At 30.5% G+C, this 144179-nt stretch overlaps 18 protein-coding genes and 1 pseudogene across 23 annotated transcripts; 8 read left to right on the forward strand and 11 right to left on the reverse strand.

The window, feature by feature from the left end:
* The first annotated feature begins 7689 nt into the window (after nt 1–7689).
* Nucleotides 7690–9025, forward strand: LOC114178976 (uncharacterized). Its single transcript, XM_028065143.2, has one exon. It carries the CDS (start codon nt 7757–7759, stop codon nt 8735–8737), a length of 981 nt encoding a protein of 326 aa, XP_027920944.1. The 5' UTR covers nt 7690–7756; the 3' UTR covers nt 8738–9025.
* Nucleotides 9026–22172: 13147 nt separating this feature from the next.
* On the forward strand, nt 22173–25496 carry LOC114177450 (uncharacterized). Of its 3 annotated transcripts, none has more exons than XM_028062787.2 (3): nt 22173–22320; nt 24207–24365; nt 24957–25496. In XM_028062787.2, the coding sequence occupies exons 1-3, from the start codon at nt 22309–22311 to the stop codon at nt 25212–25214; spliced, it is 429 nt and encodes a 142-aa protein (XP_027918588.1). In that variant the 5' UTR covers nt 22173–22308; the 3' UTR covers nt 25215–25496. The 3 variants fall into 3 exon arrangements, with proteins under 3 accessions (XP_027918588.1, XP_085527084.1, XP_027918589.1); XM_085670958.1 differs by lacking the exon at nt 22173–22320 and adding an exon at nt 22371–22482 and having other exon boundaries at nt 24193–24365; XM_028062788.2 differs by lacking the exon at nt 22173–22320 and adding an exon at nt 23235–23986.
* Nucleotides 25497–28821: 3325 nt separating this feature from the next.
* Nucleotides 28822–31606, forward strand: LOC114177997 (protein DEHYDRATION-INDUCED 19-like). 2 transcript variants are annotated; one of them, XM_028063652.2, is made up of 5 exons: nt 28822–29227; nt 29351–29490; nt 30648–30725; nt 30837–31126; nt 31230–31606. In XM_028063652.2, exons 1-5 carry the CDS (start codon nt 29143–29145, stop codon nt 31336–31338), a joined length of 702 nt encoding a protein of 233 aa, XP_027919453.1. In that variant the 5' UTR covers nt 28822–29142; the 3' UTR covers nt 31339–31606. The 2 variants fall into 2 exon arrangements, with proteins under 2 accessions (XP_027919453.1, XP_085527255.1); XM_085671129.1 differs by lacking the exon at nt 30648–30725 and having other exon boundaries at nt 28854–29227; nt 30843–31126.
* Nucleotides 31607–32224: 618 nt separating this feature from the next.
* Nucleotides 32225–33090, reverse strand: LOC114177998 (18.5 kDa class I heat shock protein-like). Its single transcript, XM_028063653.2, has one exon. The coding sequence runs from the start codon at nt 32911–32913 to the stop codon at nt 32434–32436; it is 480 nt and encodes a 159-aa protein (XP_027919454.1). The 5' UTR covers nt 32914–33090; the 3' UTR covers nt 32225–32433.
* Nucleotides 33091–36898: 3808 nt separating this feature from the next.
* LOC114176899 (18.5 kDa class I heat shock protein-like) lies at nt 36899–37643 on the reverse strand. The gene has a single exon (XM_028062093.2). The coding sequence runs from the start codon at nt 37486–37488 to the stop codon at nt 37030–37032; it is 459 nt and encodes a 152-aa protein (XP_027917894.1). The 5' UTR covers nt 37489–37643; the 3' UTR covers nt 36899–37029.
* A 2642-nt stretch (nt 37644–40285) lies between these two features.
* LOC114176896 (17.3 kDa class I heat shock protein-like) lies at nt 40286–40992 on the reverse strand. Its single transcript, XM_028062089.2, has one exon. The coding sequence runs from the start codon at nt 40988–40990 to the stop codon at nt 40427–40429; it is 564 nt and encodes a 187-aa protein (XP_027917890.2). The 5' UTR covers nt 40991–40992; the 3' UTR covers nt 40286–40426.
* Nucleotides 40993–45241: 4249 nt separating this feature from the next.
* On the reverse strand, nt 45242–45989 carry LOC114176901 (18.5 kDa class I heat shock protein-like). Its single transcript, XM_028062096.2, has one exon. The coding sequence runs from the start codon at nt 45818–45820 to the stop codon at nt 45362–45364; it is 459 nt and encodes a 152-aa protein (XP_027917897.1). The 5' UTR covers nt 45821–45989; the 3' UTR covers nt 45242–45361.
* A 2488-nt stretch (nt 45990–48477) lies between these two features.
* Nucleotides 48478–49207, forward strand: LOC114176897 (18.5 kDa class I heat shock protein-like). Its single transcript, XM_028062090.2, has one exon. The coding sequence runs from the start codon at nt 48636–48638 to the stop codon at nt 49092–49094; it is 459 nt and encodes a 152-aa protein (XP_027917891.2). The 5' UTR covers nt 48478–48635; the 3' UTR covers nt 49095–49207.
* Nucleotides 49208–50268: 1061 nt separating this feature from the next.
* LOC114176900 (18.5 kDa class I heat shock protein-like) lies at nt 50269–50996 on the reverse strand. The gene has a single exon (XM_028062094.2). It carries the CDS (start codon nt 50838–50840, stop codon nt 50382–50384), a length of 459 nt encoding a protein of 152 aa, XP_027917895.1. The 5' UTR covers nt 50841–50996; the 3' UTR covers nt 50269–50381.
* Nucleotides 50997–56021: 5025 nt separating this feature from the next.
* LOC114176898 (18.5 kDa class I heat shock protein-like) lies at nt 56022–56801 on the reverse strand. The gene has a single exon (XM_028062092.2). The coding sequence runs from the start codon at nt 56612–56614 to the stop codon at nt 56156–56158; it is 459 nt and encodes a 152-aa protein (XP_027917893.1). The 5' UTR covers nt 56615–56801; the 3' UTR covers nt 56022–56155.
* A 1915-nt stretch (nt 56802–58716) lies between these two features.
* LOC114177381 (18.5 kDa class I heat shock protein-like) lies at nt 58717–59476 on the forward strand. Its single transcript, XM_028062699.2, has one exon. The coding sequence runs from the start codon at nt 58913–58915 to the stop codon at nt 59369–59371; it is 459 nt and encodes a 152-aa protein (XP_027918500.1). The 5' UTR covers nt 58717–58912; the 3' UTR covers nt 59372–59476.
* Nucleotides 59477–63146: 3670 nt separating this feature from the next.
* On the forward strand, nt 63147–63942 carry LOC114176828 (17.3 kDa class I heat shock protein). Its single transcript, XM_028062008.2, has one exon. The coding sequence runs from the start codon at nt 63324–63326 to the stop codon at nt 63804–63806; it is 483 nt and encodes a 160-aa protein (XP_027917809.2). The 5' UTR covers nt 63147–63323; the 3' UTR covers nt 63807–63942.
* A 4624-nt stretch (nt 63943–68566) lies between these two features.
* Nucleotides 68567–69363, reverse strand: LOC114176757 (18.5 kDa class I heat shock protein). Its single transcript, XM_028061900.2, has one exon. It carries the CDS (start codon nt 69150–69152, stop codon nt 68670–68672), a length of 483 nt encoding a protein of 160 aa, XP_027917701.1. The 5' UTR covers nt 69153–69363; the 3' UTR covers nt 68567–68669.
* A 4313-nt stretch (nt 69364–73676) lies between these two features.
* On the forward strand, nt 73677–74514 carry LOC146887456 (uncharacterized; annotated as a pseudogene).
* A 505-nt stretch (nt 74515–75019) lies between these two features.
* Nucleotides 75020–76783, reverse strand: LOC114179678 (18.2 kDa class I heat shock protein-like). Of its 2 annotated transcripts, XM_028066090.2 has the most exons (3): nt 76185–76298; nt 75483–75764; nt 75020–75409 (listed from the first exon to the last, which is right to left on the reverse strand). In XM_028066090.2, exons 2-3 carry the CDS (start codon nt 75666–75668, stop codon nt 75122–75124), a joined length of 474 nt encoding a protein of 157 aa, XP_027921891.2. In that variant the 5' UTR covers nt 75669–75764; nt 76185–76298; the 3' UTR covers nt 75020–75121. The 2 variants fall into 2 exon arrangements, with proteins under 2 accessions (XP_027921891.2, XP_085527203.1); XM_085671077.1 differs by lacking the exon at nt 75020–75409 and having other exon boundaries at nt 75629–75764; nt 76185–76783.
* A 1520-nt stretch (nt 76784–78303) lies between these two features.
* On the reverse strand, nt 78304–82329 carry LOC114176459 (uncharacterized). 2 transcript variants are annotated; one of them, XM_028061505.2, is made up of 5 exons: nt 82176–82329; nt 80854–80994; nt 80196–80280; nt 79954–80034; nt 78304–78882 (listed from the first exon to the last, which is right to left on the reverse strand). In XM_028061505.2, exons 2-5 carry the CDS (start codon nt 80977–80979, stop codon nt 78515–78517), a joined length of 660 nt encoding a protein of 219 aa, XP_027917306.1. In that variant the 5' UTR covers nt 80980–80994; nt 82176–82329; the 3' UTR covers nt 78304–78514. The 2 variants fall into 2 exon arrangements, with proteins under 2 accessions (XP_027917306.1, XP_027917304.1); XM_028061503.2 differs by having other exon boundaries at nt 80854–81006; nt 82176–82328.
* Nucleotides 82330–84294: 1965 nt separating this feature from the next.
* LOC114178802 (polyubiquitin) lies at nt 84295–86920 on the reverse strand. Its single transcript, XM_028064901.2, has 2 exons — nt 86746–86920; nt 84295–86126 (listed from the first exon to the last, which is right to left on the reverse strand). Exon 2 carries the CDS (start codon nt 86124–86126, stop codon nt 84525–84527), a length of 1602 nt encoding a protein of 533 aa, XP_027920702.1. The 5' UTR covers nt 86746–86920; the 3' UTR covers nt 84295–84524.
* A 4630-nt stretch (nt 86921–91550) lies between these two features.
* Nucleotides 91551–95442, reverse strand: NSL1 (MAC/Perforin domain-containing protein). The gene is made up of 7 exons (XM_028064567.2): nt 94984–95442; nt 93997–94235; nt 93682–93886; nt 93510–93584; nt 93228–93411; nt 92576–92748; nt 91551–92442 (listed from the first exon to the last, which is right to left on the reverse strand). Exons 1-7 carry the CDS (start codon nt 95248–95250, stop codon nt 91756–91758), a joined length of 1830 nt encoding a protein of 609 aa, XP_027920368.2. The 5' UTR covers nt 95251–95442; the 3' UTR covers nt 91551–91755.
* Nucleotides 95443–125115: 29673 nt separating this feature from the next.
* LOC114179908 (protein yippee-like At5g53940) lies at nt 125116–129420 on the forward strand. The gene is made up of 5 exons (XM_028066409.2): nt 125116–125359; nt 127813–127856; nt 128157–128265; nt 128920–128975; nt 129050–129420. Exons 1-5 carry the CDS (start codon nt 125264–125266, stop codon nt 129189–129191), a joined length of 447 nt encoding a protein of 148 aa, XP_027922210.1. The 5' UTR covers nt 125116–125263; the 3' UTR covers nt 129192–129420.
* The last annotated feature ends 14759 nt before the right edge of the window (nt 129421–144179 follow it).

Raw genomic sequence — 144179 nt, forward strand, 5'->3', positions numbered from 1 at the left:
AAAAAATTCACATATTTATTCGTTGGATACCCATTTAAAAAATACTCCTAGATTTTTTAAAATTTATGGGTACATGTGGATACCCACAAATATTTAAAAGAAATATTTTATAAATTTTTAAAATTAAATTTAAATAAATTACAAAAATATAAATTAAATTTTATTTTTAATTATATTTAATCTAATAAAATATAAATTAAATTTTAATTTTAATTAAATTTAACTTAATAAAATATAAATTTAATTTTAATTTTAATTTTAATTTTAATCTTGTGCGGGTAATTGATATCTGTGAGTACAAATAGTATGATACTCACATCTAATCCGTTTATAAACGGGTATTGAAATATCTACCCATTATCCGCATGTATCAACTATCCATTATAAGATTTTATCTATAGATATCTACAAGCATGGATAATTTTTTCCTCTTTTGTGATATTAGTTTTTCATTTACAGATAATGTTATGAGAAAGGGGAAATTGTCATCAACATTTATTACATACATTTTGTGTTCATTATTATATGAAATACCAAATAATTAGAAAGTTGCATAAACTTATAATGAAGAACGAAAAATTGCATATATAATTTGTATTTTGGTGTCAATAAGTTATATTTTGAAATAGAGTTGTTTCTATAAGTTTTGTAGACTTGTATAAAAATGTTAAAAAAAGTCAAGCATTATTTAGCAAACAAGTTCCAATTATTCATCAGGATAAATATTATTTGAAGGTTAACAATTTTATCTTTATTACGAATTATTATTTTATTTAATCACATTTATTTTAATTTATTCTTATATTTTTGTTCTATGTCATTTTTTAAAATATTGGTGTTCGTAAGTTTCAGAGATTTTTCACTATACTCGATCGATCTGACGAGTTTTTATATATTAGTAGAAAAGCGTACATTATTTGTCTTGCCTTGTGTAGTGTGATTATTTGCTCTCTAAAGATAGTGTCGTTTGTGTCTCAACCTAAAGTTTTTCTAATTTCCTCATTTATAATTTTATGCTATATTCTTATTTTTTGTTACAATAAATGGTTTGACTTATTATTATTTGATTATATTTTTAACATTAGAGAGAAAAACAAGGTTTTTAGTTTATTAATCATAATTCTTTTTATTATGCAAGTCAGAGATAATATTAAAAAATACATTTGTTATGGATATGATTAAGTTACTCTCAAATAAACTTGAAAATTTTATGGATAAATGTTTTTTTATTGTAGGTAACAACAAATGAAATTGTTCCTCACATAATGTTTTATATGTGATTTCTAAAACTACTAGTTTTTCCATTATATTAATGACTTAATTACTCGTTTGGTTCCCACTTTGTTTAGAAAGTTTCAAGTTGATCCCAACTTAGTTTTTTGTTTCAATTGCATCACAAATCTTGAAAAATTGACTCAATTAGGTCTTTTAAAAAAATTACAAACCATGTGAACTATATTATGCATTAATTCGTGATTTTTTAAAAAAATTCTTTAATTTCTCTTTCTAATTTTTTTTGAAAAATCTTTTGTTGTCCATGTGTCAAGTCACGTCAGTGCCATATGGTAAGACATTGTCACATGAGTCAAGTGTCATTGCCTGTGCTTAATTTAATTATTGTATATGTTTCTATGATTCAATTTAATCCAAATATTTTACTAAATATATTGTCCCTTTAAAACTAATTGAGACTAAATTTATCATTTGTACAAATGTTATATTGATATTTTTATTAAAATTTTTTATTTGTATAAATGTATTAATTAATTTTAATGTTATTAGTTTTAAATACTTACTATTTTTGTAAGAACATTTATACTTCATTAGTTTTAATCTTATAAAAAAACATGGATTAATAATATACAATAATAATGTAACATGTTAAAAAATCATTTTTAATAAAAAATATTAATATAATACTTATATAAATAATAGATTTGGTTTCAATGTAGCGAGATACATTCGGTCAATTTTGAAATAAAGATGGGACTAAATTGAATAAAAAAGACGTAGACCTAATTGAATACAAGACAATGACACATGACTATCGTCAGCTCGTGTGAGGTGCTAGGTTAAGTCCCGTAACAAGTGCAACACTCATATTTAGTTACCAAGATTGAGTTTGGAACCTTGAGCAAACTGCCGGTGATAAGCCGAAGGAAGATGAGAATGACATCAAGTCATCATGCCCCTTATGCTCTACACGACACACATGCTATAATGGAAGGGACAAAAGATCGTGATCTCGCGAGGGTGAGCTAACTCCAAAAACCCGACATATGACACTACCTTGCCAATATCACATGTCATACCATGAGACCTGACATGTGAACAATAGAAAGATTTAAAAAAAAATAAAGTTTAAGAAAATAAAAACACGAATTGACATATGTCATGTAGTTAATGTAATTGGGTAAATTTTCAAAGAGAATAGTAACTTAAAATTTTTCAACCAAAATGGAAAGCTAACGAGTAACTAAATCTATATTAATTGATAATTTAAAGAAAATTATTTTACTTGACACCATAGTTATGAATATTATGATTTAAACTTGCCTCCTTCATGATCTTAATGTGCTTAATGTTTAAAACATAAACTTGAGGAAAACAAATAATTAAATATATATTAATTGATGTTTTTCTTTTGATGCGTTGACTGTGTGTCTTTGTATTGAAGAAAATATATTTTTTTACAACTTGTTCAAAATGTTCAGTAAAATTCTAAACCTGGAGCTAATACTATTGCTATATGTAATTGCATATGATTTCATATCTGAAAGATACCATATGAATAATCCTGAGTTAAATTATGTTTCTCATCCTCCGTGATAGATTTTCATCATTAGTCTATATGTTAAATTTTTATAAATCAAATGTTTACAACCATTTTCAACACATTGTAACTAATTTAACTTTTTTTTGTCTTTAGACTAGTCAAGTAGTTGAATCTCTTTTCCTTTGTTTTTAGTTTTCCCTTTTAATTTGGAAGAATTGAACTTTGCACTTTTACTTTATAAAATCAATGACAGCCTGAGGTTCACCCTATCCCTATGGGGTCAAAATCAAAATAGATCTTCGGTGTTCATCAACCACACTTCCACGTACGCACGAATGAGACATGGAAGTTTCTTCACCACCACTTTCTCTTTCTGCATCTCTCTAAGATGGCTATCACAATTTCCATTATTATCTTTTATCTAATTACGAGGTATTAATAGCATAGAAGTTTACATATGAAATAGAAATAAGAAAGTTAAATGTTACATAAATAAACTCATTATTTTAAAAATTAAGTAAGAATGATATCAATTTGGTCATGTCTTATTAATTTTATATCTTTATAATAAAAAATTCCCCGCATGATTGATTCTGTATCAAAAATCTTCTATAACTGTAAGAAAAATCTTGTATACGTACCTATGTTGGAATCTTGAACATAAAAAAAATGTTTGAAGATTGGGATTGGGATTTTATTTTGTTGGATTGTAACTTGAAACTTCCAACCAGAACGTTGAAGATTGGGGAGGCAACCTACTAGAAATTTTGCTTTGCCATTTTTAGGTACTGCAACCAAATCAATCGAAAACTGATTCCCAACTCACACGCCTTTTGTATGAGTTGAATGAAGAAATGATGAGCTAATATTCACATGGGTGACCTAACCATGGATTTTATATGCAGTTTGAGCAATGACAGTGAAAAGGGTAGGTGCAGTCCAGAATATAGAGAAAGCAGCATAGAGGGCACATGGTGTGTGTGTGTGTAAGTGTACCCAATCACATTCATTATTTTGAGTTTTCACGTCCCACACCCACTCCACAAATCACGCACCCTTCAACTTTTTACTTTTTCATCTGCCCCACCCTTTACTCTGCCATGCTTAAGTTCCAACTATCAGTGTTCAAATCTGCATTGGGATTTTCTTTCCCTGGGTTATAGCCTGTGATTATCATTACTTTCCTCCCAAAACCCTAATCTATCAAACTTTGTTTTCGGACATGTTCCTATTTGCACAATCAGTGTCACAATTCTTTTTTTGTACATCTTCATATATCGACAAACAGAGAACCACCACCGGATAAACTTAAATCATATGGGATATTATTCAATAAGATTTATCTTCTAACTACGACTGGAAATACGTAATAAAATTCTAATTATGAAAATAAGTATAAATAATTTTTACAATTTTATTGTAAATAAAGTAACATTATATTTTAATAGCATAACACTACTACAATAAAAAATTTCATTATAAATATTCAAAAAACAGTCTATGATTTTTATAATTTTGTTATTTATTTTATAGATACATTTTTTTATTATAAATAATTATTTTAGTTTAAAAACACGATTAAATTAAAAACTAAATGAAGAAAACGGTTAAAAAAAATATTTTTGTTTAAAAATATTACTCATTAAAAAAATGTATATACCAAAAGAATAATTGATTTCTTTTATGTAATAGTATAGATAAATATAAATATAACCTATCTCTTGAACTAATTTTTCAGTAATCCTGCTTGTAAAATGTATTATTATTTTCATTTATTGGGAAAAATAATATATTTGGTTTTGATATTAATATTTTGTTTGGATGGATGGATAGAATATATAGTGAAAATGAAAGAAAATAATAATAATAGAGTGAAAATTAGTGTTTGGATTAAAGAAAAAAATGTTAAAAAATAGAAAAAGTTGTAAATAGTTGTGATTTATTTGAAAAAAGAAAAAAGAATTGTATTTTATTTTTTAAAATAATGAATAAAATGTCTTTCATGATATTTTATGGTATATAAAATTTGTTCTTATAAGAGAGGTTGATTTTTTGCTTTGAATGAGTGTATTATCGATTATATTTAATTGATGATCCGTTATACTCTAATAGAAAATGTCCAAAAAGTCCAATAGAAAAAGGAAGAAGCAATGATGTGAAAGAATATATGCAGGTGAAAAAGGACAATTTTGAGAATTTGTGTTACCACGTTTACTTTTTCACGATTTATTCATCTCTCATGTTCAGACACAGATTCAGTAGTTGCACATGTATTCTCCTTTCTCAACAAATTAAGGGTAACAACTTATATTTTTCAGTCCACACACTCCAACAAACAAACCAAACACATCTTAAATGTCTACACCCAGCGAGATTAGAGATAAAAAAGGAAAGAAAGAAAAGATGAAAGTAAATGATGTGAAATGAGAAGAGAGAGATAAAAATAGAAAAATGAAAATAAACTGTTTGTATTTTTTTTTTAGTATGCAAAAATCAATAATATTAGATAATGGGGGAGTGGGAATGTAGATTTCTTTTTCTATAATTTTTCATCATTACCTTTATCATTGGCAAATTTATGTATCGTTTTGATATCTGTAGGTATTTTTATACTAGTTCCGTATTGTCCTAAATATTAATTAATTTTTTATAATAAAATAAATATGATATTCGTAAGAATTTAATGGAAAAGATTAGATAATTTTTTTTACTTTAATATCAAATATAAAAATTTTGTATAAATCTTAAAATAAAGTATTAAATAATAATAACATAAATATCGAGTAATTGTTGATAAGAGTAAAGATTTATAATTAGGGTTGAATATGTTTTTAGTCTGTAAAATTGAAATTCATCCTTAGATAAAATTTTGATATATTTTGGTTTCTAAACATTCATGGTCTTTTTGATCCAATTATGATAAAAAAATTTAATGTGTTAAAAGTGTTTTTCAACTGATATTGAGACGACAAACTATGTAAACAAACTCAAATGTTAGCATAAAACACATTTGACATGTATTCATTCATTTTTTAAGTTTAGAACTAAAATGTATCCAAGTTTCGGACATAGATGAAATTCAATTTCGCGTCGAAGTTTAAGGATTAAAAAAATATTTAACTCTTAAAATTTTATGATAATTTTAAAAGTATTTATTATTTTTATAAAAATTGAGAGGAAGACATTTTAGTGAATTGAGAAAAAATAGTAATTATTAGAACACTTAAATTGGTGAGGGAGAATGAAAAAATGAAAAAGAAAACAATCTTGAAATGAAATGAAATCCAAAAGCAAAGAAACAAAATTAAATTAAGTTAATTAATGAATTAAAGATTTATGTAATTAAACAGATAAAAATGTGTACAAAATCTTCAAATGAAGTGAAAGTATAGATAAAAATAATACATAAAATAAATTTTGTAAATTACCTAATAAATAAATAAATAATGTTTGAATAATTTAAAAGAGAAATGTGTATGGAAGAAAGACATGCATAAATACATATTTTTGTCTTTGTACCTTGTTTAAGATAATTAATATTATTTATATTTATATGCATATTATCCCAATATAAATATTGTTTTTATTAAAGTAAGAAGTTCATATAATACCTATAAATAGAGTTAAAAAAATATAGTTTGATACTCACTATGAATATGAATTGAATAGTTTGATACTCCCTTAATCTTCTGGGGTTCCAGGGAATCTTTGTGTGCTACTAGGTTCTGTTGTACTATTCATATTAATACTATCAGTTTGTGTTTGTGTAGACGTATTGGTTTGTGTCATCATTACAAACTATTTTCATTGTTTGGAGAAGGTGCTGCGTTGGTACTTGCAGCTTTTGAATCTTTTTTAGTTGTAACTTTGATAAATTTCTGTGAATTTTTAGGAGTTGCTTTTATATGTGTATGTGTCCCTAAAGATAGTTTTGATACTTGCTTTATAAGACCATCTATGTCTTTGGACAAGTTCGTCTTTTTAGTAGAATCAATCATATGATTCAATTTTCTAGAAACTTCTTCTAGAAGAGCTATTATAGTGTTATTTTGTTCTATAAGGACTGTGTGTACAGGGTCTACTTCTGAAGTAGGTTTTTTATAACCTACAGGAGGAGAGTTTGTAATTTTTTCAACAGCAGTTAGAGCTGATTTGTAATCGGAGCCTAGAAATGGCTGTATGTTATCCATTAAAAACAGAAAAATAAGAAAACAGTGTAGGCAAAACAGAAAAGCAGTAGTAAGAGATAAGAGGCAGGAATCTACGGAATACACTGTAGAGTAATACTTATAAAAGAATATAAGTAATCATAAGGTTCAAAAACTTTTTTTTTTTTTTTACACTTTTTAAACACATATAATCAAGAAAATATGTATGTAAAGAGTGTCGCAATATGCAAAGTATTCCTCAACCCTCAGAGACAGATCAAATGGGATTTATGGCTCTGTTGGCTCTTCTGACCATTTTCATTTTATAAAACAATTTATAATGGTTACTTTTTAAATAAAAGCTAACAATCTTACCATATATGCTGACTGATTTACATATTATTCATTCCACTTAGTATTTGCATTTGTGCATTCAATGATACAACTCTAATCAACATTGGATTGCTTAGAAGTAACGAAATATGATACAAAATGTTGAGCACAACCCTAGCAAGAAAGCCAGGATTTTTGGCCGAAAATATTAATAATGATGTTGCCTTACAATAACAAAAAATAAACAAAAACCCTCACTCTAGTGTCCGGCTGAGACTAATATAATATGAGCCCATTTCAATAAGCTAAAGTTCCCCGATGTGGGACCACAACCATCACAAAAAGCTTTCTACAATGTGCACTTAGATAAGTGGAAAAGTAAAGAGGGTAGAAGGATAGGTTGAAGACCCTCTCTCTATATAATCAAACTTCCACAACCAAAACTACTCATCATCACTATACACTGTCCACACCATCTTGCTCTCTTTCACACTCTCCAATGGCTCCCATCTCAAAACTCATTCCTTTCCTCTTCTTAACAACCCTTTTCTTCTCCCTCCAACTTAATGCCAGAGAAAGCCAGTTCTTCAGCAAAGTCACCCCTCTCACCAACAACCTCAAACAGACAGAGCTTGAAAACAATGAAGGCTCACTTAACAAGCCAGAACAACAACAACAGCAACAACCAGTGTTCATGCCAGAAACAGAAAACAGCTATGGCCTCTATGGTCATGAGACTGGTCTGCACCCTCCCAACACCACTCCCACCACCTTCAAGCCATACAAAACCACCACAACTGAGGAGGAAAACGCCAACAACTTCCACAGCTTCAAGAAAGATGCCTATAACACCAACCAAAATGAACTGAGTGAAACCACACCCACCGCCACTTCTTTCAACACCTACTTCTACAGCGGCAAGGATGCTTTTCAAAAGCAGAATCAACTCAGTGACACAAAGTTTGCAGAAGGAGGATACACCTCCATGGAAAATCAGAACAACAACAACAACAACTACTTCTACAACAGCAAGGATGCAGAGGGAAATCAAAACAGCAACGACAATGCTGCCAATGACAGATATTACAACAGCAACAACAACCACAATGCTGCTAATGAGAGATACTACAACAACAACGACAATGCTGCCAATGAGAGATATTACTACAACAATAACAACAACGATGCTGCCAACAACAGGTACTACAAAACTAAAGCCGTCAACAACGGGGAGAGGCAGGGTTTAAGTGATACGAGGTTCATGGAAGGTGGAAAATACTTTTATGATGTGAACTCTGAGAAGTACAACAACCCAACACAGTATGGTGGTTCATCCAGGGGAGTGAACTCCGAGCAATGGTACAACAACAGGGGTTACTTTGGCAACAACAATGTGAACTCCTATGAGAATAAGAACTCCATGGAAGGTTATCAGAACCAGGAGCAGTTTGAAGATGACCAGGAGGAGTTTGAGCCTTGAGCTTCAGTCATCAGTGTGACAGTGAAGAGTTGATTTTTCTTTTGATTTGGAGTATTCACGGTGGGTGTGGATGATGATCGATGTTTTACTGTGCTTTACATTATAAATTACAAAAAGTGTTAAAGGGTAGTAGAATAAGTTATTAGGGGTTTTTACTTGGTGGTAATCTTATTAAATCTTGCTTTTGGAATTGCACAGTCTATGTAATGATTCGGGAATATGGCATGTAGTATCAAAGCATATGTAACTTTTGCTATGAACATGTTGTGGTTTCTCGCTTTTAAACAATCTTCTGTGTTGTTTTTCTCTTTAAACCGGTGCAATGCAACACAAGGATTAAGGAGAAGGAGAAAGAGAATATAGACCAATAAAAGGAAACATAATTTACTAATTTTAAACCTTCTTTGGTGGTCCAACTGGCCTTACCTACCAACATAGATGATCACAGATACCATTTTCAAACAGTGACAGGGGCACCACACTGTTGAAATTGAGTGATAAACATCATTTTGTTATACCTTTCCTTTTTCACCACAATGGACAAAACGAAGTCAATGATTAGCAATGAATAACATTAATTCAGACTTCTAAATCACTCTCCTTTAGATGCTGATATGCTGCTAATCTGATAAGACCGTGTCTGCTAAATAACATACATACACTAACTCATCAAGAAAATATTTTACATGACAGTTTGTAGAGTATCAATCAATCTTCTTCAAGGTTCTTTTCCATTTAAATTAAAAAAACTTCAGCTTAATTGGAGTAATATCTCTTTTGGTATTTAGCCATAACCTATACAAGCTACCTAGAATCAGCACTTGTCAGTTCCATGCCAATGATGCAAAACAAGATTAGAGCTTCCTCATTGGAAACTATGCACCAATCACTGTTTCTTGGTGGATTAGTTATGCACTGTAGTTGTAGCCAATGGCATCTATGTCATTGGTAGAAAAGTAGAAAACTCCCATTTTGCAACAATTTTTCTAATAGTAGAAAACTCTTCAAACTTACATAAGGTGAACTACAACCTCAACCTCTTGATAACTACAGTTATTGATTCACTTCAACGGTGACTTCTGAGAGACAGAAAACAGTAGAGAGGAATAGATCACCCTTTGCCACAGTCTTTGGACATAAATAAACTGAAGTCAATTTGTAGTTTAAGGTGTATAAAGGTGGAGTTGTTGTGAATTTGGGTTTGTGGAGATGCAATATTAACTTTTGTTGGTTGGGTGTGGAGAGGCATAATAATAATAAATGGAGTAAATTTTCAACCGAATCGATTACGCTTTGTTTCCTCCGTGATTGGGGGTGTGGGAAAAAAAGAAAGTGGTTGCTTGTGCTAGTTTGTACTTTATTTATTCCAAAGGTTGTTATGGTTTGAATATTTAAAACTTGGCCAGAGAAAGACTACTTCACTTGCCGCTTGGATTTCCTTAAATAATTGACGAGGGAAGAAACTTTCCACAAACACTTGGAGCACACTAGGAAGCAAAGTAAATGCAAAGTCTGAGCTATTTTGCCTATACATACAGTGTAGAATGCTACAAGAATTTGTCTTTCTTTGACAATAATAGTATTCATAAATTTGCAAACATTTGCTTGGCATAGTTTTGTTTTATTTTTTCCTTTTCATTCCTATTACCTACTACACTAAAAGTGAATTTGTATTTGCATAGCATGTACCAATTTTCTTAATTGGGATAGTGCATGTTATGAGAGATAAAGGGAAAGAGGGCAGTTGAAAGTGTTAGGTTTAGATTAATTGATGGATAACCTAAAACACCTAACTCCTTTGAGGCACACCAGGGGACACCCAATGCATGGTAATAACCATACACGGCATCAATTAAATAACCTTCACAAATAGGTGTTAATTTTTTAAAAACCTTTCAGTATAGTTGTTTCACATTTCTCATAAAATATCAAAATATTATGATTAAAATATTCAAGGTCAAAGAAATGTTACATAGTTTTTATTATGTATTATGAGACTTATATCAATACTTATTATCGAAATTATATATATTATAATGCATAATAGTGTTTTGATAATTTTTTGGGTAAATAAACATTTTAGTTTTCAAAAATATAAATCGTTGTTACTTAAAGTTATGAAAAAAATTAAAATTTAAAAAATAAAATAAAATTAGTTTACGTCCTTTTATCGTACTTTAGTTATGTCATTAGAAGATTTATTTTAGAGTTCATGTTTATATTTATTTGACATGCTTAATATGATAAACTTAAATATTGATTACCATTTTAGTATTCGAACCTTTTTTTTTCAAATTTTGAATTAAATATATTAAATAAACTTATCATATTATTTTTTTAAAACATTTTTATTTTGATGAATTACATTTTCAGTTACTCCTTGTTAGTCATGATATGAAGTATTAATAAAAAATATTCAAAAAGAAAGATATTTTTAATTAAGATTGTTGAAACCAAATGATATTTAATTGTTTGTTTAATAAGTTAAAACTGGTGCTAATTAACTTTTCTTGCCACCAACTTAGGTCCCTGATACGCTAGGCTTTGACATGTTTTATTAAGGCACAAGCTAGGGTATACTTAGGGTATGCCTGGGAGATTAAAAAAATGCAGAGGAGAAAAGAAATAAGTGAAAATAAAAATAAAGAAAAAAATTCAAAAAAAATTATTTGGTTCAGAAAAAAAGGTAAAAATTTAGTAAAAACAATTTAGTAAGATTTTATTTTATGCTCATAACATTATTTGATCGAAGAGAAATATTAAAAAAAATAGGATAAAACAATTTTTTAAACATGTTATTATTTAAATTAAAAACAAGTCAATACTATCTTATTATTTTTCTTAATTAATAGTCATATTATTTATCATTTAATTTTTTATTATTAATGATATTATAATCATTATGATGTAAAAGAAATCTGAAAAAAAAAACAATTTAAGTTGTCATATTTTGAAGGATTAAATATGTTTTTAATCTTTCATCTTTTGGTGAGAATTGAAAGTAATCTCTTTTAAAAATCGGGAATCAATTTAGTTCTTCAATTCTCTAAATGCATGAATTTAATCTTTTTAATCAAATTTTATTAAGTTTATTTGACGTTTCAATCACATTTTATTATATTATTTTTGTTTGTTTACACCGTTTTACACATTTTTGCATTAATGTTAACTGAGAAAAGCGTTTAAAATATTAAATAAATTTAAAAAATATTGATTTAAAGGACTAAATTCACACATTTCTAAATATGAGAGATTAAATTTATTCAAAATTTTCAAGAAAAACTAATTTCAATTTTCATTAAAAATTGAAAGATGAAAAATAAGGAGCAGGAAGAGAATTGAGAAGAATATGGACTCTTGTTCTGCTATGCTTATGATGAAGGCCCAACTTAGTCTGCAGTCCATCAATTGCTTCCTGTATTTCGATATTTTCTTCCTGCCTTCTCAATATTTTTTGAATATCACTTATATGCTTATGAGTAATTTAAATTTTTATTGTACATAAAATTTATATTTCGAATTATATAAACTGAAATATAAAACTTATGTTCTTGTATAATTCAAAATACAAATTTTACATTTTCAATTATAAAATCTTGTATGCAAAATTTATGTTAGATTCCAAATTACACTCTCGCCTCCTCCTCCGATGGCCTCCGCTGTCCAGAAAGATTTCAGAAATTTTATCAGTGATTTTGTTAAGTTTTTTGTTCTTCTAGGCAACCTAGAGATCCATCATAAGCTTGTAATTCTTATGTATTTTGTCTCTTTAGATTTTTCTCAAAAATCATGTTCTTGTTTCAATGATCTATAAGCAACTTGAAAGTCTTATTTTTATTAGATATAAGATTTGTTTATAAATTTTAAATGTATTTCCAGGGAAATGTATTTCCAAATTTTTTTCTAAATATATTTTAAATTTATAATTTAGTATATATTTTTAGATTAAAAAGTACATTCCAAATTAGAATGTATTATTTTTGAAATGCATTCTTAATTATATAACCTAGAAATTTTTTGAATTATACAATTCAAAATTCGAAAATAAAATACATGTTTTAGATTATATAATCCAAAATATATTTCTGAATTTAAAATAGAATTAAAATTTTTATTAATTTTGTTAATTAAAAATAAAATGATGATTTCATCCTACAGAAAACAATATGGAGGTGCAGAAAGCAATGGCCCTGCGATTTTTATCGCTATTCATTAAGCCTAAAATAATATTCTAATTTTTACACTAACGTGACACTGGATGAACACTAACAAATTTTTAAAACGTTTATGTCAAAATATATATGGTATGTATATGTGTGTTTATTTTTTTATGACAATAAAAATAATAAAGTTATTATTATAATTATAAATATAAATATAAATATAAATGTTTTATTATAATTTTATTGTAGATATTTTTATTTATTTTGTAAATATTTTGTTTACTATAAACAGATATTTTAATTAAAAAAAGGTTAAGTTTGAAAACTAGAAACTGTTTAATGATTATTTAAAAAATAAATTTAGTAAGAATTTTTCTACACCAAAAGTAAAACTTCATTTACTAAAGTTATAGATATATGTATTATAATTATGTAAAGATAAAATAATAAAATTATATGTGTTAAATAACTTCCAAATATTGATAAATTTTTAAATGAAGTAATTGATAAATAATGCAATATCAATGAGAAAATGATATTAGTTACTTTCTTTAACCTAAAATATCTCTCTTTTTAAGAAAAATAAATCATGATTAAAAAGTTCATTTAGTAATAAAAGAGATTAATTTGCTCATGATATTTTTATTCCTTACTTATAAGAAATAAATTACAATCATTTTTACAATTCCGAATTTCAACTTATTTTTAGTATACATGATAAAAAATTAATTAAAATAAAGTACGCCTAAAATTCTCGTTAAAAACTTACATTAAAAGAAATAAACATGTTTTTCCTAAATTTATCAAAGTAATTTTTTAAAATAAAGATCCTCAAACTCTAAAATAAATAATATATCACATATCATTGTTAATTTTAACATACAATCTAAAAGAAAGCTTGAAATCACCTATTAAATATTTAAGAAACATCAAAACCATACAATCATTAACACATCAACCATATATATGTAATCTGTAAAAAATGGTGTTTTGAATTGAAAGTTAAGTTACCAACCACATTCAAATTTGACCATCCATTTGTGATTACTTCTACTCAACCATCTTATTTATGAACAAATTAGTATAAGTATGAGATATTAATGAGAACCCTAAAAGAGTGGTCATGATCAACATAATTAAGATTTGAGGCATTTTATACCAACTATTCTTAACACATAAATCAAATGATGTTGGATCCATTGGAAATGAGGAAGAGAATCACATGTCCACGTGGTGCAAAAGTGCACTAAAAGAAATGTAAAATAAAGTGTATTTGATGAGTCTTTTCAACTAATTTATTTTATTTCCTTTGGTTACAAAAATGTTTAACTAAAATAGGATTGTACTTAGTAAATAAACTTATTTTACTAAATTATTTAAGTTTTTCGGATACTATTAGAAATGAGCTTATAATACTTTAATTTTTCAAGAAAATATCTAAACATTAATTAATTTTAGAGAAAAAATATTTAATTATTATAATAACTAATTTAAATATTAATTTATAAGCTAAAAATTATTCATATTTAAATAGTCACTATTATAAATAAAAATATATAATTGGATTGTGAGTTGATCAGGAACTAGTCTCCAACATTAGTTATAAAAAGATTTAGTATTTAAATTGGTCACTAATTAACAATATATATGCTCACTTGATCACAAAAATGTAAATTAATGAGTTTTAACATAGGAAGATGACGTCGGTGTTTACATTTTTGTAAGCATACATGTAGTTCATAAAAAACAATATAAATGATTTAATGTTTTACCTCCATATATTTATTTAGATTTATATATTTTTTATAATAGGTATAGTTTGTCCATGTTTCGTGAAGTGTAATGTTTATCATGAATTTAGTGTGGTTCCTTATGCTTTGTATTCTTTTACTTTATTTTTTTAATAAATTTTCATTGATGACAAGAGTTCAGATTCTCTATTGGTTTTTTTGATGTTACTCTCTGCTAAGCATTAAAAATACATTGTGTTGGCATTTTAAATATCTTTTTAATATATTTTAAAACATCAAAATTAGTGGTAATCAGTGTATTATGGAGATACAATATAGAAATAACACCAAAAAAACTCAATAGAGAATCCAAAATCGTGATGACAAATGATTGATGGACTTTGAAGTATCAACATGAGATATCAAAGTTCATAGTGATGTTTAACATGATGTTATTTGGAAGTAAGAAAATCAATATAAAAACCTTGAAATTGATCTTATTGAGTATCCTTTTCACAAAATTTAAAACTTCTTGAGGAATTAGTTTTGAATGTTTGTAAGGGATAATTTTTGAAAGTAATTCATGTATTTTAAGAGAAACCCACGAAACCTTTTACAAAAGCATATTAAATATGACTTAATTAATTATATTAAGTAATAATTGATTGTTTTATTTTACGTTTCTTTTTTTAAAACACAATTGAAACAATATAATCAATTATGTTTTCACTTAATTGATTCTTTGCACAAGTAGTAGTGTTAAACGTTTAAGAATGATAATTGATTATTGTAAATGACAATTCATTAATGCAAGTCATGCAATAGTCAATTTTAAACAATTAAAGTCCTAATTAATTATTTATAAAAGTGAACAATGAAAGAAGTGATTTAAAAAAAACATGAACCATCAACACTTAGTTATGTAAGAAGATAATTAATTATCAATTAAAGTGATGTTTTAGAATAATTTATGGTGACCAAACTATAATCAATTATTATTAATGATAATCAATTATCCAACTTACCATTATTGCAATGGATAATTAATTATTTTGTCCATGAAATATTTTTAAACAGTCTCGAAAACCTTTGAACATTTTATAAAAATTGTGGTTAATTAGTGTACATATCAAACCTTTCTTATATGTATGAAGTGCACTCATTCGATCATAAAAGCTTATAACATACCTACAAGGTCAAAGTCTTCGTCATCAAAATCTTTAAACATATTCATTTGATGAACTTATCAACAAAAACTACAATTTAAATAATTTTATATTTTCATTCAAAAAAACCCTGATATACCATATATAGTATCCAAAACTTATTCATAAACCTACAAAACAATTCACTAATACAATATCAATAATTAACAAAACATATTTAATCCAAAATTCCCCGTTTCTGTGAAATTGTATAATTATTGTTCATATATACAATAATTTTGGGTTACAAAAGAATTCAAATTACATATAAAATCAAAACAATATCATAAACAAGAAGAATTTATCCTCAATTCAGTTATTCTCTATTAATTTTAAGAATTTTCACAAACCAAATTATCTAGATAAAAGTTCTCACTTAATTTTAAGGAGAATAGTTTTCCTCAGTGAAATTCCCGTTCTTCAAATCTAAAAAACTAATATTATGTTTGAATGAGTTAATTTAGAAAAATAATTAATTTATTTGAAGAATTTAAAATCTTTTGCATTAAAATAACTTATTTGGATAAACTAATCAGAAATAAATTGAAATTTAAGAAACTTTAAAAGGCATCTCAAAATAATAAAATAGAAAAACTTCAAATATCCACAAAAATATAAGAAATTTAAAACTTTACTCATTTTCATTCATTTCACTTCACTCAAGTCGAGCTGAGTCAGTTTAAACTAAAGACTCAATCAAGTTTGCTTAAACTAAAGGCTCAATTGAATTAATTTGAAAGAAAGTTAAGCTTAATCGACTCAAGTCAAAAGGACGAATTGAGTCACTAAAATAGTTGTTAATGATGCATTTTTTTGTAGTGTGTATAAGAAAATCACTAATAGTAACTAATTTTAAAGACAAAAAATAATTAATCATTATAGTGAATAATCTAGATACCAATTTATAAATTAAAAATTATTGGTATCTACATAGTCTCTAAGATAAATAAAAAATTATAATTGATTTATAAATTAGAATCAAAATACCAACAATTAGTGTCTAAATTATTCTCTAAAAATTAAAGACTAATTTAGACACTAAGTTCTTGATATTTAAAACATTGGAAGTTAATGTTAGAAACCAATTTAAATTCTAATTCATAAATCAATTATAATTTTTTATTTATAAGAAAAATTATTTTAGATACCTTATTTTATAAATTGATATCAAAATTATTTAATATATTAATTAATTATTTTTTGTCTTCGAAATTATTGTTATTCAATAATTCTTTTAATAAAAATAAAGAGCTTTAATAATATTAGTGGAATACCTTTCTGATAATAGTAATAAACAGTTCATTACATACAGACGAAGGAAGGAAGATCTTAATATGGTCATAGACAAACTGACAATAAGTTTGTGTCTTTATGTGTCATTCCCTTTCATCACAGTATATAGTCATAGGTGTCGGATATAATAATAATAAATAATAAATAATAATAATAATCAATTGGGCAATTCATTTTCACATATTTATATAATTCGTCCCACAAATAGGAGACACCGAATGCAGATAAAACTTCTGTAGCCATGTGCATGGATTCCACAATCAACAATCTCTAGATAAATGTTATAACTCATTATCCTCTACTCAAAGTTCGTTTTATGGGTTTGAATTTTAAAAATATATTTTAGTTATCTTCATATAATAGTTTTTATTATATATATTTTTTTAATTAGTGGGTTATATTTTTACACAATTTTTTTTTTGGTTTTATTTTATAGTTGTTTAGTTTTACTATATGTACATAATTAAATATGTTGTGTGAATTCTATAATTCATCTGCAATGTCCATAACTGTTTTTATATAATTCAAGTTAGTAGTAAGCAAAATATCTTTGGATACATCAATTGTATTTTAAATTGTGATTTCGGTTTCTTAATGATTTATATTTTTTAATGATTATTCAATTTCTGAATAGGAATAAAAGAAGGCAAAATTGAAAGAGATATGTAGTTTATAAATCAACAATTTAAATTATAATATAATTTTCTTTCAAATATTGATAGTTTCATTTAAGATGATTAGAAATTAATTTAGAAAGGTTATTTGAAAAGGACTGAGAGAGAAACATGACTACTTAGGAGAACAACATAAATGTTTACAAGGGATAAAGAAAAAAATAAAAAATTATTAATATTTAATTAGACAATAAAACCTTTTCTATTTATATTTTATATTTTAATTTATAATATTTGAATTATTTTGATTAGGATTATTAAAACTTTTAATAAATATTCAAACTAAAATTACCAAAAAACCATTAATTTTAAAAAATATACATAGACAAACTCGCACCCAGAATTTTACTAAAGATGAAAGAATGGTGTTATCTATTGTTCGATATAAATAGAGAATGATAAAGATCCAAGCATAAAAAAAATATAAGTTATTCCATTCAGTTGTATAGAACTAATATATTTATGGTATAATTAGTCGCATAGTACCCAGTTTGGTGCTGAAATTTCTAATTGGTACCCAGTTTTAAAAAAGTCTCAATTACGTACCCAAATTAGTTTAAGTGCACCAATTTAGTCCAAACCGTTAAATGTTTCGAAACGGCGTTTAGAAAGTGGTGAGGTAGCAGTGCAGAAGGGATACGTGTCAAATAATGACATGACTGGTTGAATTTATAATTGTACAGTGTTCCACGTGGTATTTACATTTAAAGGAGATTTGCCCCCATTTTCATTGTCTTCTTCCTCCGATATCTTCTGTCCTAATCCAGTTTCTTCTTCATCAATATACCCTTTTGCATTAGTACTTTTGTTGTATCTATTGCTGCTATAGAATTGCAGATTAGGATGCTAGGCCTAGGTCTCATACTCGCACCCATGGTGGCATGATGCCATTTAAGTTTGTTTGCTTCCTCTTATGAGCTAAGATATGGTGTGAATTTCTGAGTTTGTTTTGGTTAAGTAGAGCAACAGAGATTACACGTGCAGTGAAATCGCCATGGACCCGTCTATCATGAAGCTGCTAGAAGATGATGAGGTTTACTCTATTCTTCTTTCCTTATCTTCTTTGAAGGAGAAAAATTGTGGTCTTAGTCTTACCGATTTGGGGCTTTGCTTATCAGACCACTATGTTTAAATGTTCACAGGATGAAACAATGAATTTAGGGGTGGATGTGGAAGCCTTCCAGGCTGCGCCTAAACACATAAATCAACAAAATTTCACAAAAAACAACCCTAACATCAGAACCCTAATCACAAAATCAGAAAAAAACACAATACCAACCTTTCGTTAACAATGGCCGACAAGTAGCTCTCAAATCTCCACTTCAGTGTTCGAAATGCGCCTTCAATTTCTCCAGCACTTCGCGAAGAATCGTCCACCACTTCGTCTCCCCTGCCTCACCTTTCCCAATTTCACGTCTTCATCACATGCTTCTACGACTTCTTTTTAACTTCTCACCCTTTTTTTTATTTTTTCATTACAAGACATATTTAATATTCTTCCCCATATTTCCACGTCATTAAATTTTAATCACCACGTGTTCCAAATTAAATTTAGAGACCAACCAGTATCAGTCAACGTTAACCTTTCTAACGGCGTCAACTGAAATGGACTAAATTGGTGCACTTAAACTAATTTGGGTATGTAATTGAGACTTTTTTAAAACCGGGTACCAATTAGAAACTTCAGCACCAAACTGGGTACTATGCGACTAATTATACCTATATTTATTTGCCCAAACTTCAATTGTTGTAGTTAGTACATATAAAAATATCTGCAAGAGGTTTTTATTTTATCTTTTAACATAGACGCTAGTATTCCAATTTATAATTTATCCTAATTTGTGTTTATAATTAGCATGCGAGAAATTCACTTTTAATCATTTTAGTTAATTTATAAAAAAAAAAATCATTGATGATTTTAAATTTGTGATGAGTTGACTTTTTTTTCTTATTTAAAATGAAAATTTCTTTATTAGCGTTAAATGATTGATAAACAATTTTATCCTTAGATTTTCAGAATGACATAGTTTTAAAAATTAAATTTGTTATTGAACTGATCAAAATAACGGATTGGTAAATTACACAGTTAAACAATAGATTAATAGTTGACCTTAATTAATTGGTTTATATTAAATATATAAAAAGTAAGAAAAATATATCATATAAACTAAATTTGACACATATTTATCAACCACATACATTCGTTTGGTGGTTAAGTGACAAGCTAATAAGGTTGATTAATATTAATCACCATTTTAAAAAAATGTTTATTATGGAGAGTAATGGTTAGCCTTGCTGGTATAGACAATGCTGCTTATAATTTTTGAAAAAGAAAAAAGTTATATAGGAAAAGACTTTTCATATCAACATAAAGAAAGGGGAATAAAAATTAAAAAGGTTATATGTAGGTTGAATTATAAGATTCACAAAAATTAGATGAAACACTTACTTTAGTCACTTTTAATGTTGAAAGTGACTTTAATTAAAAAAAAAATGCTCAAACTTGTGTATCATAATATCACAAACAAAATTAAGCTAAATAATTTACGTTAGATCAGATGGTACTTAACTTATTTATAAACTAATTAAATTTAAAATTGTAACTCATTTAGCACGATCATTTTATAAACATTCATTTTACATAGCTAAACATTGGTATTTTAAAGTAGAAAATTTCATTTTAAAAATATTAAAAATTCAACTTATAATTGGAAATTGTTAAAAATTCAAATGTGAATTTAAGTATCACATTTATTACAATCAGAAAGTTGAATACTATATAAAAAAGAAGACTTATAAGTTCATTCTATGAAGATTTTTTTGTTAAAGATAATGTTGATCTCTTATGTGAATGAATTCAGGTCTAATTGGTTTTGTATATTTTCAACAAATATTTTCTTAAAAAGATTCACAAATAATATCAGAGTTCAAAGTTCATCTTAGTGATCGATTTAGACAAATCTATACATAAAAGTCTTTCTAATGGAAAGTCATGCATGCATATATCATTACAATAATCTACCAATTGAACAAGTAAAATGGGTTACCTTATTACCTAAATTAGTTTATAAGGATGATTTTTCTGTTCTCAAACAAAGCTCATGATGAAATGTCAATTTGAGAAAGTCTCAACATCTTCCAATAATTAATTTGTGGACTTGTCGTGTATAAGATAATATAGAAAAACAACATATTATCTGTTAATACAAATTTTGTATACATATATTTAAAAGTGGGTGCAAACATCGTCTTACAATCCAATTTTGTAAATTGAATTAGATTTAAAGTCTACTTCATAATATAGTATGAAAATCATGCCTTAAAGTCCATTATGCTTGAGATGAATGTATATATGTCAACATGAGGACGATGTCTTAAAATTTTCACATTGATTAGAGATAAAACAATTTTGTATTATATAAATAATATAAAATTGAATTAGATTTAAAATTTATTATTTAACAATATTGACTTAAAATATTGTTATTTTAGTGTTTCAAATTCAACTTTATCTACAGAACATATCTTAAAAATAAAAAATAAAAATTAAATTATTCTTATATTCCACTTATAATATAAGACTATTTAGAAACACATGACCATTATTGAATATATTTTTTTTAAACCTTACTAATAATATGATTGTTAATAGTTAAAACTTTAAAACGTGGTGGTAAATATAACAATACAATTCATTTTAAAAGGTGAGTATTACTTTAATATTTGCAATTGATTCTAGAATTTGACATTATAAAAGAAACAAATTAAAGTTTCTGACCGTGACAACTACCAATCAATATGATATAATTCTTGATATTACGGAAAAGAACAATTTGGTTATTGACTTTTTCAACTATCAATTAATTTAGTTCCCTAGATAATCAATTTGGTCTCTATCCAAACATTAGATATAATTCGTCACTTTCATCATAAAATATAATTTTGTCTTTATGAAAATATTACATTAATGTATCTGGGGCCAAAGTAGTTACCAGTCCCAATTTCAATTCATGTACTAAATGGTTATAATCATCAGATTGAAGATCAAAATGTTTAACTATTTTCTTTAAATTACTATTTCTTATTTATTTTTGGTATTATTTACTCAAAATGGTGAACAAGGTAAAAGAACGTACATATGTTTACTCCAGAAGTTTTACTCTAAATCTTGCATACTAAACTACGTTAATAGAAAAAAATTGTAAATTATTAACAATTTGTTTCCATCCATTGATCAAAGTACATAACATTTATGATTAGTTTCTGGAACATGATCAATTTATAAGTAACAAATTTGGTGCGCAAAATTCATCTTTAACTCAAGCAATGTTCCACAGGCGATGTGGGCCCTGGAGTCTTAAATGTCTAACGTTTAAGGAAGGATACTATTACACTAGTTAGGAGACACGTATATTCTCATTTGGTTTCTCTCCAATACAAAATTTAGTTTTTTCTCCGTGATCATCATTTTGTCATCAATTTCTCGGTAGAGGCAACTGACACAACATGGTTTCAGAGGTAATAATAATTCAGTGCCCTTTTGTTATTCTTCTGCACAAATTGCAACCTCATGACATCATATTATGTCTTCTTCCTCCATCTTCTTCTACCATTCACCATTTCTCTTACCACTCCCTTTGTTTTTTCAGTTGATTGTTTTTATGCACCCCAAAAGAACAATTCTTTTTTTTTTTTCTGGGTGTGTTATGAACTTTGAAGTGTTTGAATTGTAATTGATTCTGGATCTCTGGGTTTTTCTTTATCTCTGTGAGGATGGTTTTTTTTTTTTCTCAGTATGCAGTCTCTTGATTCGTTGAATTAGAGAGTAATCAGTTCGTAAGGCACATGTTTGTTTCTGTTTTCTTATAATAGTTAATAATCTTGCAAGTGATGGAACTGGGAACTGGGAACTGAATTTCTGGTGTTATGTGAAGTTGGAGTTATTTTCATGAAATTATTGGGTGAAGAAACGTTGAGCATAATGCAGTTGTGTGTATGAGTAGAATGAAAAGAGAAGAATGTGTATGGAGTGTGATGAATGTGTGTACTGTAAAATTTGTACTTTTCAGATGGACTGACATGAAGAAATGACCCCATTAGTTAGGAGCGTAATGTAAGTAGTAGTTGTGAGAACAGTGAGTATACGAACTAACATTTCATTAAAACCCATCAATGTTTGTTGTCCGAACTTCGTTGTAAGAATGTGATTTGATCTGAAAGATAGTCTTGGTGATGCCAACATGTCATTTACTAGAAGCAGAAAATGGGGTAACAAATGTTGATGGTCCTGTCCGGAAGATTACTATTTCATAATTTTGGCAACTTGAAGAGTTAAAGCCAGGGAAAAAGGTAGGTCCAATTTTAAATTTTTAGCTTAAAATGATAAACTAGATGGTGTAGGAACACAGTTTCTCTTAAATGAATGTCTTTCTCACTGGAACAATTATCAGTAAACATAAACCTTCATGTATCATTTTGACCAACTATTCTTTTCATTTCATATAGTATGTAACAAGATAAGGAAATCTAGCAAAGCCACATGATGTGGGCCAAATCCGAAATCGAAAAGGAGCAAAATATTTTTTAAAAAGGGTACGGTGAGTGTGGCAAACAGATCTGAGAAATTTCTGGAGAAATGAGCCCATTCAATTCACATTGTTTTTAAATGAACACCAATTAAATGAAAATTATTCAGAAAGGTTTAATTAGCCATGCCTCTGTGGTAGAAGAGTTTGTGCCGTTAGAAAACCAAAAAATAGCCTTTAGTTGGCCAAATAATTAGCCCTCTGTAATACAACTAGAAGATTCATAAATGGTCGGTGACAGAGTTTGCTGTCTGACATGAGACCAAAAGGTGGTCTCAACAAATTGTGTTGGTTTTAGAATCTAATGACACTATATTTTACCAACCTCATCTATGTAGATGATTCTTCTGACAGATTTGTAGGCCTTTTAGTCATTTGAAAATAGATTTTATGATCTTCTTTTCTACCGGATCTGTGGATCAATTTATTTTCTTTCCTTACATCTTTGAAAGGGAAGAACAACATTGTCATATAAACAAGATTGAAGCAGAATAGAATTAGTACCACAAGGAGGATAATAGTATAGAACAGTTATGCAATGTTCAGAATTTCTGAAAGATTCTCATAACACTTACACTTGCTGAACTTGGTCACCAATGGTAATTTCAGTATTGCTCTATCTCTCTGTTGTTGTACCATAATATTTTGCTATACATATCTCAACATCTCCGATTCAGTACCAGTGTTTGTGAACTCTTGTGACTGTTCTGCTGATGCTACTTTTGCTATAAATTGTACTAAATTTTTCATCAGGTACTTCTTTTGAACTTGATTTGTGTTTCTTATGTTGCTACTTTTTTTCTTGGCAAAAATTCTCAGAACGATGAAATGCCTATTGGATGGCCATTTGGTCTTGGCTTTTTGAATACAAGACTTAGAGATGCAGAATCACTTCCAGCTGCTCCAGTAGAGCCACACTCAATGCACATTCCATCTACCAGTTTTTCCTCATTCTCATCCTCCAACCTTGATACTGAGGTAATTTCAATTCACTGATCCTATTTTTCTTTCTTTCTCTCTGTTGATTTGATATAAGGGTTTTTCCCATTTCATTAGTAGGAAAAAACAACAGAAGTTCATAGCTAAAGTTCAACTATCTAAGGGAACTGTACTTCTGATCAGAGTGTATGTACACAAATGAACACATTAACCACTTATTTCAAAGCAACAATTAATAGAGTGTATGTTGTTATGGAAAAGAATTCTGTGTAAACCATGTGTGCCATGAACTTACCAGAATACTGGTTTACACTTCTAGCATTGAGTCAATGCATGTAACTTTCAAAGTGAGAACTACCAGTTTCCCAAAGTAATGTGCTTCATATAGATATCCTCAGAGGCATAGGAGGACCTACATATAGTTGAGGGTAGGCAAAAATGTACCCTCTCATCTAGGGAAAACTACAAGAGAAATCATTTTTTACCTTTTTGCAACCCCTAAACCCATACTCAATCATGTGTTTTTAGTTAATAATGAAAAGGGTTGATTAAAGAAAAGATATGAAAATTGTCCCCACCAAGGTCCTGAATTCAGCAGTTTTAACTATGTTCTTGTGTTGGAAAAACCAGTCCACAGCATCTTTCTTTCAAGACAACAGTGTATCTCTTGGGCATCTCATTGGGCTGAGAGCAGGAGAAAAGGGACGCTTGTACTTTCCAAACTCATTGAGAATAGAAGAAAAGGAGGAGAAAACATTAACAAAGGGTTCCACTTCTGATGATACCTCTGAAGTAAAAGAAGAAGAAATGTCTCGTGGCATTTGTATACCTATACTACTTGAAGCCCTTTTCAAGATCAGCAAAAGTAAGAAAAGTTCAAGTAACTAGCACGTGATGATCAACACATTCACTTTCCTTCTCTCTAGTAAAAATTAACAACAATGATTTTTCTTTGGCTTAAATCATCCATTTAAACTTTCACAAATTTCTCTGTTGTGGTAACTTTGTTTTATTCCAAAGTAGAATAGAAAATGGAGTCTTGTTTTGTGTATTTTATTATTCTGTTGTTTTAGCAGCATTCTATCTTTGCATACCCAAGAAACTGTTTTGTAGTTCTTGTGATCTTGCAAACTTTAATTTTGAGTTAGTTGTAAAAGTTTGTGTTCCGAACGTGGGTATCGTGTGCATAATTACATAGATGTTGATTAATCGGCGAGTGAAGCAAATCACAAAAGTAATACATTAGCAGCAAAATTATGACTCCATTAGAGATTCTCGTGAAGTCTTAGTTCACAAGTCCCAATTTTTTCACACCCCTCTCACCATCCATCAAGACTCTCGTATAGTTGCAATTTTTGTGGGAGTTTGGATTTTATACCGATTTTTCTCTGCTATTTGTGTTTTTAAAACACACGACTATTAATTTTAAAATTTTAAAACATATTAAAATTATCTTTAAAATATCAAAATATTGTATTTTTAGTGCTCAACAGAATATAATAAAAAAAAAGCTCAACAAAGAAACTGGATTTCATTTAGTCAAGGAAATAATTGAAATAATTGAAATGAATATATTTTATCATTATAAATTACTTATATTTATTATCTAAACTCAACAAAGTATAATTATGATATCTTATTCTAGGTATTACTTATTCAACATATTCAACCATTATTATGTTTACTTAAAATTTGTAATTTTTTTTTTGTCAAAGTGTGAAATCAGAATCAGCCAACCCAAATTTCTTTGGGACTACAATTATTTGTCCAACCCAACTTTATATATTTATTAGGTATGATTGATTCTAATTAAAAATAAGTAAAGCCTAAAGGTAAAATTAAACATTCAATATAAAAATTCTCAGAAATACAGTTAAATTTATAAAAAAAAAAAAAAAGAAATCAAGTTTGCCACTGAAGCCTCGTCGATTGGGCCGGGTTGAATAGGCTAAATTTTTTAGACCCAAATTTAGAAATCCAATAAAACTTTAATTTGCATTGTTTGGTTCTTCCCATTATAAATATGACGACGGTATTATAATTTCTATTTTATTTATTTTTATCATTTACTTTTTGATGTGTCTTAATATAGAACATTGATTAATGTACTATTGTCATTTTTTTAAAAAAAAAAAATCAATAACTCATTAAATTACATCAAGGAGTAAAAGATGAGAGTCATGATATAGAAATAAAAGTATAATTTTTCTTATAAATATATTAAATTTGAGTGATTTAATTATTATTTTTTTAAATCTAACTATTTTACCAAAAATGTCCCACGATTATTATAAATAGGGGAGACAAATTTAATGGATAAGATACATTTTATTTAATTTTTGTAGGGAATAGGATAGAAAAATTCATTTATATACTTATTCATTTAAATTTTAGTTAAAGATGCATTGACAAAGTTGAGCTGATATATTGGTTCTGATTAAGCCAAAGATGATCCAACCATAGCCAATGATATCTTAACTACGATTAATTCAACAATTATTCATTAAGACTGAACCAAGAATATCTATTGAGTAAGTTATCAACGCTTTGAATAAAATTAAATTTACAATATTTCAATAGAGGTAAAGTCAATGGTAAATCTACTAAAACCAATTCAATGATACCATAATTGAGATTGTAAAAAAAAAAAAAAAACTTAATTAAGACAGAATTAATGATATTTCAAATATCATTGATCTGATTTTCAAATTTTAAAAGATATTAAAAAAACATAATTGAATTAATTTTGATTCATTAAATGCATATGGTGAATTAAATATTTAGAAAGTAACAAATAAGTTATTAATAATTCATAAAAGTGAATGGATGAATTTACTTCAATTACTTTTTATCAATGAATTTACTTGTTGATGATGTATAAATAGATTGGTTTGACACGATAATTATCTATAACTTTTGTTAATGAAATTATCCACCAATCACTTTAAGTTCTGGCTACAAATAGTTATACTTAACTTTTAAGTTGTTATTTACCAAATAATGATAAGTTGGTACAAATAAGGGAAATGAGAGAGAAGAAAGGGAAGCTAAAATGTTTTAGATTAGATTAGACGCAAAAAGCATAACATTTCTATGTTGTTAAATGGGAATGTGTCTATCTTCTTTAATTCATTAGCTACATTTTTTGTACATCTTAAAGGCTTTATTCTTTAAACCCTGTTCATTCCTTTCATGGTAAAAGGTCTCATTCTAATTCATGTAAATATTCTTTGTGTGGTTCGAATAGGACCAAAACCAATGTTCTTTATGTAAGAATTTTTTTTAGTTTTCTTTTTAATTTTTAATTGTTATAATATTTTTTCCAAAAAAAAAGAAAAATGAATGTTTCTATTTTTTTTTTATCGTAGACAAGTCAATTTATATAACTGGTTCCGATTGAATCATATTGACTTGCTAAAAATTATACAATTTTAAGTCTTACATATAACAACCAATGAGCTCAGAAATATTCAAATTATTATTTTTAAAGAGAAATAACGAATGTTATTGTAAAACTCACCTCAAATTTTATGTATATTTTCTTTTGTAAAACTTAACACATCTAAACACTCTATACATAGAATTCGATTTTAAGAGATTAGTTAAGTCAAAATAATTTCACGCTAAACTTGATTTACGTATTTTGTCATATATGATAAAATTGTTAAATTTCATGATAATCATTTAAAATATATTTATTCTTTTTTCATGTAGAATATCCTTCATATTATTTGAGAATGCAAACTCCTTTTATTAATTTGAATAATATTACAAACTCGATTTTTTTTAAAAGAATTGAAAAAGTCTTTATATTTGGCATTTCACAATTTGCTTACTATATATAAGTAATATATTTGAACTTGACACCATTTAATATATTAAAGATTGAAAAACAATCGAATGATAAAAGTATTCTTTTAGTCAATGTTTTCTTTGAAACAAGCACAATAAAATTGGATAATATTGTGGATTCTAATTTGTTTGTGTAAGAAAACCGTTTTGTGTAATAATAATGTAATGTTTTCAAATACTTGTAAAATAAAGTAATCTGAAATATTATTATGTAAATAAAGTAAATTTAATCAAATCTACCACCAAACTAGAATACCTTTCAATGTAGATATTGATTAAGACCTACAAACAAACTGAGGATAATCTTGCAATGTGTTTCATTATATTATATATCTGAAATAACATTTCACTCACTTTTCTTATTGGTGTGTACTTAATTAAGTTTAAAACATTGATTTGAAAGAATTAAACTCTTGAGGCTTTTTATCCTGGTAGAAAACTAAAATTTGTGTTAGAATTACATTAACAGTGAAGTGAAATTTAATTAGATATTTTGAAAATAAGTGCATAATTAAATTGAGAAAGACAGAGGGCAAAAATAGGGTGAAAAAAAGAAGAGAAAAGAAATAGTGATAACCACATGAAAATGAATGAATAATAAGAAAGGAAATAAACCAAAGGTGTGTATATCTTAAGACAAACTCTGACATCTCTTCTCCTTTGTTTAATCTCAAGTTTGATGCTAACCACAAAACAAAACGCGCCTTACTCCATTACAGTCGGCAATTCTGAAACTCTTGGAAAAAGTCAAATCATTTTCGGAGAACAATATTAAACTCTTATTTTTATTTTTATTGTTTTCTCTACACCTAGGACCTGAGATCACGTTGCATCTCAAAATATTTTCATTCATTAGAGAGGAAAAGAAAAGTGTTCGTTGAATCTGTTGAAGGTGGTGATTTGATTTGATTTGATTTGAATTTTTTACATAACCCATTTATCAATTCATCTCTTCGATCTTTCAATGGATTCTGACTTCTGGACCTCGCGTCTTGCCGCCGCTAAACGCCAATACACGCTTCAGCATCACCATCAAAATTCTCACTTAGGTTCGTGTTCATTTCGTTACGTGACAATTCCCTTTTTAGTTTTTCCGGAAAAGGTTTTCTGGGTTCAATCAAAATATGTTTTTTTTTTTTTTTTTTAAATTTTGAATATCTGTGGTGTGTCAGATCGGTTGGGAATCGATGATTTTGATGTGGAAGAAGAGGTGCGACCCGATTTCCCTTGCCCCTATTGCTATGAAGACTTTGACATCGCGTCTTTGTGTTCTCATCTTGAAGACGAACATTCTTGCGAATCGAGAGTCACGGTACGAGGCTTTTTTGTTTCTCTGATGCTCTTTTATGATGTTTGTTTCGTTAGAAAAAACGGAAACCTAGATCTTTGTTTCTTTGCCTTCGTGAACTTGGTATCCTTGATAGCAAAGTTGTGGGAAGATTAATATTTACTTGGAAGCATGTTAGCATGGTTTGTGTAGAGGAAACCTGTAGAGATTTCAATTTTATATTGATTTCAATTTCAGAAGAATTCTAAGACCATGTAAGCACATATTTTGAAGTTATTGAGGTCCAGGATGTTGGAGAGGTAATCTACTGTAGGTCTTGACATGGTCTTACCTTTTGATTGACCTTAACATTAGTCATGATGACAAAAGTAGTTTGCTGTTATCCTTGTCCCCTTTTGTTTCTTGCCCTTTGTTGGTACATTTTGCCACAAGGTTTGTGATTTATTTATGACAACATCTAGAAGTAATGAGGGAAATTTGCCCCAGACTATGAATGTATAAATGATATAAAAAATAGGATTCAAGGATGAATTCAAGAGGTCTTAGCCCCAAGGAGACTTGTCTTTTTTAGTTGCACTTGTGTGTTGTATGCCTGTGCTTAAGTCATAACTACAACATATCCAAGATCGTTCAAGAGTTATGTTCTTAGCAACCACTTTTTCAGATGGAAAATAGTTATATATCATATAATAAAAAAGTAACATGTCGATTGATGATCTCCTGAACCTCGAGTCCTGAATTTTACCAGTAATTAACAATCTGCCTTAGTACGCACTATTAGAATTTAGTTCATTTATTGTGTATGTGTGTCTAAGGGAGAGTATATTAAGAAATGAGATTAAGCCTAATTCATCATTATAAAACTGGTAAAGTGAGGTTTATCCATGTTTTATATTGTAAATTGGTCCTATGTCTGCATTGTATACATGTGTATTGCATACATGTGTGTATGTGTGTGTGCTGAGTCTGAAGAATAGGTTTGAAAGAACTATATAAATGAAAAAAATAATTGAAGTTTCTGGAATACGTACCAATAGACCATGTACAAGAAAATCGAAAGGCTGAAAATCAATAAGTAGTAAGTCCTTTTGCTGTGTTGTTGTTGCTTTTATCCCTACCCCAATGATTGACTTAACTGTATCGGGTTATGGTAGCTCAGTGTTGGTTTTTCTGGGATGCAGATTTGTCCTGTATGCTCCGTTAAAGTTGCAAGGGACATGTTAAGTCACATAACGCTGCAACACGGGCACTTATTCAAGATATCCTTTGTACCGATGTTTTGTTTGAATACTGTAAACCTGAACAGATAATGGATTGTTTGTTGAGTGAAAATTGAAAAAAATTAGTGGATTCCCTTAACTAAGAATTACGTACAGAGAAGACGCAGGTTAAGAAGAGTTGCTATTCCTAACAGTCAGACACTATCTCTCTTGGGTCGTGATCTTCGTGAGGCTCATCTACAGGTGCTTCTCGGTGGTGCTGGCGGAGGATACCGGTCAAACAGTGCAGCAGTGTCTAATGTTGCTACTGATCCCTTTCTATCCTCATTTATTTTGAATTTCCCAGCCTGTGAAGCAGAAGAGATTTCAAAATCTGTGGTAACAACTGCTGAGGATTCTTCTGCCAAAAATGTGACACCTGAACATATTTGGAAATCAAGGTGCTTTTTTTATGAATTTTGGCTGCCTTATCTGTATACAATGAAAAGATATTCTGATGTTTAATCCCTCTAAATGAGAAGTTTGATCTGTGTGTTTGTACAGTTTTGATCCTTCCTTGAGCAGCGAAGAGCGGGAGAAAAGGATGAGACAAGCTGCAGGGAGATCTGGTTTTGTGCAGGACTTGTTTCTTTCAACTTTGTTAGACGACTAATGAAAGGTGTAAGATGGTTGGAGAAGAATAATGAAGATGAGATCCATGGATAAGGATCTTGAATGAAGGATACCTTTAGTGGGATCAGTGGTTGTTTGACAATCCATGTTAGCCTGATTGGTATTTTGTCAAAGTGGCACCTTTCACACAGTGCCGAATCTGATCATATTTTCCATTTTATCCCACCCTTGTAAGTTGTAAGCATCTTCACTGGAGATGTGTTACTCTAAAAAATGTTTTATAGCTTATGGAAAGACCTATTTTGTTATATTGCTATTTATAATTAATTCCCTTGACTCAGAACACAAGGATCCTTATGCTAACTAGAATTTCTGCAGCATTCTTTTTTCAAAAGTGAGAGAAAAATCTTAACTAGAATTTCTCTATCATATTCTGTCTAACTCATCTGCAACCTTATCTTGTTAGAACATCTGATGAGAAAAATCTTGACTTGATGAGACCCATTATCCCCGTCATGCCAAGAAAAAACTTTTCTGATATATTAGTTTTTGAAGCATTGTATATAGGAAAAGAAAAAAGAAACTTAAAAGTTGTTTAGTAGTTATTATTCTGATATCGATTTGTCTCCATAAACTAAATTATCGAGGTCTTTAATGGTTGATCAAAAGTGAAAACTGGCTTGGGTAAAAAAGTTGAACGGGTGTTGTCAAATATTTATTTCGTTGACTTACTAGAAATTTATCCTGGAACACTCGGATGTCGGCATTAGTTTAAGTTGCAAATTAAACTCTGATTCGCATTATTTTATTTTTATAAGAACTTCTAGATGATAATGAAGGTTTGTGAAAGACCCATGTTTTAATTTACATTTTTTAAACCATTAGCAATACCAATGCAAGTACAGATATGAGGAAATTGTAAGACATTCTTAGGAGCAAGACTCTTAAAATGATATTCTATTTCTCAACAACCACAACCATTCGGTACATTTTACAGTATCTTTATTATATCACTCACTCACAAGATCCTCAGCAAAACAAAAAGACTTGCATTTTACAGTATTTTTATTGTATCACTCCCACACAAGATCCTCATCAAAACAAAAAGACGCGGTCATAAACAAAGTAACATAGCTCAGCCAGAAATTTCAATGGACTTGACTTCAGGCTTCTTAACCTCTTCCTTAGGAACAGTGACAGTAAGAACCCCATCTTCCATAGAAGCCTTCACCTGATCAATTTTTGCATTCTCAGGCAATCTGAACCTCCTCACGAACTTCCCACTGCTACGCTCCACACGATGCCACGTGTCATTCTTATCTTCCTTCTCAACATTCCTCTCTCCGCTAATCTGAAGAACATTATCATCTTCGATCTCCACCTTCACTTCCTCCTTCTTCAGTCCTGGAATGTCAGCCTTCAACACGTGTGCCTCTGGAGTCTCCTTCCAGTCCACACGGGTGCTCACAAAGGCAGAATTTTGGCGAGAAAATTCGGGGATGGAAGCAGCAAGAGAATTGTGGAAAGGAAAGTCCTTGAAGGGATCCCACACGTCCATGGAAAAGGGATCAAAGACGTTGCTCCTTCGGCCAATGATACTTGGAATCAGAGACATCTTCAAATCCTATAACTTGCAGAGAATCGAAAGTTGGGAGATTTAGTGAAATGGCAAACAGGTAATTATCTTCTTGTTCGATGATGTGTAAAGGGACTGATGCAGCATTTATAGGAAGTGAAAGGATAATTTAGGATGTTCCAGAAAATTCTGCTTTCTCTTTCGTTTCTTTTCACATGTTCCAGTTTCTTCCACAAACTTCATTTTTTACCCGGATGATTGAGAAGGTTCTAGTCTTTTTATACATCATTCTGTTTTGTTTTGTTTTTTATATATTTTTAGTGAAAACAAATGGTATTAGATAATTCACTTATGTAAAAAATAAATAATAATTTTAAAAATTAAATATTAAAATAATTATTTTAATTTAAAAAAATAATTATAAATTAAACTAGTGATTATTTAAAAGATAAAAATAAAAATAAAAATATTTTAATTTATTTTAAGATAAAATTAAAAAAAATGTAAACATGTAAGAAGAATTCATAGTTTTGACCCACATAATTTATTTTGTTCATTTGATTTGTTTTGAGTTGGAAATCTTATGATATGTTTATTTTATTATATTAATTGTTTATAAGATGGAAAATGATAAAGAGTGGTGGGAATAAAATTATTTTGAAAGATTCATTTTTGCCTTAAATATGTATTTTTAGTGAAATTAGAAAGAAAGTCAGCATTAGTCATTATCTTCTGTGTTAAAGCTGCCAAAAGTAAAACTTTCACATTTTTCTCGTTTTTTTCTCTCTCTCTCTCTCTTTTTACTTCCACCTTTCCACAGTTATTTAGAAATGTAAAACTGATATTTAGTAGTTATTATAACTGGTGTGCTTTTTATAAAACTTTAAAATTCATATTTTCTCCAATGTTCATTCAATAGTTCTCCAAAAAAGTACTAGAGTTTTGTTGAACAAAATACATTTCTCTTAATAAATTTTCTTTAACATGTACTTAAAAAATGTGGTAAAATTTATTTTTGAATAAAATTTATCTTAAAAAAATTTATTATACCATTTATTAATATATAGTTTTATATTAAAAATGTATATGTCTCAAGGTGATATATTAGAAGAGTGAATATCCTTACTTTATAAATTAATTTTATAAGACTTGAAATTTCCTTCTTTAATATATTTGAAAAACTAATTATGACCAAATTTCAATGAAGATTTTTAATTTTTCTCAGCAATTGTTTTTTAAAAAAGTCCACATTTTATTATTTGTTTTTGTTTAAATAATTTTGATATTTGTATTTCTAATTTGATTAAATAAATATATGAGCGTGCCTTTGAATATTACCTTCAATGTTTAAAATCAATTATTTAGAGAAAATTGAGTTTTAAAATGGATTTGTGTTGGAATTATATTAAGTGCTGTTTGCCTAGGTGGCTTTATAGAAATGTAAATGGTTATTGAATAACCCAAGGGATATACAAATTTTACTAGCTTCAAGTAACTTAGATGTGAATATTTTAATTATGAGAAGTTGTCACAACTTCCCTGAATGGATTTTTAAATTTTCCTGGGACAAAACTGGATATATGATTAATAAACTTATTAGTGATATGTGTGTTTGACTATGAAATATTATTTTCTAACAAAGTTGATATAAAATTTTTAAATATTGTGAATTAGATTCTTATATTAACTTTAAATAGTACTCATTTTCCGTTTTATATGTATTGTGATTGCCATAATAATGTTAATTTGTGAGCAAATCAAAATACACACCCTCAATATTCTTGTAGCCAATACAATTTTTCTAATATTTTGAAGTCGTTAAAAAATTATAAGGTACCATTTGGATCCTTAACTTTTAAATCGTTTCAATTGAATTTTATTTTTGAAAATTTATTTCCTTTTGATCATTTCCGGTAAAATATGATTGATGACGATAAATTTGTGTCATATGGTAGTTCATAGTTTTTTTTAATATTTTTTTACTTATTTTTCTTAAAAAGATATTAATGTGTGTTAAATTAGGATTTTGTCACAGTTAGTTTGTGATTTTTTTTATTTTTTTAAAATATTTTGTAATTTAAATGTCAAATTATAGTTCTGTCATGTGTCAATTGTTTATGTGAAAAATATCGATTTGGTATTTGTTATTTTAATCTTAATTTCTTTTTATACTGGAGTAATTTCATCCATTCTTATTTGAGACTAAGTTTATCTTTTATATAAATATTATAATAGATATTTTTAACTAATTTAACTTTAAATTTTATATTAAATTTTATTTAAAATTATTTTAATAATTTCTAAATAATTTTATAAATTCAAATGTAAAATGTTCAAACAATTTTATAACAATTACAAATATTTAAATTTAAAAAAAATTAAATTCATCATAGTGACTATTATGAATTATAACAATTTTCTTTAGTAGTAAAAAACCTTGATAGTTAAATTTTAAAAATTAATTTAGAAATCAATTATAATTTTTTATTGACTATTTTAATAACCAATAACTTTTTATTTTGTAAATTTTTATCTAAATTAGTCACTATAGTTACTAACAATTTTTGGTCACTAAAATTAATTGTTAATGAGACATTTTCATGTAGTGAAAGATAATGTAAAGTTATACAATAGAACAACTAAACAAAAAAGAGCGTTTGAATCAAAAGAAAGCTAAGTGGTGAATTAGAAGAGTATAACTTATCACTCCTCAAGTTGATCGTATATATTACACATACCTAACTTAGAATGAAGGCTTTGATAGGATTGATGATGCAGATGGGAAGCAATTTGAAGAAGTCATTACCAACTTTATCATACACAATTAACATCAATCACAATATACTTGGTTCTTTCGTGGAATATTAGATGCAATTTGTATAGTTGATTGGTTATCGAGCAAGAGTTTGGAGAGGAATGCGAAAGTCCTGTAGAAGAAAGGTCAGTCATTGAAGCTCGCATGTTGTAACGGTAAGAGCACAATATTTTGCCTTAGAGGAGTTTTGAAAAATTATGACACCTTTTAAAGATAAAACTGTGACGGAGTTCCATACTCTAATAATACTTCAAAAACATGATATTTGGTCTTAATAATGACTGCCAGATAAATTTATGTCGGATCAGAATAAAAATAAAAAAGAAGTGCACACAAAAAAAAAATAAAAGCCCATTCCTCACGAATTAGATTTTTTTTTTTGTCAACGGGTTTAGGGTTTTATATTTTGGATTTTTTTTATAGTTTTATTAAATCCTTACCTTTCCAATCTTAGTAGAAATAAATATGAGTTTGTACCTCAACGAGAATGCATGAAGAAATTAATGGTGTTTTGTTTTTGTGTTACGTGTTAACAAATAAATCTTTATGTAAATAAACTTATTGACTTTCTTGTATTTTTTATGTAACAAAACATTACAATCTATAGACTCTCTATTTTAGCTTTTCATTTTCAAGTCTTAAACTATACAATAAACTCATGACCTTGCACTTTAAAACACAGAAAACTCCTAAAGAAATTAACTACTCATAAGACAACTCATACTCTCGGAATACAAGAAGCATAATCCAACGGTCCACCATAACACCCCTCGAACTTTCCAATAAAAAGCAATGGCCAAATCTTCCTGACCGTAACCACGGCACCAGCTCTGCTTCACTTGGTTATAGTCTTTTTATCCCTTTAATCCTAGAAGCCAACAGATAAGAAGCCATAAAATCCCTTCATCAAACCTCATTTCATTTCTGTCTCAGCAAATGAAAGTGAATTAGGCTTCTTTTACCATTATTCTTCTCCTTCCCTTCCTTTCACTATACAATTTCTTTCATTCCATCACATGTTAGTGCAAGAGGTATAGCTGTTATTATAATATATACTTAATCACTTTTTACTTATTATTTGCTGCTAAACAAACTCAATTACCTATATAATTAAACCATAATGTCTCATGAGTTGAGAATCAGCGTTCAGTACTCAAACTCTGCACATACAAATATAGAGTTATTCTAAAATATTCTTACAACCAAAGCTATCCAAATGAAATTTTATTTCTCAACAACCATTACATGTATTTTACAACACCTTTGTAGCATCCATCACACACAAATCCTTACAACAAACACATAACACTCCACTTTCAGCAAAGTAACCAATTATAAGCTTAACCAGAAATTTCAATGGCCTTCACTTCTGCCTTCTTAACCTCTTCCTTAGGAACAGTGACAGTGAGAACACCATTCTCCATAGAAGCCTTCACTTTCTCCACTTTTGCGTTCTCCGGCAATCTGAACCTCCTCAAGAACTTCCCACTGCTACGCTCCACGCGATGCCACCTGTCGTTCTTATCTTCTTTCTCGACATTCCTCTCTCCGCTTATCTGAAGAACATTATCATCTTCGATCTCCACCTTCACCTCCTCCTTCTTCAGTCCTGGAATGTCAGCCCTGAACACGTGTGCCTCTGGGGTCTCCTTCCAATCAACACGAGTGCTCACAAATGCAGAATTTTCTCGACCAGATTCAGGAAAAGGAAAATCCTTGAAGGGATCCCACACATCCAGAGAGAATGGATCGAAGACGTTGCTTCTTCGCCCACCGAACAACCTTGGAATTATCGACATGCTTATGAGTATGATACTTGGCAGAGATTTATAACTTCACACAGGCTGTAGCTTGATCGAACTCAGGTAACTCACTCTTGTTTGATGCATTGATATTTATAGGAAGTGAAAGGATAACGTAGTATGTTCCAGAATATTCTGTTATCCGCTTTGCTTCGTTCTTTCCGGTTCCATATCATCCTCCAAACGTCGGTATTTATTGCGCATGATCCAGAAGGTTCAAGTCTTTTTTATAATATTATGTTCTTTATTATTGACATTAATTTTTATCCAGCATTTTAATATTATAATGCTTCATTATTATGGTTAAGTTTGATGCAAAATTTAAGAATTTAAGTTTTTTTATTAATTTTTATTTATTATAATAAAATGTACTGTATTTTTCAATTAAGTTTTTATTATTTATTTTTTCCTTATGATTGTTACTGTATTTAAGTTTCATATTTAAGTTTTAAATATTTGTAAATTATTATGAAATTTTATGATTAATACAAATCATAATTAATTTTTTTATTTTTATTAAAAATGTTGAATAAAAAGATATTGTCATCGTCACCAAAATTAATTGTAGGACAATAATTTTTTTATTGTTGGAGAAGATGATATGAAAATTATTAAGAAATAATTTTTATCTTTTTACATTAAAAGTAATCATTTCATATTATTTATAAAATTTTACGTATTTTAAATATATTGAGATAATGAAGCAAAAGGATGTAATTATGCCACATTATTTAGTTAATAAAAATTTTAAATTATTAAGATTTAATTTAAAATTTTAAAAAAATTTAATTACTCAATAAAATATTTTTTAAATAGAGACTTAATTAAAAATATCTAAATAGACCTAAACTCAATTAAATATATTATAATTAATAAAAGTCTACTAAAATAATAAGCAAATGTTTACATTAAATAAATTTAAAAATACAATTACATTACAAAAATATTTGTATTTTTTAAAATATGTGTACCTAACACCGTAAAAGTGAAACAAATCGGACTATAGAGAAAATTTCAATCACTTGAGTATTTTGTAACTATTTTTAGGTATGGTGGTAGACTTCATTTATACAAAACTTTTGTTGATTTCAGTTTTTTATTTTTATTTTTTGGCAAAGAATCCAATAGTAGCCCTTTTGGCCCCAAAATATGTTATGAAAAAGAACTAATAGTCAAAAGTAGAAAAAAAAAAAAGATTTCAGTGCAAAATTTAGATTATTTAAGTATTTTTTTTTAAAATATTTTAGGCATCGAAAGATTTTCTTAATATGAAATTTAGTGATTATTTTATGGTATTTATTGTCAACATATAACTAGGGATGATAATATGGGCATGCCTGGCCCGTTTAGGCCTGACCTGTATTTGGTCCGCACAATACGGACTATCCCGTATTTTTAACGCGGGCTGAAATGTCTAACCCATTTTGCATAAATGCGGGGCCTATGAGTTCGCGGGCCAACCCGCTTTTATTTATTTTTAATTCTTATAATGAAATTTTTAATGTTCAAAAATTGTGAAACTTTAAGAAATTCATAAAATTATTAAAACACATACTTTAAGAAGTTGGATGATAAATTGGTAATTCAACATTTTCATCATATTTATATTTGTACTTTGACATACAAGATGTATTCTTCAAATTTTAGTACATTAAATAATATATAATACTTGTATTTTCTAATCATATAAAAATTTAGAACGTAAATATAAAAATATAGAAAAAAGTAACTAATATACATAAGTGCAAGTTTTTTTTTTTATGCAAACTTGCGGATTAATCTACGTAAACTGCGAGCTTCAACAAATCTAAGGATTCACTATCATGACCCGGATTAATTTACGGAAACTGCAAGCTTCAACAAATCTAAGGGTTCACTATCATGACCCATCCTACATTATTTTTGCGAGCTTACAAATTAATCCATATTGCTATCCGTACATATAACAATACCAAAATCAAGTCTAAAATATTTATGAAAATATATGCAATTAAAGCGAAAGATATATATTGATAGTCTTGATTATCATTTATTTACGTGGTTCAAATATGTTATTCACTAAAAAAGGTTTCCAATAATAATTAATTTTGATGATAAAAAATAATTATGATGAACAATTTATATATCAATTTATAAATAAAATTTATTAATAATTAAAATAATTTCAAAAAAAATATAATTAATTTTTAAATTGGTAATTAAAAATAGTTCATGTCATTAATTGATGTCTAAAATCACTGACTAATGTTAGTGATGTCATTAATTGATGTCTAAAATCACTGACTAATGTTAGTGAGGTCTTAACTAGAGTCTTGACTACCAACAAAATTTTTATCACTACAATTACATGGTTAGTATTTAATAGTGTAATGTATAAGTCTAAAACTTACTGATGTCAAATTGTTTTCTATATTTGTAAATCTTATATTTGAACAAAAATGAGAGAAAATAATGCCTATTATTGATAACACATCTCATTACATTTTTTCTAGCTTACGCAAGAAGCTAACAAGAAGCCATTAAACTACTTCATGAATTCTTATGTGCGTGGTGAAGATAAATGATGTTCGCTGGGAAGAGTAAGATGAAAAACTGAATTTCAATAAAAGGGTTAAGTGCAAGAGTAGCGAATTAAATGTTAAAAAGAGTATATGAAAGTCCGAATTGGGTAAGAAGGTCTGAAATTCAATTACTCTTCTCCTTTCCTTCGCCTGCTTCTGCAAATTCTTGCTTTCAGATATTATGAAACTTCTACAATTTCAAAAGTTACTCCAAAATATTCTTACAACCAAAATTGTTAATAAGAAATTTTATTCCTGAACAACCATTACATGTATTTTACACCATCTTTATAACATCAATCACACACAAAATCCTTACAAAACATAACACACAAATAATAACACTCGATTTTCAACGAAGGAACTGATTAAGCTTAACCAGAAATTTCAATGGCCTTCACTTCAGACTTCTTAACCTCTTCCTTTGGAACAGTGACAGTGAGAACACCATTTTCCATAGAAGCCTTCACTTTGTCCACTTTTGCATTCTCAGGCAATCTGAACCTCCTCAAGAACTTTCCACTGCTACGCTCCACACGATGCCACCTGTCGTTCTTATCTCCCTTCTCAACATTCCTCTCTCCGCTTATCTGAAGAACATTATCATCTTCAATCTCCACCTTCACTTCCTCCTTCTTCAGTCCTGGAATGTCAGCCGTGAACACATGTGCCTCTGGTGTCTCCTTCCAATCCACACGTGTGCTCACAAGTGCAGAATTTTCTCGACCAGATTCAGGGAAAGGAAAATCCTTGAAAGGATCCCACACATCCAGAGAGAATGGATCAAAGACGTTGCTTCTTCGCCCACCGAACAACCTTGGAATTAGCGACATGCTTTTATAACACTTTAAACAGAGTTTTAAAACTTCAGAGACTGTAGCTTGATCGGACTCAGGTAACTCTCTTCGTGTTTGATGATGTGTATTGAACTGATGCATTAATATTTATAGGAAGTGAAAGGATAATGTAGTATGCTCCAGAATATTATGTTCTCCGCTTTGCTTCGTTCTTTCCGGTTCCATATCATTCTCCACACTTCTGGACTTATTGCGCATAATCCAGAAGGTTCAAATCTTTTATTATATTATTAGTTTTTTTTATTGATATTATTTTTATTCAAGCATTTCTATTATTATAGTGGTTCATTATTATGGTTAAGTTTATCATAAATAAAAAATATTTAATTGAGTTTTATGAATTTTAATTTTTATTAATAACCGTACACAAGCCTGTATATTTTTTAAATATATATAATAGTATTTTAGTATGCGATAATAATATAACATTATTAAATAAATTTATATTTATTAAAAATAAAATGAGAAATTAAAAGTATAGCGAAATAAATAGAAAAGTTAATTGTTGATGAATAAAAAAAAATAAACAGTTTTATAGAAAATAGGTAAAGTTAACCATTAATTTTAAAAATTTTAATAAATAATTATATTGTAAAAGGTAGAATTGATATTATAAAATGTAGACGAAAGAATCTATTTATATATTATTATAGATTAAATATATTATATTTTGTAATTAAATTTGTATTATATTTTGTAATTAAATTTTAATTCTATTTTTAATTAAATTAAGTGAGTGATATTTTGACATATTATTTACTTGTATCTACTTGTTAATTAATATAAAATGATAAGTACTTTCTATTATTTTATTAAAAATGTGTTGATGATAACAAATTATTGGTATTATAAACATTAATTCTAGTGATAATAATTTTTTTATTACTATAGGTGATGATAAAAATTATTTAAAAATATATAGTTTTATTATATTGTTTGTTTTTTAATTAAAACTAACAGTTATCGTTTTGTATTAAAAATAACATTATTTTATATTATTTACAAAAATTTAAAAAAATTTCAATACATATAGAAACAAACAAGTAGAATATAATAATCACGTATTTAATTGATAGAAAAATTAAGTGACAATAATTCAATTTAAAAATATAAAATTTTAAATATTCAATAAAATAAATTTCTTAGTAAAAATTTGATTAGAAATATATAAATTTATAACAAATTTAAAATTTAACTTACGTACATTATAATCAATAAAAGTTCACCAATATAATGAAAAATATCTTTTAAATAAATTCAAAAATATAATTACATTACAAAAATATTTTATATTGACTTATATACATTGATTTATCACGTTTCTTATGAGTTTTTGACAACATTTTTAGGTGAATAGAAGAAATAGTTGGCATAATTTTACCACTAAACCACTATTTAATTAGATAAGAGAACAAGACATATAAAATCTTTTTAGTGCTCAAATCATTTCTAAGAACATCACATATCCTTTAATGTTTGGTTAATATTGTGATACACAATTTTCATTTACTACGTCAAATGTCATTATTTTAAAAAGAGCTTTTAATAATGATTAAAAAAAGGGTTCAAAAAGGATTTTAGTGGTTAATAAAGGTTTTGTTATAAGATAATTTGACCTATCATTTTTTAAGGAAGTTATGATGATAGTTGAAACTCTTTTGAATAATTACAAATTAATACAACAAATTTTTAGATTTGTGAGGAAAAAATTCTTAACTAATCTTTCGTTGAAACCTCACAAAATGATTTAAAGAAGGATTAGCAAGAAAATAGTGAGAACATTGAACCATAACTAAATTATAAGTAGTTAATCAGTCAAGAATCATAACTAATCCCTAACAAATTGGTTGTAACTAATAGCAAACTTTGTAGCAAATCCCTATATAATTCTTAGCAAAATGTTTGTAGCTAATCCCTAACAAAATGTTTGTAGAAGCTAATCCCTAACAAACTACTTGTAGCATATCTCTAACAAAGTCTTTGTACCAGATCCCAAACTAATCCCTAACAAAGTGGTTGTAACAAATCTCTTGCTAATCCTTAGCAAAATGTTTATAGCAAATCCCTAGTAAAATGTTTGTAACAAACTACTTGTAGCAAATCTCCAACTAATCCATAGAAAACTCTTTGTAGCAAATTCCTAACTAATCCTTAGCAATGTGGCTATCGTAAATCTCTCACTAATCTCTAACAAAATATTTGTAGCAAATCTCAAACTAATCCCTATCAAAGTGGTTGTAGCAAATTCCTAACAAAATTGTAGCAAATTCTATCATGACAAAATATTTCATGCTTTTATTATTTTTGTACCTTACAAAATGCATTTAATTATCAATATCTAATCTTGTCAACCAATTTATATGAAACATGACAACTTTTATCGCATTCAAAATAATCAAAGGCAAAAACATAATGAAAGTTTTTAAGCATCACAAATAGAACAATTGTGAACATATATGATTAAAATTAAAATAAAACAATATCATCTTCATATTTTGTTCTCTACATGTTTCTTGATTGAGATATATCTTTAAAGTATGGAATATTTGTGACTTGAAAAACTTCATTTGTGTTTGTATTTGTGTTTATATTTCCACTTGTACTTGCATTTGTGCCTGTATTTGTGTTTGTAGTTGTGCTTAAAATTGTGCATGAATATCTATTTATACTTTCAAGTAAACTTGCATTTATTGTGCATATATCTTTATTTGTGCTTATAACTTTATTTGTAGTTACTTTTGAGATTTTATTTGTAAATTTATTAGGTCTGCATATGTTGGTGTATTTGAAAGATGTGTGTAGCTATTATTAGAGAGTTATATACAAATATTTCTCCACATCAAATAATGTTTTTCCGTAATAATTTCTACACCTTATATAGGGACGGAAAATGTGCCTTGTTCCATAAATAATTATTGAGTCTCTAATAATTATTCGAATAAAATCATTAATTCCATTTCTAAATTTTTTACTTATTAACTAAATGGATCCTCTCTTTACAATATCGATATTCTATTATGATAACTTATCATTAGTTTTATTCAAATATCTATTGAACAATAATTAAGAAATAAAAATAAATATTTTATTGTTAAATATAATAAATATAGTCTTTTTATTTTTTTTTTCTTGAGCGATTTCTAATATTAGTGAAACTTACTTTATCTATCTTTTTAAGATACTTCTATGAGTTTAGTTTTTTATTTTTCTCATCATAAAAAAATCAATATTTAGATTGTATCCGTTACTCATATAAATAATTAACTATTTGTATCCTCTCCTATTCACCATAAATCCCAGTAATCATGTTAAATAAAGTTTGATCGTTTTATTGCTTTTAGTTGTATTTAATGGTGATGGAATAAAAATTAACAAAGTCATTGTTACACTAAATTAAACACTAATATTCTCCGTAACTTATTCTTTAGTAAGAAAAATAATATATAATCAGAATTTATTAAATATGATTATTATGTTTATTTTGAATGAGAAAATCCAAATTCAATAGATGAAGTAATGTTTTTTAAATATTTTCATACGATATAAAGTCAGACTCTAAAAATCTAAAACTTTAGTGTATTTGATATTTGTTGAACTAAAAAACTCATAATTAGAGATATTTCCTAAAAAAATTATTTATTATTATTATAAACATGATAATTATCTTTTAAAAAAAATTAAGTAATATTTTTATTTATTTTTTATGGTAAAAATGATAATTATTTAATTTTATCCATTAAAATACTATGTTTTAATTTGTTATACTCATAACATGATGAACAAACTGCCATAGAACTTCTCTTCAAATTTCTTTATCCACTCTTTCAAATTCTTCTCTTCACCATCTCCTTAAATTCTTTCACGCACTTTGTCTCAAATAATTTCTCGAATCCAAACATCATGGAATAGAAAGGTGTATCAAGGAATAGTACTGAGGCCAAATACAAGAGTATAGCTTCTGCTGTCACCTACTTTTCATTGCTGTTATTGCTCCTACATCAGTTACATATACCTCATTCTACTCTAACCTGATTATATAAGTCAAGCACTTAGACATGAAGGTAGCTAATGATAGCGCCAAATAATAAGATGAAAAATTCAGTTGCAATAAAAGGCTAAACTGGAGCTAAATTCGTTTGCAATGTGAACAAGAGTATACGAAACTGAGAATTGAGTTAGTTCAAAGGAAAGTCTGAAATTGAATAGTAATTACTATTCTCTCACGAGTATTCATTTCCATTACTTCATCTAATTCTGCAAATTTTTGCTTTCAGATCTTGTTCCGCTTCTTTAATTTCAATACTTACTCCAAAGTATTCTTACACACCAAAGTTATCAAAATGAAATTTTATTTCTCAGCATCCATTATATGCATTTTACAACATCTCTGTAGCATCAATCACACACAAAATCCAAACAAAATATAAAACTCAGCTAAGTAACCAATTAAGCTTAACCAGAAATTTCAATGGCCTTCACTTCTGGCTTCTTAATCTCTTCCTTGGGGACAGTGACAGTGAGAACACCATTCTCCATAGAAGCCTTCACTTTCTCCACTTTTGCATTCTCCGGCAATCTGAACCTCCTCAAGAACTTCCCACTGCTACGCTCCACGCGATGCCACCGGTCGTTCTTATCTTCCTTCTCAACATTCCTCCCTCCGCTAATCTGAAGAACATTATCATCTTCGATCTCCACCTTCACTTCCTCCTTCTTCAGTCCTGGGATGTCAGCCCTGAACACGTGTGCCTCTGGGGTCTCCTTCCAATCCACACGGGTGCTCACAAATGCAGAATTTTCTCGAGCAGATTCAGGGAAAGGAAATTCCTTGAAAGGATCCCACACATTTATAGAGAAGGGATCGAAGACGTTGCTCCTTCGCCCACCGAACAAACTTGGAATTAGCGACATGCTTATGATTATAATACTTAACAGAGATTTGAAACTTCGCAGTTGTAGAGCGATCGTAATCAGGTAACTCTTTCTTGTTTGATGATGCGGGTGAAACTGATGAAGTATTTAAAGGAAGTGAAAGGATAATGTAGTATGTTCCAGAAGATTTCGTTCTCACGTTGCTCGATTCTTTCCCAATTTCTGTATCCGCAAACTTCTGGATTTATTCCGTATGTTCTAGAAGGTTTCTGTCTTATGTTATATTTGTGTTTTTTTTTGTTGATATTAGAATATATTATATAACCAATAAAAATCTAACCGCAGAATCCTACAATACCCAGACACAGAAATATAAATAAAAATCTAACTGCAGAATCCTACAATCCTACAATATATTATATAACCAATACATTATATAAAAAAAAGTCAGAAATAAAACTGAAAATAGTAAAAAAAAAATAGTTTCTTTAAATAAATTCAATTTTTATTTATCTAGATGGAAAAATATAGTGATTTTTAACTATATTCTTGGGTTAAAGAATTCGACAAAAATATATACATGTGAATAAAGTGTTGAAAGTGAAAAAAATATATTTCTAGAGAAAAGTTTATTTGATTTTTTTTTCAAGTGACTTTTTAGTTAGAGTGGGAGAATGCATTTTAGTAAACCTTGTGTTCATTGTCTCTTTATCAAATTATGTAATAGTAACATTTGATTATTATTATTTTTTTTTGGAACTTTTTAGGTATGGTGTGAAATTTCACTTTTTGTGAAACTTGATTGTTAACTATAGTCTTTTTGTAAAAAGAAAAATAATAAATAAATAAATAAATCCAATGCAATTACTCCAATAAAAGAAATATTTTTTAAAATATGTGTACCTAACACCTAAAAGTGAAACAAATAAGAGTTTAGAGAAAAATTTCGATCACTTGAGGACTTCCTAACTACTTTTTAGGTTGGGTGGTAGACTTCATTTTTACAAAACTTTGGTTGTTGATTTTGTTTTTTTTTTTTTTTTACCAAAAATCCAATATTAGCCTTTTCGGCCCCAAATTATATTATGGAAAAGAACTAGTAGTCAAAAGTAGAAAAAATAGCAAAATTTAGATCATTTAAGTAATTTCTAGAATTTTTTTTAGGTCTTGTGAGAGGTGTGAAACTTTGTTATTTTGTTGTATTCACTGTCAATGTATAACAATACCAATATTTATTCTAAAATATTTATGAAAATATATGCAATTAAAGTGTGAAAAGTGAGGATGTGTATTCATGTAAGGTCTTATTATGGTTCAAACATGCTATTCAACATTATTGAAGTGAATGTATAGGGCTAAAACTTGTGATATATATCAAATTGTTTTTTATATTTGACATTTTTTTTAAATCTTATATTTGAATGAAAATGAGGAGAACAATAATGTATATTGTTGATAACATCTTGTTATACTAACACTAAAAAATAAGCATCGTTTAACAACAACTATTAAGCAAACATTTCAATTATAACAAAAGAAACAAGAAAAATTTGATAACACTAAATCAAATATATAATATAACAAGTTTATAAAAAATAAACACCATCAATATTCAATCACGTCCATTCTACCCTATACATAGTTGCATTCAGGTGGATGATGTCTAATGTAAAATTATATCTTACAACATTTAACATGGTATGTACATCCATCCTCATACATCAACTTACTAATTGAATAACATGTGTTTGAGTAAATAGACAAAATTGAATTGGAAAAAATAGATTTCACCAATTGTTTTCTATAAGTAGGAAAATAAATTATTTCTAATAGTGTCATTTAACTTTGTGAAATTGATATTAGATCCTACTTCTATAACACATTTGTAATCAATAAAAACTTGTCCTATGATTGCTAGGGTTATTAAAACACAGTAAACATAAAAGTAAATGAATGTAATATTTTCTCTCCGTTTACTATAGTTGAAGGTAATGTCAATGCATTGTGATTGTGAGTTATAAAGAAATGTACAAAGTAAGTAATAAGTTATAAAATTAATCACTATATATTTCATAAGATCAAATTTTGTTCTCATAAATTCGAAATTCAACTTTATTATTTGTTTTTTTTTTCACGGATTAAAATAATTTAAGATTTTGAAAATAATAGAAATTAATCTTGCCTTCAATGTAAAACGATAACTTTTATTGTTTAAACTAAAAAACATACGGTATAATAAAGTTGACATGACTTTTATATCAACACTTAATAAAATTTTTATTATCCAAATAATTTTAATAAAATAATTAAAAATATTTATTATTTTATATTTATCATAAAAGTTTATGCTAATAAAAAATACTTATCATCTTATATTAATCATAAAATTTTATATTAATTAGCAAGTATATAGATAACAAGACAATATATCACTTACATAATATAATTAAAAAGTATAATAAAGTTTTAATTACAAAATATAATATCTTTAATTATTGATAAATTAAAATTTAATTAAACTCAATTAAATTTTCTTAAATTTATTAAAAAACTAACCATAATAATGAACCATTATAATATATTGAAATTCTTGGATAAAAATAATATTAACAAAAATATATATATAAAAAAAAGGACTGGAATCTTCTGGGTTGTGCGCAATGATTACAGAAGTTTGGAGTATGATATGAATCCAGAGAACAGAATATTCTGGAACATCCTAAATTATCCTTTCACTTCCTATAAATACTTCATCAGTTCCACCGGTATCATCCATCAAACAAGAAAAGAGTTACCTGGTAAGATCACGTTATAACCTGCGAATTTTCAAATCTCTGTCGAAAGTGTTATAAGCATGTCGCTAATTCCAAGTTTGTTCGGTGGGCGAAGGAGCAACGTCTACGATCCATTTTCTCTGGATGTGTGGGATCCCTTCAAGGATTTTTCTTTCCCTGAATCTGGTCGAGAAAATTCTGCATTTGTGAGCACTCGTGTGGACTGGAAGGAGACCCCAGAGGCACACGTGTTCAGGGCTGACATTCCAGGACTGAAGAAGGAGGAGGTGAAGGTGGAGATCGAAGATGATAATGTTCTTCAGATTAGCGGAGAGAGGAATGTTGAGAAGGAAGATAAGAACGACAGATGGCATCGCGTGGAGCGTAGCAGTGGGAAGTTCTTGAGGAGGTTCAGATTGCCTGAGAATGCAAAAGTGGATAAAGTGAAGGCTTCTATGGAGAATGGTGTTCTCACTGTCACTGTTCCAAAGGAAGAGGTTAAGAAGGCAGAAGTGAAGGCCATTGAAATTTCTGGTTAAGCTTATAATTGGTTACTTTGCTGAAAGTCGAGAGTTATGTGTTGTAAGGATTTGTGTGTGATGTTGTAAAATACATGTTGTGGTTGTTGAGAAATAAAATTTCATTTCGCTAACTTTGGTTTGTATTGTAAGAATATTTTGGAATAACTTTTGAAATTAAAGAAGTGGAACAATATCTGAAAGTAAGAATTTGCAGAATCAGATGAAGGAAAGGAAAAGAATAGTTCTTCATTGCTTTTTGTCTAAAATGTAATTTGTTTATTGATTGAAGTACTTCAATTCAAATAGTTTTACCTTGCTAACATAAGATTTATTTGGTCTTTTTAAAAATCACCTTAAATATTATGAAAAAAAGGAAGGAACTCTTAAAATTAATAATATAGTGATCGATTTCAATTTATTCTGTTAAACGTTTTCAGGTTAGGATAGATATTTATCTTTTTATAGTTTTAGGAAAATGGTTTCTATAATTTTTAAATATATTTATTGATTTATTACAACAACAATTCCAATAGCATGTTTCTCCGTTCCAAAAATATTTCTTCTAGTATAAAAGTAAGGTTTTAGTATGAAATTTGGGTCACCTCAATTCACGGTGATTGTTATTGTATCTGCTTTCTTCATGCTTTTTCTATACTTCTACGTTTCAAAATTTGTTAAAAATCAACTGGGAACTAGAATAAAATTCATTCAAACTGAGAAAAACACTTGGTTTTTCAGAAATTTCTTCATGATGCAGGGATTCATGGAGCCGTTGAACTCAAGAATCGCCATGTCACCGAAATAGGCCTTAGCCTCTTTGGCCTTAGCCTCTTGGTTATACGTTTCTTACTAGCCACTACCATTTTTAATATTTTAATACTCTGCCTACCTTTGTTTTAAATAATCAAACACCTTATCCAACTCTTTTTTTTTCTATGTATTAAGAAGAAAAATTCAATTGCAATAAAAGGGTAAACTGCAAGGGAGCTGAATTCGTCTGCAATGCGAAGAACAGTATATGAAAGAGAGAATTGAGTTAGTTCAAAGGAAAGTCTGAAATTGAATTACTCTTCTCTCAGAACTATTCTTTTCCTTTCCTTCATCTGATTCTGCAAATTCTTACTTTCAGATATTGTTCCACTTCTTTAATTTCAAAAGTTATTCCAAAATATTCTTACAATACAAACCAAAGTTAGCGAAATGAAATTTTATTTCTCAACAACCACAACATGTATTTTACAACATCACACACAAATCCTTACAACACATAACTCTCGACTTTCAGCAAAGTAACCAATTATAAGCTTAACCAGAAATTTCAATGGCCTTCACTTCTGCCTTCTTAACCTCTTCCTTTGGAACAGTGACAGTGAGAACACCATTCTCCATAGAAGCCTTCACTTTATCCACTTTCGCATTCTCAGGCAATCTGAACCTCCTCAAGAACTTTCCACTGCTACGCTCCACACGATGCCACCTGTCGTTCTTATCTTCCTTCTCAACATTCCTCTCTCCGCTAATCTGAAGAACATTATCATCTTCGATCTCCACCTTCACCTCCTCCTTCTTCAGTCCTGGAATGTCAGCCCTGAACACGTGTGCCTCTGGGGTCTCCTTCCAGTCCACACGAGTGCTCACAAATGCAGAATTTTCTCGACCAGATTCAGGGAAAGAAAAATCCTTGAAGGGATCCCACACATCCAGAGAAAATGGATCGTAGACGTTGCTCCTTCGCCCACCGAACAAACTTGGAATTAGCGACATGCTTATGACTATAATACTTGACAGAGATTTGAAACTTCGCAGATTGTAGAGCGATCGTAATCAGGTAACTCTATTCTTATTTGATGATGCGGGTGAATGTATTTAAAAGAAGTGAAAGGATAATGTAGTATGTTTCAGAAAATTTCGTTTTCACTTTGCTCGATTCTTTCCCAATTTCTATTTGTTTCCGCAAACTTCTGGATTTATTCCGCATGTTCCAGAAGGTTCCAGTCTTTTTCCTAATTGGGAATTAATAAATAGAATTTTTTTTAATTAAATAATATATCTGACTAATTTCTATCCAAATTTTTTTGAAACTTCAAAAAATAAATTAAAAACAATAAAATCTAACCTTTTTTTTTTCTTCTCACGCTTCGTACACACACCAAACTCTCCTCTTTCATCTCAACCTCTTTAAGCTTCTTCTTTCTCTTTCTCAATTTCATACATTCAAACATCTTTAACTTCTTCTCTCTCTCTTTCACTCAAAGATAACACGTGAACAAAATCTCTTCAGCTTCATCTTTCTCTTTTACACTCAAATATTAAGATTTATTTCTATTTTTACTTTTGATTTTTACTTTTGATGTTATTTGGTTTCAAAATGAAAATGTTTTGTGAAATTCATATTTTATTTAGATTTCATTTTATTTCAGCTTTCTTAACTAAATAGTTTATTTTTTTATCTAGATCTCGATTTTTTTTAACTTTCTCGATGTTTTTCACTAACATTTCACATTCCCAAATTAACGATACAATACTAATTAAAGATAAACCATATAAACTTATACATGAATTAAAAAAAATTAAGCAACTGAAAAGTTTCTTTATACTATTTATTTTATGATTACTATAATTCACTCTTGAAGCTTGGTCACTTGGAAGATGTGACTATATGAATGACTAAGTAAGTGAATATTAAAGTAGCAAATTAAATGAGCTTTTTAATTAAAAATATTTTAAAATTAATAGTGTGTTTGGATGAGGCAATTCAAGAGGGTGATTCATTTATTTAGAAAATTTTGTAGTGAAATATTTTTGTTTGGATAGACAAATTAAAAATCATTTTAAATGCAAGCATTTTTTTGAAGTATACGAACTCAACGACCAAGATGGGTCTGATAATTAAGACAGATTGGGCAGACCCAATGACCCAAACTGGATGGGCAGGCCTGGGTTCTGGTGACCCACACGGGCTGAATGGGCCAAACAACCTAGAGGTGTCGACAGGCCCTACGAACCAGACGTGTCAGGCAGGCCCAACAATTCGTATAGATCGAAGTGGCCTAACGACCCGTACGTACCCAACCCGTCTGACAATCCATATGGATGTGACCAACATGTCGACCCGACGTCGTAGATGGGTCTAACGACCTAAATGGACCCAAAAACCTAAATGCGCACGACCAGCTTGACAACTCAAGTTATGTTGATCGACCCGACGACCTAACTAGGTCAGGTTCATCCAATGACATAGAGGGGTCAGGTGGGCTTGATGACACAAACAGGCCGAACGACCCAAATGGGTCAGACTGACCCAACAATCTAGTGGGCCAAGTCGAGCCAACAACCTAAACAGATTAGGTGGGGTCGAGTGTACGTACTTGACAAGCATGATCGACCTTTATGGGCCATTGGACTGGTCCTGCCTGTTTGGGTTTCTCGACCGACCCGCATGTCTTGGTCATCGGGTCGAATCGGCTTGGCTGGGTCGTCGGGTTCGTCCGACCGATCTGTGTCGTTGAACTCGTTTCCAAATTTATTATGAATTCAAAACATAATTAAGTCTAAAATAAATATTGTTAAAATGAAATTTTATCACATAAAAATTTCAATTGTTTTACCCAAACAATAAATTGAATTGTAAGGTATTTTAATTTCTTTATCCAAACAAATTATTTAAAAAATGAAGGAAATTTAATTGCAAACAATTCAAATATAATGTATTTCAATTTCTTAGAATTGTTAAAATGTTCCATCTAAATCTAAACATAAGGTAATCTAAACATAAGGTAAAGAAATCATACGTCAAATATGAACATGTAAATGGATTTAATTGGAGAAATAGCAAGGTCTATTTTTTTCTATAATTCCCATTAACTTTTCTTCCTTTGTCCTATTGACATGATATTTAGCTTAAACATTCAGAGAGGAATTCATCTCTTGCTTCTCCTTTGTGCCATGAAATTATTATATTTATAACCACCTAAGGAATTTGTACCTAAGGGATATCCTCTCAAAGTTATTCAGAGACGGAGATTAAAATAGTTTTTGGGTGATACGTTTTCTATGAGTATACTTTATAATATTTTTGTTTTCTAAACAACTTGAAATATGAATTATACTTCAAACTTTATATCACACTAGGAGATACATTTTAAATTTAAGATAAAGATAAGTTTCAACATCTCATAGCAATTTATAACAAATAATATTATACTCGAACATCTTTATAAGTGAAACTATATGTAAGAAAAATGTTAATTCTGAAAATATCTCATAAGAAAGGTTCCAAAAACAATATATCTCTTAGAAAATGATTTCAAGGGTTAGGGTCTCATAATCAATAACCCTTTATTCCTCCTAGGTCACACCTCATACTTAGTGATGCCAAAAAAATCCGTATCTACGAATCCGTACCTGTAGATAGCTGCGGATAAAATCCGCAACGAGTAAAAATATTGTAAATGGATACCCGTGGATAATGAGTACGAATATTTTTTTTATACGGCATGTTAACAGGACGACGGATACGTATATCATAGTATTCGTACCCCTGGATTCTCATATCTACTATACTTTAATTTAAATTAAAAAAAAATAAAAACACATGATTAAAACATAATACATCAATTTTGAATGAGTTATTTTTTATCAATTAGTTTAAAAAATCTTTATTCCTTTGTAAATTGTCATTCAACACTGTTTAAATGGATTATTTGTACTTTGTTTGAAATGTATGAAAGTTATGGATTGTACTTTTATTTAAATTTATAGTTAAAACATGTTATTAAATATTAAATTCTTTTCTTATAAAAGTATGGGTAGGTAAGGACCCGTGAATATCTATAAATATTAAAATAATATGTGGGTACCCGCATAATGGATACCGACACAAATATAAGTATGGATACGAGGCAAATATTTATCCAATAGGTAGGGTACAGGAAAGCTATTGCCCGTATCCTACCAGTCCCGTTGACATCCCTACTCATACCACATAAGAGGGAATATGATAGAAATAACATAATCACTCCTTAGAAAAGAATTAATTAATAGAATTTAAAGAGAATGAGAACAAAATAAATTGGAGATGGTTATGTAGTTTGGCTCACCATGTTTAGTCCACAATTTTGCAGACCGACATGTAATCCACATAAGAATTTTAATAAATTTATTCTTATTTAATTAAATTTAGAAATAATAATTTTTATAAACTATTTCTTAAAATAAATAATATTTATAATTTTATAATTTCTAATTTTTAAGTACAAGTTTATTGAAATAGAAATAACTTTGAATAAGACTGAAACAAAGAAAAAAACGCAAATGAAAGAACTATTGGATGAACTCAATGTGATCTAGTGAACTACTTAAACTATTTTTGAATGGATTGAAAAATAAACATGAATGAACAAGTTGTTGACGCTTTTTGAATGGATTGAAAAATAAACATGAATGAACAAGTTGTTGACGCGACTGAATTTTGAAAATTTAAGTCACAATGTCAACTGATTGTTGACTTAAGTTATGTAGAACAAATTTAAACATTAAATTTAAATAATACATATATTTTAGTAATGGATGAAATTAAATTAAAAAAATAGAGTTCATCAATTATTTAAAAAAATCACTTCTAATTGTGTCATTTAATTTTACAAAAGTGACATTAAAACTTACTTTTCATACATTTGTAATCCCTAAAAATTTGTTATCCTATAGTTAAACCATATTAAATATAAAAGTAAATGGAAGTGATATTTTCCCTTGTTAAAAATTTTGAAGATAATATGGTAGTTGAGATTTTAACCTAAAGGTGTTTACTTTGAGAAATGATTTGAGAAAAAAATGATACCAAATGGATTTGAAGAGATAAAAAAAGAAATAAAATTATTTATTTTAAAAGATAGAAAATTAAAATTAGAGGTATTTAAAAGTAAAATTTATAAAAATCTATAGATTTGAAGAAATAAAAGGAGAAAATAAAATTATTTATTTTAAAGGATAGAAAAGTAAAAAAAGTATTTGTGAAAGATATAGTGAATAAAAAGAAATATTTTAATAGATAAAGATATAAAATTATTAAAACTAATATAACATAAATTGTAATTATTAATAGTATTATTATCTTTATTATTAATGTTATTATTATTATTACTATAATTATTAATTATTCAGAAGATTTAATAATTTTTTTTTTATTATTGTTAAATTTTTCAATAATTTTAATTTCACGATTGAAATAATTATTAAAATGTAAAAAGAGATGAATATTTAGATAAAAACATAAAAGTGAAAATATTTTCTTCTCTCTCAAATTATTCACGAAAATTATGTAGTTTTACTTTTAAAAACAAATAAATATTTAGGTACAAACTCAAGGAAGAGAATATTTCATTTCGTCCTATATTCTTCCTTTTAAATTCATCGGCAGAAATTATATAATTTTTGAGATAATTACTGAAAGCAAAAATGTTTGGTTTATCCTTCATCATCATTTCATCCTCTCTAATCCTGTAAACATCTCATCTTCCAGATCTGTAGGAAGACTGAGAATCTTTATACCAATTATATACTATGTCGTCATGCCATTAAGATTTTAGCTCTTCCAAATGTAATTTGAACCACTCTTTCTTATTGTCACATAAGACTAAACTCTACAAATAAGAATCCAAGTTCTTCAACCAAATAAATAAAGTACATCTTTACTAGCTTAGGTCAGAAGCCACACTACTTGATGAAGCCTGAGTTGCGTAGTAAGATGAAAAATTCAATTACAATCAAAAGGCTAAACTGCAAGAGAAGTTGATGAAGAGTATATGAAAGTAAAAACTGAGTAGTATTCTTCTCTCAGTGGTATTCTTCTCTTTTCATTCATCTAATTCTGCAAATTCTTGCTTTCAGATATTGTTATTGTTACCAATTTCTAAATTTATTGCAAAGTATTCTTCCAAACCAAAGTTATGAAAATGAAATTTTATTTCTCAGCAATCATTACATGTATTTTACAGCATCTTTATAGTAGCATCAATCACACACAGAATCCTTACAACACAAAACACACAAATCATAACACTGGATTTTCATATTTAAACTTAACCAGAAATTTCAATGGCCTTCACTTCTGGTTTCTTAATCTCTTCCTTGGGGACAGTGACAGTGAGGACACCATTCTCCATTGAAGCCTTCACTTTATCCACTTTTGCATTCTCTGGCAATCTGAACCTCCTCAAAAACTTCCCACTGCTACGCTCCACGCGATGCCACCTGTCGTTCTTATCTTCTTTCTCGACATTCCTCTCTCCGCTAATCTGAAGAACATTATCATCTTCGATCTCCACCTTCACCTCCTCCTTCTTCAGTCCTGGAATGTCAGCCCTGAACACGTGTGCCTCTGGGGTCTCCTTCCAATCCACACGTGTGCTCACAAGTGCAGAATTTTCTCGACCAGATTCAGGGAAAGGAAAATCCTTGAAGGGATCCCACACATCCAGAGAGAATGGATCGAAGACGTTGCTTCTTCGCCCACCGAACAACCTTGGAATTAGCGACATTTATAACACTTTAAACAGAGATTTGAAACTTAACAGAGACTGTAGCTTGATCGGACTCAGGTAACTCTCTTCGTGTTTGATGATGTGTATGGAACTGATGCAATAATATTTATAGGAAGTGAAAGGATAATGTAGTATGTTCCAGAAAATTTTGTTCCCACCTTGCTCGATGCTTTCCAATTTCTGTATGAAAATTTCTGGATTTATTCCGCATGTCCTAGAAGGTTCCAGTTTTTTAGATATTATTGTTTTATTTTCAATGTTCAGACGACAACGTTCCAAGAGAAATAGCAACAAAATTACGAATGGATTGCATGTTTTCATTTTTTTTTCTCAAAATTTCTTATTAAGATTTGCTGTGAAATTTACTGGAATAAATATCCTGAGAAAATTTTGTGCGAAAATAATTCACAACAAAATGTTATGAAAAAAGAAAAAATATTGTAAGTTTTCTTAAAAAACAGAAGTATTTTTTTATTAAAATTTTAAATTTTGCAGGCTATTTTTCTATTAATTTTAAATCCATGACTAATTTTTTGAAAATGCTACTCTTTCTCTTACAAAATTAAATTGATAAGTATGTTTTTATAATTATAGTGTTATTTGACAAATGATAATACCATCTTTTAAAGTTGTTGAGGTTATTAAACATTTGTATATTGAATGTTAGAACTTTTTAACTTTTACATATTTGGTTGTAATTCTTGTTCATATTTAATGGTTTCCATTCTACATAGATTACATTCTAGATATATAAAAAAATGTATTTAGTTCTTCAAATTTTTGTTGTATATAGTCGAATTTGACATTAATCCTTGTTTTAATTGAAGAGATTCAAAAAATTTTAGTTCCTTAGACTTGTGGGGAAGTCCTACTTGAGTTCCATTGTATCCAATATCTGAATGAAGAAGGTAAAAAAAAAAAAAAAAGGTAAATTTATCATATCAAATTGTAGTATCACCATTGACAAAATAACGTTCAAATAGTAAAAATGGCAAGAATCTAAAACCAGTACAGTTTAACAATGAATTTAACAGCATTTACAAGTTTGAAATGGTGGAAATGTCACTTAAATGAATGAACTAGAAGTAACTGCATTGTATTTGTGATTATTGAATTGAATGTATGAATCAAGACTTGCGATGTTAAATTATTGTATTTTGTATTTGACATTTCATTTATAAATTTCATATTTAAATGAAAATGATTAGAATAAGAAGGGATGCATAGAACTTAACAAAATTAGAGAGGAAGATCTAGTGTTACATATCATCGATAATAAAAATTTTGCATTACTAATTAATTATATCGACTTTATTGAAGAAGAGGATTTCTCATATTCACATATTTCATATTTCAACTCAAATGTGTAATATAACATTACAAAACATTAGACTTTCAATTCAAGCTAAGAGTAGATAAATCCTTAATCATACTTTTTATTATAAAAATAAATAAAATAAGATATAACATAATATTTAACACTTTAGTTTGTAAAAAAAAGTAAAAATTTGAAAAATCAATGTATTAAATAAAAGATTACTAAAATATGATTTTTACAACACTTTTCAGTAAATAAAAATAATTAAAATAATATAATATAGTTAAATTCACATAAATAAGATTATAATGTTTTTTTTTTGAATAATATAATGTTTATGTTAAATATGATTTAAGTAATAAAAAGCTACTAATATATTTCTGAAATATTTAAGTTTTAGTATGATGTCGTACGCAATTAAATAGTAAAGTTATCTTACTATTTCGTTCTAATTACCTAATAATGTTTTCAAATATTCTGATCTACTTATCTCGAGGTCACGTATTAATTAATATCCACGACAAATCAAGGTATATTTGTTAATATAAGATGTATTTGTAATTTAATTATAATTTTTTATCTAAATAAATGAAATGTGAATTTATTTATTTATAGAACACATTTTTTTTATCATTTTTTATCTTTTTAACTTTTGTGATTCCATGTTTAATTATCCGTAAGTTTTTCATGTGCCGATAAAAATATGTCAACATAAAGTAACAGAAAAATGTCAAAAGGACTGAACCTTCTGGATGATACGGAATAAGTACAGAAGTTTGTTGAATCTTGAGAAAGGGGAAAGAATGAAGTAAAATGAGAACCGAATTTTCTGGAACTTACTACATCATCCTTTCATTTCCTATAAGAATGCATCAGTTCCTTTGCTCATCATCACTCCAGAAAAAAGTTACTTGAGTTCGATCTCGCAACAGCCTTTGTGAAGTTTAAAATCTCTGCCAAGTATTACAATCCTAAGCATGTCGCTAATTCCAAGTTTGTTCGGTGGGAGAAGGAGCAACGTCTTCGATCCATTCTCTCTGGATGTGTGGGATCCTTTCAAGGATTTTCCTTTCCCTGAATCTGGTCGAGAAAATTCAGCATTTGTGAGCACACGTGTGGATTGGAAGGAGACCCCAGAGGCACACGTGTTCACTGCTGACATTCCAGGACTGAAGAAGGAGGAAGTGAAGGTGGAGATCGAAGATGATAATGTTCTTCAGATTAGCGGAGAGAGGAATGTTGAGAAGGAAGATAAGAATGACACGTGGCATCGCGTGGAGCGTAGCAGTGGGAAGTTCTTGAGAAGGTTCAGATTGCCAGAGAATGTAAAAGTGGATAAAGTGAAGGCTTCTATGGAGAATGGTGTTCTCACTGTTAGTGTTCCCAAAGAAGAGATTAAGAAACCTGATGTGAAGGCCATTGAAATTTCTGGTTAAGGGTACTTTGTTACTTTGTTGAAAATCTCAGAATCCTGTCCTGTGTTGTTGAAGCTATAAAAGTTCTGTAAATGGTTGTTTTCAAATAAAATTTCATTTTGACTACTTTGATCTGCAAGAGTATCTTAACTTTATATCTTTGTCTTATGGTCAAATTTCAGTTTTATAATTTTGGGTTCTAAGGCACGGAGATCCTCTACCATGGCCTCACAACCATGAAGTATATTTTTATGTGTCACTTTCTAGATACTTTTAAGTCTTTTAACCAAATAATTTTGATTATGAGTAGATAATTTACACCATATATAAATTAGCTTCAGAAGATTGTTTTTACAGAAATACGTTACATATACAATATTGGTAGTTTATGCAAGAAATTATAATGAAATATATTTAAGATTTTAGCACTTTTCTAAGTATTTTATTCAAATTTTTACTCATATATTACATTTGTAGATTTTTCTCTTGAATGTACTTTTTCGTTTTTGTTACTTAAATTTTCCTTTGCGTATAACAAATAACTTTTGTAATTTAAGCGAAGAGTGAATAATTAATATGAAAAAACGTTGTGAAATCTAAATCTTAACTTAAGAAATTTAGATAAAATTTTGAAAAATTTTAGAGACACAACAACATAAATAAAATAAAAAATAGAATTATCAAAAAGAGTTAAAAAAGAAACGCAAAAACTCTGAAAAAAATAATTATAATTTAATAAATTATTAAATCACAAATAAAATTGCAGTAAAAATTAATGTTAAACTCCTTTTTTTCTTCTTAACTTTCTATTTTTTTTATCCCTACTTCCTTTCTTTTTTTCTTTCAATATATTTTCTTTTTCTTTTGACTTTTGATATATTATTTTTGATAAAACTAAACAAATTATCCTACAAACTTTTGAACTCTTGTAAATTAATGTATATGTCTTGCAAATCCTCAAACACAAAAATAAATAATTTTCACGAATCAATGTAAAAATACACAATCTAAATTTAGAATAGAAAAAAATGTAAAAATACACAATCTAAATCTAGTATAGAAAAAATATATGACAAATTAAAAATTCAATCAAATTAAAAAAAACCTTAAAAATTTTACTCTTTACAAAATTTTAAAAATAAATAAAATAAATAAAATTTCAAAACAAAGCACAAAATACACATATATTCAAAAAATAATAATTTTTTTTTTCATATGACAAAGAAAAACAGAGAAAAGAAAATTTAAACAGAACATTACTCTAGATATCAGATGATACAATTTTGTTTAAGAAAGAGTACGATCATTTTTGAATTTGCATCTTCCAGAGGCACAATGAAAATAAATCAAAAAAGAACACAAAATAAGACAAAGATGGAAGACGCCATAATATAGCAAATTGATAAGTCAAGTAAAGATTCCTCACAAAAATATTAATCTTTGATAAGAATCAGAGTTTTAATCCAAAAATTAAGAGAACCCTCTATCAAATAATGCAAATACATATAATATGACTCAAAATATCTATATTAGTGTTTGATACTTTTATATATAGACACATAAGTTTAAAAAAACCTGGAAACCTCACAAAAAGGCCTCAGCCCAAAACATAAAAACATAAACTAATTTATAAATGAAAACTCAAAACCCAAAAACATAGAAACATAACTAATTTCTAAAATAAAACCCAAAGTCCAAAAAAATAAACTAATTTTTCAAAAAATTATCCTTCAAATGTGCTCCAAGCCATGATCTTCATGTCTTTTGAATTTTCAACTGCTTGTAGCATCAAGAGCCTTGAATAGATTTGATTATCCAATATCTTGCTCCTTATCTTTGTCATAAGTCCTTTGAATTGTAAAGGTTCATCTTCAAGTTCTTATTGTATGGAATTTAGGAATAATCCTCTATCAATAAAGTCACTTATTAGACAAATCAAATGTAAGTTGACTAAATGAATAAATAAATTAAAGTTAGAAGTATAAAAGAGAAATACCATAAACTGAAACCATCAACATATGACCAAATAATGCTCATTAGACGTCTCCAGCTATACTAATCAAATTTATTGGAAGTAAAACCTAATAAGAACATATATATGAGGAATATCTTGAAGATTATATTAAATGCATTTAATTGCAATTGTCATGTGAAATAAAGATTGAAGAGAAATCCAAAAAAGGAAAGAAAGGATAAAAGTAGAAGGAATGTTTTGAAGATTATATCAAAATTTTCTTCAATGAAGCAAAGCAAAATGAACAAAAAAAAAGAGATTCAGAGATTAATATACATCAACGGTCGTATTGTACAATGTGTCTATAAATACAAAACCTAGAAGAAGAAGAAAAAGATAATATTGATAGAGAGAACAAGAACAAACAAAATTGCATTAGACAGGTTATCAAGAGAAAATTCAAAGTTAAAAACACTAAGTGTACAAAATCAAATATAAAGATAGCTTATGTAAGATATGATTGAGTTGTATGAATAAACTATTGGAATACTCTTCACATTTTCAAGTTTACTTGTGTTTGATTGTACTCTCTTACTTTGAGTGTGATTTGTATTATTTCAATTAAGAGTTGTTTTTTTTTTATCTTAAAAGACAATTAAGAAGGATGTCTAGAGAGATTATACTTATGTCTAGAAATATCGTACTCTTGTTATAATCAAATCGAGATATTTGATTACTGAAATATCTTAAGCATGTTGCTTTAAAGTTGGACGGAGTGGATTAATTAAGAGTTAACCATTATAAATTTTGTATGCTTTCGGTTCCTTACATTCTTATTTTATTATTATATATTTGCTCAAATTATGTCTTCAACACATCTCATCTTTTAAAGTCAACTTCACATTTTCTAAAGTCAACTTGTAACAACAACTATATAAAAATTGTTAAAAGTTATCTTTACCTTGAATGGCTAAAGAATAGTCCATATTTGAAGTTATTGAGAAAAAAATCGTAAAATATGCTTAAAAAATACATATCGCAGTCAAAGAGTATTTAGATTTTCGTCTTTGAATAACCCTAAGATTATATATAAGAACTCCTTACATGTGAATATCCCAAGTGATTATAAATATCGAGAATTGATGGCACAAAGAATACATGTAAATATTCCAAGTGATTATAAATATCGAGAATTGATAGCACAAAAAAAGTTAGAAAGGATGCCTCTAAGTTAAATACAACATTATATCAATAAATACAAAATAAAAAAGTCAAAATAAAAAAGTCAAAAAGATTTTTAAAGAGAAACATACTTAACTATTACTTAAGTTAAATCCATTTACTTATTTATATTTGATATATTAATGGTTTTGAAATATATAAAATGTTTAATGACACTATAGAGTGTAAAGCTAATTTTTAGTTTCATACAAGTTGTTTAATTATCTTTCCAAAAGATCTTTTGTATGTTTAATTTTATAAATTAATATACAAATTAATATTTATTTGTTTATTTAAATATCTTTGTAATTCAATTATATTTTTTCATCTAGATATAAAATAATTTGAATTAATTTGAAGAATACTATTTCTTTTATTATTTTCTCTCTTATTTCTGACTTCTTTTTCAACTTTTGTTATTTCATGTCTAACGATATTTCTTGTATGTGTTTCTCGGGTATTTTAGAATTCTGTCATTCGACTTTTATTGGTTATAATAATATATTGTAATGCGTGGATAAAAATAATATAAATAAAAAATAACACAACAATATGTAAAAGACAGGAACTTTCTAGAACATGCGCAATAAATCCGGAAGTCCGCAGAATCATACAGAAATTGGAAAGAATCGAACAGAGTGCGAACACAATTTTCTGGAACATACAACATCATCCTTTTACTTCCTATAAATACTGCATCAGTTCTTCTGCGTATCATCAAACCAAAGAAGAACAACCTGTTTACCATTTCACCAAATCTCCACCCTCTCGAATCTTTGCGAGTAATAGAAACTCAAGATGTCACTAATTCCAAGTTTGTTTGGTAGGCGAAGGAGCAACGTCTTCGATCCTTTCTCTCTGGATGTATGGGATCCCTTCAAGGATTTTCCTTTCCCCAATTCTCTTTCTTCTTCCCTCCCTGACTCTGTGACCCAAAATTCTGCCTTTGTGAGCACACGTGTGGATTGGAAGGAGACTCCAGAGGCACACGTGTTCAAGGCCGACATTCCAGGTCTGAAGAAGGAGGAAGTGAAGGTGGAGATCCAAGATGATAATGTTCTTCAGATTAGCGGAGAGAGGAATGTTGAGAAGGAAGATAAGAATGACACGTGGCATCGCGTGGAGCGTAGCAGTGGGAAGTTCTTGAGGAGGTTCAGATTGCCGGAGAATGCAAAAGTGGATAAAGTGAAGGCTTCTATGGAGAATGGTGTTCTCACTGTCACTGTTCCAAAGGAAGAGGTTAAGAAACCTGAAGTGAAGGCCATTGAAATTTCTGGTTAAGCTTAATGAGATGAAAATCCAGTGTTATGATTTGTGTGTTTTGAGTTGTAAGGATTCTGTGTGTGATTGATGCTGTTATAAAGATGCTGTAAAATACATGTAATGATTGCTGAGAAATAAAATTTCATTTTCATAACTTTGGTTTGGAAGAATACTTTGGAATAAATTTAGAAATTGAACAAGTATATAACAATATCTGAAAGCAAGAATTTGCAGAATTAGATAAATGAAAGGAGAAGAATACTACACTTAGAGAAGAGTAATTCCATTTCAGACTTTCCTTTTCGATTCTCACTTTCATCATATACTTTTTTATAATTTTAAGAAAATGGTATTTTCACTTTCTATAGATTTTAAATATATTTACTTTTTTTAAATTTCATAAATAACACTCATCTTTTAAATTTTAAAAAAAATTACATTTATATTATTGGTATAATAAATCTGCATCAAATGAAATAAGTTGGTTAAATCACAATTTTTCTAACAATAAGTCATGCATGCACTGTGGATTAACTAATCTATCTAATTTACATTTCTCTTTGTAAATTTTTGTATTGTTTAGACATGTTTGCTGATATAAGAAGATTAGTTGGTACAACAATAAAACAATTTGACTGAATATGTTTGTTGTTTATGAGTGATGTTATAAGTAAATATGAAGTAAAACGAAATGACTGTTACATGGAAAAAATGTTACATTATTATTTGAAGAAACCAGAGAAATTTGATAATGTCATTTTACAGAAAATGTCAATAAATTGTTATACTTTTGTTTTATTTCTTGAGAGGAACATAGAAGAAAAGTTAAATTAGTTTGAACACTTAAGTTTCGATTACTAATTCAGACGATTTGATATAAGTCTGATGTTAAGATGATTCAAGTTTGCACTGATGATTAACTTTTGTACTAATAGTTTTAATCTAATTTGAAAATCGAGATAACTCAATTTAATGTACAAGTTGAAGATCAAATAAATCGAGATAAATTAAATTAATTATAAAAATTAAATTAAAGATTAAGTTAAATAAACTAAAATTAAAAGATAAAATTGAGTTATCTAAATATTTTTAAAATGATATTTTATCTAAAAACAGTAAATATATTACTAAAATAAAAAATTTAAATTTAAAAAATTTAAATTACTTTATAAACAAATTTTAATAATCATTAATTCAATTATTATACATTTTAATTTCTTAAAATCTAAGTACAAATACAATAAAAGATATTCAAGATAATGTTAATATGTTAATTAAAAGTGTAAAATTTATTAAAGGATTAAATATATTTTTGATTTTAAATTTTAATAAAATTTAGAACTAATAATTTTTTGAAGATGTGTGAATTAATCTTTTTTTAATTAAATTTTATTAAATTTATTTGTTTCAAAGGTAAATTTAACATTTAAACTGTTTATATTATTTAAAAAGTGTATTTATAAAATAAATTGTACAAATTAAAAAGTTTTGATTAGAAGATTAATTTACATATTTTTAAACAGTGACGGACTATTATAGGAGCAGGGCCATGGCTCCCAAAATTTTTGATTTTTTTATAATTTATGTTTTTAAAGTTTTTAAAAATTTAAAAATTATGTATATTAAAATATTTTACTTTTTTTTATAGTTTATGCAATTAAAAATTTTGAAACTCTTTAAATTATTTATAGTATTTTAATTTTTTTTAAATTATGTGTATTATATCAAAAATCAAAGAAAATTAAATTAAATATTTTTTATTTGACTTATAAATCATAATATTTAATATTAATTAATAATAAAATTTGAAATCAAATATAATAAAGAATAAAAAAAATTATTAAGATATTTTTTTATTTATCTTCTAATTTTTTTTACATATTGTTCACATATTTTACTTTTACTTATTTTTTTTATATATTTTTAAAGAGGAAAATAATCATTGTTTCTACTCTTTTCTCTTATAGTTTTTCTTTTTTTCTTGAAAAAAAAAATTGTCTACTTGATAATGAAATATTAGTTTAATACTTAAAATTATTTTTTATCTAACAAACTTTTTGTATATTCATTTTTAAGAATATAGAAAAAAAAAATATTGTACTACGTATTTTCTTTCATAACCGATTTTTAATTGTAGTTTAATTATCATAAATTTTTATTTTAGTATTTATGTCTCAATTTTTTATTAGATTATGACAAATTATTCTTTACTCTTAGTCTTTAAAAAAAATATTGGTAAAGAATAAAAGAACAAAGTATATTATAAAAATGATAAAAAAGGAAATTGTGTGAAGATGAAAATAAGACAAATTTAACTTTTTCACATATGTTCTGAACCATGATACTATTCACTCAATTGTCCAATTATAAATTTGTTTTCTTAAAGTTCAAAAAATTACAGTGAGTTATTACTGTAATAGAAAAATTGTTGAATAAAGATGAAAGGTGAAATTTTTGCTGACAATTTGTTTATTTACATTGAAAAAGAAATAACTGAAAATTTTAATTCTGGTCCAATTATTGATGAGTTCAAGAATTAAAAAAACAAATGACAATAATTATTATTTCTTTATATAGTTATGATTATACTAAATTATATATTCATTATCTTTGCTTTGATAACAATAATTAAATATATAAATTTTGAATGTATTAGTTTAGTTATCCTAAAATATTAATCGAGATCTGTCACATTTTTTAAAGTAAAAAGGTAACTAATTTTTACTACATAAATAAAAATATATTTAATACTTTTCATTGAAACATATTTAATATTTTTTCACGACAGGTGAAAATAAGGTGGTAAAACGGGTTAGTATTGACAAATTTTGGTCTGTTCTGTCTTTTGTTTGCTAGAAACATATTAGGTAGAACTGATTCATCACTGGGAAGCAAGTGAGACACTATAACACGTCCGGTCTTAGAATAGGTTAATGACTGATCCATCACTTTATTTTCTTTTTTAAAATAATTGTTTATATGATATACAATTTTTAATTATTTTAAATTTTAAATATAAAAATTTAAAAAAAAAAACGGACAAAAAGACTGGGACAAACCCGTCTTTAGCTCACAATTTACAGATTAGATAGATTGGACCAAAATAGTTAACACATTGGAAATTTCAATCCAACATATTTTTTTTTAACAGACTAACCCAACTCGACATACAAATCATATGAAAATATAAATTGTAATTAAATTTAAAAGTTATTTTTAATATTAATTTTAAGGAAAGTAAATAAAATATTAATACTCTCAATTTCTTTTATAAAATAACATGTCTTATTATTGTAAAAATTTTATCACATTTACTTTATATACAATTTTTATGATAATAAAAAATAACAATTATTATTATTATTATTATATCAATTATAGATAAATTTTATAATTTTATTATAAATAAATTTTATTTATTTCATAAATAATTAGGTTTAAAAAAATTATCGAATTAAAAGAACATATATTTTAAAAATAATAATAAATTAATAGAGTAGTTATTTTAATTTTAAAAAATATATTTAAAATGTAATTTAAGACACTAAAAGAAGTCTACAGTATCCATATAGATATAAATAAGTATTCATGTAATTTTATGTAATACCTTTGTGTCGAATGTTTTCCTGTCAATTCATGTAAATTTTATTGATTCATCGTACTTCTTATATTCTATGTCAAACTTTGTATTAGTTAAAATTTATATATATTTGGTCTCTACTTTTATCAAAATTATTTGACTTGATTTTTGTTTTCGTTGTGTGATCAATTTGGTCATCAATTTTATAAAATTATATTCAATAAAATTCTTTTAGTAAATGGTGTTAAAATTGTTAACGATACAATAACAACGTAGAATTATTTAGGATATATGTCAGATTTTTGCACTAACATTAACAGTATGTTCATTTTTATGGGGGTTTAAAAGTAAATTAAATTCAATTGGAGAAGAATTAGGATGTGTAAAAAATTTATGATCAAAAATATGTGCACAATTTAATTAATTTGGAAAAGAATTAGGATGTGTAGAAAATTTATGACCAGCAAAAATGTGTGCACAATTTAATTAATTTGAATTCGTGTTTGTGAGGTATGTCCCATCATCATTCATATTCGTGTTTTACACTTTTTTAAAATGTAAACAATTTTAACACTCTTTAAGACTTAAGGCTCCACTAAATAATTTTACAAAATTAAAGATCAAATTAACCGCACAAAAGATAATGAAAATTAAATTAAATAATTTTAATAAGAATAGGGATCAAATAAGCTTTAAATAAAATTTCTTTTAAGTTATCATGTTTTATAGATGTATGGTTTAGTAAAACTGAAATTAAACTTTGTATTTGTTTTCATATTGTTGTGCATTTGATGTTCAACATTCTTTACTTTTAAAAGATTAGGGTTGTAAATCAAATGAAAATAAACATTTCTCCAAGAAAGTTTCTTGAAAAAAAGAAATTAAATTTTATTAGAGGAATTCACCATCCTATCTACTTCTTACATTTCCATCCAATCAAATGAATTTCACCCTTTTACAAACCTTATTTTTTCTTTTTCTAAAAGTAATGTAGTCTTGGTATTTGAGTAACTGTGTTTATTCTTTTCACAACTTAGTTCCCATATCTGGTTGCTTTCCATTCTTTCTCAACCAACTAATACGCCATCTTCGTTGGAAATGTTAATGGCACAAAAAATTCTCAGCATAAAAAAAAAAAAAAAAATCCTTGGCGAAGAGAATCGAAATTCAGAACTCAGGGAAAAGCAAATGAAGAAGATTTTATCAATACGAAATTTTATTTCTCAAACAACCATTAACAGCATCTTTATAGCATCAACAACACAAGATTCTAAGATTTTCAACAAAGTGACAAAGTAAACTTAACCAGAAATTTCAATAGCCTTAACATCAGGCTTCTTGATCTCTTCTTTGGGAACAGTAACAGTGAGAACGCCATTTTCCATAGAAGCCTTAACTCCATCCACTCTAGCGTTCTCAGGCAATCTGAACCTCCTCAAGAACTTCCCACTGCTACGCTCCACACGATGCCACGTGTCGTTCTTATCTTCCTTCTCAACGTTCCTCTCTCCGCTTATCTGAAGAACCTTGTCATCTTCAATCTCCACCTTCACTTCCTCCTTCTTCAGACCTGGAATGTCAGCCTTGAACACGTGTGCCTCTGGAGTCTCCTTCCAATCCACACGAGTGCTCACAAATGCAGAATTTTGGGTCACAGAATCAGGGAAGGAAGAAGAAAGAGAATTGGGGAAAGAAAAATCCTTGAAGGGATCCCATACATCCAGAGAGAAAGGATCGAAGACGTTGCTTCTTCGCCCACCGAACAAACTTGGAACCAGTGACATCTTCAGTTTCTGTTACTCGCCGAAATTCGAAAATTGGGAGATTTAGTGAAAGGATAAGCAGATTATTCTTTCTGGTTGGATGATATGCAGAGAAACTGATGCAGTATTTATATGAAGTAAAAAGATAGTGTAGTATGTTCCAGAAAATTCTGGTTTCACTATGGTGTGGTTCGACCCGTTTCAGATTATTCCTCAAACTTCTATATTCACCCACCATGATTGAGAAGGTTCTGGTCTTTTAGGCACAACTTTTGTTTTCAAGTACTTATGGATATGAATTACTTAGGCCCACAGTACAGAAAAACCAATAGAAGCCCAATAGCAGTGTTATGTAAAGGGTGGTTCTTCCTGCATTCCATATTAAATCCAATTAGGTGTATTTTTTTTTTTCACTAGATTTGGAAATCCGGTTAAGTCTAATTTTTTTTTTCCAATAAATCTCAAAATCCAGTTCGATGCCAATTATTTTTTGTTTAGCGGATTTTAAATTTTGATTATGTGAAATTTTGTGTTTATTAACCAGATTTCGTAATCCGATGATCTCCAGAACTGCATTCCAGAATCTAGTGTGTCTCTCGGATTTCATACACTTCAAAAAGGAAAGTGAAAAAAAAATATAGAAAGGATAAAAATAAAATTGCAGTATACGATAGACGAATAAAAAGTCAATTACATTTTTATTTTATTGTATGAATAAAAGAGAATTCAAATAAAATGAATAGATTCTAGAATTCTTTTGGTAAAAAATATTTGTTTCTTCACATAAGTTGTTTATTATTTAAATTAAAAAAGTTGTTATAAAGAACTATATGTTATGAAATTAAAATTAAGATATCTTAATTGTTACTAGCATAAAATTATCGTTTATTTATTAGTGCTAACAATTATTTAATGTTGAAAAAATTCAAAATGCGTAAGAAATATGAAAACAACAGCCAATGTGTTTAAAAATAAAATAAGGGTTTTCCATTATAAGAAAATTTTTAGAAAAATCTCTTACTTAAAAAAATTTACGAATTAAAATAAATTAACACTACTAAAAAAATTATATTTTCTGTTAATTTTGTTTTGACATTTATTTTTAAAAAATACTTACAAATTTTGTCATGAAAAATAAATTTATAAGAAATTACTACTAATTTTTTTATAAAATATTTTACATAAAATATTTTTTACAATAAATTTTATAAGAAATATTTATAAATTTTATAATTTTATAAAAAAATAATTATTCACGAAAACAATCTTGTCAATTAAAATTTTGTAGAAAGAATGGTAAAAAAAAAAACTATTTTCTTACAAATTCTTTTAATAAATTTGTAAAAAAAATTTAAAGTAATATGAGAATTTTTAATAATAAAAAAATTACTTATTTTTTAAATAGATCAGACAAAAAAAATGATTATATATTTTTTTCTTTCATCAAAGTAGTCCGTGTTTTTTCTTTTTTCCATTTCGTGTCACCAATAGCAAATTGTATTCTGCTCTTTCCATCAACATTTCAACAAAACTATAAAAACATTTTTATTTCCCACGAAAAATCCATTCTCCTCTGTCATCCTTTTTCAAGGTCAAATTTAATTATATGGTCAACAATTTTCATTTTACATATTCTCACTCACGCCGTTACTTCTCACAATATGATACTTTTCCTTAACACTACTTTTCAATATTTTTCCCTCCAACATGTAAACTGAAAGACAAAATTTGATGCAAACTTATACAGAGAGAAGAAAATAGGGTTAACTATGTTTTACATCCTCAAACTATTGAGTGTTTTTGGTTTTAGTCCCTCCTTCAAATTTTAATCTATTTTGGTCCTCCATCTTCTGAAACTCGTGGAATTGGTCCCTATTTTAGCACGCCGTTAGTTTTTTTTTTGAGCTGGCAGACGGAGTTCCAGGTCACACGTTATCTTTAAGACAGATTTGAGCTACAGTGCAAACGTGGAAGACGAAAAGTAAACTGGAGTGAGTGTGAAGCTTTGGTTTTGTTAATCAGAAAGTGTACAAAAGAATTGGAATCGACCCTTTTGATACCCAGGTTGCCTTGCACGATAGTGGTAGTGGAACTGATATTTTGGAAAAGAAGCTTTAAAGTGTGATTGTGAATTGGAATAGGGTTTTGATTTCGAAAACAAAATTGGGGGTTTTGGTTTGCAGCTCGAAGACAGATTGGTGGGTTCGTGTCGCGAAGTTCTTCGACGGAGGTAAGTGGTTATTTTTTGGTTTCATTTTTTCTTTCCTCTGTGTAGTTCCATTAGGTTTTAATCGAAGTGATTTTACTGTTGCTTTGCAATGTAGGGTTCGAGATGGGTTTTGATCTCGTTTTGTATCATATGGGAAGGTTTGAAAAGAAGAGGGGAGTGAAGTATGTTGGTGGAGAAATACATGTTGTTAAGTGCATTGATCTTGATCATTGGTCGTATTTCGAAGCATTGGGTAGTCAAAGAATTCAAGTACGGTGGTGAAGTTAGACTATGGTGGAAGGGTTCATCCGAAAGCCTATACAACAATCTAAGGCTACTGAATGATGATAGGGAAGCATTGAACCTAGCTAAGTATGCAGATGATAATGAAGAAGAAGTTGAACTGGACATGGAGCATCTTCCTAGTATGCCAGAAATTATTAAGTGTATTGAAGGAGTGGACGAAGAGGCGGGACAAGAACATGTTGTACAGCCAGAGGTTGTCGAGGAAGTGGTTGCTGATAAAGTGGTAATGGGGGAAGAAGAAGAGGTTAGGGAACAAGAGGTTATGGAAGAAGTTAGGGAAGAAGAGGTTGAGGGAGAAGAGGTTAGGGGACAGGAACTCAAGGGAGAAGAGGTGAGGGGAGAAGAAGTGAGGGGAGAAGAGGTGAGGGGAGAAGAGGTGAGGGAAGAAGATGGTAGGGAAGAAGAGGTTCGAGATAGACTTGATGAGAGTGAAGAAGAAAGGGTTGCTGATGATGATGATGGGTTTGGCATGGATAATGTGCCACGAACAAATTTTCAGCAGGTTTTGGAGAGGTGGAATAGATTGAAAGCAAAGTCCAATTCAGGTAGGAAAAAGAGAAATGTTGGTGAAGGATCATTTGTGACTAATGACTGCGTTGGACAACATGAGATCAATGAAGAATACGATAGTGAGCAACTATGCTCTGATGTTGATAGTGATGAAGTGCTAGTGATAAAGTGCCAAAATTTGTGAAGTATAATGCTGAAGATATGAACAAGAGCTTCAAATTCAGATTAGGGATGAAATTTTGTTCCTTGAAGGATTTCAAGCATGCCCTTATGGAGCATAGTGTATTGAATGAGAAGGAAATTAAATTTGTGAAGAATGATGATAGAAGAGTAAGGGCTGTTTGTAAAAAGAAGTGTGGCTTTCTAATAATGGTGAGCAAGGTTGGTGGTAGCCAAACCTTTAGAGTGAAGACACTTGTTGGCAGTCATAGATGTGGGAGGGTTATGTTCAACAAGAATGCAAATAAAGATTGGATTGCACAAGTATTGTTGGACAAATTTTTAGATGTGGGGAACATGACTGTAAACCAAATAATTGATGAAGTTAGAAAGAATTATAGTGTTGGGGTAACACCTTGGAGAGCTGCCAGAGCAAAGGAGATTGCAATGGACTGCATGGTGGGAGATGGTCAACGATAGTATGCTCTACTTTATGATTATGTGGCTGAGTTATTAAGAGTAAAGGCTGGAACCTTTAAAATCAAAATTAACCAACCCATTCCCACTTTGCAACCAAGATTTGGATCTTTTTACATGTGTTTAGATGGCTGTAAGCAGGGGTTCTTGGCTGGATGTAGGCCTTTCAATTGTGTAGATGGTTGTCATTTAAGGACAACCTATGGTGGACAATTACTGGTTGCAGTTGGTAGAGACCCAAATGATTAGTACTTTCCATTAGCCTTTGCAGTGGTGGAAAATGAATGCAAAGAAACCTGGAGATGGTTTCTATCATTATTATTGGAAGATATTGGGGACATCCAATCCAATCGTTGGGTTTTCATTTAGGATCAACAGAAGGTAAACATAATCTGAAACAATTTTAATTTTGTTGTTTCATACATCTTAATTGACATGATAGCAATATTATTGTATTCTTTGCAAGGACTAATGACAGTTTTTGATGAGATATTGGAAGGAGTGGAGCATAGGTTCTGTTTGAGACACCTTTACAGTAATTTTAAAAAGAGATTTGGTAGAGGAGTTGTCATTCGGGACCTTATGATGGGGGCTACAAAGGCTACCTTCTATCAAGCTTGGGAAAAAAATGGGAGTTGCAGAAAATTAATCCTGATGCTTATAACTAGTTACTACAAATAGCTTGGAAATGTTGGTGTAAACATGAATTTAGTATGTATCCTAGGTGTGATGTGTTGATGAATAATTTATCTGAATCCTTCAATAGTTCAATTCTGATTGCTAGAGATAAACCTATCATAACTATGATGGAGTGGATTAGATCATACATCATGGGTAGGTTTGCATCCCTAAGACACAAATGCAGTTTATATACTGCAAATGTGATGCCTAAACCTAAAAAAAGACTAGATAAGGAAATTGAAAAAAGTGCAAATTGGATTCCAGTCTGGGCAGGGGGGCAAAGTTTGAAGTGACTCAGGGGTTCACCATGGAAAAATTTATTGTCGACCTAACTGAACATAGTTGTAGTTGTTATTTCTGGGATTTGGTGGGGATTCCATGTAGGCATGCAGTGGCTGCAATTCACTACAAGATAGAAAATCCTGAGGATTATGTTCATCCTTATTACAAGAAAAATGCATATCTGGCTTGTTATGGACCTGAAATAACCCCCATAAATGGACAACAAATGTGGTCTAAAAGTGATTTCCCAGAGCTGCTACCACCTATCTACAAAACACCATTAGGACGACCTAAGAAACTACGTAGGAGAGAAGCAGATGAACATGTTAGTCACTCAAAGATAAGTAAGAAAAATATTGCCATGAAGTGTACAAGATGTAATCAGTTTGGACATAATATCAGGACCTGCAGAAAGAGAAACACAACCAGAACAACCAGACAGGTAACATTTAATCCAGTTTTTTATCTTTATTTTGTTATACAATATTCAAAATAATTTGAATACCCATTTCACAGAGTAACACACAAAGGAACACACAGAGGAACACCCTTGCAGTAGCAACAACTGAAGTTGGATGTAGCAATTATGCACAAGCAAGAAGGCAGAGGCTTCGTAGGAGGGAGAGATCCTCATCTTTGGCTGGCACCAGCAGGCAACGAGCAACAACAATAACAACAAACTCAACTCCACAAGTTGTAGGGTCCCAAGCAAGTAGCACTGCACCCACTGGACAACCCACGCGATTTGATTCATTGTAACTTTGTAGTTGGTTTGTTGGATTAAGTGAAAACTTTGTTTTTTTTTTTTGTGTATATGAATGCATTATTGTCCCCCACTAATGGAACACTATAGCGGTGGGTAGGCATGTGGTGGACCACCTTTTGTTATAGGCACCACTTTTGATGCAGGGACCACATTTTGATCATGGACCACTACTAAAACATTGCAGCCATGATGCTTTTTGTAATGACTTAGTAGTTGTTCAATTCATATGGTTTCAATGTCCACTTTATATAATTATATGATTGGATCAAACTGTCAAAATTTTCAAATTAGTAAAGAAGTAACCAGTATGTAAATAAAGCCATATGTTTGGTTCAAACTGTCAAAAATTTCAAATTAGTAAAGAAGTAACCAGTATGTAAATAATTATATGTTTGTTTAAGCCATATTTAAAACAAACCAGTATGTAAATAAAGCTACCAAAACGGATAAAAAAATGGCCAACACATTGTTAATACCACAAGGGTAATGGAACACCAATTCATTCATTAATAGCAAATCCCCACGAATACAATACATATCTAAAACAACCCCTAAAACATAAAAACCTTCACTTCCACAGCTCACAACTACATACCTAACCTAATTACAATTCACCTTCAACAAGAACATAACCACAAATAAAACTGTAAACGCCCATGACATAAGAAATAAAAATTGCAGGAATTTCCTTAATCTTCTCTCTGTTTGCAATTTCTTCTTCAACTTCTCATTTTTCTTTGCCAATTCCAGGATAACTTTGTCCCTATCTAAGCAAACTTCATCTTCCTCTACTATTTTTCCGCTGTTAGCTTCAATTTCAGATTCTTTACCTTCGAATTCAGATTCATCTTCTTTAACCCACTCAAAATAGTTGCAGTGTGAATTGGACTGCATAAGGAAAAAATTATAGCATTTCCGTACATCAAAGTCAAGCAAAAGTGATGGAAATTGTTATACTTACAGCCCAATTTCTACATCTCCAAAACAATCTGCCCTTATTCTTCATAGTAGTTGCCTTTAGGAGCAACAATCTTTCCCCATACCCACATACTTTTGATGCTATTTCCGAAGACGAGGCACAACTCTGCGATATTTTCGAACCAATCTTCCTCTGCGTAAAATTGAAACCTTTGCTACCACTCTTCATAACTGACTCAGACGAATGTTGTTGCCTCAGTTTCCCCAACACGAACCAATCTTCCTCTTCAGTCACACTCTTTAGCACATTACCATTGTTCCAATCCTGTTCTAATCCTCCAATCACAATGTTAGGGTTCAAATCCTGTATTTGAAGCTTATGAGTAAAATAAAGTAATTAATTTTTATTTTGCCACGTGTCACTGTAGCTTAATTGACCCTTAAAATAAGGGGTGACATGGAACTCCGTTTGCTAGCTCAAAAAAAAAACTAACGGCGTGCTAAAATAGGGACCAATTCCACGAGTTTCAGAAGATTGGGACCAAAATATATTAAAGTTTGAAGGAGAGACCAAAACAAAAAACGCTCAATAGTTTGAGAACATAAAACATAGGTAAACCAAGAAAATATTTTCTATCATATTATTTAATTTATCATTACTAAATAATTCTTCAATGTTAAGAAACTTAAAAAAAATGCAATATTTACAGCAATGGATATTACATATGAAGAGAAGAGATTTTACATGTATGAAGTGAGTAGATACGATAAGAATTGTTGTTATATTTTCAGTTGGCGATGGCGATGGGAAGGTTTTGCTTGGGTAGAGTGACGGTGAGAACGCCGTTTTCCATGGAGGCCATCATTTGATCGGGTTGGGTGTCGGGAGGGAGCGTGAAACACTTTTTGAACTTGGAGACTCTGCGGTGGAGGCGGCGGCAGGCGTCGCCGTCTTCTTCTGCCTCCACCACCCTCTGTCCGCACACCTGAAGCACTCTTCCGTTTCCTACATCCACCTTCACTTCCTCCCTCCTCAGCCCCGGCACCTCGCCCTTCAGCATGTGCGCCTCCGCCGTCTCCTCCCACTTGAAATGCCCGCTCAGAAACGACCCCTGCTGGGTAGGGTCGGAGGTGGAAAGCGCCGTGAAAGGGGACTCCTCGGAGGGGTTTGCTTTTGGAACCATCGACATTTTCTTTATCAGAGGGAGATAGGGAGAAAAAAATAAAAAAAGATTTTTTGGTTTCGGAGTGGTTTTGCACTTTATTAAAGGACTTTTCCAAAGGTGACGAGAATTCTTCGCCGATCTTCACGGTGGAGTTTTGCTTGGGGACGATTGTATTTGCAAAAGCTAAACAAACATCGTGTTATTATGAATCATGTCAAAATTTCTTTCAAATGTAAAATAGAATTGTGTTCTGTTATGATGTGAAATAGAATAAATTATAATAAATTATATTTATAAAAATGTATTTAATATCCGATTGGAGGTAGATGTGTGATAAATATAAAATATAATTAACATTAAAAATAAATAATCATTCTCCTATAAGATTTTCACCGATAATTTTAATAGAAACACTTGTTAAAAGTTTTGCAAAACCTAAAACGAAATAAAAATACATATGACAACAATTATAACATAAATTGTCATGTATTTTATATACACAATAATGGGTGACAGTGGGCTAATTTGACGGATTTTAGCCTATCCCAAACCAAAAAAAAAAACTTTAAAATGCAAGGTAACTTTTCTGACATGTTTCTAAACGATTGCTTATTTTAAATTTATTATTTTGAATTAATAAACCTAATTACATCCAAAGAAGAAATAAAAAAGTTTAAACATAACTAATAAAATATTTGTTCAAAACAAAATACCAATTATACTTTTTTAATTTTAATTTTTCTAACAGTGGTTGTTAAGATTTTTTTATTAAAATTATAATTATTATTAATCATAATGGTTAAGTTCGTATATTTACTTAAATATTTAATTAGTAACCCTTATATTTACATACCTAATTATTATAAATTATCCTTGTAGCATTGAAGAGTATTTATTTTTTCATTTAATATTAAAAACATAGAATTCTTTTTGTAATGTAAATTTATACTATACAAGAGTGACTCTACATCATTGATCCACACAAACTATAGGTTATGTGAGACGAGCCAACATGCATCTTCTTTACTTTTTGTATGGGTTTGCAGACACACCTTCATTGTCTATCCATATTGTCATTCCTAATAATTAAAATCCATATGAATTGTACATATATATAACCATGATAATAACTACCATATATAAAAGATACAACAAATATTATAAATCATCTTGAACTTTTTCTTTCTATTAATAAGAATTCTAAAATTATTGATGAAAATTAATTTTAACTACTTTTAAGTTATATTTTTATGCTTCTTGTTAGAAGTCCTACGTAGAGTAAAACTAAGAATATTTTATAATATATACGTAAGTACAAATCTTACCTTCAAATCGATTTTGTAAGATTAAATTAAATTTAAAGTTCGATTCTTAATATAATAATCATATGTGAGATGTTTATCCTAACAATGTTGTTATAGGACGACTTATCATCTATTAATGTCTAGTACCCCACTTATTAATGTCTAGTACCCCACTTATGCTCCTTCATGGCTATTTTCTCTCCTATTTATTTCTTTTGTAAACATATAGAATTTCATCAAAAATTCATTCAGTCCAGTTTTGACAACTAAGGCCCTAACAATGTGGTGCCAGCAGGGTTTCAAAGACATTACTAGGATTAAAATAATCCAACCATAGAAAGAACACAACTAAATGAATATAGCTCTTTCAGTACACAAAAAGAGGCCAGAAAGATGAGAAAAGAAAGGGTCATTAATCAGTGAACATTGTGCAGCTGAAGCAAATGACAATTTGAAAAATACAAACAAAATGTTAGACACAGAGAATACAAAAATTTATCATTCTTTTGCAACATAAAAGTCTTGCCCTATTCTTTCCTACGTAGTTAGGCCAGGGAGAATGTTAATTTTAAAAATTACACTATTAAAGGCGGGTATAGGAAACATTATTCCGTATGTTTTCTTCTCTTTGGTTTTCCTTCATGAGAATTGTCTGCGGACATAGAGGAAATGCCAGTGCTGTGACCATGTGAGGCCTCAGACAAGTTGAATTTAGATTTCAATTTAGATTTAGACTCGTGTCCTTTTTTTGAAATACTTGATGGCTCAGAAAATTCAGACAAGGAGCTTTTCTGTCTGCTACCTTTTGATGAAGCTGCACGTCCACCACTTTGCATAGGAAAGTACCGTGATGAAGTTGTCCCTGTGATTCCAGAAGAATTTCGATGCGCATGTCTTACTTTGGTTGAATTGAGGGTCTCAAGTTCTTTAGGATCAGGGTAATGGACGGTTGAAACTCGCATTGAAATCTTTGCTGCAGTAAAGCAAAAGAAATAACTTCTCTCAATACTTGAATTCAAAGGATACAAATTAAAAACCTATAAAAAATTAAAAGTGCTATTAAACACTCGCAAGAACCAGATTCTAGCAAGACAAAGTGACAAGAAAAGTAGTCAAATACAGCAAGGGAAAATCCAATCCAATATAAAAAGGGTGTGGGAAAGGGGGATGGGAACAAAATCGGGAGTGAGATCCACGTTGATTCACAGTTTCTGAAAAACATAGCTGTTGAGAAAGCTGCTGGTCAAGTTCAAAATCGAAAGTAAATCATTCGGCACTGTACTTACAATAGAACTTCCTGTTACATGAACATTGGACTTATATTCACATGCTTTTTGTAAGAAAAACATCAATTGAACAAAACAATCAAACCTCATAGTAGAGGTTTCATGGTTTACAAAAGGATAGAAACCAGACTAGAAATTCATGAAAATTATTAGCAAATTGAGATCGAGAAACGAGCTGGTTGGCCAGTTTAGCAAAAGTGATAAGGGTTGAATCTAGAAGTTTTTCAAAAGTTATTCAATGCAGCTTGTAAAAAATAATGAGAATTTTCATACTGATTTTATTATTTTAGAAGGTTAAACAAACACACCAAAATTTTTTAAAAGTAATTTTTGAAAGAAAAAAATGTGAAGCAAATGAACTCTTACTATCATAACTCGTTATGAAAAAAAAAATGAGGTACTAACTCATGGGCGTTGCACCAAGTACATTCAACACCATTGTAAAAGTTATTCACTCAAACAACTCTTGATGTAAAACCAGGTACTACCTTGTCTAACATTTTCTTATGACTTGAGATTTTACCTCAACTAACAATAAAGCTCTATTGGAAAGCTTGGATAGTTCTCAAATAATTCTTACATTGAAATGACCAAAGAACAGCTATGTTCCCATCTTACAGTTCTTATAACTTGAGATTCTACCTCAAATAATAATAACAATAAAGCTCTTGCTCTGTGTGAGCCAGAATAATTCTCAAAATTCTTGTTGATATCCTTCATATGACATTAAACAAAAAACAAAATCTATGGATGCTTACCAATTTTTGGTTCTGTAGAGGAAACAAAAACTGTTTCATCTGGCTCCTGAGCAAAATAGTTTACAAAATCATATACCTTACCTGCCAACATAACATGAAAATTAAGGCACTTGTAGAAAGCAATCGTATTCATTTCCCCACACACACAAAAAAAAAAAAAAACACCATTTTAGATATGCAAAACTTGAAAGTTGGGAACACAGATTAATGGTGTCACAGCACAGATGATTAATTTTATTTACCTGATGAACCCTCAAAGCTGGCAAGCTTACCACCATTATTAAGTGTGAGAAACAATTTCTGTCCATGTATGTCAGATAAAAAATCCTGGACAAAAACATCATACACACATCAAGCAAGACAACAATGACAATAATTAACACAACACCAAGCAGGACTCTTCCACCATCTAACTCCTAGATGGAAGGAAACACCACCAATACAGACACCAGCTCATTTGAATAAAACGCAACCTTAAAAAAAAACTTGACCAGTCTCCTATGATAAAGTAAGGGGGAAAATGTCAGCAAATGAATAGAGGTAATACACAGAAATGTATTTTTCCACACTCTTGAATGAGATCTAGCACAACAAAAATTAACATGAAACGTGTACAGCAATTTTTAATCTCTAAACAAAATATAACACAATAAAAACTACGTTTAGTAGAGAGGCTTGATAAAAAAAAAAAAAAAAAAAAGAAACCTAATCGTTTGGACACTAAAGTCAATGCACTAATTTATATTTTTAACTTTATTTGACACTACACTTGATTTTTCACTTTTGTAATAACAATGATATCAATGCTTAGTAATTTTTCTTTTTCATTTAGTTGGCATCAGCAGTTAAGATTCAGTTCAAAACAAATAAAGAAACCAAAGGCATAAAGGACAAACTTACATTGGAAGAAGGCAACTTAAGAAACAAAAGTTCAGTTGAGTCAGTCAAGTCAACAAGAGCTTCATTACTGTCTTCCACATATTCTGCAGAAGGCCTGTAACCTTCTGCGCCCTCCAAATCAGCCATTGACAATAGCAGAGCCTAAAATAAACCCTAACCATATTTAAAGGAAACACAGAAGAAAGGAAGATAGAAAATCAAACACCGGAAACAGTAAACACATCTTCAGTTCAAATGCAGATAAACATATTCTGATGCCAAAGTGGGTTGGATTGTGAACACTAGTTGAGTCCATCAATGGAAAATTTAGTTCCACTACTTCCCTAACACATGTAAAATGGTTAGCCCAGTCAATTCAAACCGTCCCAAAAAACAATAAAGTGGAATGGCTAGTAGTCCGAAAATTTATCTCCGGATTAAATAATTTATGCTATAAATGCATGAATGCTCAAAAAATTTAAAAACTAAAATAATGACATAATAATTAACAAAAGGAGGCCAAAAGAACACTGATCATGACATGACCATAAACAGAAATGCAGTGTGGTAGATGAGATGACAGAAGCTAAGATCTCAGTTGCCCACGAGGGTTGCAATAGCTGTGAAACTGCCAGAGAAGAGAAGGTTTCAGAGATGGAGGGTGGGTGGCCGTACTTCAAAGTACAGAGAGGGTGGCTGGGCTTCAAAACAGAGATTGCTCAATGCTGGAAAATTGAATAGCAGTAGAAGGGTGGCAAAAGAGAGTTTTTCGCCAAACCATTATAATGTTTTATTTGATATTAAAAGAAACACGGTGATAATTACTAATAACAAACCCACAATCTTATGAAGTTCGTTTCACCAAAATTAACACCATGTTTACCAGCATCGCCTAGCATTCAAATATAGCTGTCAAGAGCAACTACAATTTACCAATTGTCACCAGATCACACAATGTAAACTGTTTGATAAATAATTGATTTTTAGAAATAACCGCTTTTGTATCTCAAAAACTCTATCAGCAAAACAAGCCATATCTCTAAACTAAGCTGAATCAAAGACACAAATCACTCTGAACCCTAGAGAAGAGAGACAGCATCACTGAATGCAAAAACAATAAAATCCACATAAACACAGTTCAATTTGATTTAATTTGGCGAATCTGATGCAAAATTTTGTAATGAGTAACGTAGTATACGAGTACTTGGCTAAGCAGGTAGTTGTATTTACTTTTCAACAACATTGTCTTGAAAAATTGAACTCAAAATATGCAGCGGAAGGCAAAGGGAGAAAAAACACGTTGCGTGGACGAAATATGAAGAATACAGAGTAGAACGAGTTACCGGAACGGCGCAGTTGCAGGATTCGTCGTCAAACAAAGATGGATGAAGCACCAAACAATGAAAGAAGCTGCTTCCCTGATTTAAGGCACAAATTTAAAATAGATAAAAACATAATTAGGGTGTTTCCCTGCATTTTTTCATATATAAGAAAATCATTCTATAGAATATGATATTAAATCTGAATAAATAAAACCGGTTTTATTTTTAATTTATTTTAAGATTTGTTCAATATACATATAAACTAAAATTAAAATGTATTAAAACAAGTTAAAAGAAAATTTGATAATTTGTTTGATTATATTATGATTTACGATTTAATAACTAAATATTCTTCAATTAATATTAAAACACTTATTTGTATAAAGATATATTTGAATGAGTGTGTTTTTTCAATAATATTTGAAAAAAAAATGTATGGAAAAATTAAAATTAGACTATTTGTATAAGTTAGCCTATCAAAATCTTATTATATATACCTATCTATATTTTTATTGTGAAGAAATTTACTTTCGATTTTTTTACAGTAATTCATAAACAAGGTTCTCTAGCCCTAACCTCACCATCCATATTTGGTATGCAACTTTCTTTATCAAATTTCTTGAAGCTTAGGATTGTGTTGGGAAAATGTAACTAGATGAATGATATGGGGTTACTAAATGTTCTTAAACATATTACAAAGTATCAATTGTTAAACGTAAATAAAAAACAAAAAATTGTAAACATTTTAAGTCAAAAGTAATAATATTCAATTATTTTATTATTAACTAAGAAAATTATATACATTTCAAGTGGAAAATTGTATAATTATATCATTTGTAAAAACTTCGAAAATAATTAAGAAAAAAATAATAATATTCAATTATTTTATTATTAATTAAGAAAATTATATACATTGTATAATTATATTATTTGGAAAGACTTCGAAAATAATTAAGAAAATTGTAGTGATTTTAAAAAAGTAATACTCAATTATTTTATTATTAAAAATCAGTTTATAAATGAAAAAATTATTTAATAAAAATCATTTTAAGATTATTTAAAACTTTCATTTACTATCTTTATATATTTTTTACTTTATATTTTACTTTTTTAAGAGTGGAGTAGTCACAGAACTTCTTTATATATTTTTTACTTTATATTTTATTTTTTGAAGAGTGGTTTATATATTTTTTACTTTATATTCTCTTTTTTTTTAAGAATGGAGTAGTCACAGAACTCCTCGCAGGTGAGGGTATGGGAGTTTGCATTTAAAGTTAAAGGCTCAAGGTAAGGTAAATCTCGGTTCAATTAGATTGCAAATATGTGTTATGATGTATTATGATCGTTTATTAAATTTCTTTATCTGTAAGTAAAACATGTGAAAAATAAAGCTCTAAAAGATAATTGTGAGATAAGAAAATGGTTAATCAAGACTATGATCGTTTATTAAAATTCTCTGTTTATAAGTAAAATAACATGTGAAAAATAAAGCTCTAAAGGATAACTGTGAGATAAGAAAATGGTTAATTAAGACTATGATCGTTTATTAAAATTCTGTCTATAAGTAAAACAACATGTGAAAAATAAAACTCTAAAAGATAACTGTGAGATAGAAAAATTTATAACCAAGACGAGGAAAACTAATATTATTTTTATACAATTTAATTTATATGGTTGAAAGTGAATGGCTAATAGTTAAATCATTATTATGTAATTTACTCTGTTACTTTAATAATTATATATATTCAAAATCTAAACAAATTCCAAAAAAAATAGTGCTAATAGTAGTAATATATCATTTTAATCTAATAATCTAATAATTAAACATATTTTAAAATATTAAATTACTAGGCCTTTTTTTTTAAATTCTGTTGTTTAAACCATATCGGTATGTTTGAAAAAGAGTTTTTCAATCCAACGAATAAAGAATTAAATTGCACTAGGCCTACTCAGATAGTCAAAAACATGATAAACCTCAGATATTTTTATTACATCCCAACATAAAATTCATTATTTGTTAGATTGAAGATTGAAGGATGAACTTATCTACATATAAAGTCAATTTTGTTTAGAAATAAAAAATAACACGTGAAATTTAATAGCAAGTAATAACAACGTATGCAGAGCTAAAACACAATCATTTAGCACAAGATAATGAAAGTACTACATTCATCAAACAGGATAGCAAATTGTCCAAATTCAAGGCAGCTATGACCCGAGTCGGCACAATTTCGGATAGTTCAGGAAATAAAAAAAGAAAAAAGAAAAAAGGGGATAGTTCAGGAACATAAAAAAAAAAAAAAAAAAAGAGCGGCTACACGTCCACATAATTCACCAAATCAACAAGGGACCTTGATAACATAATCAAATTTAAAAGCCACCACGAAGACGCAATACGAGGTGAAGGGTGGACTCTTTCTGAATGTTGTAATCAGCAAGAGTCCTACCATCCTCCAATTGCTTCCCAGCAAAGATCAACCTCTGCTGATCTGGTGGGATTCCTTCCTTGTCCTGGATTTTTGCCTTGACGTTATCAATTGTATCTGAGCTTTCAACCTCCAAAGTTATAGTCTTTCCTGTTAAAGTCTTCACAAAGATCTGCATTCCTCCCCTCAGGCGAAGGACAAGATGAAGAGTGGACTCCTTCTGAATGTTGTAATCAGCCAGAGTACGTCCATCCTCAAGCTGCTTTCCAGCAAAAATCAACCTTTGCTGATCTGGAGGAATGCCCTCCTTGTCCTGTATCTTTGCCTTCACATTGTCAATCGTGTCTGAACTCTCGACCTCCAAAGTAATAGTTTTTCCAGTAAGAGTCTTGACAAAAATCTGCATTCCACCACGGAGTCGCAAGACAAGATGGAGAGTTGACTCTTTCTGAATGTTATAATCTGCCAAGGTTCGGCCATCTTCTAGTTGCTTTCCGGCAAATATGAGCCTCTGCTGGTCTGGTGGGATACCCTCCTTGTCTTGAATCTTGGCCTTCACATTGTCTATGGTGTCAGAGCTTTCCACCTCAAGGGTGATGGTCTTTCCAGTGAGGGTCTTGACAAAGATTTGCATACCACCACGAAGACGCAGCACCAAGTGTAGGGTAGACTCCTTTTGGATGTTGTAATCAGCCAAGGTTCGACCGTCTTCAAGTTGCTTTCCAGCAAAGATGAGCCTCTGTTGGTCTGGTGGAATTCCCTCCTTGTCTTGAATCTTAGCCTTGACATTGTCTATGGTGTCAGAGCTTTCCACCTCGAGGGTGATGGTCTTTCCGGTGAGGGTCTTGACAAAGATTTGCATACCACCACGCAGACGCAGCACCAAGTGTAGGGTAGACTCCTTTTGGATGTTGTAATCGGCCAAGGTTCGGCCATCTTCAAGTTGCTTTCCAGCAAAGATGAGCCTCTGTTGGTCTGGTGGAATACCCTCTTTGTCTTGAATCTTGGCCTTGACGTTGTCAATGGTGTCTGAGCTTTCTACCTCAAGTGTGATTGTCTTTCCAGTGAGGGTCTTCACAAAAATTTGCATACCACCACGGAGACGAAGCACCAAATGCAGGGTAGACTCTTTCTGAATGTTGTAATCGGCAAGGGTTCGGCCATCCTCAAGCTGTTTTCCAGCAAAAATGAGCCTTTGCTGGTCTGGTGGGATACCCTCTTTGTCCTGAATCTTAGCCTTGACATTGTCAATGGTGTCAGAGCTTTCCACTTCAAGAGTGATTGTCTTTCCCGTCAATGTCTTCACAAAGATTTGCATTCCACCACGGAGACGGAGCACAAGGTGGAGAGTGGACTCCTTTTGAATGTTGTAATCAGCAAGGGTTCGACCATCCTCAAGCTGTTTGCCAGCAAAAATGAGACGTTGCTGGTCCGGTGGGATTCCTTCCTTGTCTTGAATCTTAGCTTTTACGTTATCAATGGTATCTGAGCTCTCTACTTCGAGAGTGATGGTCTTACCGGTGAGAGTCTTAACGAAGATTTGCATCTAGACGATACAATAAGATCAAGATAACAAAATAATCAGCCACCAATTTCTTAACCACAACAATTACAATGAGTAAACACGAGAGAGTAAAAAGACAGCACAAAGCAAAAGATCGAAACGTGAAATTAGACACGTCTAACATATATGAAAACTGAAAAAGTAGTTCAAGAAACCCTCTTAAGGAATCAATAAACCCTAGTAAGAAAAAAACACATGGACCGGTCTACAACATACACGAACTAAAACCAGCACAAAAAAGAAGGTAAAGCAATGAAAACACGAGACCCAGATAACTGTATTTCAATCAATAAATCAATCAAATAGATATCCCAAACGGAAGAAAAAACACCTCTGAACAAATCTAAATTACAAGAGACTTCTCAGGATTACACAGTACAGAATACTTATCGCAGATCTAACAAATTAAATATGTAATTTCATAAAATCACCTCACGATCGCTTCAACGAACCAATAATTTGAAACAAATCAAAGTAATAATAAAGAAAAGATTCAAAGAACAAAAAACCAGATCAAAATCAAAGGGCAATCGTTTATAAGAAAGAATAAAAACCCTACAATCCGAAATTTAATCGAAAATAGAAGAGTTGGAAAAGGTACCTTGAAACGGTGAGCTAGGGTTTTCTTCTTCTGCTACAATTCGAACGAGAGTTGTGTTGGGATGGGAATAGGATAATTCAAGCGTGGTGTGGGCTTGGCTTTTTATAACAAAATGAAGCATTCGTTTCGTCACGCAACGGTATCTTGTTCAATCACATTGTGACACGTGGAAGAATTGAGACCGCGAATTGAAGCAACCCGTGTTGACACGGCAACGTTTGGCATGAATCTATTTCGGCAACTAATGAGATTTCCAACAACTTCCAAAATCTGTTGGCTATCACCGCCTCCGATTTTAGAAAAGGTATATTGAATTTAATCTAAAAATAAATTAAAAATCAGTTAATATTTTTTGTCAAACATATCACGATTTGTTTTTATATATCTCATTTTCTCTCAATTACAGTTATCTAAATTGATATTTTATATATTACATCATAAATATTGACTAAATAATTCATTTATTTTCTCTCTGGGTTCACCATTTTGCAAGTTTAGAGATGGATCCCTTGCCTGAGCTCGGCTTTGGAAAAGTTATCTTGCAAGAAAAGAAATTAAATTACTTGTATTCCGTGCTATACTTTTTAAGGTAAATGCTGAATTGAATTAGAAAGGAGAGATTTTTTTTACTCCTTTTTTTTTAATTCATAATAGACATAATTATCAATTTGACATTTTAGATAATTTTCAAAGGCCATCTATTATTTTTTATTGGTATGAACATTTTTTGTTTGACCCCTCTTTTCACTTTTTTTTCCTCTGTTTAAAGAAAAAGGCTCGTAAATATTATTATTATAACTGGATGTAGAGGACTTTGACATCAAGAATAAAATAAAGTAAACAATATCCATTCTAGAAAAACTTTCATACAAAAATTTGTTTCTAAAACAATACATATACCCTTACACTTTTCTTTCCTACGAGAACATCATACTTTGCAAAATAATTATTCAAATAATACAGTTTATTATAGGAATTCAGGATTTAGTTTCTCAATAATTAAGTTCTAAATGATTAATGTAATTTTTCAAAAAAAAAAAATAGGAAAATCTAATTATCAAAATAGATTTTAATTTTGCTTATTTAAAAATGAAAGGTAAAGAATTGTAAAATTAAAAAAAAAGTTATTTGAAAAATAAAATTGTAAAAAAAAAATATATTTCAAGAAATAAAATTTCAGAAATATAAATGTACTGAGGAAATAATATTTAGAAAAATAAATATATTAAAAAAAAATAATTGATAAAACTAATTATTTAAAAAATAATTATCTAAAATATATTATAATTTAAAAAATAATTATTTAGAGAAGTAATTATTCTAAGAAGTAATTGATTGAAAAATACAAATGTGATAATTCAATTTGTTAGATAAATAAATATTTAAAGAGGTGATTATTTAATTTAATGTTGAATTAAAAAATGTAATATTAATAGATATTTATTCATAAATAAAATACAGATTAAGTAAATGTAAAAATAAAATTTTAAATAAAAATAATCTTCTAAGTTAATTTCCAAATTTTGTATTTATATAATTACAAAATTTATTTTTTATTATACACATATTTATTAAAACAATTATAATTATAATAATATTATTATTATTATGGAAAAATAATAAGTTAATTGTACTAGAATGTTGATTTCACACCTAGCTAAAAGATAGGTTAAGAGTTTTGTGCTGCTACTGCAACGATCAATCTACTTATGTCTTATTTTGAATTTTGAGAGAATTTCTTGTATAATTGGTCTGTGTTCTTTTTTGTATTCTTTATTATCAAAGGAGTCTTGTATTTATTGAAAATTGAAATTTTCTTTAGACTTTGATCAGAGGCTCGCTCTAGTATTCTTAGTAGTCTCAACTTCATATAAGGTATTGTCTTTTTTTGAGGTGTGAAACTTTTGTGATAGCCTATGAGTAGGTATTTGAAAAAAATGGTATTTTGACACTTTTGATCGTGCCTATGTGTCACTTATGAACTTGATTTTCCATTTTTGTTTTGCATTGCTCACATGTATGATTGGGGCTAAAGGATTTCGTCTTTGGCAAAGAAAACACTTTTAAAAATGGTGAAAAGTTGGGCATTCCTTCATCTTCTCTAAGGCGTTCCTTCGTCTTCTCCAGCACAGTCCTTCGTTCACTTTTTGCACCCAGGTGGTTTGTGTATCGTCTTTGTCTTCCTTCATAAATGGGTAGGGCATTTGCGCATTTTTGACTGTGGAGCGTTACAGGGTATTAAGTTCCTCACGAAATTGGAAGCATTGCTTGTTGTTTAAGTGCGGGTTTCATCTCCTTCACATTTCTCGTTTGATTTTTTCGTGGATGTGTCATGTGTGCACTGTATCGTGGGTTCATATTTCTCGTCCGATTTTTTGTGCGTGTGTCTTGCCTTCTGTCCCAAAAAAAGTCACAACCCCAACTTAAATTACTTTGTTATTGACAATAATAATTAAATTGAAGTGTTTATGAATCCTAAGTATGAAGTGTTGTTATGTCAAAAAGAAATTCCACTACAGCTACTGTCAAACATATGTGGAGAGTCCGATGCAAATAAGTGAAGAGTTGCGAATGACTTTTTGAATAAGATTTCAAAAACTTAGAAAATTACATAGATCATCTTAGATGTACTTCAAATGGGCCATAGTAATTAGTTTCAAGTGTTCATGAAGCCCGACTAATGAAGTGTCTTCACCATTGTCCAAAAAAAAATTCCACTATAGCTTTCAAATATATGTGGGAAGCCTGATGCAAATAACTGGGAGCTACGAAGGACTTTTTGAACAAGATTTCAAAGATTTGGAAAATTACACATTAGTGAAGGCACTTCATTAGTCGGAACAAAAGTGAAGGCACATCATTACTTGATGTTCATAAACACTTGAAACTAATTATTATGGTCCATTTGAATTACATCTAATATGATTTGTGTAATTTTTCATGTTTTTGAAAACTTGTTCTAAAAAGTCATTCACAGCTCCCCACATATTTGCACTGGACTTCCCACATATGTTTGACAACTACAATGAATTTTTTTTTGGGACAACAATGAAGGCACTTCATTAGTTAGGGTTCATAAACACTTGAAACTAATTAATATAATCCATTTGAAGTACATCTAAGATGGTGTGTGTAATTTTTTAAATTTTTGAAATATTGTTCAAAAAGTCATTTGCAGCTCCCGCTTATTTGCACTAGGCTTCTTACATATGTTTGACAGCAAGTGCAGTAGAATTTTTTTTTGCATAGTAGTGCAGGCACTTCATACTTAAGGTTTATAAACACTTTAATTTAATTATTATTGTCAATAACAAAGTAATTTAAGTTGGTGTTGTGGTATTTTTTGGGATAGAAGGCAAGGCAGACCCATAAAAAATCGAACGAGAAATATGAACCACCGATACAATGCACGCACAACACACCCATGGAAAATCAAATAAAAAATGTGAAGGAGATGAAACCTACACTTAAACAGCATATAATCCTTTTAATTTCGCAAGAAGGAACTCAATGCCCTATAATACCCTATACTAAAAAATGTGCAAATGTCCTACCAATTTACGAAGGAAAAAAAAGACGAAGACAACACAAACCACTAATAAAAGAAGCATCAATAAATGCACAGAGTAAACAAAGGAATGTCCTGAAAAAATAAGGAATACCCAGCTTTTCACCGTTTTTAAACATGTTTTCTTAGCCAAAGACAAAAACCTTTGGCCTCATCACATATGTGAGTATTGCAAAAAAATTGAAAAATCAAATTGATAAATAACACGTAGGTGCGATCAAAAGTGTGTGAAAAATATCATTTTCCATTCTTATATCACTCACCGGCTCACATCTCCCTCGTCATTAGTAATCACCGCCTCACCTTTACCCTACCTTACTTTTTCACCGCCGGCACCGAATGCCCACTCATATATTAACTCCGGAACTGAGGTCCAAGCCTTTCTCATTCCACACACAATCAATATTAAACTATTGATCATGGAAAGATTGAGGCTTATGAATTCGAACAATTTTCTCCAAGCGAATCTTTAATCCAGACAACAAAAAAGAAGAAAACTTAAGGCCATGGATTCAGATACACTCACCCAGCCAACAGAGAATAAAAAACCTCCAAATAATCTTCCAATTGTTCTTCTTGTGTTAATCTTGATAACTCCGTTATTGGATCATCATACACACTATCATCAAATCGGCATGCTACATCTTGTAAAATTTGTTGCGAAGACTTATTCTTGAGTTCAGGTTGGTGTATGTAACGTCGCTGCCAAGAGACTGCTTTTCCAACCATGGACAACAACAACAATTTTTCTCGTTGATCCACCAGAGTAGATTTCAATTCCTTAACCCTCCAGTCATGAAAGTTTGTTCCATCAAAAGATGGAAAATTGAAGGTGTACACGTTCAAGAATTGAAGAAAAAACGTCTGAAGATTCTTGGATATACAATGACGAGACGACCCAAATTCAATACAACTAAAGAAGGTACTAAACCTTCAACTGATTGCTGAAACATTATTAATTTTTGTTGAGTAACATCTTGAGATGCCAACATATCTGACGATGTCTGTTGCGAACATCGGAGGAACTCGACAGTGAACACGTTTCCCCATGGAAATCGTCCAGTAACAGTGCTCCCTTTCTCATGTTAACATGAATATAACAAAGTTATCTTTGACTAGAAAAAACAGAACCTTTTCATTTTCAAAAACTTTCTCAAAAGAAACTGAGTCAAACACGCAGATTCCTTGTCTAGAATTCACTAGCCTGCTACGGTAAGCAAGAGTTGACAGCATAAAATGATTCCCCATTCCAAATACTATTATTTATTATTGAAGGCATTTTGCACCAAAACAAAGTCAGAAAACCATAATCCACCAACAAACAATCAACTAACATTGCCATACTCAGGCCACTTAGCACGAGATGACACTCCCCCCATATATATCTATTTTTTTCTTCAAATAAATGGTATAAGATATTTACAAGAAAACAATAACTTGTGCTAGAGAAGAGATTCTTCCGACAATATAGTCAACAACGAATACTTTGCCTTGATTGAGATTCTACCACCCTCTACACACAACTTTGCCCCAGTGACCACCCAGTACCCTGGTTGATCCTCAGGGCCCCTAACCATTTCCTTTGTGTCCACTAAACTCAGCATTTTTGGAGCTCTTGCTGGCACAGGTGGTCCAGCATGATATATTGCTGAGTTTATTTCAACTTTAGTAGGCTTCTCTGCTGACTGCAATTCCTTGCTAAGCCTAGTACTCATCAATGCTGAGAAGAATCCTGACTTTCTAGACGATGTTGAAGGTCCATCCCATTCTGATCTGCGAATTGTCGCAGATGCTACTGTGGAGAATCCAAGTCTCAAGAAAAGAACTTTCTTCATTCCCATAACCTTAACTTCAAACCACGCTTTTGTCACAATGGCTGTGGACTCGTCCATCCGGGAGCTACTGTACTTCACAGGTGCTGTGTGGACATGGGAAAACATGCTCCATTTCACAGGCTCATAGTACCCTCGGTCATCTGCTTCATCAATGGGATCATAACCATGATCATCTGAAATTTCAAGGGCTCCTGGAACCTCTGAAAGATGCTGCAGATGGATTGCCAGATGGTCATTTTTCTTGCCTTCCAAGTATAAACGGATACCTGTCACAGGCCGGTTTCCAGAATCAACCTGCTTAATCAAAATGCGTTAGTTACTTCTGTTTTTCGCTAATTTACAACTTATTTGGACACATAAGCACAGATCTTTAGATTAATTTATAGAAACAACTTGCTCTTGTTATACTTATGAACAAATTAATTACCTTCATGATGTTAACGTAAAGCTTTGGTCCCATGAGAGTGAACTGAAGTGATGGAGATATGCTCTTCTTATACTTATGGCCGAATCCAAGAGGTAGATCACCATACATTGGTGCCCATTGCCGAGGCAACTGAAATTCTAGAAATTGATGAAGCTCTTCTATTTCAGGTTTATCTGTTCGAAACAGGAAACTGTTAAAACACGTGTACCAGATAAGGCATAAAATTAGGTACTTGCGGTTTATGGAACAAAGACACAAAGCATAGGTTAGTTCTTCTCGTGAGAGAAAACTTTCTTTTGATACACTCCATGCATACATTTGAGTATATGAATGCATCTCAAAATTAGGTAAGCTTGATCTGGTTTTATGTGTATTTATGTCATGAATCCAACAGTCATTTAAATAACCCTGAAACCACTGTTTTGTGTCTTCTTATTCTCATGCCATAGGCCACATCTTCTTCGGATTTACATGATAATGATAGAGTTTTACTTCCATGAGATATCTTGATGAAGAAATTTAGAAATCAAGTGAAATGTTGATTTAAACAAAAGTTTCCTCAAAAGTGGCAAGTAACAACCGAAATTTCTAAGGAAAAACGTCCAAGATAATAACAGGTTGCAAAGAAACCAAAGTTGCTGGTGTCACTCACATCTAAGATACAAATTCACAGCGTGACTTAAAAATCCATTGCCTGGAACAGAATTGAGAAGGGAAGTGATAGGCACCAAAGACATTGATATGACATTAGGACACTTTGATATGGTTGAAAGCCACTTGTTGTAAGATTGACCATTATCAATACCCCCTCTTCGAACAGAAATGCTCACAACATCCTGCAAAGCCATTTATATGACAAGTTCAACTTTGTCAGATACAGATGAAATGATGAAAATTTCAACGTTCTCGTAACACAGAACAGAAATATACTAACATCATTCTTGGAGTGACTTCTCACGACTGGCCTGCCAGCAGTAGGGTTAGGTTTGTTCTTGTGCCCTTGATTACCCTGTAGACATGATTACAGATATATTTAGACAACTTTTAGATTTCCATTTCCATTCACATTTTCCAAGGACAAGCATATTTATTGTTTTCATCTTTACCTTTGATTTTCTTGATTTGTCAACAGGATTGACATTAGAACTTTGATTTGAAACCTCAGAAAACCTCTCGTCAGCTAATTGCTTTAGCAACTTCTGCACTTCAGTCGACGTTAAATCTGAGTTTTTTGTCTGTTTGATATGTACCACATCCTTGCCTCCCATCTGCACCCCAACTATTACATGGGTACCATATTTTTCGATGAACCTGAAGAATCACAAATTATATGTTCATGGCCGTCAAAAAAACAAAGCTCTTTAATATTGAATACTGTTAACGAGAAGAAAATGAAGAACAACAATAATGATAACACTTACTCGGCAAGTGCTGCGGGGTTCCATGAACAAGGCACTTCTTTTTTCACATTTTCAGAAAGGGTTATGTTGGTTCTATCTAATTCGACATTATATAATGTTATGAACCATCCATCGTAGGCAAGGTTTTCAGTAGAAGCTGCGTCTGTAGCCCAGCATTTTTTCATGTTGAACATAGCATTGAATTGGCCACTTGGAATCTTACCGGACAAGGATAACTGTTTGTTGAAATGCTCAGACATCTGCATCGAAGCAAATTAATGGAAATTCAGACTTTCTCGTTTTACAACATCTAGTCATAGGAATGAACCCAAGATTCCACAAACACAAAAGTCAACTTTGCTCTTAGAAGTACAACTGAGTAGAAGTAAAAAAATAGCTTTTCGTTAGGTAAAGAAGTCCATACAAACTTGCTTCTGAGATAATTTGTAAATGCTAAGTCAGCTCTCTTCAACTCCAATTTTAACCAAAATCAAATTTTTAAATCAAAAGACTGATCTAATTCATGTTTGTAAAAGTCCAAACACGGCACCAAAAAATGTTTAGTTCTCAAAAGTCAAAAGAATACCGATGAATCAAGTTTTCGATTAAAAAACAAAATTTCAGTAACCCAATTTCAAAATGCACACATCCATCCACCCCTTATGAAGCAAGAATCCCAAACAATTATCAGTAGCAGCTACTAATGAACATCAAGATTTCGAGTTATTTCATGGTCATTATGCCAGGCAAATGTGTGGCGATATTGCAAGACAGTCAAAATAGTGGCTGTGGACCGTGTCTTTCAAAACCTTGATCAAAATTCAGTTCTGGCAACAGCATAATTAAAAACATGGAAGAGAGCTTCTTCATGAAAAACAAAAACTCAACCAGAGATAGAGAACAACGACCAAATTACAACTGGTCAAACATTAAATACAGTATCATAGTTACTCTTGACACTGCAGAATATATCGATGGATGTTGTCGGTGATGTTATGATGTAAATACCTGATTGAATGGGAGCACATCAGAGTGAAACCTGGTGCGTTCACCCTTGTCACACTTGATGGAGTTGGGAACATCGTCCACAACAACCCCACCGGGAAAAACAAGGTCTCTAGTGTGTGATGAATCAATCTCGATCAATCTAGATTTACAAACGGAGAATCTTATATCTCTGCAAAGATCGTACCCTTGACCAATCACCTTCACTGCTTTCTCTGCGGCCATCTGGGGATCCAAGACCGCAATGCTCACGTTGATCATGCCCATCATTCCTCACCAGGTGTAGAGTGATGATTCAACTGTGTGGTTGTTTGTCTTGCCTCACTCTTTGGTCATGGATCACAATAAGAAGAGTTAAGGAGAAGAAGAACGAGTCTTTTAAGTGATTGTTGACTTGACTACGCTGTTCTTGTTCCTGCAATACGCAACGTTTCAAAGGGTGTTGTTGTTCTACGCGGGGCATTTTTTTTTTTTCTCTTTGGGTGGTTCTGGGAGCGTAAAAGGGACAGGTTGGTTCGTGTTCAAAGATTGGACCATCGAGGAAGGTGACAAGCGAGTGGGAACGAGGAATGAGAGAAAGCATAAAATGGCGGCTCCGTGTCTCTCCGTCCTCCACGTGGCACCTTTTTTCATGGTAAATAACGATGCAAACCACGTTGTGTTTTGTTAAGTGGAACTGGTCGTTGCATATGGGTTTGTTGACTTGACTTGACAACTAAATATGTTTTAACAAATGAAAAAGAATTAATTACACTCATTTGGCAATTCCTAGAAATTCAATCATTTTGTCGTAACCTGAGATAAAGGTGTCTTCGTTTTTTCACTTATTGAATAAATTGTAGTTTTTTTGCACGTTTGTTTACATTTTAAAAAATAAAGTAGAAAGTCGTAAACAAGCTAAAAATTGCCTATTTTTAATAGGTATCTAAGCTGTTTATCGATGAGAAAGTGACAATTGAAGAAAAATGCAAAGATGGTTTTTGACGAAAAACACTTTTTCATAATTGGATCCAAATACAAAATAGTTTCTGCTTTATATATATGATTTTATAAATAAATCACTTTTTTCTAAGACACTTATTTCAGCTTAAACAAAGTCGCACTAAATTAATTTTGAATTGTTATGCTCTTACTTAACAAATAAGTAGATCAATTTGTTGTTGCATTTTATAGCTTTCACTATACATTTCTATTTTTTGTTTAAATTGTTCATATTTAATCTTCTTAATATTCTAAATATTAAATTCATTTTAAATTCTATCTAACAAAGAAGGGGAGTGTGACATTTTAAAAACAACGTGTATGCTTCAGTGGTGTTTATTGTTGGATGTGAATAAAATTAGTGTTTATACTGTTAGAATTTTCTTATTTTCAAATTGTCTCCTATATGAACTATGATATCGTGTTTTCCACTTTTGGTTAAATTGACTATATAGGAATGAAGTGAAAGTGGCTTGCATAAATGGTTACAGACGCAGGACAAAGTTTCTGGGAAGCTTTGCCAACAACAAAATTGTCTTAGGTTGGATAAAGGTAGATTCCATTTTTATCCATCATGACCAAGATGTGAAGACTTGGGACTAGACTTTGATATACGCGTCTCCACAATCTTTTCATGCTATCATTCTCAAATCTCAATTCCTCCTTTATGACATTTTACATCAGTCTTTCTCTGTGGCTCCTTTTCATTTGCTTTAAATTTAATGAGGTACACAAAATTCATTTGCTTTTATGACACTATTTTGGAGATATTCAAATCTGTTCGGTCATGATGTTATTTTTTAACCAAATTAAAATTATTACTTAAATGTTTATTTATAAATTTTCAATTTTCTTCTAAGAATAAACATGGATAACAATTTTAATTGTGCTTATATGTTTTTATTCATATCACAAAAAAGACACGTATTCCATTAAAAAAAATGAATCAAAAGGCAATCTCTATTCTTGTATTAATATAACCTTTTTTTTAATTATTATATAGGTTAATTAGCATGCATGCAATTCTCATGTATGAGAAACACAATGTAGCCTCTCTTTTGACCTAGTCCATATAGATTTTTAGGTAGTCCAAACACAATGTAAACACCCACTTCTCCCAATATTACATCACCTCTTCTTTAATATTGTCCCTTAGTACTACCCTACCCTACCCTACCCATTTATTTTACGACAAACCCAACTTATATTATGTCCTACCCCCTTCATGATCTCTCCCACAACCAATTTTTTATCACCACAACCATTTTGTTGAACTTGAAGATGAGTATTAAAGACTTAATTGAAGATGAAGATGTTTTTGATGAAGAGGATATTGATGTTGAAGATGTGTCTTATAGTTTAATTTTCTTTGAATTTGGTTTTTGTCATTCATAAAAGCTATGTTGAGCATATACCTTAATATTGTGTTTGGATAAGAAACTTTTTTCACTTTCAAGAAATCAAAATGCATTATATTTGAATTATTTATAATTAAATTATCTTCTTTTTTTTACATATTTTGTTTGGATAGAGTAATTAAAATATTGTATATTTCAAATGTTTTTTGTTGGATAAAGTAATTGAACTTATCTTCCTTTTAAAAGAAATTAAATTATTTAAAATTAAACTTTGCAAAAAAAAATATATGTGTGTATGAAGAAAAAAAAATTAGTCATAAAATTTAATTTATTTTTATTTTTTTGAGTAAATTTCAAATTCAATAACTTTATATATTTGAAATATCCTCTAAAAATTTATAAATTTCAACGTTATTCATCCAAACCACTCATTTTATTCGAAAAAATTTTGAATTTACTAAATGAATTATTCTCTTAAATCATTTTATCTAAACAAATTATAAAAGAAATGAAAAGAAGATAGTTTTAAAACATAAAAAGTTTTTCAACTTTTTTGACTAAATCTATCTGTAATCAATTAAATTATTCTGGAGAGTATCTTGTACAAGATAATTGATTATATAGATTAATAATTGATTAAACCAAAGAGCATTTTAAGTGTTTTCAAACTCTTATAATTATAATTGATTATAGTCTTTTTATAATTGATTCAACTTGTGAGCAATTAATGTGGAGCGTGTTCATCAATTAGGACATACAAATGTAGTAATTATTTTTTAAAGTTTTGTTAGGATAATTTGTTGCCAGTTTGATTTAACCGATTAAAAGCGACAAAAATGGTTTTAAATAAGTGTTTTACTTTTGATGATCCAATAGAAAAAAATCACTTTAAAAAGTAGTCAGATAATTGAGTATTTTTCATTAAGAACATTGGTACAATAAGGATTTTTCTTTTCTAGCATACTAATGGCCCACAAAAGAGATATTCACTACCAAACCTTAATGACGTCTAATATGTATCAAATACTTTCAAGTTTGGTCTATGAATATCCTAGTTCAAGGTATTATTCTCAAGTATCCCCACATTCTCTTGGTAAATATTTCCTTAGACTTAGGGATGACAATGTGGGATGGACTATAAGCCAGCTTGCAGGCCAACAAGAAAATTGTGAGATGGACTGAGTATTTTATCTTGTTGGCTTGCTTAGGCCTACCATGCATAATCCGGAGTCTGCACAGACCAACCATGGGCTGACCCACATTTAGCTCGCATAACTAGCATTAACTTAATTCCTAACATGCGTCAACACCAACACAACATGTTGTGTGTGTTTCTTCTGAGCAAAATGTTCATTCATGTTTCTTCTCTAGTTCATCCATCCAAAAATAGTTCACTCATTCGTGTCCGGTCCATTCAAAAGTAGTTTCATCATTCACCTTTCTCCTTATTTCAATCCAGTTCAAAGTCATTTCTATTTTTAATAGACGTTTATTTAAAAGTTATAAATTATATTTAATCATTTTTACTTCTTTTTAGAATACTATTTTGATATTTTCAATATAATTATTTTTATTTTCTAACTCATTATCATACGTTTAATTTTATCACTGTAATTGTATAAAAAAATTCATCTATTATAATATAATAATTTAATGTCATTGTCATGAATCTTATTTATAGCATTCAACATATATTGAAGTTTAAAAGATTAAATATTTATTCTAAATTTCAATTATTATTTGTTTAATCTTTATTATATGTGGAAATTTGTTCAAGTAGTGTATTATAATTTTTATTAGTATTTTAAAAAAAATCATTAGAGTTGAAGAATGGAAGTAAAGATACATTTCAAATACTTTTAAATTTGAATATCTCTTTTTTTATAATTTTTTAAAAATATTTTAAAATTTTATCAATGTTATTTCATTAAAGTTTTTGAATTTAATAAATGTTTTGGTTCTTATGAAGATTTATTTGATAGTCTAATTTAAAATGTATATGATTATAATTTTTTTTCAAATATTTAAGAATAGAGACACAATAATATGTCCTTTTAATATTAAATCTTTTATAATATTATCTTTCATTTATCGTATTTTTTATTTCATAAAAAATAATTATTTAATATTAAAATGGTATATATATATATATATATATATATAAATAAAAGTATACTCATTTACTCGATCAAAATTAAATTGTGACAAAAATTCTACGTTCATTAAATTTGGATATGAATGTGAATTTTTTTTTTAAGATGAATATGAGACGGTGAAATCCATCTCCAAGCCGTTGTTATCTTTTTCTCAGTCGACTCCATTACCAATCTTCAACCACTCGTCCAACTTTAAAGAGAAAAGTTGCCCACAAAACAGAGTATTTGTTAGTGAGCCTGTAAATTCAAGACTCATTTGAGTACCTCGATAAAAGAATTTATTATTTGTTAATTCTGTGGTTTTATTTTAGACATTTTAAGATGTAATCCCTTTCTATGAACTACACTTCGTTACTCCATCAATATTATCTTCTTATTAGTTGCTTTCTTAATTTTTTTACGATATATTTTCTTTCTAGAGTTTATAGTCGCAGCGGCCTATTAGATAATAACAAAAGGAAAAGAACAAGAAATAAACTCGCAGACAAAGTGTTAATCGTTTCTTAATGAGGGGAACGAAAAACGAAAAACAAATGACGACCAAGACTTAAAACAATACACCTTAATGGAGATTATCGTCTTCATCTTATTGTTAAATATTCATTCGTTATGATGATGGAGTGAAAGCAAAAGCAACTAAAGGCCAAACAGTTGAAGAGTTTATGATCGAACTATGAGTTCATTTTATCTTTCATATTAATGTGTTTTTATCAATAAAGAAGTACCAAATTCATATACATACCAAAAAACAGAAAACAACATAAAAGTGTTTCTTTCTAATGATATTTTCATGTTAATCGTATGTTATTTTAAGCGTGATGAACTGTACCATAATATTATTTATGATTACAGTTATATAACTTATTACATATTTTTTTAAGAGTACATGCTAACTAATCCCACAAAAAGAGAAAAAGAGACAAATAAACTTTTCCAAAGGTTGAAGACAAAATCCTAAAAATAAATAGCACACAAATTATGTACAGTGTATTTTATTGAAAATAGCATTTAAAGTGCAATGTTTTTATAAATTTGAGTGAATTTTAAAATGACCGATAATATTTTATATTAACTAATTTATAAACATGGATAAAAATTAAGAAAGTTCTTTTAATAGTTATTAATTTGTATGCTTTCAATATTTAATTTTAAAAGGCAACTACCTTGACATCACCTTATGGTCTTTTTTATAAACTTTATTAGTGTAGTAAAAGTATTTGACAGCGGTTATTTTTGTTATTCTGTTTCGGTTTCAAAACTGAAGCATATAAGGCCGAGTTGAAAAAGGGTCAGCTTTTGACCTCGGGTGTTAATCGAGGCAGAAACTCACTTTTTTGTCTTAGTTCCAATGAGAGACGAGGCCATATACTCTTCCTTTCTGTCTCAGTTCTAATGAGAACCGAGATCGTATGTCCTGTTAACTTTTTAAATAAAATCTTTGTTTTTGGTTATTCCCACATCTTTTAACTTGCATATTTTTTTAGAAAACCAGACCAGTCAAACCAGAAACAAAACTATACATTTTATGAAACATGACATCATCCACAATCTAAATATATAAAAGTTATTGTTAATTTCTATAATTTATGACCAATTATATATATATATGTATATATGTATATGTATATATATATATATATGTATGTATATACATATATACATATATATGTATATGTATATATGTATATACATACATATATATATATATATATATATACATATATATATATATATATATTATGTCTTAGGTCCCTTCATTTTTAGTAAAAATTAGAATTAATTTCTCTTTGAAACTTTGGCCTAATTTAGTCCTCTAACTTTTGAAAATATATGAATGTAGTCCTTTTAACCACATTTTGTTAAGTTTTTTTTTTTACGTTTTAAATTCTTTTCAGAATAACATTTGAGTTGTTTACATTGTTATAGAAGCTACTAAGGAGCTCTTATGGACGTATAAATTCCTACAAGAATTGAGATTATCACGAAAAATATGTTTTGCATTGTGATATTCAAAGTGCAATCCATCTCAGTAAAAATTCAACTTTTCATTCAAGGTCAAAGCATATTAAAGTTCGATATCATTGAATACAAGATGCATTAGAGATGAAGCAAATTATCATTAGAGGAGATTCATACTGATGAGAATGACTCAAATATGTTGACAAAGACCTTATTCATAGGGAAGTTTGCTATTTGCAAGGAGAAAGTCATTGGGCCCAATTAATTATGAGGGAGAGATTGTCACGTGGGTCACCAATTTATTAGATCCACACATTAGTTTAATTAAGAAAAAGAAAAAAAAATGTATTTTTCTTTATGGACTCCCAATTTATTATACAATTTAAAATTATGCAACCATTTACATAAGGTTTTTAGGAGGGAACAATTTATATTGTGCAGAGAAACTAACTTGGAGAAAATGTTTTATTTTACATCTCATATATTGGGATTCTCTTTATTATTTGTGAAGTACCAATTGGAGTTTTCTTGTAATTGTTATCCACATGTTGGTGAAGAGATATATAATTTCTTGTTGATTCTGGTCTCGTGAATTTTTCCTCCATTTTAAGGTTTCTTCACACTAACAAATTTGGTTACCTATTGATTTATCCCTCCTCTATTTTGAACATCTCATTATTTTGCATATTATTTAATATAGAAAATAATTGATATGAGTTTTTGTTTTGCTTGTCATATGTTACTTTTTTTTAACTTCCCAACACATTTTAAATTATAGGACTCTTAAATAATTCAAACAATCAATCCTAATCATAATTCTCTTAAACATCATTCTTTACTAATCTTAAATCAATCTTGGTCCTTAACATGTTTATAATCATATCAATTTCATAAGCTATCTTAAAGAAAGATATAGAAATCATATTTAAATCATAAACTTACCTATTTAAATTATATTCAAAACTCAAGTCAAGACTCTATACTTAACATCCATAATTTAATCACTATATCAACATATCAAATCCAATCTAACATGTTAAATAATAATTTATCAAACAAAAATTCAACAATAACATTCAAATTCAAACATTCAAACAAATCCTCAACCAACCACATAACCACATGAACCGGATAGAAACATTCATATTCAAGACCAGTGGCGGAGCTACTTGGGGGCAGGGAAGGGCCCTGGCCCCCCCAAGATTTTCATTATATATATATATATATATATATATATATATATATATATATATATATAATATAAAAATATATTTAAAATTTATTAATTTTTTTAAATTATAGATAATATATATTAGAAATTAATAAAAATTAAATTTTTTATTTTTTATTTTTTTATTTAAACATAACATGTAAATACATAATAAAACATAAAATTAAATATAATAAAAAATAAAAATATTTAGGTTTAATTTTTCTTTAGAACCCTGATTTTATTTAAAAATTGACAGTAGGATTAGGTTAATTATACCAATAAAGCAAATCATCCATATTAAGAGTTTCAATTTTAATGAAAAGATCATTGGTATGTTTTGAAGAATTTAACGAAATTTATCATACAAGATAATCAATTTTACAAAAATTGGGACTAAATTGAAACTTAGAAAAAATTGGAGGACCAACATAACATTTTTAAACGAAAGCATGAATTAAAAAAGTAATTAAACCAAATATTTATTGACCTAATTTTTATTTTCCTTTCATTGTCTTTTTAGTTTTTCACAAATTGTAATAATCTCTCACTCTCATATGTCTTCTTTTTGTTTTTAAAGAAAAAAAAAGTTAAATATAAACTCATTATATTTCTCATTTATCGTCTTCCTTTCGTGTCTTTTGTCTTATTTTATAATGAAAACATTTTTTTTATCTAATGAGCTTTTGTATATATTTTTTTTATGAATATAGAAAAAAAATAATAGTGTATTATGTATTAAGAATAATGAATATATTTTTCTTTTAATAATTACATATCTCAATTTTTTATTAGATTATATCAATTATTTTTTTATTATTTTAAAAAAAGTATGTTGATAAAGAATGATAGAATAAATTAATCTTTGAGAGTGATGAAAAGAAAATTATTGACCAAAACAAGATTAATTCTACCTCTTCACATATTTTAAAGCATTATACCAATGATAAAAAATGTTCAGTTAAAGAAGTCATTTTTTGAAACATTATACTAATGATCAAATCTAATGATCTCAAAATTATATTACTTTAGCCCCTCCGACACTTTTAGTCAAGATCCGCCACTGTTCAAGACATCTATCCTACAATTCTATTAAAATCATAAATAATTTTCCTTATATGAAATCATTTTCTTCATACCAATTTCCAAATTTAAGCAATAAAACTATTTCAAAATTTAGAGACATAGAAAAAGTATCCAAACATACAAAAATCTTAGTATATGTAAGACCGATACGAGAAAAATCTCAACTTTACCAAAATTCATTAAACTTCATGACAAAATCATAAGAAGGATAGAAAAAAAAAAATCTTTATAGTATAAATATAAACAACTATTTGAAAATTTAATCCATTAGGATTTGTCTATAGAAGAAGAAAATTAGAGAGAAAGGAGAAGAGAGATTGTAGAGAGAAAAGGGTAGGTAGAGTATATAATTAGAACCTACTTACTGGGTGCAACATATATTCATTGAAAATTTATATCCAAACGTCTAATTACTTCATTTACTTGACACTCTAATAACATCTCAATTTCTTTTCAATAAACAAATAAGCATCACTACTGTTTCATTGTGTAAAATTTTATTTAAAATTTCAAATAAATAATAAATCTTATTTATTGGTACGCTTGCACATGGGCTCTTAAATAGAAACTTTATGCTTAAAAATGGAAACCGTTATTGTTTTACGTTACTAAAAAAATAATAACTCATGAATAATAAGAAAAGTATATATTTTTACATGTATGTTCACTTATATTAATAATACCTTTTACCTATACATATAGGTACCATTCACAGTTAATCAAATATGACTGTTATAAAATTATATATAAAAAACTATTAACATGTCAACAAGGTTTTTATTCATTTTTCCTTCTTTCACACTTTATTATTTACTGTATAGTATAATTAGACTCAATTAAATTTTGATATGATGAAAATTTCCGAATGATAGAAAGGATTATTAGGTCAATTGCTCAACCAAGAAAGTGTCGTTCATTATAGTAATTATTTAACTGACGTAGAATTTTATATTGTTTGAATATATATTCACGGTAGCATGGATATAGAAAGCGAAAGAAAAAAATTATCATAAAAATGAAAAAAAAAATGTAAATATGTTAAAAATTGTAACTATGTGTATGTTAAAAAATGTAAATACATGTGTGTACGTTTCTAACAAATTTATGCTTAAAATATTTTTAATTTTTAATTTTTTTCAAATAAATTATAAATTCTTTGTAGAACATATTTTCAAATAAAGAGAGAAGGAAGAATAAAATGTACCAAGTATTTTATATTACTTTTGTTAACTACTATTTAAGTTTTGTGCACATTTCTAATTATCGGTTTTTAGAGCAGTCTTTCCAAAGTTTTTATTCACTTTCAAGTATTCTTTTGAGAGTATTTCTTCACAATTTGCACCTACTCTATTAAAGGTATAAGAGATTGATTAAAATAATTTTGAATTAAATAATTTTTTAGTATTTAAATTTTAACATAAAATTGAAATTCACTTCTATCCAAAATCTTAATATATTCTAATATTTAAAATTTAAAAATAAACAAATATAACTATTTTAACTCAATTATATTAAATTTTATTATTTTAACTCAATTATATTAAATTTTATTATTTTAACTCAATTATATTACATTTTATTAACATATTGATACATGTTTGACATTAATATTTTAGCTTAGTCTTTAGACTAGATTTTTTTTAATGTACTTTTAGAATTTGTACCTACTCTATTAAAGGTATAAGAGATTGATTAAAATAATTTTGAATTAAATATTTATCTTTAGAATTTGTACCTAGTCTATTAAAGGTATAAGAGATCGATTAAAATAATTTTGAATTAAATATTTTTTTAATATTTAAATTTTGACATGAAATTAAAATTTATTTCTATTCAAAATCTTAATACATTTTAATATATAATTTAAAAAATAAACAAATATAACTATTTTAACTTAATTATATTAAATTTTATTAACATGTTGATACATGTTTGATATTAATATTTTAGCTTAGTCTTTAGACTAGTTTTTTATAATGTACTTTTAGAATCTTACAAGAAAACAAAAAACCTTTGGAAAATTTTGAATTTATTGAGAGTTCGTTCTTCTTGTGAAATGCTAGTGTGCTTGCTAAAGTTATATATATATATATATATATATATATATATATATATATATATATATATATATATATATATATATATATATATATATAGTTTAAAAAATAGTGTTCCGAAGATATTAAGACTTTCTTAGATTAATATTTTATCTCGAAACTTGTTTGAGGCAAGAAAAATCATCATTAAACAATATATGTCATTTAATGCTTTTTACCAATTTGATATTTTATTATAAGAAAAGCTTATTTTGCTGGTAAGATATTTGACTAGGAATGAGAATATAGAGTATACCAATGTGAGCAGGAAAGTAAAAAATATCCGTACTCGTAGATATTCGCGGATAAGACCCATAATAGGTAGGAAATGTATATTGTAAATGGATACTCACAGGTAACGAGTACGAGTATTTTTAATACCTACATGTTAACGGGACGAGTACGAGTATGTATCCGTATCAATGGATATTCGTACCCGTTATACTCTAATTTAAGTTAAAAAAACATGATTAAAATATTAACATATTGATTTTGAATGAGTTATTTTTTTATCAATTAGTTTGAAAAAAAAAATTTCTTTGTAAACTGTCATTCAACACTAATTAAATGTGTTATTTGAACTTTCTTTAAAATTTATGAATGTTATATTGATTGTATTTTATTTGAATTTATGATTAAAATATGTTGTTAAATATTTATTTTTATTTTTATTGTAAATATCCGCGAATACCCATAGATATATGTGGATATTAAAAATTTATGCGAGTACAGGTACAAGACATATATTTATCAAGTGGGTAGGGTAGCAGAGAGCTAGTATTCTACCCACCATTTTGACATCCATAAGTGTGAGTGTATGTTTGACCATATCCATTTTTGTTTTTAATGTAAAAATTCATATTCATTATTGTCATTACTCTTTTAGGTATAAAATTTGTGTCATAATTGTTCTAGGTAGTTGGTATTCTTGTATCCATATCTATATTGTCTCAAATATTAACTAAATAATTTTATTATAAAAAGTAATGGTAATTATATATATATATATATATATATATATATATATATATATATATATATATAACTCAACATCAAAATGACACATTTTCTTTTCTCCAATATTAAATTTCAATAAAGAAATTACAATTAATTAAATCTTAAAATAAAAAATATTTTCACAATTATTGAAAAGAGCAAACAATTACAACATGTATTATTTTTGCAAATGTTGACACAAAAAGTATTATAGATATTTTGATGAGCATGAAGAAAATCATACAAGATGAATCATTGAGAGAGATAATAAAAAAGATGAATCATTGAGAGAGATAATAAAATTATGTAGTGAAAGAAGAGTTCTTGAAATAAAACAAAACTTATAACCAGAGGGAAAAGGAAAAAATAAATAAATCTTTTAAGTTGCCTATTAAACTAAGGGTTGACGAAGCAGATTTTTCATGCTAGTCTATCATAGTCGCTTTAGGAGTCACAAAATAATAGTGTGGAACGAACATGGTGGAAGTTGCAGAATGACAATGTGATGTTTATGAGAAACAAATGAGTAATATCACAGTGTGTGAAATGAAGGAGAAGAAGATATGAATCCGATATGTAACAATAAAAATCCTAACCTTCTTTCTTTTTTTCTTATTTGGAGTCAATCCAAAAATAAGTTGGGTCAAACAAGTCGGTCAAAACCAAACATTAGAACATAATATTGACTTATCTTATCCTATCCACATTAAACCAACAATTTTCTTTATTATTATGTTCTCCTGTCATCATTGATGTTGTCACTATTGTCATCATTGTCGTTGTTATTATTGTCAAGAAGGGGATCATCATGGGAGTCAAGGTCTTCCAAAATTTTCAAAATCTTTATATTATAATGAAAATCTGTGGATTTTTATTTCTTTTTTAGAACATATTATTTAATATTAATAAAATATAAAATATAAAATTAAACCTAATAAAAAATAAAATTATTAAAATAACTTTTTTTTCTCTCCTTACTTTTGAGAGTTAGTATCTATATGCATTCAAATAATATGTTAGTCAATATTTATCAATCGTTTATTTTAATGGAATGATTGTAATGAAAAACCTATTTTTTCAATAAGTTAAAAAATAATAATTTTAAAATAATTTTACTTTTAGAATAACATGAATCCTATTGTTTACACTTTATTTTATGGATGGTGACATAAACATTATCTCACTTATTAACTGTCAATACAATTGAAAGATATAATTTTTTATTTTTTCATAGTAACCAAGATTTTTCACAAAAGTTGACACATATAATGTTGTGCAATAGAAAGTCAAGTAGGAGATCACATTTAATAGCTTTTTCTTTTTTTACTTCTATAGTAATTTAACTACCAATAATATATAAAAGATCTATAATTAATAATATAGTTTTTTTTATCTCTCTACTAATGTGTCCTATGGTAATAATAAAATAAAAACCAACTTTTATTATTAATTTTTATAAAAATATATTTATAGAAAGTTATTATAAAATAAATAATTTTTTCATAAATAGTTGTTTTATTAAAGGTGATCAAGTAAATTAAAAACAAGTAAAACATAAAAGATAAAATAATTTATATTAATAAAAATAAAAATAATAGTAAAATATGTATAAAAAAATATGATTATAAAACATAATTCTCATATATATATATATATATATATATATACACACACACACGGATAAAAATACTCCATTTATTAATTGTTCCAAACTGTTTTAGCGTCTTTTTTAAATTATTTGGATTATGATACATAGTTAAAAAAAATCAGTTTTTGATTATATTCAATATAATGTAATTTATAATTATGCTTATAAATGTTTAAAAACTGATGATAAAAATATTTGAAAATTTTAATTAATTAAAAATATTGATTTTTTAAGTTCCTAAACTTTGATTTCCATTTAATAGCTTTATGTTTTTTTATTTATTTTCCTAACTAGTATGCTATACAATACTAGTTATTCTGAAATTCTGTATTGTTTGGAATAATGTTCAGAAACAAGACTGAATAATTCCAAATTCTCTTAATGCCATTTTTCTAATTATGTTTATCAATAAATTGTAATCAAATATTTTTATTTAATATGTACATTGAATTTATTTCCTCATTTAATACTTTTTATTAAATAGAATATAAAATACATTAGCATTTATTACACAGACCGACTACTTAAAAAATGCAATAAATACTTGAAAGTTTTAAAATTATTATACTATAATATTTATTTACTATATTAAAATCCTTTACGTTATAACTAATTAGGTAATAAAAACAATTTTTTTTTTAATTTCCCTAACGACTCTAAAGTCAAATTTGACAGAGAAAATAAACTCATTTATTATTCTAACTATTCATTAAAATGCATGTTAGTGAATAAAAATATATTAATTACAACATCTTAAACCAATGGAAAACCAGCTACTAGTTGATTTGTTCATAGAACCCTTTTGCATGTATAAATCACAGTGACAGAGAGAGGGTTTCTGAGGTTGAGAAAAGAGAAAGTATACAAATTCTTGATTTCTCAAATTCTTGATTTCTTAAATTCTTGATTTCTTTCTTGCAACATCTTAAATTCTTGATTTCTTCGCAATCAAGAATATTTGTTCTTCTTTGATGAAAAGAGAGATTGAGGCAATGCAGGCAAAAGGGTCACTTGGAAGCGATCACGTTGAGAAAGAGAAAGTATACAAAAAATCCAAAAACTCTGCAATCAATAGCATAACTAAGATCGTTCATCAACCTGAACCAGCATGTGCTTTGAAGAAAAAAGGAAAAGCTGCGTACGAGGATGCTGAAATGGACCCAGAAATTCAACATTTGATAAAAACATTGTTCTGGGAGATTGATAATTGTCCTCAAAGCCTAACAGAAGAAATGGCGATCAAGGTAAGCAAAACGAAAAAAAAAAGCATGATTGAATCATAGGATACATGTTCCAATAGGGCATTCATAAAACTCACTGGTGTATGCATGTTTTATCTTCTGTTTCTCTGATGTAAATAAAACTTCAATTTCCTTTCTCTGTAATTGGGATTGAATACCCTTGTAATCCCTTTTCGATTAATGTTACATTTTTTGCTTATCAATTTAAACACTGTGAGTTAGTTCACTAATAGTGTATTCTATAGTGATTAATAATTAGTATGCAAATGATTAATTGTTTACCCTCATATATATGAAAAAGGACATTTCAATTTGAAGGATTCAATACAATATTTCTCTTCTTTTAAGTTCTCCTTAATTGACTTGCAGTTAAGTGACAGTTTGTTGTTTATCATCTTCCATGGTGATGGATTATAATGATAAAGACTGTGACTTTTCTTTGGTATGTTAGAGGTTTTCTGTCAGATGATTTTCAGTTATTGTATCATTCTTGTGGAACATGATGTTATAGTTTATGATAAATAATGTAATTGAACTTATCCTCGATACTTGTTATGTTTAATTTTGTAAACTTTTTAAAAACTGTTTTGACTATAAAATGATTTCCTTCTTTCTGTGGAATTTCTGTAAGGTGGTGTAATTCATAGTTAGGTTTTTTAAAAACCTAAAAAAGTTTACCATTCTTTAACGTCTCGGAATTTGTAGTGTAGAATTTCATTATTTTGAAATAAAAAAGAAGTGAAAAATTGACAGAAAAAAAAGAATATGGACATTTTCTTAAAACAAAAGTTTGCTGTACTCATTCGAGTTCCGAACCACAGTTAACTAATGAAATTTCAAAATTAGGTAAGGTTTAAACTTTTTTATATTGATATATACTACCATATGTAAAATGCAAAATTTATTATATTTGGTATGTTTGCAATCAAATTTTAATCAATATAGCTAATTATAGCTAATGCTCTTTATTTTTTTCCATCTATAAGTGTTTGTTTTAGATGATTGACATGTACACCACGAATCATTATTGTCACCACTTCAACCTACATATGCTCACATATAACGTATAATTATAATTGATGGACAAACTACAAAACAACATAAACTACAAAATAACATAAATAAGGTAAATTAGAGTAATTATAATAAACCAATACATATATACATCATCTCACGACAAAAAGCAATCTTCATAATTACAACCATTCAATCACATTTAAAAAGCAAATGTCTACACACATATATGCCCTTATTTGACTCTATTTTCGAAAGACGCATATATTGTGTTAGAAATCCAAATATGAGTTTAAGTCTGTATTGAGTAAAAATGAGACAGATAAGCAACTTATTAGGTAGAAGACTTATAAACTATTTGTCTTAATGTTTTGGGTTTAGAGTGATGTCAATCCCTTATATGATTGGGCTTAAAAAACACACACACTTTTTCAGATTGAATTTTCTACTTTTTACTTTAAAAACAACCACAACTACTAAATTATAAACCAAACCAAGAGACACAAAATAATGCTTTAACTATACAAGATTTAAACACTATTATAATGTACTAGCTTCACTTACTTAAAAGCATAAATCGCACACCATCAATGCTCTACACAACTTAAATCTCTCATGTATCTCTAACTATACAAGAAAAACTCATATCAATGATCTAACCCATATTAAGCTACCTAAGATCACATGCGTCCCTTAAAAATCATATGCAACCAAGATTATACTAACTCAATCAAAAGAGACAAGAAATAACTTACTCTTATCACAAATCTAATTGGTTGGTTGTGATACCCTTTACGCCAGGAGTCTTAAGGTGGACTCGAATATTTAAAGAGACGAATGATATAGAATTAAAATCTTAAAGGTTTAGAGAAAAAATTATAGAGTTACGTTTTTTATAAAATAAAACTTGACTAATAAAGATTTTTATGTACAATTTAGTATCGTTTATAAAACTATTTATATCCTTAAATGATTTTCTAGATCCTTACATGACATCACTCCATAATTTTCTTACAAAAAAATTATATAAAAAGTTTATTTTTAGGTATATAGCCATATGTATATGTTACAAAGTGTTTATATTGATAATATGAAGTTAGACAGAATAACAAACCATAAAGTCATTAAATATTATTGACTTAAATAAATACTAAGTCTTAAAGGTTTAGAGAATAACATTTTTTGTTGTTGTTGATTGGCAGTGTAAAATGGTTAACTTCTTAACATTTATATAAACTTACCTTGTATTTGTACGGTGAATTTCAACAATTCCAATAAATAGAAATATTTAGTAATTGAATTTTTTTTTGGATAAAAATATTTAATTTTTATTTTAAGGTGAACTCAACTCTATCTTTGAGTCTAACTTAACTTAGCTCGACCTTCAATTTGGGACTACTCGTCTTGACTTTTGGTTCAAGTCAACTCAAGCCGATTCAACCTAAGCTTGTTCAACCTAGGGCGATTCGAACTGATTTGACCTCGATCAATTTGATTCGATTTGACCCGAGTTGATTCGACTTAACATTCAACTAGGGTAGATTTGTTTAAACCTTTAGTTTATGCTAACTCGGCTCGACCTTCGACTCGGGCCAACGTAGGTCAACCTTCAGCCCGGACTGACTCGGGTCGACCTTCGACTTAGGTTGACTTGGCTTGACCTTAGGCCTAGGTCAACTCAGATCGACCTTCGGCCAAGACCGACTTTGCCTAACCTTTGATCAAGGTTGACCTGGCTCAACATGGGGCTTGGGCTGACTCGACTTGACTTGACTTAAGGCACGAGCTGATCCGACTCGACCTTTAGCCTAGGCCGACTTGGCTCGACCTTTAACCTAGGCTAACTAGTCCATATCTTTGACTCGAACCCACTCGTCTCGACCTTCTACCCGACCTGACTCGACTTGGCCTTGGACTCAAATTGAAGGCCTATATGATTCAACGTTTTGGACATGTAAATTATTTTTTTCGAATCATTGAACAATTTCACAACTTAGAAATTTTCAATTTCTTTATTTTCTGAAAGAATTTTAAATTCTTCTATTGTTATTATTTAAAATACTTTTTTAAATTTCTCAATTTCAATTTTCTCAACCAAACATGTCATTTTCTTCAAAGAATTTCAAACTCTCTAAATAAATAAATTATCCACGTAAATTGTTTCATCCAAACACGTCATTTAAACTTTATTGATCTAAACAATTTTATTACTTATATATTCTTTTAAATATTGTATAAGTTTATAAAATTTAAGAACAATACATTTTAATTGTATATGAATAAATAACCCACAACGGTGACATCGGTGCTCGGAGTTGACTAACTTATGAAAGTTCTTAAGTTTAAATATTTTAAATGTTGTTGACAATATTTTATAGAATAAAATAAAGATACAATATTAATGAATTATTAAAAAAAATTAGATATATTAATGACATAATAAATACTTTAAGAGTGTGTTTGGATAGAGTATTTTAATGAAGCAATTCATTTTTTTGAAGAATTTAGATTTTTTTGTAATGAAATGCTTTGTTTGGATAGAGAAATTAAAAAGCATTTCAAATGCAAGCATTTTTTTGAAAAATTTCAATTAGCTAAATTAGTAGAAATTCAAATACCCTCAAAATAGGTGGAATTTGAAATTCTTCTCATTCAACCTCACATTCTAGACGATCCGGACGGGCAAGACGACCCGGACGTGCCCGACGACCCGGACGGGCCCGACGACCCAAACGGGCCCGATGACCCAAACATGTCTAACGACCCAAATGGGCCCAACGATCCAAATGGGCCCGATGACCCGGATGAGCCTGACGACCTAAACGGGCCAGACACCCCGAACGAGCCTAACGACCTGGACGGGCCCGACGACCCAAACGAGCCCGACGACCCGAACGAGCCCTTCCAAATCATTGGGCCCAATGACCCGGACGAACCCAACGACTCAGAGGTGTCTGACGACCCGGAAGTGCGGGACGATGCAAATAGGCCCAACAACCCAGACAAGCCCGACGACCCGGACGGGCCCAACGACCCAGATGAGCCCGACGACCCGGACGGGCGTGACGACCCAGACAGGCCCTACGACCCGGACGAGCCTGACGACTCGGACGGGCCCGACGACCCGGGCAGGAATGATGACACGGACGGTCCCGATGATCCATAGGGGTTTGACGACTCGTACGAGCTAGACTATCCGGATGGGCCCGATGGTTTGAAAGGGCTCGTACGAGTTGTCGGGACCGTTCAAGTCTTGGGCTCGTTTAGGTCATCGGGCTTGTCCAGGTCGTCGGACGTGTCCAATTCGTCGGGCCCATCCGAGTCTTCGGGCTCGTTCGGGTCCTCGGGCCCATCCTAGCCTTTGGACCTGTCCGGATATTTGGACTTGTCTGGGTATTCGGACCCATCCGAGTATTCGGCCATGTCCGGGTATTCGGCCCCGTCCGGATTGTCGGGCTCATCCAGGTCGTTGGGCCCATCCAGGTCGTTGGGCCTGTCTTGATCGTCGGGCCCGTTCGGGTCGTCGGACCCGTCTAGAGCATTAGGCCAATGACCTAGACAGGTTGGACCGAGCCATATTGACGAACTTGACGACACAATCGTGCAGTATGGGCCGTCAGGCCTCTAGATCATCGGGCCACCCAGCCTGTCTGGGCTTCCCAGTCAGTCTAGCTCGAGTGGGTCATCGGTTCTAACCAATCTGGTTGCGTAGATGGGTCTGCCCGACCCATTTGGGTTGTCGAGTATGTTTCCAAATTTATCATGAACTCAAAACATAATTAAGCATAAAATAAATATTGTTAAAATTAAATTTTATCTCACAATAAATTCAATTTTTTTTCCAAACAAGAAATTGAAATGTAAGGTATTTTAATTTCCTTATCCAAACAAGTTATTTAAAAAATGAATGAAATTTAATTACAAGTAATTCAAATACAAAGTATTTCAATTTCTAAACATTGTTGAAATGCTTCATCCAAACACAAAATAAACTTGTAATAACATTTTTAAATACGAGCTTTTAATACGGTTATTTTTCTGTTAATTAAATATCCAGAATAAAAAAATTAAATGATGAGATAGTAAGCTTGACTATATTGCGGTAAAAAACTGTGTGAATATAATTTATAACACCATGTTCGTAAAATTAGTTAAATCTCTCGTTCCCTACTTTTATATATCTTAATTAATCAAAAAAGCGATACACAGGAAGTCTCTATCTATGATATCGTCGTCACTATTTAATTGTTTGAAAAACATTATCATATCACTATTCACTATCGAAAAAACTCAAACTTTTTATCAATTTTACTTTAAAAAAAAATTCGTAAAAAAAATTTATAAATTTTATTATAAAAAAATTTTGCAGGAAATTACTGTCTGATATTTTTACAAAATATTTTATATAAAATACTTTTCATAATAAATTTTGTAAAAAATATTTACAAATTTTATAATTTTAGAGAAAATAATTACCCACAAAAAATTACTTGCAAATTAAGATTCTTAGAAAAAATAACAGAAAAATGTATTTTCTTATAAATTTTTTTAATAAATTTAAAAAAAAAAATATGACGAAATATAAAATTTTTAGTACTTTAATAAAAACGTTATTATGAGTTATAAAAGGATATCTCAATAATATTCGGAGCCTAGTTAGAGTAATTTAATCCAAATTATAATATTCAATTTTGTTTAGGGTTTATTTGTTCCAAAGTCAAAGTTTATAAAAAAAAGTGTTACTTTTTTCTTAAGATTTTTTTTATTTAATTCTTCGGATAAATGTTAATAAATGAAAGATATAATCTGTTAAAAGAAACCAACATTTATAACTTTATGTTGTTTATAGAGGTAGTTTAGAAATGTAATTTATTAATTTGAAGAATTAAAAAAATTTATACTAAAATAATTTATTAAAATAAAGCAATTAGAAAAAAAATCAAATTTAAGAAATTTTGTATGATATTTCAAATGAATAAAATAGAAAAATTTTAAATTTTCTCAAAAGTACAAGACAATTTAAATTCTACTTCTTTTCATTTCACTTGCAAAGGTAAAGTCAAGTCGATCCAGAAAAAAGGTAGAGTTCAGTAAGTCCGGGAAAAAGGTCGAGCTCAGTCGATCCAATGCGACAATTAATCTGAGTCAACCTGGAATGATGGTTGATCCAAGTTGCCACAATCTTATTGTCAAGCCAAGTTGATCCAGACCGAAGAACGAGCCGAGTCAACCCGAACTGAAGGATGACCCGAGTCAAACCAGGCCGAAAGATGACCCAAGTCAACTAGAACCGAAGTCGAGGTGAATCATTAAGCATTTTAAATCATGTAACTTTTTAATGATAAATTTGGATTTATCATTAATGATAACTTTTAAAAACTTGGATTTATGCAACAAAGTCGATTACCCATGTTAGATCAGTTCAATCCAATTTGTCACTCTTACACTCTCGATGGTGTTGATGTTGTTGTTGATGACCATTGTGGTTACAAATGCATTGTTGCATTAATGGGGAAGGTGAAGGGTCACGACCCCTTATCCGACATGATCTGTTTAAAGAACTTAGTTAATAGCGTGATGAATATGCAATATTAGTAGGTACCTATGATCAAGTCGAAGAATTAAGGAAGTCTTTGCTAGTCGACTCATAATCAAGGGTATGTGTTGCTATACCTTATATTTTACTTATTACGTCCTACCATTTTCTTGCATGTATCCCTAAACCACTATAGGCATCCTTAGACGCATGCAGATGAAGAGAACATTGAAGTGGCATTCATTAACACATGCTCGCGAGGCGTAACCGTTGAGCATAAATGATGGACAAGTCAGCCTCTGGAACAACCAATGGAAAGCGCATGATTGGCTACTCAAACCCAAATTGCCTTAAGACACATTCCGACAAATGACGATGAACAATTCCACCGACCTAGATGAAGCCAGAGAAGAGAGATATTGCAACAAGCGGACGAGTAACTCGATATGATCCATACGGGGCCCAACCCACATTATCACATGTCAATGCATTCAATTGTGCACTGACCTCATGTAGGATAGAAACCTGCCGCCCTGTCAAAAAGTGTGATGGTCGAGGTCTTTGCTCATCATACATATCCACCAATTGCTTCCTTCCCATCGAAGGGAAGTGCTCATATATCTAACTCTACAAAGAAGTGCTAATATATTTCAACAATGAAACAATAAAGGAAATAAAAGTTAAAGATATATGTGTACCTGTAAAAGTGTCAAATATTCAGCTAATTGTTTTGTCTTTGCAAAGCTATCATTTTCAAGTTGCTCATAAAGATGTGCAAGTGCAACAACTCCCCATGCATACCTCCCATGTGACTATAAATATGTAAAAAGATGCAAGTACGAGGCACAAATGTAGGCGATGCTCTTATCCTTAAAAATGGTGCATCCAATATGATGCAACAAATATGCCCATGTAACATACTCCCACTGTTGCTTCTCACAACAGTCATTGTAGAGGTCTCACAACCAACTCAGTCTTACATGGGGACCACGACATTACTTGAGCTAAGACGTAGCCCTCGTCCGGTCAACGCCCAAAAGATCCATGACAATTTCCAGAGTAGCATCGAAGTCTAATGGATCATTTGGACAAAATTGTCCCACTATAGGCAAATGTAGCAACACAAACACATCATCTAGTGTGACAGTCATCTCCCCAACAAGGATATGAAAAGTATTTGTCTCTATATGTCATCTCTCAACAAATGCCAATATGAGCCCCTTATAGACGTAATCATACGAAATATTGCATAAAGGCATCAAACCGAAATTTATCACAAAAGACTGATCAACCACATGACACGCTCCAAATTTATTTAATTTTTTTACCATAGGAGACCAACTTTATGTCCCCTTAGTCCTAGACAAAACAGATGCATATAATATTGAAACAAGTTATCAACCATAAAAAAGGAAACTTTTTTATTCAAGTACTTTACTAACATGATCCTCCGAAAGTGAAAATGCAACATGATCCACATAGCTCGTCAACTTGTGGACCTCTAGGAAATCCACCGACTCCATGATCATGTTACTCAAGAACATCCCCTCGTGCTCCTCAATGACATCCTTATACTGCTCAATAGCATGCTGCTGCTGAGCATCCTCATGTTGCTCATGTTGATCCAGAAAGGAATGACTGGACCTCTAGGAAATCCATCGATTCCATGATCATGTTGCTCAAGAACATCCACATGCTCCTCAATGACATCCTTATACTACTCAATAACATGTTGTTGTTGGTCATCAATATCAGCATGAGCTAATGGTGCAACTTCTCTAGCTTTATCATGACGACCCCTTCTACAAGTAGGTGTCATAGGTCTCCTCTAGCCTCACCCTGTGGAGAACTCTTTACATGGTATGTAGAGGCACCTCTTGTTCTAGCCATGTTTGTTACACACAAATTCAAACAAACATTAAAAATAATACACCTAACAAATAACTAAATTTAAAAAGAATAAATGTACAATACAAGAATAAACAAAATAAATAAAATTAAAAAACAAACAAAACCATACATACTCCTTTTTAAAAATAAATTTAAAAACTAAAAAAATATATAAATATATACCGAATTTTGAAAGTCGATAAAAAGAAAGTCATAGATTTGGTGGTAACTAACTGAATTTTGAAATCCGAGAGAAACCTAAATCGGATTTTTAAATATGGTACACTTTTAAGAAATCCATTTTAAAAGTTTATCGGATTTTGAATTCCAGTTAAGGTTTCTTCCGGATATATCTATGACTTTCATCAACAAAAAACCAAAACCAACCATTCATATAAATTAGTAAATAATTAAAAAAATTTGAACTCATCTACTCGGTCACAAGTAGGGATGGCAACGGGTCGGGTCGGGTATGGATAGTGCTTACCCGCAACCCGACCCACAAAAAAAATCTGCCTGTTACCCGCTCGTTTACCCGCTGGGTATCTGCTTAAAAAATACCCACAGATATTTTTAAAACCCGCGGGTACCTGTGGATACCCGATACCCACAAATATTTAAAAAATATATATTTTATAAAATTTTTAATATAAAATATAAATTAAATTAAATTTTAATTTTAATTAAATTTGATATAATAAAATATATTGTTTATTTTAATTTTAATTAAATTTAACTTAATAAAATATAAATTAAATTTTAATTTTAACTTTTTGCGGGTAATGGGTACCTGCGGGTACGGATAGTATGATACCCGCACTCGATCCGTTTATAAGCAGGTATTAAAATACCCGCTACCCGCGGGTACTAACTATCCGCCGTAGATTTTATTCATGGATATCCGTGGGCACATATATTTTTGTCATCCCTAGTCACAAGGCGTAATCATGGTGGAGAAGTTTGGAGTGCTAGTGGATAGTGAGAGTTGTTGAGAGAACGAAATAGGGCTAAGGGTTGAAGAGAGAGAACGAACATTTAAAGGTTATTGTGGGACCCTAGGTAAATTAAATGTGAATGTGTGACAGTTTAAATAAGGTTAAATTATTGTTTTGGTCATTATTTTTTGTCAAAAATTGTCAAATTGATCATTTAGTTTTTTTTTTTGTCTCAATTTGGGCCTGATTTTTTTAAATGATTCAATTTGGTCATTTCTATTAGTTTGACTAAACGGTGTTAAAGTCAATTTCATGTGTCAATCTGTGATTTGTTGGATTTTTTTATTTTTTAACATGTCACTTCATAATTGTGTCACGTGTCAAGAAGTCTCAATTTGGTCCCTATATTTGTTTTTTGTTTCAATTTAGTTCCAATTTTTCTAAAAATGGAGTAATATAGTCCTTCTTTAAATTGAAACTCAATTTACTTTTGTATAAATCTTATGCTATTCTTACAAAAAATGATATTTTTATTAAATATTTGTAGAAATACTTTTAAACAAACTTTTAAATCTATGTGATATATTTAGGACAACTCATATAGGTGAATTTATATGGAGTTAATACTTGGATCTTGAGAATTCTAATATTCAACTTATTAATTTTAATTTTTCATGTATTTTTTGGTTGCATGATTTGTGTTCCATTTCACGTTAGATTTAATAATCACATTCAAACTCTAACTAACATGATTTCAAACATGTATTTCGTATATATTTTATAGTTAATTTAATTTTTTTTTTCAGAAATATTTAATAAAAATGTTAATTTTAGTAGGAATATCACCATAATATTTATACAAAAAGTAAATTGAGTCTCAATTTAAGGAGGGATAATATTGCTACATTTTTATAAAAATTGAAATTAAAAACAAATATAAGAACCAAATTGAGACTTTTTGACACGTGGCACAACGTGAGCTGACATGTCTAAAAATTTGAAATAAAATAAAATAAATTCAAAAATTTACAAATTGGCACATGACATTAACTTTAACATTGTTTGGTCAAACTAACAGAAATAACTAAATTGAATCATCTTTAAAAAACCAGAGCCAAATTAAGACAAAAAAAACTAAAGGACCAATTTGATACTTTTTGATAAAAACAAGGACAAAAAAAATTAACCTTTAAATAATATGAGAACGGGTAATTTTTCAAATTTTTTACGTGCATAGAAGGGGCAATTGTGGGGATTTAGAGAAGTTTGGAGGTGCAGAAAGAAAACCTTGGAGGTATAGAAAGAAAGACCGGAAATATAAACAAGCTAATAATCTAGCCCATGTGCTACGGAAAACTCCCACACCCCCATAATTGCTACCTGACATCCATAACTCTTAAAATGTTCATTCTACTTTTCTTGTTTTATCTCAATATTCCCTCCTCCTTCATTTAGTTTATAATGTCGTTAAATTTAGTTCCTTCATTCAGTTTATAATGTTGTTAAATTTAGTTTTTTACATTTTTATAAATACCCACCCATGTATAGTTTTGTCAAAATATATTTAATTTGATTAAAATCACTTCAAAAAGACAGAAAAAAAATTATAATCTAAATTGATCTGAATTATTGATTTATTTGACTGACTTGGTTGCATCTTAAATCGATTTATTAAAATAATTTTTATACTTAAAAGCAATATTTTATTAAAAAATAAATTTATATTGTAATATATATATATATATATATATGTAAGTATTATATTTAAAATTAAAATTATTTTTATTAATATATTTTAAATTCTAAAATATATATATTTTTATTCAAATTTTCATTATTTAAAAATATGTTATAATAACTTATTTGTCTCACATAAGATTAAAAATAGCTTATAATTTAATAAAAGGTTTGCTCTAACATTCATTTTCACATATAATGAAATTACATATATTTTTTAAAAATAATTATGAAATGAGTTAAATATGTCTTTTACCCTTACCTCTTAGTGAGAATTTGAACTAGTCCCTTTTTAAAATATTAAATCAATTTAGTCCTCCAACTGTAGAATTATGTAAATTTAGCCCTTTAAACAAAATTATATATATATGTTTTTTTAAATAATTAAAAAAAGAGTTAAAAACGTTTTTGATTTCTTAACATTTAGTTAAAATTGGAATTTGTCCCCATTTGAAACTTTAGATCAATTTAGTCTTCCAACTAGAGATGACAAATAAACCTGTCTTAGTGTGTGTATTGCTCAAACCCGTACCCGTTTTGACGGGGAATCTCGGCATTGACTAGGCATGGGTATGGGTATGGAGAATCCCGACTTTTTTAATTGGGTATGGGATGAGTATGTGGATGTATATATCCCCGTCATATCTCTGTCTATTTAAATTATTAAAATATTCACAATTAGTTAAGTAACGATATATATATATATATATATATATATATATATATATATATATATATATATATATATATATATATATATATATATATATATATATATATATATATATATATATATATATATACTTTCTATTTTTTATTTCTTCTAATAATTTGGTTTGTCATAAAACTCATTTGCATCTCTAATATATTTTTCATCTTATCATAACCTTTATGTAATTATGTTAAAATGATGTATGTCAATTAAAAATTTTGTACGTCTCACATTTGAATATTTATATTATTTTTTATTATTTTTATTTATTGTATATTTTCCTTTCACATGAGAATTTTTAATACTCTCAATCTATGTGTTTAATAGCATAAACCTTTCATTTACTAGGTAATATAAAAAATATTATTTACTTGTTATTATTAATTTTTGTTTCATTTGAAGAACTTTTTTGTTTCACTAAAACAATTTTTGTTATTTCTCAACCATTGAGTATATATGTTGATATTTGAAAAATTTTCTTAGATCTCTTAGGTATTTTTCATCTTATCGTACTCCTAATTACACATTTATTTTCTTTTGTACGATTTCTTTCAATAGTATCTCAAATTGTTTATAAGACACACATTTGTTACATTTTTAATATTTGTATTGGTTGTTTATTTTCATCATGTAGAATACTATTTTGATATATTTTATCTAATTATTTTTTATTTTCTAACTCATTTTAAATATATTTTTAATTTGAATATTTATTTTCCTTTTATATTTTTTTAAAAATATTTTTAAATTTTATCAACTAGGTTTCATTAATGTTTGCAAATTTAATAAATGTTTTGGTTCTCGTAAAATTTTATTTGGTATTCTAATCTAAAATGTAAACAATTACAATTTATTTCAAAGTATTTGATATTGAAGAAAGAACCATCCTCCTAGTATTGAATATTTGATAATTTTATGTTTTCTTTACTGTAATTTTTTTTTATTTTATAAAATTTAATTAAAATTAAGGGTTAAATATGTTTTTGGCCTCTCAGGTTTTAATGAATTTTGGAATTAGTTCCTCTTCAAAACTTTATACCAATTTAGTCATTCATCTTTAGAAATACGTGGATTTAGTCCTTTTTATCCAATTTTGTTAAGTTTATTTGATATTTTAAACGCATTTTATGATAATATTTGAGTTATCATTGAAGCGAAGATGTGTCAAACAGTGTAAACAATTCAAATACTATCATGAAATACACTTGAAACGTCAGCTAAACTTAACCAAATTTTGTTTAAAAGACTAAATTCATGCATTTTTAAAGATGAAGGACTAAATTGTCAAAATTTTAAAGAGTGACTAATTCCAAATTTCACTGAAACTTAAGGGACTAAAAACATATTTAACCCTATAATTAATATTGAAGTAGTAAGAAAACATGTACGAGTATGGGTATAAGATTATACTCGTTACCCGGTGAGGCATGGGGATGAAACAAAAGTTTGATATCCGTTGGGTTTGGGTATGACAATATGGATAAATGTTTTCTACGAGGATGAACATGAGATAGCGAAACTCATTTCCGTCCCGCCCGTTGCCATCCCTACTTCCAACCTTAAAAATTTGTAAATTTAGTCCTTTACATATAATTTTGTTATATTTATTTAAATGAATAAATTTACAAATTTTTAAAATTGGAGGACTAAATTGGTTTAAAGTTTCAAAGATTGACTAATTTCAATTTTCATCAAAAGGTAAAGGATAAAAAATATATTTAATCTCTATGAACATTAAAAAAAATAAATTTCAAATAAAGTATACTTATTATAGAAAATTTAACTTTTTAAAATAATTTAAGTTAAATTTAAGATGTTATGGATGTTTTCTACTACCACTCTTATTTTGACTTAAAAAGAAATCTATAATTTAATCATTTATTTTAATAAATTTGAATAAGCATGTAATTAAGTAATTTGGTCAAACCCATCTCCAAATATTAAATATGTGCTTCAATGATCGTTATCTTTCTCTAAAAATAAAATACTTGTAATAATTTTTTCTTTAAGATACAATACTTGTAATAATTTTTTCTTTAAGATACAATACATATGAGTTTTATTTTTATTTTAGGAGAACGTTAGGACACCGGTTAAAATATAAATAATGATTATTAATTTTATTATTTTTATAATAAAAATTGGAATAGTTGATTATATTAATTGAAGTAATATAAATTTATATGACATATTTTATAAAAATAAAATTATTTTTTGAAATTTTTAAATAACATTCTTTTAATACAAAATAAATATTTTAAATGTTTTAAGATTTTTACTAAAAGATAAAAAAAATATTTCTTTAAAATTTGAAAATGCAAATTAAAGTTCAGTATTTAACTTAAAAGTTTAGATAATTAAATTTTTTATATTAATAATTTTATATATTTATAATTAATAATTTCAAATATTAAAATATTATATATTTTTTAAGACATGGAACTTTGTTAAATCATTAGAAATATTGTAAAAGGTTATTGAAAAGGGAGAAAGAATTTCAAATTCATATTTTAATTATTTTTTAAAGTCTTTTATCTATTTAACACTATTTGTTGTTAGTTTTTATGTTAATTTAAATTTTTTATTTTTAATTATATTTAATTTTTAACATTAAAATAGAATATTTTATTATTAAATTATTTTTAAATTTTTTATTAAGGAGTATTATATAAAATTGTATAACACTTAAGTATATTTTTATCATTTAAATAAAATAAAATAACATTAGATATTAAGTCAGAATTCATTTAATATCATATTATAAATTTTTATAAAATTCAATATATATTATTTATTCTTAATCGGTGTTAAAAAGATCCTTACTTTTATTTTTTAATTAATAAATATTACTGTAATTGGTTGTTATTATTGTTATTACATATTCAATTACTTATTACTTCAGTAAATCCGGTCAATTAATTAATTGACACAAATTCAGTCCGGTTTAACTATCACAATATCCAATTGGACAAAAATTACTGTACTAAATATTTAAAGAGAAAAAAAAAACATTTTTATTTTCATAATAGCCGTAATAAGGTCGACGCTTATATTCAAACACGAGATACTACTTTTGGGGATTGGAACAAGCAATCATTTAAGAAACTTTAACCGTAAACATAAACTAACTTCATAAATGTTAACAAATTTAATTAATTTAATAAATATATTAATTTTTTCGTAAAATGTTATTCTATAAAACAAATATATAATATAATAATTTAATCAAATGTCAAATATTAATTAAATTGATTACATTTTAAAAATATTATTAAATAAAAAAGTAGTTACAATTTATTTATGTTTAAGAGAAGGAATGAATACTTCAATAGATTATTTCCCTTATTAATTTTTAAGGATATTGTTTCCTTAAATATTTTTTGTTTAAATTAATTGCTATTTGAAGTTTATAAGAATATTAATTACATCATTTATATTTTTTCCCTATTTAATTTTCAGTTAGTTAATTTGCATGTATATAGATATATTGTAAAAGTAATAAGATAGAAAATTTTATGAATATTCCCGTTAAGAAAAGTCCCTTTTAAGAATTATTTTAAGAAAAAGAGGAGTGAGGAAGGATAGATTATATGTATATATACAGAGCTAACGACAGTTACAGTGGGATTGCGCGTTTGGGGTGTCTGGGGTTGTTGTGTTCTGCATAGGCTATTGTTGTTGTCGTTGGTGGTTTGTGTTGTGTGGGTTTATGAGAGAGTGGGGTTGACATGGGGAGGGTTTTTCTTGTTGATTTGGATGGCAGATCCTACGGGTGCAGATACTGCAATACCCCTCTTGCCCTCGCTCATAACATTCTTTCTCGGGTACGTATTCTCCCTCTTCTCTTCAAATTCAATTTCTATTCGATCCTTTTTTTCTTTCTCTTTCTTTATTTCACAATATTTATACTTGTAAAAGAATCTTGCTTTCTTTTTCTTCTTTTGGTGGTTGTTTCGGAGATGAACTTTGTGTGGGTGATATCGGTGAAAGATTGGATTTTGGTCTCTTCTTTTAAAAAATCAATCGGAATTATGTGGGACCCATTAATTGATCGTGCAGAAAGACTGTGTTTTTTGGTTCATTATTGATCGGAGGTTATTGGGTTGCAATCTTTTTATGGAAACATCGATTGTACAGTGTTGCTGGCAATGTCCTATGGCGCTTTCAGTAATTAGCAAAGTCTTTCTGTTTTCGTTATGAAAGATTATGTGTTCAATTTGATATTTGGAGTCTGATGGTTTGGCCTCTCAATTGTGGCAAGCGTGTAATGGTGCTGCTGTTTGATGTTTGGAAATGCCTAATTGGGTTAACGAAGATGGTGCTTTTTTGAAAAAAGGAATTACCTCTGGGTAAAATTTTAAAAATGGAGGTAGATCAATTTTATTTCGCGGCTACACGGAAAAGTTTTCTACTGAGATCGAATCCATGGATTTGGAAAATGATTGAATGAAAAAGTGTATCGTGTATACTTTTCTATATGATAAGTCCCTTTGCGTAGTGCCTGTCTGTGCCCCGTTGAAAGATGTACATTGAGACAGGGAGTTTTTTTCCCCCAATTGTCTCAATGCATGACACCAAAGAAGCGAGACTTGGAATACAAGTTATTTTCATATTTTTTCAACACTCAATTCACTATAACAGTTGCTAATTAGATATATAAGACTACTTTTGATGGCTTGCCTTTCTGTTTTGCTCTCTTCTAATGGGCATAGATTCAAATCTTTAAAGATCCATTCATATCTGAACCAAATCCAATTAAATGGATTAGATTTGAAATCCATATCTCTTTAATTGGATAAAATTTGTTTGGAATTTTTTAATTTGGCTTTAAATTTGCTTTTATATTGCAAAGCAATTTTGGAATTGGTTTGAAACTGAAAGCTGATTTGATGAAATCAAGCTGAAGATGGCCTAGACGAGGTTGAACCTGAGACGGATTGTTCGAGACAAAAGTAAATATGCTCTAGCGGAAGCCAAAGTAGTGATACTTTAACTGAAGTTAAGTTAAAGATGTCCTAGCTGAAGTTTACTGAAAGATGATTTTATCGAGATTGGCTGAAAGCTATCTTGATCAATACTACTAACTGAGACATGATTGAGGGAAAGATGCTTGGGTTGAAGTCATCCAAAGATTCTTCAGCTAGGGTTAAACTAAAACTTCTTCAGTTGAGTCAACAATATTGTGATTGAGGTTGTGGCAACAATACCCTGGCTTTGGTGTCAAACGATTCCCAGGTTGTGATCGTGGTCTAGCTGAGATGAATAGACCATACAGCTGAGGTTGAGCCGGAGATGAGCAATTGAAATTAGTTGGGATGTCCCGGTCGAGGATGGATGAACCAGTGATATCTCAACCGAGGCTGAGTTGATGATGAACCAATCAAGGATGATTGAGGATCTAATGGTTTGACCTAGACCAACAAAAACATATCCGATCAAAATCAGGTAAAAAGTTGAGACCAACCAAAGCTTCCCTTACAAAGATGAAGTAAAAAATTTCCCAGCCGAGACCAACTGAAAGATGCCTACACCAAACAACGTTTTAGGATGGCCATTGGTTTTTGGAATTATTAAAATCCCAAACAACTATCTAATTAATTGGATTGAATTTAATATCCAAAAGAATGGATTTGGATATATGAAACGAATACAATAAAATGAACTTAAAGTGATTTGGATATGCATAAATATGGATTGATTTTAATTGTTTGAATTTTTTGGACACCCCTACTACTACAATTCCATTGTGGGTGAGATAGGGAGCTCTCCTAATATTGGCTTGACTTTTACAAGTGAGATAACATAGGGTAGAATTAGTTTATTTTGTGAAGTTTTTCTTTTCTTTTTTTATCTGCGGCTCCAAAGATCGCTTGATTAGAATTTTGCTGTGGTTTGGCAATCATTGGTGCACATCATTGTAAACTTGCCTCTTACCCTGAGCTTATATGTAAAGAGTAGACAATGAGCCAATATCTATGATTGTTGTTCTTCTTCTTGAAAGGAAAGTGAATTATTTCATTTGTGGATACTTTTGTTACATTTGGTCTTCTTCCACATAGATTCCTGTAGTATAATTTGTCTGCTAAATGAAGATGTCAGCTAACTCTATCTTGGTACATTTTGATTCATTTTTGTGATAGTAGTATAGCCCTGTCCAGATAACTATCACTAATTGCTGCTACTTATTCTACTGTGCAAATGTACCTAGTTCCTTGTGCACTACTAGTCTTTCCATCTACCCTAGCAATTTGACTGTTTGTTTCTCTGTGATGATCAGAACTTCAACTGCAGCCAAGGGAGAGCATACCTTTTCAGCAAAGTGTAAGTTGTCTGAAATCGTTGCCCCCTCTTCTGTCCCTTTTCAATCTTCAGTTTTCAGTAATTTGTTACGGATTATTTTAGTGGTCCCATAATTCCTTTCCCCACCAAAAAACATCTATTCCTCTGATGGTTTCGGGAATTCAATTGAAGCTTTATGGTTTTATCAATGATATTAAAAGAATTATGATTTTCTTCTGACTCATAATTAGCACTTTTTTTTTACATATCAACGCCTTATCTCAAACCTTCGTTACTACCTTTTAACAACATCCTTATTTGTTAACTTTTGGCCTCAAATAGAGTGAACATAACTCTTGGGCCTCCGGTGGAGAGAATGATGATATCTGGACTGCATACAGTTGAAGACATATTTTGTTGCAGCTGTGGACAACTTCTTGGATGGAAATATGTAAGTTATAACTTTGCACCTTGATTGCTTGAGGATTTTCCTTACCTCATTAATTTGTGGTTGGGTGAGTCTTGAAAGTTTAAACTATCAATGAAGTTGATTAGATGTGTGAGCACCATCAGAAATTTATGTTCTTGAGACTTTTGTATGTCTGAGTTTGATGAATATTATCATAAAACCATTTTAAACTCTTAAATGTACCGTCGTTCAAATTTCCAACATTTTATTGCCAATAAAAGAACAACCAGATGATAAATTTCTATTTTCCAAATCTATTGTGCATCTAATCCATTTGTGATCTACCAAAATAAGGGTAATCTTCATTTACGAGCTCATTATCTTTTAACTGGAAATCAGCAAGATTTGTTTTCTATCCCTCGAGGAGGTGATTGAAATTGATGATTTCCCTTTAAGTCATGTATCTGTTTTTTGTAATCCTGTTTGGAATGAAATTAAATTAGAAATCATGGAAAGAGAATCCCAAAGTACTTAAACATTAGATTCCATGAATGAAAATATGTGACTTCTGGATTTATTTAGAAGGATGGATTAAGCACCCATGGTATCATCATGCACATGCAAGTCAAGTCTTTCCATAGATTTCTGTATCAATTTAATTTGAAGAGGTCATAATGAATCTTTGAATTGGTTTAGGTTCTGGCATATGAAAAGAACGAAACATACAAAGAAGGGAAGTTTGTGCTTGAGAGGTATGGTGTTAAGATATTGAATTTGATCATTTCAAGCTAAACTAAAGCTTAATTACGATTGATGCATCTAATAGGTGGACGATTGTTGACAATGTTGAAGAGGAGTTGGAATTAAATTTGGATGCACAAGCTGGTTCACAAGGATCTCAAGCTGGTTCTCAAGCTGGTTCTCAGGCTGATTCTCAAGCTGGCTCTAGTGACACAGAAAACGCCTAGCTTGTTGTTTCTTTTTCATGAATTTGAAGTATTTTAGCTAGCAGAATTATATATACTTTTAGTGTTGTAGGTAGAAAAATATATTATACTTTTAGTTTTCATCAAGATACAATTTCACATAGAAACTCCTAGAGAAACTCAACCTTAGGCTTATTTCTAGCGTCTAGAAATCTTGTAATAGCATACCGAATCTTGCTAAATATTTATGGAGAGCATGTGATTAATCTTAGTTCATGTGTCGAAGATATTTACTTTAGTTAATGGAAGAGTTAGATTGTTGTTTTAGCAGCAAGTTTGGAATTGCAGCTTTACTATAGTCCCAAACAAGTAGTCTTCAACTATCATGTTTTAAGACCAAATTTCATTTAAGGTTGACTTGGCTGAATACTACCAAATTTGGGTGACGACCAACTCGGCCAAATTTTTGACGGGGAAGACTCGACTAAATTCAATTGAATTTTGGTCGGAGTCGACTAAGCTGAATACATGCAAATTTTAGTGCAAAGCCTGCTTGGTCAAATTTACCCGAATTTGGGGTGGGGTCAATTCGGCAAAATTTGAATAAATTTCGGTCGGGATCGACTCGGCCAGACATGTCCAAATTTCGGCTAGGTCTGACTCGGATTGTGCTGCATACAACTAATTTTCGGTTTGGGATTACGTGACTGAGTAAGACCAACTTTGGGTCAGGATAGACTCGGTAAATTTTGGTCAGGATCGACTTGATTGGATTTGGACAAATTTCGGGCATGACTAACTTAGCTTAATATGGCCAAATTCGTCCAAGGCTGACGCGAGAATATACGACTTAATTTGGGTCAGAGTTGACTCAACCAAATTTCAGTAGGGTCAACTCGACTGATTTCGGCCAAATTTCGAGCGGGTTGGACTCGGCTAATACTGTTAAATTTTGGTGGTGATCGACGCGACCAAAATAGAGAAATTTCATCAGAGGTTGACTAGGTTGAATACGGCCAAATTTGGGCCAGGGCTAACTAGTCCAAATCTTGGTCGGGGCCAACTTGATTTAATTTGGCCGTATTTAAGTCAAAATAGACTCAATTCAATACATCCAATTATTAGTCGTGGAAAACTTTGTCAAAATCGTCAAAATTTTTTCGGGGTTGCCTTGGCCGAATACAACAAATTTGGGCTAAGGCCGACTCAGCCAAATTTCGCCCGAGACCGGCTCGACTGAATTCCACTAAATTTTGACTCGGGCCAACTCAGCTGAATAGTGCCAAATTTTGGTCACGACCAACTTGTTTGAAATGACCGAATTTAGTCCAGGGCCGGCTAGGCTGTATAATGCCAAATTTGGGTAAGGATCGTATCGGCCAAATTTTTGACAAGGACGAATCGACTAAATTCAACTGAATTTCGGGTTGAGTAGACTAATTTGAATACGCCCAAATTTTGGTACGGAGCTTGCCTGGTTAAATTTGGTCGAATCTTGGATGGAGTCGACTTGGCCAAATTCGAATGATTTTCGGTTGGGGCGGACTCGGCCAAACATGTCCAAATTTCGGCCAGGTCCGATTTGGTAAAATGTAACCACATACGACCAATTTTCAGTTTGGGATTACGTGGCCGAGTACGACCAACTTTGGGTTAGGATTGACTCGACAAATTTTGGTTAGGATTGACTTGAATGGATTTGGCCAAATTTCGGCTAAGGCTGACTTAGCTTAATATGGCCAAATTTCGTCCAAGGATGACTCGGTAAAGTACAACTAAATTTGGGCCACATCTGACTCAGCCAAATTTCAATCAGGGCGGACTCGGCTAAATACGGTTAGATTTTGGTCGCGATCAACTCTGCCGAAATAGAGAAATTTTGTCCAAACTTGACATGGTCGAAGACAACCAAATTTGGTTCAGATCCGACTAGGCCGAATCTTGGCATGGGGCAACTTGATTGAATTTGGCCGTATTTCGATAAAAAATGACTAAATTGAATACTACCAAATATTAATCGTGACAAACTGTGGTAAAACTCCAAATTTGTCCGGGACTTACTCGATCAAATACTCCAAATTTGGGATTAGGCCTACTTAGTCAAATTTCGATTGAGGTCGACTCGTCCAAATTTCGACCGAGGCGCACCCGACTAACTTGACTAAATTTTGACTCAGGCCAACTTAGTTTAATACTGCCAAATTTTGGTCACGAGCAGCTTGGTCAAAACAACAAAATTTCGTTTGGGACCGACAAGGCTTAAAACTGTCAAATTTTGGTCAGGACTGACTCAACAAAATTTTCGACAGGACCGACTAGGCTAAATTTTGATCAAAGCCGACTAATCTAAATACGACTAAATTTTGGTCTATGGTCGGCCTGGTCAAATTTGGGAAAATTTGGGTTGGGGTCGACTTCGCCAAATTCAAATGTATTTCGGTCGGGGTTGACTCGGTCAAAGATGTCCAAATTTCGCTCAAATCTGACTTGGTAAAATTTGGCCGCATACGACCAATTTTCGGTCAGCGATTATGTAGTCGAGTACGACCAACTTTGGATCAGGATCAACTTGGTAAATTTTGGTCGGGATTGACTTGACTAGATTCGGCCATCGACTAGGGTTGACTTTGCCTAATACGGTCAAATTTCGTCCAAGGCTGACTAGAAAAAATACAACTAAATTTGAGTCAGAGTCGACTCGGTCAAATTTCGGTGCGACCAATCTGACTGAATTCGGAAAAATTTCTTTCGGGACGGGCTCGACCAATGGCGGTCAAATTTTGATCGCGACCGACTCGGTTGAAACAGAGAAATTTTGTTCAAGGTTGACTTGGCCAAACACGACCAAATTTGGGCCAGGACCGACTAGGCCAAATCTTCGCCGAGGCCAACTTGACCAAATTTGGCGATTTTTTCGCTAAAAGTCGACTCAATTGAATACTGCCAAAACTAGTAGCAGTAAACTTTGCCAAAACCGCCAAATTTTGGCTAAGCTTGACTCGGCCGAATACGGCAAATTTTGGCTAAAGCCAATTCAGTTCAATTTCGGCCGAGGGCGGCTCGACTGAATTCGACTATATTTCGTTCAGGCCAACTTAGCTGAATACTTCTAAATTTTGTTCTCAACCAGCTTGGTCGAAACGACCAAATTTCGTCTAAGGCTGACTTGGCTGAATACTACCAAATTTGGGTGACGACCAACTCAGCCAAATTTTTGACGGGGAAGACTCGACTAAATTGAATTGAATTTTGGTCAGAGCCGACTAAGCCGAATAAAGAAAAATTTTGGTGCTGGGCCTTCTTGGTCAAATTTAGCCAAATTTGGGGTGGGGTCAACTCGAAAATTTTTTAATAAATTTTGGTCGGAATCGACTCGGCCGGACATGTCCAAATTTCGGCTAGGTCCGACTCGAATTGTGCCACATACAACTAATTTTCGGTCTGGGATTACGTGGCTGAGTACGACCAACTTTGGGTCAGGATAGACTTGACAAATTTTCGTTAGGATCAACTTGATTGGATTTGGACAAATTTCGGGCATGACTAACTTACCATAGTACAACCAAATTTCGTTCAAGGCTGACTCGGGAATATACGACTTAATTTAGGCCAGAGTTGACTCAGCCAAATTTCAGTAGGGCCAACTCGACCTATTTCGACCAAATTTCGAGCGGGTTGGACTCGGCTAAATACTGCTAAATTTTGGTGGTGACCAACGCGACCGAAATAGAGAGATATGAGGCTCTCGACCGATAGGGAGAGGAGGAAGGATTTGCTTTTGAATCTAGTTTAGTTGCAAGCGTAAGCGAAACTCAGAACTCCATTTCTAGGAAATAAAATAAGGCATTTCAACTGTTCCCCGGTCACCTATGCAATTTCCTCATCTGTGACTCTCCTACGGGAAAGATTAAGAAAAGCATATGGAGGAAAATTTCATCCGAGGTTGACTGGGTTGAATACGACCAAAGTTGGGCCAGGGCTGACTAGTCAAAACCTTGGTCGGGGCCAACTTGATTTAGTTTGGCCGTATTTAAGTCAAAACAGACTCAATTCAATACTTCCAATTATTAGTCGCGGAAAACCTTGTCAAAATCGTCAAAATTTTTTCGGGGCTGCCTTGGCCGAATACGACAAATTTGGGCTAAGGCCGACTCAGCCAAATTTCGCTCGAGACCAGCTCGACTTAATTCCACTAAATTTTGACTCGGGCCAACTCAACTGAATAATGCAAAATCTTGGTCACGAGCAGCTTGGTCGCAACGACCAAATTTCATCTAAGGTCGATTAGGCTACATACTGCAAAATTTGGGTAAGGACTGACTCGACCAAATTTTTAACAGGGACAACTCGACTAAATTCAACCGCGTTTCGGGTTGAGCCGAGTAAATTGAATACGACCAAATTTTGGTGTGTGGCCTGCCTGGTCAAATTCGGCCAATTCGTTGTGGGGTAGACTCGACCAAATTTGAATAAATTTCAGTCAAGGCGGACTCGACCGAACATGTCCAAATTTTGGCCAAGTTCAACTCGGTAAAATTTTGCTGCATACGACTAATTTTCGATTGCGGATTACTTGGCCGAGTACGACCAACTCTAGGTCAGGATCGACTAGGCAAATTTTGGTCGAGATCAACTCGATTGGATTTGGCCAAATTTCGACCAACATTGACTCGGGAATATACGACTTAATTTAGGCCAAATCTGACTTGGCCATGTTTCAGTAGGGTCAACTCGACTGATTTCGGCCAAATTTCGAGCGGGTTGGACTAAGCTAAATACGATCAAATTTTGGTGGTGACTTACTTGATCGAAATAGAGAAATTTCATCTGAGGTTGACTTGGTCGAAGACGACCAAATTTGGGTCAGGACTGACTAGGCCAAATCTTGGCCGTGTCCAACTTGATTTAATTTGGTCGTATTTCAGTCAAAACAGACTTAATTGAATACTTCCAAATATTAGTCGAGACAAACTCTGTCAAAATTGTCAAATTTTTTTCGTAGCTGCCTCGGCCAAATACGACAAATTTTGGCTAAGGCTGACTCAGCTAAATTTCCCTCGAGGTTGGCTCGACTGAATTCCACTAAATTTTGACTCGGGCCAACTCAGTTGAATACTGCCAAATTTTGATCATGACCAGCTTGGTCTAAACGGCCAAATTTAGTATACGGGGCCTGCCAGGTCAGATTCGGACGAATCTTGGGTGGAGTCGACTCGACCACATTCAAATGGATTTCGGACAGGGCGAACTCGGCTGAACATGTCCGAATTTCGGCAAGGTCCGACTCCGTAAAATGCGACCGCATACGACCAATTTTTAGTATGGGATTACGTGGCCAAGTACGACCAACTTCGGGTCAGCATCGACTCAAGAAATTTTGGTTAGGATCGACTTGAATGAATTTAGCCAACTTTCGGCCATGCCTGAGTTAGCTTAATATGGCCAAATTTCATCCAAGGCTGATTTGGGAGAATACAACTAAATTTAGGCCACATCTGACTCAACCAAATTTAGGTATAGGCGAACTCGGCTAAATACGATTATATTTTGATCGCGATCAAATATGTCGAAATAGAGAAATTTCGTCAAGGCTTGACATTGCCGAACACGATCAAATTTGGTTCAGGATCGACTAGGGCAAATCATGGTTAGTGCCAACTTGTTTTAATTTGGTCGTATTTCATTCAAAATTGACTTAATTGAATAATTACTAAAAATTAGTTGAGGCAAAATCTGCCAAATCGATAAATTTTGTCCGGGGCTCACTCGGTAGAATACGGAAAATTTGGGCTAAGGACTACTCAACTAAATTTCGCCCGATGTCGGCTGGACTACATTCCATTAAATTTTGACTCGGGCAAACGCAGCTGAACACTGCCAAATTTTGGACACGACCAGCTTGATCGAATTGACCAAATTTCGTTTAGGGTCGACTAGGCTGGATATTGCAAAATTTGGGTAAGGATCGACTCGACCAAATTTATAACGGGGACAACTCGACTAAATTCAATTGCGTTTCGGTTGGATTCGATTAAATTGAATACGACCAAATTTTTGTGCGTGGCCTGACTGGTCAAATTCGGCCAAATTGGGGTGGGGTAGACTCGACCAAATTCGAATAAATTTCAGTCGGAGCGGACTCGGTCGAACATATCCAAATTTTGGCCAGGTTCGACACGGTAAAATTTTTCTGCATACGACTAATTTTCGGTTGGGGATTACTTGGCCGAGTAGGACCAACTTTGGGTCCGAATCGACTAGCAAATTTTGGTCGAGATCGACTCGATTGGATTTGGCCAAATTTCGACCAACGTTGACTCGGGAATATACGACTTTATTTTGGCCAAATCTGACCTGGCCAAATTTCATTTGGGTCAACTCAACTGATTTCGACCAAATTTCGAGCTTGTTGGATTCAGCTAAATACGATCAAATTTTGGTGGTGACTTACTCGACCGAAATAGAGAAATTTCATTCGAGGTTGACTTGTTCGGCGACGGCCAAATTTGGGTCAGGACTGACTAGGCCAAATCTTGGTCGGGTCCAACTTGATTTAATTTGGTCGTATTTCAGTCAAAACAGACTCAATTTAATACTTCCAAATATTAGTCGCGACAAACTCTTTCAAAATTGTCAATTTTTTTTTGTGGCTGCCTCGGCCAAATACGACAAATTTGGGCTAAGGCCGACTCAGGTAAATTTCGCTCGAGGCCGACTCGACTGAATTCAAATAAATTTTGACTGGGACCAACTAAGCTGAATACTACCAAATTTCTGTCACGACCAGCTTGGTCGAAACGACAAAATTTAGTCTACGGTCGACAAGGCTAAATAATGGAAAATTTGGGTTAGAACGGTCTCGACCAAATTTTTGACGGGGATGACTCGACTATATTGCACCGAATTTCGGTCGGAGTCGACTAAGCTGAACACGCCCAAATTTTGGTGCGGGGCCTGCTGGGTCAGATTCAGACGAATCTTGGGTGGAGTCGACTCGACCACATTCGAATGGATTTCGGACGGGGAGGACTCGGCTGAACTTGTCCAAATTTCGGCAATGTCCGACTCCGTAAAATGCAGCCGCATACCACCAATTTTCAGTGTGGGATTACGTGGCCAAGTACGACCAACTTTGAGTCAGAATCGACTCGAGAAATTTTGGTTCGGATTGACTTGAATGAATTTGGCCAACTTTCGGCCAAGCCTGAGTTAGCTTAATATGGCCAAATTTCATCCAAGGTTGATTTTGGAAAATACAACTAAATTTAGGCCACATCTGACTCAGCTAAATTTAGGTATGGGTCAACTCGGCTAAATACGGTTGGTTATATTTTGATCGCGATCATCTCTGCCGAAATAGAGAAATTTTGTCAAGGCTTGATATTGCCGAACACGACCAAATTTGGTTCAGGGTCGACTAGGGCAAATCATGGTTGGTGCCAACTTGTTTTAATTTGGCCGTATTTCGTTCAAAATTGACTCAATTGAATAATTGCTAAATATTAGTTGAGGCAAAATCTGCCAAAATAGATAAATTTATCCGGGGCTGACTTGGTCGAATACGATAAATTTTGGATAAGGACGACTCAGCTAAATTTCACCCGAAGTCGGCTCGACTGAACTCCACCAAATTTTTACTCGGGCCAACGCAGCTGAACGCTTCCAAATTTTGGACCCCACCAGCTTGATCGAATTGACCAAATTTCGTCTAGGGATGACTAGGCAAATTTTTGTCGAGATCGACTCAATTGGATTTGGTCAAATTTCGACCAACGTTGACTTGGGAACATACGACTTAATTTGGGTCAAATCTGACTCGGCCAAATTTGAGTAGGGTTAACTCGACTGATTTCGGCCAAATTTCGAGCGGGTTGGATTCAGCTAAATACGGTCAAATTTTGGTGGTGACTTACTCGACCGAAATAGAGAAATTTCATCTGAGGTTGACTTGGTTGGCGACGACCAAATTTGGGTCAGGACTGACGAGGCCAAATCTTGGTCTGGTCCAACTTGATTTAATTTGGATGTATTTCAGTCAAAATAGACTTAATTGAATACTTCCAAATATTAGTCACGACAAACTCTGTCAAAATCGTCAATTTTTTTTCGTGGCTGCCTCGGCCAAATACGGCAAATTTGGGCTAAGGCCAACCCAACTAAATTTCGCTCGAGGTCGGGTCGACTTAATTCCGCTAAATTTTGACTCAGTCCATCTCAGCTAAATACTACCAAATTTTGGTCACGACCAGCTTGGTCGAAATGGCCAAATTTAGTCTACCGTCGACAAGGCTAAATGATGCAAAATTTGGGTTAGAACGGTCTCAACCAATTTTTTGACGGGGACGACTCGACTATATTGAACCGAATTTCGGTCAGAGTCGACTAAGCTAAATACGCCCAAATTTTTGTGCGGGGCCTGCCAGGTCAAATTCGGACGAATCTTGGGTGGAGTCGACTCGGACAAATTCGAATGGATTTCAGTCGGGGCGGACAAGGTTGAACGTGTCTAAATTTTGGCAAGGTTCGACTCCGTAAAATGAGACTGCATACGACCAATTTTCAATATGGGATTATGTGGCCAAGTACGACCACTTTGGGTCAGGATCGACTCGAGAAATTTTGGTTAGGATCGACTTGAATGAATTTGGCTAATTTTCGGCCAGGCCTGAGTTAGCTTAATATGGCCAAATTTCATCCAAGGCTGATTTGGGAAAATACAACTAAATTTAGGCCACATCTGACTCAGCCAAATTTAGGTATGGGCGAACTCGTCTAAATACGGTTATATTTTGATCGTGATCAACTATGTCGAAATAGAGAAATTTTGTCAAGGCTTGACATTGCCGAACACGACCAAATTTGGTTCAGGGTCAACTAGGGCAAATCATGGTTAGTGCCAACTTGTTTTAATTTGGTCGTATTTCATTGAAAATTGACTCAATTGAATAATTGCTAAAAATTAGTTGAGGCAAAATCTGCCAAATCGATAAATTTTTTCTGGGCTCACTCGGTCGAATACGAAAAATTTGGGCTAAGGACGACTCAGCTAAATTTCGCCCGAAGTCGGCTGGACTGCATTCCATTAAATTTCGACTCGGGCCAACGCAGTTGAACACTGCCAAATTTTGGACACGACCAGCTTGATGGAATTGAACAAATTTCGTCTAGGGTCGACTAGGCTGGATACTGCAAAATTTGGGTAAGGATCGACTCGGCCATATTTTTAACGGGGAAAACTCGACTAAATTCAACCGCGTTTCGGTCGGATTCGACTAAATTGAATACGACCAAATTTTTGTGCGTGGCCTGCCTGGTCAAATTCGGCCAAATCGGGGTGGGGTAGACTCGACCAAATTCGAATAAATTTCAGTCGGGGCGGACTCGGCCGAACATATCCAAATTTTGGCCAGGTTCGACACAGTAAAATTTTGCTGCATACGACTAATTTTTGGTCGGGGATTACTTAGCCGAGTAGGATCAACTAGGCAAATTTTGGTCGAGATCGACTCGATTGGATTTGGCCAAATTTTGACGCCTGTTGACTCGGGAATATACGACTTTATTTTGGCCAAATCTGACCCGGCCAAATTTCATTTGGGTCAACTCGACTGATTTCGGCCAAATTTCGAGCGAATTGGACTCAGCTAAATACGATCAAATTTTGGTTGTGACTCACTCGACAAAAATAGAGAAATTTCATCCGAGGTTGACTTGGTCGAAGACGGCTAAATTTGGGTCAGGACTAACTAGGCCAAATCTTAGCCATGTCCAACTTTATTTATTTGGTCGTATTTCAGTCAAAACAAACTCAATTGAATACTTCCAAATATTAGTCGCGACAAACTCTGTCAAAATCGTCAAATTATTTTCATGGCTGCTCAACCAAATACGGCAAATTTGGGCTAAGGCCGACTCGACTAAATTTTGCTCGAGGGCGAGTCGACTGAATTCCACTAAATTTTGACTCGGTCCAACTCAGTTAAATACTGCCAAATTTTGGTCACGACCAGCTTGGTCGAAATGGCCAAATTTAGTCTACTGTCGACTAGGCTAAATAATGCCAATTTTAGGTTAGAACGGTCTCGACCAAATTTTTGACGGGGACTACTCGACTATATTGAACCGAATTTCGGTCGGAGTGGACTAAGCTGAATACGCCCAAATTTTTGTGCGGGGTCTGCCAGGTCAAATTCGGACGAATCTTGGGTGGAGTCGACTCGGACAAATTCGAATGGATTTCAGTCGGGGCGGACAAGGTTGAACGTGTCTAAATTTTGGCAAGGTTCGACTCCGTAAAATGAGACTGCATACGACCAATTTTCAATATGGGATTATGTGGCCAAGTACGACCACTTTGGGTCAGGATCGACTCGAGAAATTTTGGTTAGGATCGACTTGAATGAATTAGGCCAACTTTCGGCCAGGCCTGAGTTAGCTTAATATGGCCAAATTTCATCCAAGGCTGATTTGGGAAAATACAACTAAATTTAGGCCACATCTGACTCAGCCAAATTTAGGTATGGGCAAACTCGGCTAAAAAATAGTTACATTTTGATCGCGATCAACTCTGCCGAAATAGAGAAATTTTGTCAAGGCTTGACATTGCCGAACACGATGAAATTTGGTTCAGGGTCGACTTGGGCAAATCATGGTTGGTGCCAACTTGTTTTAATTTGGCCGTATTTTGTTCAAAATTGACTCAATTGAATAATTGCTAAATATTAGTTGAGGCAAAATCTGCCAAAATCGATAAATTTTGTCTGGGGCTGACTTGGTCGAATACGATAATTATGGGCTAAGGACGACTCAGCTAAATTTCGCCCAAAGTTGGCTCGACTGAACTCCACCAAATTTTTACTCGGGCCAACGCAGCTGAACATTGCCAAATTTTGTACACGACCAGCTTGATCGAATTGACCAAATTTCGTCCAGGGTCGACTAGGCTGCATACTGCAAAATTTGGGTAAGGATCGACTCGGCCAAATTTTTAACGGGGATAACTCGACTAAATTAAATCGAGTTTCAGTCGGAGCCGACTGAATTGAATACGACCAAATTTTTGTGCCAGGCCTGCCTTGTCAAATTTGGCTGAATTTGGGTGGGGTAGACTCGACCAATTTCGAATAAATTTCAGTCTGGGCAGACTCGACCGAACATGTCCAAATTTTGGCCAGGTTCGACTCGGTAATATTTTGCTGCATACGACTAATTTTCGGTCGGGGATTACTTGGCCGAGTACGACCAACTTTGGGTCAGGATCGACTAGGCAAATTTTGGTCGAGATCGACTAGATTGGATTTGGTCAAATTTCGACCAAGGTTGACTAGGGAATATACGACTTAATTTGGGCCAAAGCCGACTCTGTCAAGATTCAGTAGGGTCAACTTGACTGATTTCGGCCAAATTTCGAGCTGGTTGGACTCATCTAAATACGATCAAATTTTGGTGGTGACTGACTTGACTGAAATAGAGAAATTTCATCCGAGGTTGACTTGTCCGAAGACGACCAAATTTGGCTCAAGGCTGACTAGGCCAAATCTTGGCCGGGTCCAACTTGATTTGATTGTGTCGTATTTCGGTCAAAACACTCAATTGAATATTTCCAAATATTAGTTGCGACAAACTCTGTCAAAATCGTCAAATTTTTTTCGTGGCTGCCTCAGCCAAATACGGCAAATTTGGGCTAATGCCGACTCAGCTAAATTTCGCTCGAGGCCTGCTCGACTGAATTCCACTAAATTTTGACTCGTGCCAACTCAACTTAATACTGCCAAATTTTGGTCACGACCAGCTTGGTCGAAACGGCCAAATTTATTTTAGGGTCGACTAGGCTAAATAATGCCACATTTCAGTTAGAACGGTCTTTGCCAAATTTTTGACGGGGACGACTTGACTATATTGAACCGAATTTTCGTCGGAGTCGACTAAGCTGAATGCACCCAAATTCGACGAATCTTGGGTGGAGTCGACTCGACCAAATTCGAATGAATTTTGGTCGAGGTGGACTCGGTCGAACATGTCCAAATTTCGACAAGGTGTGACTTCGTATAATTCGACCGCATACGACCAATTTTCAGTATGGGATTACGTGGCCAAGTACGACCAATTTTGAGTCAGGATCGACTCGAGAAATTTTGGTAGGATCGACTTGAATGAAATTGGCCAAATTTCAGCCAGTCATGAGTTAGCTTAATATGGCCAAATTTCATCCAAGGCTGACTTGGGAAAATACAATGAATTTAGGCCACATCTGCTTAGCCAAATTTAAGTATGGGCGGACTCGGCTAAATACGATTATATTTTGGTCGCGATCAATTCTGCCGAAATAGAGAAATTTTTTCCAAGCTTGACATGGCCGAACACAACCAAATTTGGTTCAGGTCAACTAGGCCAAATCTTGGTTGCGTCCAACTTGACTGAATTTGGTCGTATTTCGGTCAAAAATGACCCAATTGAATACTACTAATATTACTCGCGACAAACTTTGGGAAAACTCCAAGTTTTGTCTACGATTGACTAGATCAAATAGGCCAAATTTGGGATAAGGCCTACTCAGTCAAATTTCGATTGTGGTCGACTCGGCCAAATTTTGATCGAGGTCAACTCGATTGACTTGACTAAATTTTGACTCTGGCCAAATTTCGTCTGGTGCCCACTAGGCTTAAAATTGTCAAATTTTGGTCTAGGGTCGGCCTAGTTAAATTCGGACAAATTTTGATTGGGGTTGACTCGGCTAAATTCAAATGAATTTCGGTTGGGCTCGACTCACCCAAAAATGTCTAAATTTCGGTCAGGTTTGACTTGGTAAAATATTGTCGCATACGACCAATTTTCGGTCGTCGATTACGTGGCCGAGTACGCCAACTTTGGGTCACAATCAACTTGGTAATATGGTCAAATTTCGTCCAAGGTTGACTAGAAAAAATATGACTAAATTTGTGTCAGAGCTGACTCGGTCAAATTTCGGTACGGCCAATTTTGTCTAAATTTGGCAGAATTTCTTTCAGAACGGGCTCGACCAAATGCAGTCAGATTTTGGTCGCGACCGACTCGACGAAAACAGAGAAATTTTGTGCAGGGTTGACTGAGCGAAACATTGCAAAATTTAAGCCAGGACTGACTAGGCCAAATCTTGGCCAATGCCAACTTGACTGACTTTGGCCATTTTTCGGTCAAAGCCGACTCAATTGAATACTACCAAAATTAGTTGCAACAAACTTCGCCAAAATTGCCAATTTCGCTTGATGGCGGCTCGATTGAATTCACCTAAATTTTGACTCGGGCCAACTTAGCTGAATACTGCCAAATTTTGTTCTCGACCAACTTGGTCAAAACGACCAAATTTCGTCTAAGGCTGACTTGGCTAAATACTACCGAATTTGGGTAACGACCAACTGGGCCAAATTTTTTACGGGGAAGACTAGACTAAATTCAATCGAATTTTGGTTGACAAAGCTCAATACTGCCAAATTTTGGTACAAGGCATGCCTAGTCAAATTCGACAGGATTTAAGGTGAGGTAAACTCGGCCAAATTCGAATAAATTTCGGTCGAGGTCGACTCGACCAAACATGTCCAAATTTCGGGTAGGTTCGACTTGGTAAAATTTGCCGCATGCGACTAATTTTCGGTCGAGGATTACGTGGCTAAGTATGATCAACTTTGGGTTAGGACCAACTCGACAAATTTTGGGCGGGATCGACTTGACTGGATTTGGCCAAATTTCGGCCAGGGATGAGTTAGCCTAATATGGCCAAATTTTGTCGTTGGCTAACTACGAAAAATACGACTAAATTTGAGCCAGAGCCATCTCGAACAAATTTCAATAGGACCAATTTGACTGAATTCGGTTGAATTTCGTCTGGACGGACTCGACTAAATGCGGTCAAATTTAGGTTGCGACCGACTCAGCTGAAATAGAGAAATTTCGTTCGTGCTATACTTGGCCGATTAAGGCCAAATTTGGGCCAGGGCTGACTAAGCAAAATCTTGGTTGAGTTCAGCTTAACTTAATTTGGTCGTATTTCGATCAAAGCCGACTCAATTGAATACTGCAAAATATTAGTAGCGACAAACCCCGCCAAAACCGCCAATTTTATTCAGGCGCTGACTTGGCTGAATACGGCAAAATTGGGCTAAGGCCGCCAAATTTCAATTGAGGCTAACCCGATTGAATTTGACTAAATTTTGACTCCGACCAACTCAGCTTAATACTGCTAAATTTTGGTCATTGCCATCTTGGCTGAAACGGCCAAATTTCGTCCGGGGTTGACTAGGCTGAATACTACCAAATTTGGGTCAAAACCGACTTGGCTAAATTTTTTACGGGGCTGACTCGACTAGATTCGACCGAATTTCAGTCGGAGCCGACTAAGTTGAATACGACTAAATTTTGGTCCGGGACGACTCAATCAAATGCGTTGGGGTCGACTTGGACGAATACGACCAACTTTTGTCGAGGGTTGACTAGGCCAAATTTCGACCGTGGCCAACTCGACTGAATTCTGCCAAGTACGACCAAATTTCATACAAGGCTGACTCTACCAAATTTGGGCTAGTCCGTCTCAACCTTCAGCCTTACCTAACCAAAATTTTAGATTGAAAATTTGGATTGAATTTTTTGGATTATCCATATTTGAAAATCTGAATTTCGAGAGTGAATATCCAATCCATAAAATATATAAAATGTAGATCAAATTGACATACAGATCCAATAAAATTGATTTTAAATGGATTGAATTTTCAATAAAAAGAATCTTAAATGGATTGGATCAGAGCAAAAGTGGATTGGATCAAGAAAATTGGATTTTTTTTGTCCACCCTTAGAAAATAGGCAACTGCTTGCAAAGGCATATGAAGTTGATTATCCCATTGAGCATGAATTATTCTCGAACCCTCTTCATAATTACATTCAACACCAAACTAATTGTGTTATATTAGAAATAATTTTAGACATAAGTAATTAAACTTTGAATTCAAATTTTACCTTTTCTTAATATTGTTAAAATTGGACCTAATCTTCTCTTTTTCA

This window comes from Vigna unguiculata, chromosome 3 (genome assembly GCF_037176805.1).
Source record: "Vigna unguiculata cultivar grain cowpea cultivar isolate G323 ecotype 2 chromosome 3, ASM3717680v1, whole genome shotgun sequence".
Classification (NCBI taxonomy): Eukaryota; Viridiplantae; Streptophyta; class Magnoliopsida; order Fabales; family Fabaceae; genus Vigna; species Vigna unguiculata.

Coding starts and splice junctions, on each gene's coding strand:
- LOC114178976 (XM_028065143.2), top strand. CDS start 7,757: ATGGCTCCCATCTCAAAACTCATTCCTTTCCTCTTCTTAACAACCCTT.
- LOC114177450 (XM_085670958.1), top strand. CDS start 22,386: ATGTCTTCTTCCTCCATCTTCTTCTACCATTCACCATTTCTCTTACCA. Junction 22,483..24,192: donor TATGCACCCCAAAAGAACAA/TTCTTTTTTTTT, acceptor CTTTTTTTCTTG/GCAAAAATTCTCAGAACGAT. Junction 24,366..24,956: donor CCTCCAACCTTGATACTGAG/GTAATTTCAATT, acceptor TGGAAAAACCAG/TCCACAGCATCTTTCTTTCA.
- LOC114177997 (XM_028063652.2), top strand. CDS start 29,143: ATGGATTCTGACTTCTGGACCTCGCGTCTTGCCGCCGCTAAACGCCAA. Junction 29,491..30,647: donor CTTGCGAATCGAGAGTCACG/GTACGAGGCTTT, acceptor TCTGGGATGCAG/ATTTGTCCTGTATGCTCCGT. Junction 30,726..30,836: donor AACACGGGCACTTATTCAAG/ATATCCTTTGTA, acceptor ACTAAGAATTAC/GTACAGAGAAGACGCAGGTT.
- LOC114177998 (XM_028063653.2), bottom strand. CDS start 32,913: ATGTCTCTGATTCCAAGTATCATTGGCCGAAGGAGCAACGTCTTTGAT.
- LOC114176899 (XM_028062093.2), bottom strand. CDS start 37,488: ATGTCGATAATTCCAAGGTTGTTCGGTGGGCGAAGAAGCAACGTCTTC.
- LOC114176896 (XM_028062089.2), bottom strand. CDS start 40,990: ATGCATCAGTTCAATACACATCATCAAACACGAAGAGAGTTACCTGAG.
- LOC114176901 (XM_028062096.2), bottom strand. CDS start 45,820: ATGTCGCTAATTCCAAGTTTGTTCGGTGGGCGAAGGAGCAACGTCTTC.
- LOC114176897 (XM_028062090.2), top strand. CDS start 48,636: ATGTCGCTAATTCCAAGTTTGTTCGGTGGGCGAAGGAGCAACGTCTAC.
- LOC114176900 (XM_028062094.2), bottom strand. CDS start 50,840: ATGTCGCTAATTCCAAGTTTGTTCGGTGGGCGAAGGAGCAACGTCTAC.
- LOC114176898 (XM_028062092.2), bottom strand. CDS start 56,614: ATGTCGCTAATTCCAAGGTTGTTCGGTGGGCGAAGAAGCAACGTCTTC.
- LOC114177381 (XM_028062699.2), top strand. CDS start 58,913: ATGTCGCTAATTCCAAGTTTGTTCGGTGGGAGAAGGAGCAACGTCTTC.
- LOC114176828 (XM_028062008.2), top strand. CDS start 63,324: ATGTCACTAATTCCAAGTTTGTTTGGTAGGCGAAGGAGCAACGTCTTC.
- LOC114176757 (XM_028061900.2), bottom strand. CDS start 69,152: ATGTCACTGGTTCCAAGTTTGTTCGGTGGGCGAAGAAGCAACGTCTTC.
- LOC114179678 (XM_028066090.2), bottom strand. CDS start 75,668: ATGAAGAGTGGTAGCAAAGGTTTCAATTTTACGCAGAGGAAGATTGGT. Junction 75,410..75,482: donor GGAGATGTAGAAATTGGGCT/GTAAGTATAACA, acceptor TTCCTTATGCAG/TCCAATTCACACTGCAACTA.
- LOC114176459 (XM_028061505.2), bottom strand. CDS start 80,979: ATGGCTGATTTGGAGGGCGCAGAAGGTTACAGGCCTTCTGCAGAATAT. Junction 80,035..80,195: donor CAGCTTTGAGGGTTCATCAG/GTAAATAAAATT, acceptor TTATGTTGGCAG/GTAAGGTATATGATTTTGTA. Junction 78,883..79,953: donor CTCTACAGAACCAAAAATTG/GTAAGCATCCAT, acceptor GCTTTACTGCAG/CAAAGATTTCAATGCGAGTT.
- LOC114178802 (XM_028064901.2), bottom strand. CDS start 86,126: ATGCAAATCTTCGTTAAGACTCTCACCGGTAAGACCATCACTCTCGAA.
- NSL1 (XM_028064567.2), bottom strand. CDS start 95,250: ATGATGGGCATGATCAACGTGAGCATTGCGGTCTTGGATCCCCAGATG. Junction 94,236..94,983: donor ATGTGCTCCCATTCAATCAG/GTATTTACATCA, acceptor GCTTCGATGCAG/ATGTCTGAGCATTTCAACAA. Junction 92,443..92,575: donor TTTACGTTAACATCATGAAG/GTAATTAATTTG, acceptor TTGATTAAGCAG/GTTGATTCTGGAAACCGGCC.
- LOC114179908 (XM_028066409.2), top strand. CDS start 125,264: ATGGGGAGGGTTTTTCTTGTTGATTTGGATGGCAGATCCTACGGGTGC. Junction 128,266..128,919: donor AACTTCTTGGATGGAAATAT/GTAAGTTATAAC, acceptor GAATTGGTTTAG/GTTCTGGCATATGAAAAGAA. Junction 128,976..129,049: donor GGGAAGTTTGTGCTTGAGAG/GTATGGTGTTAA, acceptor TGCATCTAATAG/GTGGACGATTGTTGACAATG.